This window comes from Lontra canadensis, unplaced genomic scaffold, assembly GCF_010015895.1.
Source record: "Lontra canadensis isolate GAN:19392208 unplaced genomic scaffold, GSC_riverotter_1.0 scaffold36, whole genome shotgun sequence".
In the NCBI taxonomy this organism is placed as follows: domain Eukaryota; kingdom Metazoa; phylum Chordata; class Mammalia; order Carnivora; family Mustelidae; genus Lontra; species Lontra canadensis.
This window is the reverse complement of record NW_022631030.1, coordinates 14,167,792-14,311,970: the sequence shown is the minus strand read 5'-3', so window position 1 is coordinate 14,311,970 and position 144,179 is coordinate 14,167,792. Positions and strand designations below refer to the sequence as shown.

At 45.4% G+C, this 144,179-nt stretch overlaps 2 protein-coding genes and 1 pseudogene across 2 annotated transcripts; 2 read left to right on the top strand and 1 right to left on the bottom strand.

Annotated features, from left to right (window-relative positions):
• Positions 1-70,540: 70,540 nt before the first annotated feature.
• On the top strand, positions 70,541-71,346 carry LOC116874397 (annotated as a pseudogene).
• An 8,692-nt stretch (positions 71,347-80,038) lies between these two features.
• ADAMTS15 (ADAM metallopeptidase with thrombospondin type 1 motif 15) lies at positions 80,039-105,282 on the bottom strand. Its single transcript, XM_032868943.1, has 8 exons — positions 103,877-105,282; positions 92,391-92,523; positions 91,729-91,896; positions 91,209-91,492; positions 85,768-85,945; positions 84,347-84,528; positions 84,066-84,241; positions 80,039-82,231 (listed from the first exon to the last, which is right to left on the bottom strand). Exons 1-8 carry the CDS (start codon positions 104,831-104,833, stop codon positions 81,457-81,459), a joined length of 2,853 nt encoding a protein of 950 aa, XP_032724834.1. The 5' UTR covers positions 104,834-105,282; the 3' UTR covers positions 80,039-81,456.
• A 17,667-nt stretch (positions 105,283-122,949) lies between these two features.
• Positions 122,950-143,619, top strand: ADAMTS8 (ADAM metallopeptidase with thrombospondin type 1 motif 8). The gene is made up of 9 exons (XM_032868942.1): positions 122,950-123,776; positions 131,423-131,662; positions 132,980-133,115; positions 133,759-133,926; positions 134,891-135,192; positions 137,372-137,555; positions 139,987-140,159; positions 140,281-140,456; positions 142,166-143,619. The coding sequence occupies exons 1-9, from the start codon at positions 122,976-122,978 to the stop codon at positions 142,734-142,736; spliced, it is 2,751 nt and encodes a 916-aa protein (XP_032724833.1). The 5' UTR covers positions 122,950-122,975; the 3' UTR covers positions 142,737-143,619.
• Positions 143,620-144,179: the final 560 nt, after the last annotated feature.

The following is a 144,179-nucleotide window of genomic DNA, read 5'->3' as shown; positions in this document are numbered from 1 at the left end:
GCAGCTGCCTTAAGTTTCCAAAAAATTACTTGAGGATGAAACCCTAATAAAATGCTGAACTTCTTGGTGGCAGAATAGAGACCTAGATTCTTGTTATTTGGGCATTAATATCTTCTAAATGTGGAAAGACAGAAATATCTTGATTACCCATGATCCCCAGCACCCCTGCACCACTTTCTCTTCCCTTCCTCATGAGGACAAGAGAAATCAAGGATCTACTAACTCAGAACATATTCTACCACGTCTTAAGCTTTATAGGTATTTGGTAAGTATTTATTGAATAAGTGGGTGAAATAGACCAACTTCTATCCACAAATACAAAACAATCTGAATATTAAGAAAGCATAAATAAAGAAAAAGGGGGAGTTTTTTCCAACTACTACTCAATTTCCTTTGAAGCATTTCTCAGTGGGCTAGTTCTTTGATATGCAAATATGGTGGAGTGTGGAGGGACAATATATGTGTTAAATATGTTTGGGAATACTGGTTAAAGTAAAAAAGGGCTTTATTGTTGTTGGGTTTTTTTTAAGTACAGGATTCTCAGCTTTTAAAACACTAACATATATAACATATACTACATATACATATAATACAAGAGTATATACTATGTTCTGTTTCTGTATGTACTGTTGAACCTTGAACAACATAGTTTAAACTGCATGGGTCCACTTATATGCAGATTTTTTCAATAAATACTGCAAATGCATTTTCTCTTCCCTATGATTTTCTTGATAACATTTTCTTCTCTCTAGCTAACCTCATTGTAAGAATATAGTATATAATACATACAACATAAAAAATATGTGTTTATCAACCCTTTATCAGTAAGGCTTCTAGTCAACAGTAGGCTATTAGAAGTTAAGTCTTCTGAAAAAAAAGTTATAGGTGGATTTTTGACCACACAGTTCAGCACCCCTAACCCTGCGCTGTTCAAGAGTCAACTATATTTAATCACGACCATTTTTTTGAGAAAAGTCATACCAGATAGTATTTCTTGGGTATACAGTTCCCTGGAACACACTTTGGGAAACACTGGCTCAGCATCGTCCTGATTTCTTTTTGGCCTTTGATTCATACTACGTTTTCCTGGCCCTTTGACAAAGATCATTCCTTCTGTACTCATTCTCCTTACAAATCTTCTTACGTAAGTGTAAATCATTGAGTGTTCCCAAATATCTTCCTTACTTCTGCACCCCAACTTTGAAGTTTAATTTAGGCCTGGACCTCCAAGAAGGAGGTCTTCTCAGATTTCTTACTGACTTTCTGAGAGTCTTACAGAGTCCCTTAATGCCAAATCATAACCTATAAAACAAGTTGTTCTCTACCCATTCATGCACCAAAAAATATGTATAAAGAATTTTTATGCACAAAGCACCTTGGGGATAAATAGCTCTATGACACAGATCCTACCCTAAGGAGTGTATAATTTGATAATAACTGTAACTTCAAATTAAAAGGCTTGGGAATGAAATAAACCTGTTTTTGTGGTCTTGGGCAAGTTATTTAACATTCCTCTTGGTATCATACCTGTAACATAGAGATAATTATATCTACTTTCCATCTTTGTCATGTTGATCAAATACAATGAAGTACACAAAAATATCTAGCATAGTGCACATTCTAGCACTAGAAATTGTAATAGCATTAATAGTAAGAGAACCCCCTTAGAATCTATACAGCAGCATTACCCAGAAGCAGGTTTGTCCTCAACTGCTTCATTGAAACCTCCAGAAGCTGCCCAAACCACTTGAACTATGAGCATGCACTAGGGAAGTGCTACCACTCATACCACTATACACCCTCCACCCCCTTGCATTGTTTGCTAGCTGAGGCAATAGTGAGCCGAAGAGGAAATTGCCTGAGCCAAGACTGGCTGGTTGGTCTCTCCAGTCCTCCAGCCTGGCCTAGCCTTTGTGGTCTGGCCTGGTTCTCACAGTTATTTTCAACAAATTTTCACAGTATTAGTAGGGCATTTTTTGTCTTTATCTACTTTTGACAAATGAGTAAACTTAGACTCTGAAAAAATAAATGCCTTGGCCCAAATCACCCTGCTAATAAGTGGCAAAGCTAAGATGACTCTATTTCATGAGGTCAATACCACATAAATAACAAGAGAAAAGGCAGAAGTTTAAGAGGCTATTGTGTTAATCCACCAAGGGGTGGGCCATTTCTAGAATGGAATGGAGAAGAAAGGAAATAATGAAAAACTTAAGCCGACCTCTTTGACAGCAGAAAAACCTGAGAATCTTATAGTATCTGTTAACTTCCAGCCTTCACCCAACTACATCTTCCCTTATCCTCAAAAGGAAGGCACATCCTAGCCAACAAATATGCACACAGAGACATCTACAATTGATTCAGCCTTCCACTGCCAAATAGAAACATTAGTTAAGTTTATTTTTACACAATCCCTACCTTCAAAGAGTTAATAATCAGAAGGGGAAATGAGAGAGATCACATATAGGACATAAAGGCAAAGGTTCTGTCACACACTATCTGGTTACCTAGATTCCAAGGTTAGTTCTGTCATTAAATATTTATATGACCTTGGGTAAATTGCAGAACTTCCACTGGACCACATTGTCTTCACTCATCACTCATTCATTCATATATTCAACAAATAGTTTTTGGTTGCTTACCAGGTGCCAGTACAACAGTAGGTACCAGGAAAAAATATCCCTGAACCCAAGGAGGTTAGAGGCAAACAACCAGACAAATCCAATTCAACAGATACCTCTTTCTCATCCATGACTGGTCAGTCACCAACTCCTATCCATCTTACATCCAGAACATATCCTGAATCCACTCATGTTTCAGCCCCTCTCTACTATCATCCTGATCAAAGCCAGGGCTCATAAACTCAGGTTTGACTGACTCCATCGCTCAAGCAAAAGCCTAATGAGCCAAAGGAGGACTCCGCTGTGGTTAGCCACCCTTCCTCGGAGCCCTGCCTGATGCAGGAGTGAGACCAAGTCTTCTGGGCAACCAGCACCTTGTGTGCAAAGGCAAGGAGGCCAAGAGCCTTAAGAAGGACATCCTTCAGTGCTTGAACATGGTATTAGCATTCCAAAGAAACCACAGATTATTAAAAATCACATTATGCACATAATTGTTTCAAAGGGAGGGGAAGTGAAAACCAGAGAGTTTAAGTATCACAATAACAAAGTTATGTTTCCTGCAGGAATTTTAATAATAAAAGTGTTTTTAATAGCTTTAAGTGTTTAGCTATAAAACCAGTACATCATTATGTAAATCCAGTCTTTGATGATTCTGGCTTTTCTGCTCAAGAGGAATAGCGGTTCTTTTTTCTATCACAGCATAGCTTTTTAATCATTCTTTTGAATGGAAAACAAAACACAAATCTCTCAAACAAAGAACATTTCCTCCCCACATACAAACCCAGTTCCCTAACAAAAAGGAAAATTTACCTCAGTTTCCCAGTCTGTAGAATGAGGATAGTTAAGAGGATCCACTTCAAAGAGTTATAAAGAGGATTGTATCAGTTAACGTTTGTAATGTGCTTGGAGCAGTGTCCAGCACACAGTGTATGCTGTATAAGTAGTGCTAAATTATATTAATTATAGATAGATAAGTCATATCTAATTCCTGTTATGAAAATACTTGATGTGGGAGAACTATGTCAGAAGCAAAAAATTAAATAAAATAAAAGGGAAAGGGTAGGAAATGAGTCTATCACAGCATGGCACGTAAGCTATAAAAAAGAGGAAGTCAGAATGAGATTCCCTCTAGAGATACAGTATATTATATGCATATTCGGGAACAAGCGTGTTATGTGCACATATGCATATATCTACATACATCTGCGTGCATCAATATATAACTCCTAACTGTTCTCCTTAAAAACCAGAGTCTGAATCAGAGGCAAAAATGAGAAATTCATTAATTGTGCCCTACTTCTCTCTATAATAACACACAAGAGGTTACAAACCTCAAATTGGGTCCAGTCCCAAAATTTGGTCAGTAAATTGAAAACAATAAGAACATAAAGTGACTGAGATTCTCCATCTGCCGAAATAAACCACTCAGGAGATGGTTGTAAATGTGCTGTTGATGGGAGCAGGGCTTCTCCCCATTTTCCGTCAAGAACAGGATGCCTCACAAATTTAATTAAGGACACCAGAGTCTCCCCCAAGTCCAATCAGGAGTGACCACAGGGTTCCTCCCATGAAAACGTTAGAATGTGGTTTATGGTAACCTACTCAGATGAATTGCAATGAATCTGAGGTAATGTTGTGTTGTCATAGCAGAGGGTGGGGGTCCTCAGGAGTCAGGAAACTGAAAGCCAAGCACTGAAACTCTGAGTGTCTCCACCACTGCTCTGGGCTCTGTTTCTAGATCATCAGTGCTATAGGACTGAAGCATTCCTTCAAAGACAGCCAGTAACCTTTGGTCTATTTAAGATCTTCAAGGAAAATGGAAACTGTCCTTCAGTGTCCTCAAGGGCGGGCCTTGCAAAGATGAGTACCCTCTCTTGGCTCCCTAACCAGAAGCTCCCCTGCTGTAAGTTTAAAAATTCAATTGGTAAAAGAGCCAGTTCTTCAGACAGGCTGCCCAAGTTTGAATCCTGGGTTTAGTCTTTAATGGTTGGAAGACATTGAACATATCATTTAGTATCTCTTGGTCTCAGTTCTCCACTGACAAGGGGATAACTAGAGTGCCTACCTCATGGGCTGTTGGGGGAGATCAAAACAAGATAATCCAGAAAGTATACTTTCTATTGCCCAATAAATGCTAGCAATTTTTATTATTGGTTACTGTATTGTTATTGTTGGTCTAGTTAAATCCTGTCTGATCATCATCATTCTGTTTGAACACCTCTGGGTAAACCACCAAAACCAAATATATTTTTTGTTTTTATTTAAATTCCAGTTAGTGTAATATTAGTTTGAGGTGTACAATATAGCAATTCGACAATTCCACACATCACTCAGTGTTCCTCATAACAAGAGCACTCCTTAATCCCCACCTCCTATTTGACCCATCCTTCCACCTGCCTTCCTTCTGGTAACCATCAGTTTGTTCTCTATAGTTAAGAGTCTGTTTCTTGGTTTGCCTCTCTCTCTTTTTTTCCCTTTGCTCATTTGTTTTGTTTCTTAAATTCCACATATGAGTGAAATCACATGGTATTTGTCTTTCTCTGGCTGACTTATTTCACTTAGCATAATACTCCCCAGCTCCATCCATGTCATGGAAAATAGCAAAATTTCATTCTCTTGATGGCTGAATAAAATATCTATATCTATATATATATATATATATATATATATATATATATATATCTTCTTTATCCATTCATCTGTTGATGGACACTTGGGCTGTTTCCATAATTTGACTACTGTAGATAATGCTGCCATAAACACTGGGGCGCATGTATCCTTTTGAATCAATATTTTTGTATTCTTTAGGTAAATACCTAGTAGTGCAATTGCTGGATCATAGGGTAAATCTATTTTTTACCTTTTGAGGAGACTCCATACTACATTCCAGAGTGGCTACACCAACAGTACAAAAAGGTTCCCTTTTCTTTGCATCCTCACCAACACCTGTTGTTTCTTGTGTTGTTGATTTTAGCCATTCTGACAGGTGTGAGGCGATACTTCATTGTAGTTTTGATTTATATTTCCCTGATGATCAGTGATGTTGGGCATCTTTTCATGCATCTATTGACCATCTGTAGGTCTTCTTTGGAAAAATGTCTATTCAGGTCTTCTGACCATTTTTACTTGGATTATCTGCTTTTAGGGTATCAAGTTTTATCAGTTCTTTATATCTTTTGGATATAATGCTTATTTTTTATTTTTCATTATGTTTAGTTAGCCAGCATATAGCACATCATAAGTTTTTGTTGTAGTGTTCAATGATTCATTAGTTGCATATTGGATATGAACTCTGTAACAGATATTTCATTTGCAAATATCTTCCCCCATTCTGTAGGTTGCCTTTTAGTTTTGTTGATTATTTCCTTCACTGCACAGAAGCTTTTAATGAAATCAAATTTTGATCTGAAAAGTTAATCAAATGCCTCAATCTCCATTGGCCTTAAGAGGGTATTTCCTTATAACCATTAACAACAATGTTAATATCACTAACATTAATGTTAAGAATAATCTTGTATGCACAGAAATAAGTAACACTTTTTTTTTTTAAATAAATACATTACTGTATAAAATATTTAATGTTATAGAACTATCCTCAATTTCTCCCAGGAACCTAGACCTACTCAATGTTTTCCTATATTAGAAATGGTTAGGACATGAGAGGTAAACACTCTGACTTTCTTATTTTACAGTTGAGAAAACGGAGACAAGAAAAAGTAGACTTTCTTTTTTTTTCTGATTCATCAAATGCTCATTGCCCTGCGCCCCCCACCCCAAGTTCACAAATCATTGACAACACAGCAGAACTGTGAAGAGAACTGCTGAGTCATGGACATGAGTTCAGAACATGCCAGCTTTAACCCACTTCTGTGTGAGTGACCCTGTGGGCAGGCTGTTAACCTCTCCCTCAGTCACCATCCCCATTTCCTGCAGGTAAGAAATAGGGTAACGTTGGCTCTTTCTGTTGCTTGATGTTGTTGGGAAGATGGGATGAAATGAAATGTGAAAGTGCTTTGTGAAGCCTGGAGAGCCATGTAAACAGAGTGAATTGTTTTGGTGTGGACTTGAGAGCAACATTTTACAAGTTGGTTATACTAATCCCTGAGAGGTGCTAGAAGTGAATGGTGTTACATTAGTGGTGGAAACAGGGAGAGTGATAGGAGGAAACAGATACCACGGGGCCAGAGGGTCTAAGAAAGGTTTCTGAAGAAAAAAACAGTGAATTTATACATTTGTCTGCTTTCCTTACCGTATGTGCCCGCAACCATTCTAAGCACATTCAAGAAAGAGAAGCTGAGAATGAGGGCTCAAGCTTTGCTTAGAAAAACAGGTGATAAATCATAAGGTAATCGAATCTGTAGCAAGGAATGGGAAACACATGGTGGGTCATTGTAATTATTCGATACGTTGCACAGCATTGGGGTGTTGTTTCCAATGTTTTACGTTTGACTTGTCCCAGGCCACTCTCTCACCATAGCAACTCAAGTTTACCGGAAAGTGGAAAAGTCTGCCTGTGAGAGAGTTAAAGGAGTTTGATACAGTTCAGCTAACCACAATTAATTTTTAAAAAGAAGAAGAAACTGCCAAGTATTTCCCTCTTGCAAACATCCTTTGGGAGATATTCTCTCCCTTTCTCCTTTTTATATACCTCATTCTCTTTTCCCTCCACTTCCTTTCCCTCTCTCTCCACCTCCCTGAGAATGTCTTTTCTATGTTTCTCTTTCTCACCGACTGAAGAAAGAGAGAGAGCAAGAGAACCAAGTCCACATATGTTCTGCACAAGTATCTGGTTCTATAAACACCATGAGGATTTATCAGCCGTGTTCTCTGTTATACCCAACGCAACTCAATAAAATTTTGTGAATGGAGGGGTGAATGAGGTTCCTCCCTCCTTTTGCTATGGACTGTGGATTTTAATACGATATCCCTATTTCAGAGAGGCAGTAGGAGACAGCACAGCAGGTCATAAACCTACCAGGAATCAATGATACCCTTTTTTAATAAATACATTATTGTATGAAGTAAAATGTTTAATGTCATAGAACTATCCACAACTGCCTCTCAGGTACCGAGCCTCAGTCAATGTTTTCCTATAGTGAAACCATTTAGCAAGGAAAGTTAGAGATCGTTGGGACTTGTAGGGTATACTCTCTTTCTGACTTTCTTATTTTACAGTTGAGAAAACTGAAAAGAGAGAAAATTGGCTTTCTTCTCCTTTCTGATTCTTTTCTGAGAATCTTAAGGCCAGGGGTCCAGTTCAACCCTGCCCCTACCATTTGGTATAGGCCTCGAGTTAATCACTCACATCTCTGTGTGTTTCATTTTCTGCTCCTGAAAAGAAAGAGTGCAAGTAAGAAAGTCTTTAAAGAGTCTTCATAGTTCTCACCTTCTTTGAGTATTTTATCAAAGGACCTGCAGAGAAATATCCATCCCTTCATGGATGAAGAAACTAGGCCTGTGCTGCTTGTCTTTTCTAACTACAAACATGGGCCACACTAGAAGAGAGGGCAAAAAGTGTCCGGTCTCTGTCTGTAACTCTAACTCATGTTCATCCTGACTAAGCCAGGAAGGTGAAACGGGAAACAGGGCCAACTCTCTGAATACTTTGAAGACCAGATTCCAGCCTGACTGCCCCCATCTGGACTGGCTGCCCTTACTAATTCAATTCCTGTCAGATTTAAATGACTCTTCAGCTCAGTGAGCTCTTATAGGCAAAATTGTGAGCTTTCAAAGACAAGAGATTCAAAAGGTCTCCCGTCCTTTTCCCACCTCCATGAAGGGTCTTGCCTAAACAACCCTAGAGAAGTGATTCAGTTCTGCACTCAACCATCATCAAAGGACATTTCACAACTTCTCCAGGCATTCTGCCATCTTTGGGCCACGCACTGCTTCGTGCCATCTTCAGAAACTGAAGCTTACCCAAGATTCTCTATGATACACATCAGGAAGCTGCTCAGGTAAGAAAGCCTGAGCTATCCCCACAGTGCTCTGGAAACTCAGATCTTGGGCTTTTGGCTCTTCTCTGGGCCATGGCAGCTTCTCAGATGGAGCAGTGGAACATGAACTTGAAAATTTGGTTGATTTCAGACCCCTTCTTGGGCATCTCTTCCACTGCCATTGGTAGCTGAGCCATTTGAGAAGTCAGGGTAGCTAGGGCACAGGTGCCTCCAATGGCTGGGCATCAACCTAGACTCTAGGTGCTTTCTCAGGGTACTGCACTGGGTGGACAGGACTTTTCCTATATCTGTCCTATGTCCATGAACCCTAAATTTTGGAGTGATTGCTTTAGACTAGCCAAGTTAATTTTTAAAGAGCTCACAAATAAATAGGTACTCTTTGGAGAAAACTGCCAAAAGCTGCTCAGACCTTCCTGCTTTCTAAAAGCCCTATCAAAGTGGGCATCAGCTGGCAGGTCATTAAGAAAAGTGAAATGTGCTCATTCTGCAAAGCTCCCTTTTCCCTCAATGCTCCTTTGTCCCCATGAGTTTCAGCACACTCCATTTGACATTCTCAATTCCTTTGATAAGAAGTTCTTAGAAGTTTATGGCAACTCAGATCTCCCTATGCTAGAAGCAGGTCTATAGGAATTCTAATAATTAATTGAGTGACCTTGAACAAGTTGCTTCACTTCTCTGCACTCAGTTTTCATGTTTGAAAATGATTTGTTCTCTGTAGGACCTCCTTAATAACCCATGAGTCTGCCAGAGGCAGTGGAGTCACATGGAAAGAAAGTAGCTTTGGAATCACATAGGAGTGTGTTGGGGTTCTGAAACTTCCACTCCGTGTTTGACTTGGGCCAGTTACTTCACTCTTCTAAGGCTCCGTTTCCACATTTGTACAGGAATAAATGAATTAATGGTGCAATTAATCTATACAAACTCAACATAAAAAAGAAAATATCGTGCTTTGTGGGTTTTTGGTGAATTGTTCAAGCCAAATGGCATATTGGCAGAAAGCCTGGTGTCCCATCCTCTTACAGTTATTTTGTCCATGAGTTTTCCACGAACTCCAAGCTTCACTCAATCCAAAGGTACCCTGTCCTCAACCACATGGCTCATCTCTTTCACAGGATGTTGTTCTGATGACTCACCCTAAATAGATCAACAGCCTGTGCTTGCTCCTAGAACCAAGATGGATTTCTCAGTCAACATTGCCTAGGGAACACCACATAGGCACCAATGTTATAAGCCTTTGTTCCATTCTCAGCCATAGCTCCCCAATTTTCAATCCCTAGACAGGAGTATGAGGTGCAAAAGGCATATACCACATGAAAAAAACAGTGCTTGCCCACAAACCTGAGCCTTTGCCTTGAGTTTAGGTAACTAGTCTAGCTGGGGGCTGGACCTTTCCTTTTCAAGAAAGCCCAGGGATTCGATCATTTTCCAAAGAGAGCCACTTTCTTCATATCCCCCCTCACTCCCTCTTCTTTCTTTCTCCGTACTGGGCAAATATGTATACCGAGAGGTAAGACAGCATTTGCAAAGACATTTTTCAAAAAGTGTAGTCACATCCTTATCTCATTACAATACATGCTTATTTAAGTGCCTTATATTTGCTTAATTGGGAATGTGTTCCCTGAGCTTCCAAGGTCTGCTCTGCTCTCTCCTTCCCCAGGTAAGCAAAGGAAGAGTTGAAATCATTCTAAGTACCCCCTTAATGGGCAGCTCCCTTATCCATAACCTTAATGTGTTGGTGCAAATACGACACACCTGAGAGCAGCTGACACAAAGTAGGACTTTAAAAAGTGTTAGTGCATCCCAATCCATTAAGAACCACACCCAAAGCAAACATTCCCTTTCCTGTAGGGAGAGTGACCTCATTACTTCTTCACCAGTTGTAAGATCATATTTATTTATTTCCTACGAACCCAGAGGTAGGCAAATGTTTTCTGTAAAGGGCCAGAAAATATTTTAGGTTCTGCAGCCCAGTTACATCTTTGTCATATATTCTTTTTGCCTTTTTTTTTTTAATGATGCTTTTGAAACGTAAGAACAATTCTTAGCTCTAGGTTGTAAAACAGTGTTGCTGCAGGTTGGGTTTGATCTAGGTGCTAGAGTTTCCCTACCCCTTGTCTAAACTAATGACTTCATAAATCTAAGTGTTAATCAGCCTCACCTGGGAATTGGAGTGGGAGACACTGTTTTTGAAAACAGATTCCTGGGTCCTAACCCAAACCCACTCAGGATCTTTGAAGAAAATCTTAAGGGCTCTGGTGATTATGATGGAACCAGTCTACTGGCTGACCCCAGGGGCAGGTCTGGAAGACCTTCTCTGACACACATTTGCCCATCTCTAGCCTCATTCCTCCTTTATCCTCTATGGATGGTTCTTTTACCTGCTCAAATGTTATTGTTGAGTAACTTCCATTATGCTCTATCCTCCATCTCCCCTCTTATTCCTGTCTATCTGCTTACAAATAAATCATGTGCACTTTTTTTTTTTTAACAATCCTCTCTAATAATACTCGACAATTTTATTTAGACCCCTTTCCCTATAACGCTTGCTGACAGGACAATACTTCCCCAAAGTGTTGTCTTTATCCCATCTTGGCTGATACCATAATTCCTCCCTAGTCCCATCCTTTCAGCTAAGCATGGACCAGCTTCTGCCCCAGCCCCAGCCACCTTTGGGCTGAATGGGGAAGCAGTTTTCAGATCTCTGAGCTAGCCTTGAACTTTGCTTCAGGAGGATGAATATCTAGTTCTTCAGAAGTTTTCCATGATTACACTTCTAGGTGTCTGGTTCCTCAGGGTCGTGGTGCATAACAGACAAATTACCCACAAGAGGCAAAGTTCAAGCTCTGGAATTCTAGAAAAAGGTTTATGCATAGCATGTCCCAAAAGCAAAGCCAAAAATAAAGGCAACTGGGAATGAAAGCCAAATTTGGGGGGTTTATAAAGTCAGCACAGGATTCTTAAAAAAATTGGCAATCAGTCCCAGATACAAACTAGATCAAAATGATGCTGAGGTCACTTGGGCACAGCCCATAGCCTTGGTGTAGGTGCAAGTGGGCTGGGGATTTTCATGGAACTGCTGCTGTCAGCATCAGAATTCTTCCCTGGAACATAATATACCAGTCGGCTGAGCAGCTGTGGTCTCCAAAACTTTGTCAATAGAAAGAAAGCTTCAGGGGTGCCTGGGTGGCTCAGTGGGTTAAAGCCTCTGCCTTCAGCTCAGGTCATGATCCCAGGGTTCTGGGATCGAGCCCCACGTCGAGCCCCACATCGGGCTCTCTGCTCGGCAGGGATCCTGCTTCCCCCTCTCTCTCTGCCTGCCTCTCTGCCTACTTGTGATCCCTGTCTGTGAAATAAATAAATAAATAATCATTTAAAAAAAAGAAAGGAAGAAAGAAAGAAAGAAGGAAAGAAAGAAAGCTTCACCAAAAGAGTCTAAAGCCCAGTTCTATCTCAATTTGTTCTTGACTCAGGCAAAATAGGAGAGAAGCCATGGGTAAAATATTAGGGCGACAGGTATGGATGGTAGGCGCAGTATTATAAAATAGCTGAAGACATTTGAGAGAAGATACACATCTCTGAACAAAACAATCAAGAAAATAAGGACTAGCCTATTAGCCTGGATCTCCCAGGATCTTCTGGCAGACTTAATTAGAAGTTAAATAATCTCCCTTTACATCTGTTGTGCATAAGAATTTGAGTCTATTGGGAGCTGTGATATAATCTGTTTTTTACTTGAGTGAGGGGATATTAAAGAAGAGGTAAGGAGTAAGGGGCATTGGGAAAAGTGAGTGGAAAGCTTCAGAACCCATATAAAGTTTTTTAAGCACTGAATAAACACAAAACAACACTCCTAGAAGATAACATAGGAAAATATCTAGGGGACCTTGAACTGAGGGGAGACTTTTTAGATATAGCACCAAAGGCACAATCCATGAAAAAGACACTGCTAAGAGAATGAGAAAACAAGACACAGGCTGGGAGAAATATCTTTACAAAAGACACATCTGATAAAGGAATATTATCTAAAATATACAAGGAAAACTTAAAACTCAACAATAAGAAAATGAACAACCTGATTAAAAATGAGCAAAAGATCCGAACAGATATCTCATCAAGGAAGATACTCAGATGGCAAATAAGCATGGCATTAGGGAATTGAAAATTACAACAAAGAGATACCACTACATATCTATTAAAACGACCAAAGTTCAAAACCCAAACAGCACCAAATGCTGGTGAGGATGTGGAGCAACAGAAACTGTCACTCATTCCAACTGGTAGGAATGTCAAATGGTTCAGCCACTTTGGAAAGCAGTTTGGCCATTTCTTTTTTTTTTTTCTTTTTTTTTCTTTTTTTTTTTTCAGTTTTATGGAGATGTAATTGACATACAACACTGTGTAAGTTTAGATGTACAGCATAACAACTTGATTTACATACATTGTAAAATGATTACCACAATAAATTTAGTTACCGTCCATCATCACAGACAGATATAAGGGAAAAAATGGTTTTTTCACTTTTGATAAGAACTTTTAGAAACTACTCTCTTAGCAACCTTCAAATGTACCATACAGCAGTGTTAACTATATACATGCTGTATACTATATTCCTCATATTTATTTATCTTACAACTACAACAAATACAACTGTATTTATACATTTTGGCCACCTTCATCCAATTTCTCCACTCCCTACCCCCAGCAGTTTCTTACAAAACTAAACCTACTCTTACCATACCTATGGTCCAGCAATCATGTTCCTTGATACTTACCCAAGGGAATTGAAAACTTAAGTCCACACAAAACATGTCACTTTATTCATAATTGCCAAAACTTGGAAGCAATTGAAATGTCCTTCAGTACATGATTAAATAAATATACCCCGGTACATCCAAACAAAGGAATATTATCCAGCACTAAAAAGAAATGAGCTATAAAGTCATGAAAACACAAGGAAGAAATTTAAATTCTTATTACTGAGTGAAAAAATTCCAAACTGAAAAGGATGCATATTGCACAATTCTGTGCACAATTCTGACTATATGACCTTCTGGAAAACACAAAAAACTATGGATATTAAAAAAAAAAAAAAATCAATGGTCCAGGAGTAAGAGAGCAGGAAGGAGGGAAGGAGATATAAACAGGAGGAACTGAAATCATTTGGAGGATTCTTAGGGTAGCAAAACTACTCTGTTAAATACTATAATGATGAATTCATGTCATTGGTCAAAACTCACAGAATCTACACCACCAAGAATAAACTCTAATGTAAACAGTGGACTTTGGGTGATAATAATGTCTCAGTGTAATTTCATTGATTGTAACAAAAGCACCACTCTGGTACAGGATATTGATAGTGATGGAGGGTGTGTGCAGGTCAGGGCAAAGGATACAGGAAATCTCTACATTCGGCTCAACTCTGCCATGAACCTCACACTGTTCTGAAAAATAAAGTCTTTTTATAGGGCATAGAGCAGCTTATAATAACACTGTAGAAGAACTGGATTTTTTTTTTTTTAACTCAGAATGAGTTTAGGTCCCAAAACAATGGTTAATTCTAGCTGGATAAAGCAGTGAAACAACCTAAAGCATCAGATAGAGCCATGTCATCATAGATGCTCTGTAAATATTTGTAGAACAAATGAATAACTTATCCTCAACCTCACTTAGGTCACCCTTATGTGGACCTGAGGCATAGATGGCAACCATCATTCCAGATGGCCCCAGACACATGTGTTCATTTTGTTGTATTGTCTTTCTTCCCTGCTAGAGTGTAGCAGACCTTGTTTGCTTGCTTACTGCTCATCCCCAGGGCCTAAAGCAGGGCATGGCACATAGTAAGTTTTTTATAAATATTGGAAGGAAGAGAGGGAGCAGGAAATGGAAGGAGGGAAGAAGGAGCAAATGGACAAATGAACAAAGGAAGGAAGGACCTACCATTTTCTCACCACTCAACAAGGCTGTGAATAATACAAAAGAAAAATGAAGCACTCTCCTTGTGCCTAAGAGTCTCAATCTTATGTGAAATGACAAAATACACTAAAACAAACTGAGTAAATAATAGAAGCAATTCGCTATGCTGAATATAATCAAAAGCTAAATATATCTGAACACAGACAAGTGTTATGGGAACCAGAAAAGAAAGAGAACTACATGGAAACCGGATATATTTGTAAAGACTCAGCTGCGTGTCTTTCTCTGGTCCTACCGAGCATGTCCCTCCATAAAGAGTCAAGACACACTATATCATATTCTCTGAATTGGTTCTGCGGAAATTTGCCCAAATCTTTCTGAAACGCACATTACCCACAGCTTCAGGGGTGTCCAATGACCTAGAAATCCCTGAGCTCCTTATTCTCATTATTGCTGTTTCTTCCATTGATCTATAAATCCATTCTCCCCAGTAACCCTTCCCCCAATCTTCTCTTTCTCTTTCTTGGTGGGGAGTGGGGAGGAGGAGAGCAAGCACAAAGTGGCTCCTGTGCTTTCTTTGACTTCCTTACTGATCTTTTCCTCAACTTTTTCCTCTCTGTCTCTTCTGCTCAATCTCAACAACTCTTTTTTACTCATCTCTTGACCTGTTTTTAATCTTTTCTTTCTCTCCAGTAGTATCCATACCATTTTCTTTTCCTTCCTTACTTCTGGATCTTTCTACACAGACACTTACATTTATAGCTCACCTCATTGCACCATTTTTAATAACTGGGAAACATCCCCGCCAAAAGCATTTTGTTACAGTTAAAAAAAAAAAAAAAAAAAGAGGTACATTCCATCATCAGCCTGCATCATCCACTCAAGGTGAAGGAAGCACCTAGTAAATCATTCTGCCACATTCTCATGTGGCCAAACCAATAGAGGTGGCTAGCCTAACATTATCTGCTGTCCTGCTCTCTGCTGGGCTGCATTTCCTTTTCCCCCAGCCCTCCTACTCATCAGCCCATAAACTGAAGTAAGAATTTTAATTCAGTGACTTTTCTGGAGAAAAGGTGACTTGAGATGCCTAATGGAATGTCACATGTGAAGGAGTGTTCCAGCAGGCAGCAGGCTGAGAAACTGGGTCTCACCCATACTCAAACTGACCAGTGACATGCCTCTCAAGAGGACATCTACCATTTGCACCCCCATGAGTCAGTGATGGAGAGGTTTCAGATCTGTCCTCCGCAAATTAAATATGCCAAGAGGTGCCACTAGTACAGAAGGAGTCAAGAAAGAAGGCATCGATCATCCACCGTCCAGGATAGAAGGACAGTAAGATAAAGGGTAAAACACAAATATATTAAATTAGGAAAAGTCAAAACACAAGAGACCCTTGTAGCTTGAGCTTGTCTATGAGACTCTCTATGGGAAAAGTAATGGACTTGTTGGAGAGGCAGCTGGTTTTCATTACAGCCAAAAGAAGTTTAAAAATAAATACAGCCCCCTTATGCCCACCCCAAATTCACTGCACATTCAATTCTAACAGAATGGACATCCAGACTTAAAAGTCAAACAGTTTGAAACCCATACCATGGAGAATTGTTGCTGTTCTTGTTGCTCAAATGGTTTATTCCTTTAGAGGCCACTAACCAAAACAATGACAGCTTTCATGTCAAATTCCAGGAAATAAACGACAGACAATGAGAGATTTTTTTTTTCCCCCAAACACAAACACTGTGAATTAACACTGAGGGGCTGAAGGGAAGCGGAACAAATTAGACCAGAGGACTTCTACCAGCCTTCCTACCCCACTGTACAGCCCTTGGGAACATTCTCCAATCCGAGTACATGAGTGCTCTGGGTTTGGGGACAGATATGTAACAAAAGACACAGGCCCACCCAGGAGATACTGGAGCCTGCTGTGAGCACTACAAACTCTGGCATAGGACCAAGAACTGCCCCCCCACCTCCCCCAAATATGGAAAGGAGGGGAAATGGCCAACGCAACATTGTAGACAAGTCTCCACACAGTCAAGAATGGTTTTTGTGCAGAAATAATGTCTGGCACTGTGCCTCCAGAACCTTGGGCTGGTAATTACATTTTAAAATCATTAATTTTTCAAACCCGATTGCCATTACCATATCAGATCATCTCAATCAGTTACAGCCTGGTATGTTCAATGCACAGTAAATACTTGTTGTTAGAATTAACTAACTCTGCTAAAGGAGCCCCAGGCCAGGATCGTTATACTACCAGCCTTTTAGTTTCCCACAGAGAAAAAGTCTATTCTTAAACCACGTTCTTAACCCCCATTGCCAACCAAACATTGAATAAGTCATATATGAATTACTAGATGGGCTATCCCAAAAAGCAGATGACTCAGGGCAAAAAAACCCAACCACCCAAATCATGGAGTCTGGGGTTGAAATAGCATCGTCTGAAGGTTAACCCATTTCCAGTAGCCTATTGCACAGACATGATCACTGACAACCCAAGGTGTTCAAAGACTTCCCTAGAGCAACAGCAGCAATTAGATTAGCCATAAAGTCACCTTAGGTGGTTTCATTAAGAAAATCTTATAGTTAGATTTAATTATTTTAAATCTCATTACTCACTCGTCCCCATCTAGAACTAAATGCTTTCTTCGACCTCTGCTTTATATAATCCTACCACTTTATTGTGAATCTCCTTCACATGCCTTACCCCAGGTCATTCAGGAAATCCCAATTTCCACATACAAATAGAATGATGAGTAAGGACAAGAAGGCCAGCTGACCTTGGTGGCCCCAGCAATTTATGGGGTTGAAGGATATCATTGCCTGCTTGCAGGGTATGTGCTGTGCCAAGGTCATTGAAGGAGCCAGAGAAGAAGTCAGTAGTAAGACAGCAGATCACCAGACCTCATGTTAGAAAGTGAACTTGGATGGCATGGTGGTAACCTGAAGTCTTTCCATGTCACATATAAACCAAGACGAGTTTCCTTGCATTTCCTGGAGCGGCCGCTAGTTTGGTACCTGGAGTTATGTTCAGCTTGTCTTTGTCTTCCATTCGGGGCACTCACCCCCTTCACGATGAGCTTCATCACAGACCATTCCCAGCCATCTGGGATCATAAGCAACCTGGCCTAGCTACCACCTGTGCTTCTCAAGGGGCTACAGCTTTACTCTAATAGAAATGCAACTCCACAGTCTCTCTAAAATACTTTGTGCATACGGTCTGTTTACGACTGTTCTGCCTTAGCTAAATCCACAGAAGATACCTGTGAGCAAATGAGATGTTATTTCATCTGCAAAGAGTCCACGTACACATAACCTTTTAGGCACATACTTGTTGTCTAGGGTACTGATTTCCATTCTGTGTCCCTGAAATCCTTAAATGACATGAAAATATCTCAGAAGACCAAGGAGGCCAAGCTGCTAGGGCTCTGAGCCCTCCACTTATTCTTCATATTCCTTCTAGCTTTACCTATATTGTCTATTTTATTTATATAATATATGTATCTTATAATATATGACATATGAATATTGGATATGATGAAGTATAAACACATACATAACCAGAAAATTTCATGCAGATAAAAATCCATTGTTAAATTAAAAAGCTTGAAAACTGTGATTTAACCAAAGAAAAATCTACTTATATCAATGACCATAGTTTCTAAAGCTCTCTCAGACTTTTGTGATGTGAACAGCCAACGGTGTGGGAGCTTCTCTGATTGAGGCAGGCCTGGGGAGCCCAAAGACTCCCACTTAGGATCATCCCCCTTCCCCTACTTACTCACATTCTCTCTCTCTCACTTTCTCTCTCCTTGGAGAATAGTTTTGAAACTAATGAACCAGATGATCTCTGCAATTCCTCCACATTCAATGATCAAAAGACTTCCATATTCCAGTAATTTTAGATGCAATGAGTGAAAATAATGATTTCACTGTCTGGGGATCTACAGTTTAAAAGATTCTGAATTACATTTCAAACTATCACCCGAGAAAGGAATTATTTAGGCAAGCAAGATATTAGGATATGTTGAAATCAGGTTTCATTGCACAATTGCATAGATGAGCTTTAAGTTGGGTTTTCTGACTTTTTGGTTTTGTTTTCCTTGTGGCCACCCTACCTCTCAGAGGCCAAGCAAGATCTTTCAGCTTAGGATTGCAACAAGTCAGATATTATAGCAGAGGAATAAGGACAGTAGAAATAGACCACCAGGTAATCTTCAAGCTCTTCCTTCACCAGTCTGTCATTCCAAACTCTGTTACTTTCAATATCCAAAGAAAATTACTTATTCCCAAAAAAGAAAGAATTCAATTAGCAGCCTTAACATTGTCATTCAACTTTTGGACCTTATCTCTTCTTACTATGTCACCACCATTCACATTCTTAAGATATAAAAATGAAGATCATCTCCTGCCATGGTCATTTACAGTGACAACAATCTTCTACCCTGTCCAAAAAAAGAAAAAAGCATTTTTCACAACCACTTCACATGGTTTTTTCCCCAAGGATTATGTAAGGCATTTCCACTTGTCTTGATAAATGTGACCTAAATATTAAAATATTTGGGCTTTGGTGGGGGGGGGTGATGTATATGTGTACTTTAATTTAAGTAATGGACAGACTGCAAGAAATTAGAGCTCTGTGGTTAAAGACATTTGCTTCTCTTTTCTCTTTATTGTTTGACTCACTTATCTCCTAAATAGAAGAAGGTACATGGAATATACCCAAGGAGCTTCTAAGTTGCCAAGGCTCAAGATACAAAATTGGTAGGCATGGAACTGTTCTAAATAAAACACACCTGGTAACTTCTGAAGCCACTTCCCAGAGCACTATTTGAGGAACCCACCCCATGCCAATATTCTTCAAGGAGTCCGTCAATTATAAAATTATCTGATCCAACTCAGTCTTTAAAAATGAGGAAGAAAAGGAAAGAAGTGTTCAAAGAACCAAACAAGGATCAAAAGCCGTACTCCTTACGAGTTCATTAAAACAACAATGTAATTTATTTTTTCTTCCTGTAACTTGGTGTTCTGTATCTGCAAAATGGAGAAAATATGGGGCAAATGAGGATCCAAATGGCTAATGATGTTGGTAAAACAGGTTCCTTTCTCTTAATGGTTTTGTTAGGCCTCTCACAAAGTCACCACCCCCACCCCTAACACTAAAACATATGGGCAGTGTTAGACACACATAAGAGGAGGGTAAAGCACAATGTCAGTAGAGGCAGGGTGAGTTGGGGTGAAGGCAGGATGGCACAGGAAGCAGAAATCTCAGAATTCAATAGGCAGGAGTAATGGGATGGCTACAACTGGTTTTCCCAAGCCTCATCTGTGCTAATTTGATTGGACACAGTTAAAAAGGGAGAAAGAAAATGAATTAAAAAAAAAAAAAAAACAGATAAAGAAAAAGAGCTTTTCCAAATGGGTGGGCAGGGATCTGGTCCCCTGGCAGGGGAAGAGCCCACAGCCCAAGAGGCATGTCTTCGAACCAGCCGAGCCCACTCTCCTGCTGTGGCAGCTTCTTCCCACGGAGCTCAACTGTGCTTTCTGCACCTTGAACCCATTTAGGGGACTTTTTTTTTAAGGGGGGTTTAGCAAATTGTTATATAAAAAGAACCAAAAAAGGGAAGAGAAAAAAATAAAATCATTTCTTCAGCATAAAAAAAAAAAAATTATCCTTTTAATTTAGCCAGACAAAGAATTTTCAAACTCCATCCAGCCATGAAATCAGTTATGCCACCCACATTTCACATGCCTCCCAATCCTTCCTGCAGCTATTCTACTCCCGGGGCTCATCCCATCCACCCTCACCCTACCCAGCACTATGCCTCACTCACCACCCTCAAACCCAAGCATCCATCTGAAGCAAACATGAGGACCCAACAAACCCACTCTCATACATATTCACAAGTGAAGATCCCGGCACATACAGCTGGCCTCCATCCCTCACTAAAAGTCTCCAACATCTAAGAGAGAGGTCAGCCATGATACCCAGCTTGCTCCCCATCCTCTTCCAGTGAAACTCTTCAATGCACAACTCCCTTTTAGGAGGCAGCTGTAGGAGATGGCTATTCTGATTGCCCAAAGTAGGTAATCAAAGAGCTATGACAAATGACCCTGAATGTGGCTGGGTAAAAGGTAAATTGCACATATTCATTTATCTCTTACAAATCCTGCCTGAGGGGGTTAGGCAACATTCATTTCATTCTCCTTATCCCTAGGGTGAGCTGTGAGTCTGCATATAATGCTCCATTCACACACACTTGGATTGCCTCCTTTATCTTCCTGCCTAAGCTTTTTTCTTTGGTAGAGCAAGTGCCAGAAGATAAGCTTCTGAAACAAGTCAGATACTGAGAGCAGCATTCCCACCAGCCCTGGAGAGCTTTCACACAGATCAGTGTCCTGGCATGGGCCTGTTCAGTCTACAGAAGGAAGTGCGATAATAAAGGAATGTGGCTTTGAGTCACTGTCCCTCAGGGAAGGGGAGACAGGAAGAGAAAGGCGGAAAAGCAGAGTTAAAGGTCATGTAGAATTACTAGTTGATAATACCACCTGCTTTGTGACAGTGAAGTTACAAAGTTACACGTGGTAATGCAGGCTTTGAATTCTGGGCTCTGTGTAACTGAATCTTGGGCTGAAAGTTAAACTATAGTTCTGGTCTATAGAAGTTCCTGGAACTTATTCCATAATGCCAATATGCTAGTGATAAACTAGCCTCCCCAAATCTACTCCTCCAGTTGGACTAAATTTAAGAGTGTGATCTGTTAAAATGGGAAGTGGGGAAAATATTCCTTCTCTCTTAATCCTTATGGAGCCCGTTTGATTCCTTAAAGTCCTGGACATGAGAGTCTTAACTCTGATCTCTGGAGAAACTTAGAGCACTCAGGAAATTCTTTCCTTTTATTTGGAATAGCCATAGTTTCTGCTGGTGAAGTTCTATAGGGTTTCCAAAGACACCATGGTTGTGCATGCTTTGGCAAGATTCCTAGACCTAATGAAGAGATAATATGAAGAGGAAGAAAATTTAAAGAGCAGCAGAAAAACATGGATAATAAACTAAACTATGTGTTGACTTAATTCTAACATACCACATTTTTTCTGGAGAGTTGATAAGATGTAAAGGCAAGGGAAGGAGTTTTACCTCTTCTTCCTTCTTTCATTCTCCAGTGTCTAGATTAGGAAGTAACAAACTAAAAGGAACTAAACTTAAGTTGGGGAGCAAGAAAGAGAGGGAATCAAAGCAAAACTTCTGTATTGCCCCCTCCCTGGATAAGTCCAGTATTCTAAAAATCACAAGCTGGCCCTTTGAAACAAGATGAAATTTCTCAGCCCATATTAGGGCTAGAACCAAATTTTCTCATTATAGTAAATCAGGACAGGTGTCATCAGAATTTCAATGAAGCTCAAATCTCACATCCCTATGCAGATCCCCCAACCATCCCCCCTGATTTTAGGAGGTAAATCCATATACAGGTTCCAAGACAACCCAAATAAGATACATAAAAGGAGAAATGAAGGGCGCCTGGGTGGCTCAGTGGGTTAAAGCCTCTGCCTTCAACTCAGATCATGATCCCAGGGTCCTGGGATCAAGCCCCACATCGGGCTCTCTGCTCAGCAGGGAGCCTGCTTCCTCCTCTCTCTCTCTCTGCCTGCCTCTCTGCCTATTTGTGATCTATGTCTGTTAAATAAATAAAATCTTTAAAAAAAAAAAAGGAGAAATGAAGGAAGGAAAGAAAGAAAGAAAGAAAAAGAGGGAGGGAGGGAGGAAAAGGAGGGAAGGAGAAAGAAAGAAGGAAAGAAAGAAAGAGGGGGGAAGTAGGGAGGGAGGAAGGAAGGAAGGAAAGGAGGGTGGCAGAGAAGAAGGAAAGAAAGAAGGGGGGAAAGGGAGAAAGAAAGGCTCTGGGTTTTTTAACTTGGGTCTAACCAACATGAGTGTGATTTATGCCATTTGTCAAAGCAGGGAAACGCTGAAAAAGTCAGAGAGGTAAAGTGGTCCTGTCCCTCTTACCCACCTCTGATGTACACACTATAAAGTAAAAAGGTAGAAATCTCTCAGAGAAAGAGGGAATCCTATTTATAACTAAGCAATTGCATCCATTTCACTTAAACGAAAATGGTAAATAATTTTCAGAGAAGAAATCGGAGAAGAAGAGACCAATCAAGAACTCAAAATATGGATGCTTCCAAGTGTGGCCAAGAAAACTCCTTAGTGCCTCACCCCTCAGAATTACTACGAAGCCAGAAGAGAGCAGCTATGGAGGGCAAATGCCTTTGAGAGCCAGGCCTGGAAGGTCAAAGAACATGGCAGATATTTGGGTTTGGGGGCCACCCAGAATCCACACACTCTCAAATTAGGGGAAGAAATCCCAAGTTCTGTGGAAGACAGGCCTCCTTCTTATGGAAGCCAAAGGAGATAGGTAATTCTTCCTCCGCCTTCCCTGACAGCTAGAGAAAGAGCATATGACCTAAGTGTGGCCAATCAGAAACTTCCACACAGAATTTAACTCTGAGTTAAAAGTCAAGGATCAGTTAGAGGTTATCAGGAGACCATTCTTATTTTGGAAAGTTTCAAGGGTCAATGGTGTCCAAAAGTGTGATATCAGAAGCAGCCACCTAAGTCCACTGCTCCCATGGTGGAACTTGGGCAGAGTCTTGCCTTTCTTGATATCCCAAACTGTTTCACTAATCTTCCCATAGATTTCAAGTGTTACCACATTACTTAACTATAAAGAAGGATGAGATCTTGCCATTGGCAACAATATGGGCAGACCCAGAGAGTATAACACTAAGTGAAATAAGTCAGAAAGAAAAAAACAAATACCATATGATTTCACTCATACGTGGAACCTAAAAAAAAAAAAAGTGACTAAACAAACAAAAAGCAGAATCAGACTTACAAATACAAAGAACAAGCTGGTGGTTGTCAGAGGAGAGGGGTGTGGGAAATGGGCAAAATTGGTGAAGAGGAGTAGGAGATACAGGCCTCCAGTTATAGAATGAATAAGTCATGGGAATAAAAGGGACAGCATTTGGAATGCAGTCAATGGTGACAGATGGTAGCTATACTTGTGGTGAGCATAGCATAACCTACGACTTGTTGAATCACTATGTTGTACACCTGAAAGTAAGGTAACATTGTGAATCATACACTCAAGTTAAAGCAAACAGCCATCAAGTATCCTTCCAATAAATTATTTTTTGTCTAAATTAATCAAATTGGCTTCTTTTCATTACATCCTAGAACCTCACTAATTCTGAATTATGACAGGAAATATATCAGAAAAGACTCCCCTGTTTGTTTTCAGGTACCCATCTAACCCTATCTAAGAGCCCATCAAGTATCCTTTTCTCTGGTGATGTTCACCAGACAGTGAAGAGTTACCTGTTCACTGGGCAGTGAGCAAATAACTAAGGAAACTCTTACATTTGTATTGGCTTCACACACCACGTGGGACTCTGCTCCTAACCCACAACTCAACATTCTGCCCTCTGGGAAAGGACATGTTCACACTCATTGCACACTCACGAATGACCTCATTTCGTTCGGTGTCCTCCTTTCTTATTTCCTTTATTCCAGTGATGTTTTCAGCAAAATATCTGTTTGTAAGTCATAAATGTTCTATAACCCACAGGGAATGATCTGAGAAAGGGAGTAGGTCTCAAAGCCTTCTACCAGTTTCCACCATGGCCATCTTGCCAACACCTCTTCACTCCAAACCATTTGCTGTGACCCCGTGCGTAATTCTGTTGTTTTTCCCCACAAGGCCTTCTTCAAGAGAGAAATTTCACTCCACCAATAGAGTTTTCTCTTTTTCTCCAAATTCTTGTTCAAAATCTCCCTCTTCCATGGAATCTGGCTCCAGAAATCAGGGGCTGCATAGGTCTCTGAATGCATGATGCTGTGTTCTTTTTCTCCTTCGCCAGGAATTCCTGACTTGGTCTCCATGGCCCCACACCCAAAAATCTCCACTTAACCTGATGAGCTTCTACTTCTTTGAATTTAGCTCAGGTACCACCAACTCCAGGAACTATTTTCTGACCCATCCAGGGTATATCAGAGGCTTCTCCTCTCCCCTCTCCAGATACCCCATGAATACTTCCATCATTGTATTTACCATGTGTGTTCTACTCTCCTTATGTGTTTGTCTTCCCAGGCAGATCATGAGCAATTCGGCAGCTGGCCCTTTGTCTTCCTCATCTTTTTACACCAATACTTGGTGCAGTACTTGGCACGTAGTGAGGGTTCAATAAACATTTGTTGAATGAGTGCGTGCGTGAGTGAGTGAGTAAGGGATCCAGCCCCAAATCTGAACTTACTCTGCCCCTGACACCTCATCTGTCAAAAGAGGAAATGCAGAGTGTTCACAAAGGTCATTTCTATCCCCAATATCTTGGGAATCATTTAAGTTTTCCCTCATGAATCCCATGGAACAACAGTAATAGTCATAGCTAATATTTACTGAACAGTCAATAAGGCAGCTACACTGCTGAGCACTGGATAGGGTTATCTCATTAAACCTAGCTAAAGCCTAAACATGCTTCTGGTATGTTTGTGTGATAGCTGTACAGTAACCAAGTGCCCAGCATCATAGGTAAGAGGGGGGTGGATGCATGTTCGGAGCAACTTAAAAAGGAGACAGTCAAGTAAAGGGAAAAGAAGGGGGCCAAGTAATTGGATGTGGTTTTCCTGCCAGGAGAGTCTTGAGGAAAAAGCCAGGAGAGAAATAGGAAGGAACGTCACAATTGTTGAATTCTCCCCTGTGCATCCTCACGAAAACCCAGGAGCAAGGCATTGGTATTCTTTACTAAGAGGAAAACTAAGGCTCAGAGTAGTGAAGGAGTCCATTTAGGGTCCTGTAAATGGGGGCAGAGTCCAAAAACCCAGGTCTGTTTGATTGACAAGGTTGGTTCATTCTCTGCCCCAAGATTGTAAAGGTCTGACTATAGGAAACAGTCCCCAGAGCAAACACTCAGAGCTCTGTCCTAGAGCTTCCCTCAGCCTGTTCTCCCAGAGGAAGCGATTAAAATCACACAGTCATGGCACAGCTGGCAATTTCCAAGGGGACTTCTAATGTTATCTAGGCTAACCTACCAAGGTGGATTATCACTTTGGAATCTAAGAAATTGAATGCCAGGCCTCCGTTAACTCTTTGTTGGCTAGTGACCTTGGGACTTGGGAAACTGTAAAGCATTAAACAAATATTAGATACTGTCATTGTGGATGATCTGAGAATCCTGGCTTTAATGTACAGTCAGATATGATCTGGCCCTGGATGTTGGTCCCTTCAAGCGCGCCAGTGCCTTCAAAAAGGACAGCATGTCTCAGCTAAGCCTGACACAACCTCTCCAAGGCTTCCTGGTCTGTTTATTTGCTCTAAGCATCTGTTTGGTTAGAGAAACACAACAAAAACTGGGAGACTGGCGTCCCTGTGCCTGCAAACCTCCCCTTCAGCTGGACAGATGGGCCAGAGAGCCCGGCTCACAGGAGTAGGGGCGCTAAACAAAACGCAGATGGTCAACTGACCCAGGCAGGCAGCTCCACGTGCCGGGGGTTGAGCAATGTCACAGACAGCTCCTTCAACACTCCCTCACCATTGCTGTGCTGACCCCTCTGGCAAAGAGCTGATGGCTAGGATGGGTATGACGGCTTAGAAATAAACCAGCTCCAGTCCTCTCCCCCCGCCAACCCCCCTTCCCACACTGGCTAGATTCAGCACTGTTGTCATCAGGAGCGCCTAGAGCCTGGACTATAGTCAGCAGATGGGAACCATGCATGTGTTGGGGGGCCTTGACACTGCCATCTATGATGCAGAGTAGGAGGGCTTGGGCTTGGTAGTCCTGATGTGCTCTGGCCTCCTGTACCTGGCCTGGACGGGCGTGAAATGAGGTGCCTTGCTCTCACTCACTTCCGTACCCTGGGAAGTTTGGATTCCTCCTTGGAAGACCTTCCACCCTGCACTCTCCACAGATGCAAACACAATCTCAGAACAGCACTCTGACCAAGACAACTTGTTCTCTGGAAAGCCTCTCCAACTCCCAGGGGCGAAGTTAAATATTCTCATTTCTAACCTCCTGTTGCACCCCGTATAGAGCTCTATTGAGAGGCTGTATGGTGGGGTAATTAAGAGATAGAACCTAGAGGAAGGCTGCCTGGGTTCAAGCCCATCTATGCCACTTACGGCATAGTTGCTGCAGGGATTGCTGAGTGAGTAGAGGTGAAGGGCAAAGGCAAAGTACTTGTGTGTATTTGTATACTATGTACATACACATTTATATCATACTACATAGTGTATAGTATGCTTGTATATATGTACACATACATAATAACATATATGTCTGCATATGTATTTATGTATGTTTATACTTTGAATTTACTACATATAGTTATATGATTTATCTATAAAAATTATATTATTATATTAAATACTAATAAATTAATATGCTATTATTAGTTTATTGTTAATAATGTTCACACCGTATTATATACTAATACATAATATATACTATTTGTATTATGAAGGATGAATAATATGACAAAGCATCATCTATTTGTCTGTCTTCTTTCATCACTAGACTGTGCTTTTTTTAAATTTTTTTTAAATTTTATTTATTTATATGACAGACTGAGATCACAAGTAGGCAAGGCAGAGAGAGGGTGGGGAGTGGGATTCCTGCTGAGCAGAGAGCTGGATGCAGGACTCGATCCCAGGAGCTGGGATCATGACCTGAGCGGAAGGCAGAGGCTTTAACTCACTGAGCCACCCAGGTGTCCCTAGACTGTGCTGTCTTAAGAGCAGGAACCATGACTTCTATATTACCTAGCCCCTAAGCCAGGGTTTGGAACACAGTAGGTACTCAGTAACCAATTGATGAATGAATAAAAAACAAAATACTGTGTTGCCTACCCCAACATATATACTATCAACTGAGGCAGAAAAATACAACTCACCACCCACTCCTCCAAAATCTTTTTAATTTCCCAGCAGAATCTCAAATGGAACGTTCCAGTGGAGGCCTGGCTTTAATTTTAAGAGATAAAGGGAGCCAAGTGCTGGAGAAATGCGTTATCCCAGTTTTCAAGCCCTTTTCTCCTTAATCCCCCAAGACTCCCACTCCTGCTTTCCCTCTCCAGCCCCTCCCTGGCTATACCCCATGCTGTCCCGTCCTTCACCCCTGGGCGGCCCTCCTTTCCCACACTGTTTGTGACACCACTGCCTGCTCCCAGGGATACGGAGGAAACTGGCTACCTCAGAGGCCAGGCAGGCCGGTGCCATTCCCACGGCCATCATCCATGGCCTTCAACACCAACCAGCTCTGCTGGAAGCAGCCCAGATGCCTCCAACACTGAGAGTGACATCCAAACCAGAGCCTCCCGTGGCCTGCAAAGCCTCCCGTGGCTAGAAAGACCACACACAGCAGGATGTGCACACCCCCACCCTCGGGCCTCACCCCCCACCCAGGCCTCACACAGACACCCACCTCACACACAGTGCTACACACAAAAGCCCCTCTCGGGGGCATCCTTCTGCCTCCAGCCCTAGACAAAAATATCACTATTAAGTACACAGCTCACTTAAAACTGTCACTTCCCCAAGTCTGCAGAGCTTCCGATCATGATCAAATCTGATGGTAGGGCAGAAAGGAGAGCAGGAGTCTTAAGCAAAAATATCACCTTCAGGGCACCTGGGTGGCCCAGTGGATTGAGCATTCAACTCTTGGTTTCAGCCCAGGTTATGATCTCAAAGTTGTGAGATCGAGCCCCAAGTCAGGGTCCATGCTCAGCGGCGAACCTGCTTCTCTCTCTCTCTCAAAATAAGTAAATAAAAATCTTAAAAAAAAAAAAAAAATCACCCTCAGTTGCATAGCCTCATAGAAAGACATGAAATTTAAGTGAGCACTGAATGTCAGGTCCTACTCATGCTGGGCACTTTCTAAGAGTGAAAAAGACACAAGCATCTATCTATCTATCTATTTATTTATTTAGGCAAGAACGATGAGGTTCGTGATACCAGTAATTTGACAGTGTACTTGGTGAAGCTTCCGTGGTCTCTCTTCCCACCCTGGCATTGCCCCCGAACAGCTCCACCTTGGTTTATTTTATGTACGAACTTGTAAGTAAACTTTAGTTTGGGGAAAGAACACGATAGCTGAAAACGGATGATCATGCAGTTCCCGTGTCTCATTTCTCTATCATATCCAAATGTAGAGGTTCAACCTGGATGAAGTTTTATTGCCACCTCTTCCCCTCCCCTCCAACCCTCTTTAGCACACACGCACTCACACTCACAAACGCCACCCCTCCCAAGCCAATGCTTATTTGTTCTATAAGGGCTACTTATAGATACCAGTCTTAAATGGCAAAGAAGGCTGAGGTGGCCACCAGTCTTTGCTCTGGGACCAAGAGTTCCTCTGGGAAGCATGCTCGTACTGAGGTAGGCACCAGGATCCTACCGCAGCTGCAGTGCAGCCTCCTGCACCCTCCCTGGGCCCTGAGGTCACTTCTTCCTTGGGTTTCTGCAAGCCCAGAATTCCATGTTGGGAAATGAGGCCGGAGGGTAGAACAGACGCAATCTTGAGGATATTGTTGGGAAATAGACAAATCTGTGGAGTAAACACTCCACTGTTCTCAAGTTTGTGTTCCCACAAAAACTCTATACTAGGGAGGAGGATGTATCTGACTTTCTGTAAGTTGTCATCAGATACCACTGTGTGCATGACGCAGCATTTGTACTAAGAGGGGATAAAAAAGAAAGACTTTCTGTCTACAAGCATCCAACCATCTCACTGGAGACATAAGACCATGTCTGCTCTCAGGAAGGCACACATCAACCCAAAGCAGCTCGAAATCAATGTCAAGGGGAGGAAGGAACTCAAGAGGACAGACAGAACTCGGGAATTCTCCCCGGAGAGCTGGGACTCCAGTAGGGTCTTAAGCACTTGGACCAGAGAAAAGGGTGGGTGGAAAGCATTTTAAAGGACAAAAAGTAACCTGGGGAAGGCCAGAGTGGAAATGAACAAGAAGTAGGTGCAGGATGCTGGGTAGAATGGTAGAGCCACTGGGGCAGGCTGAGAAGAAACACCAGCATCAAGAGTAGCTACTGTGGGATTACTTATGTCAGACACCTTGTTGATGGATTTATATAAATAATGTCTCACTCTTCCGAATCATCCCAAGAGGTAAGTAGTGTGGTCTCAGTTTTATAAAGGAGGAAGGTAAGCTCAGAGAGCTTAAGTCACTTGCTCAAGGTCCCATCCCTACCTCCTCTCCTCAAACAAAGCCTGAGCCTTCTCTTCTTGAATCAACAAGTTATTTGGGCCCACCCTTCATAATTTCTACAAGAGCTAGAGGAGTGTTTTCTCCTACTGGATTGGGAAAGCGTGTGAGGGCAGATTTGATGTTAAAATTCATCGTAATGGTTTCTCCATGGCCCATATCACCTTTAACAAAGCTAGTGATTTCTTCATTCATTCCATTCACTATAGTGAATATAGTAAACTGGTGACCTGAAGGAAATAGATGTTGAAAGTTTTGAATTTCAATTAACCGCTGACTTAATCAAACCACAGCTCTCCAAGAAAGTGTCAGGTGAAGCTACATCTGGCTCGGTGCAGCTCTGCCGAACTGAAACTGAACCGAGTAAATGACCTTGAGCTACACAGATGAGAGGGGAAACCATCCGTGTGCAAGACACTCTGCAGAGGCTTTGTTTCTTCTAACCGGAATGCCAACCTGCAAGGCAATTACGTTCTCCCTGCTATGTGAAGAAGAGCCCTGCTGGCTCAGAGAAGCTAAGTAACTGAGGTAAAATCACACACGTAGGATGGAGCTCAGATGCAAACCTGGGATCCTGCCTCGTTTCAGAGCCTGGGCTGCTGCTGCTGTAAAACATTATACTTTGCATAAAGCCTATGTGCCTGAGCTGCTGAAATGGGGGTTGGGGAGAGGAACTGTCCAGAGAGAGAAACCACTCTCTGCACATTCCCCTGCGGAGAAGCCACTGGCCATACTCCACCTCCGTGGGGGGGACCTTACCAAAACATCTGTGCTCTGAGGGCTTGAGGCACCACAGACAGCCAGGGAAAATGTGACCCCTCCTGGGAAGAGCCTCAAGTATGCACAGTACCTATCACCTCTAGGCATTTCCTTCGTCCACAGCGACGTGTTCAAAAAATGGCCGGAGACGGAAGAACAGCCTCAGACCTTGGGCAACATGGTCCATAAGCATAAGGAAAAGCTGAGGTTGCTGTTAGGCACTGAGCCACAGGGCACTTGGCAGTGTTTCCCTCAGCAGATCAGACCCTAGACTTGGGCGCTGGGGGAGTGGGGATGAGTAGGAAGAACAGGAATACATGGCAGGTATTTTCCTGAAATTCCCGGGAAGCACTAGAACGAAGGGAAGTTTAGTCTGTTTTTCTCCCCAGTTCTGGCTACAGGACTCCACGTGGCAGCCCAGTTACCTCACCCTAAGGCAACCCTCGCATGACTGGAAGGCAGGGGTAGGAAGTGAGGGGCTACAGGGAACCCCAGCAGTCCCATTTCCTCTGCCCTCTGCTCACCACCTCCTCATCTGCAAGTGCAAACTCAAGGTTGAGCTAAAGGCCAAGCTACTGTGTACAATTTGTCATCTACACCAATGTGCTCTTTAGAACACAAGGAGGCATCATTAATAATTATGCTGTGACAACAGATGTAAATCAGAGCTGTGGCAAACTGGAGATTTTGGTCCCCCTAGTTGGAGGGCTCAGGGCAAAGTTTCTGTGGGGTTTTGTCTTTTAAGGCAAACTGGTTGATTTCAGTTGCAGGCAGAGATTTCCCAAAGATTATTTTAGAACCCCCAAGGTTTTCAGCTCCTTCTCCTCTCTGATCTAAGGGTTTGTAGTCAGTTTCAAAAACAGGTAGGAGGGTGGGGAGATGGGTTAAATGGGTGTTGTGTATTAAGGAGGGCACTTGTGACGAGCACTGGGTGTTATGTGTAAGTGATGAATCACTAAATCCTACAAGTGAAGCTAATATTACATGGTTTGTTAACTAACGGGAATTTAGATAAAAATTTGGAGAAAAAAGAAAAAGAACTCTTATCTCCCATAACTCATAATGGATCTGCTCCCTGGGGATTAAACCCCTCCTGACACATATCTAGAGAGAGAAGTCTTTAAACATCTGGAAGGGTCCGGGCAAATAATATGCAAAGATATCCGGGCCTTCTGTTATACGCCCACACACCAATGACTCCAAGGAGAGCCTTAAAGGAGGGCTCAGAAGAGGACAACCGGGAGGTAGAGGAATTAGATTCCAGGCTCGGGGACCATGGGTTCCTAGAACCAAATTCCAGTCCTGCCAACTAATAGCTACCTTGGGCAAGTGGTTAACTCCTGTATCTCCATTTTCTCCTATATAGTTTCTCTGGCTCTGCTATACCAAAAGGCAAACACACAGAAGTGGACATTACTGCCCCCCTTCTCCCTGTATGCCACTTCCGTGACTCTCCATGCTGGGCTACAACCCCCACATCCAAGGAGTGGTGGCAGGGAAGGAAGAATCAACAATGCCAAACTAGGCTGGGTAGGGAGAGGAGGCAGTGGGGAGAGCAGGCAAGGAGGAGGCACAAGGGAGTGTCTGTGATGAGAGAGGTGTCCTCATGTGGCCTTCCCCAAGCTGCCTGGCTGAGAAGCTTTCAAGGGATGGATTTCAGAGCAGAGTGTCACTTTTCAAGATGTCCATCTCATACAGGGCCAGCATCTGTGTGCCATTGTGGTTTTGGTGAGCTGACTCACCGTCCACGCCCCTCACCCTCACCGGCCCCTGCTCCTCTGGCACTGCTGAAAGATGAGTGACCGGGCTGCCCAGATGTCATCTCTTCCCCTCCACATGAGCACTGACACCTCAGATCACCGCATCTTTGTTCAGACCTCAGCCTGAATGGTACCCTGCATTTTGCTAAACAGGACCAAAGACAACATGGCCCTCCTAAGAGCTGGTGACCTGAACACTCACACATGCAGCAGAGCTTCAGTGGGACCTCCATTTGTTCTGGTGCTGAGTGGATAGGAGATAGGAAGAAGATGTCCAAAGGTAGTGTCCTCAATGAGCAGAGCTGGAAAGTCAATGCTGGGATCCCTTGGCCTCCTCAGAAAACAATCCTTTCGTCAGATGACTCAACCTCCTCAATGCAAGACTCTTTCCACACCACTCAGTGAGCAGACCATGCTCAACAACAGACATCCAGAGCACAATAGCTATTGTGGCCATACGTGGGCCCACGAACCAAGCTCAACAAGCTCTCTACCAGATTCTAGTATTTGGGTTCTGAGACTGATCCAGGGATGATTAAAGAAACAAAGAAATTTGCTTCAAGCCCACTTTGAAGCTTGAGAGATCTACACTCCACAACAACTTGGTATTTGGCAATCTGAGTCCCTAGAATCTGCTTGGAACTCAGCATCTGAAACTTTTCTCAGCCAATCTTTCATTGGCCTAGCTGAAAGCCAATCAGCCTCCCACCTCAGCCCTGAAGGACCCGTAAACCTCTAACCCTCTCAGGGAAGTGTCCCATTCTAGGATTGGTCAAAACCAGTGGTTGTTAAAGAGGGGGTCCCAGGCCAACAGCATCAGCATCACATGGGAACCTTTTAGAAATACAAGTTATTGGCCCCCTCTCCCAACCTATTGAATCAGAAGTTCTCTGGGTGGGCCCACAAATCTGTGTTTTCAAAATCCTCTAGGTTTAAGAACTACTGGTCTAGACTTAGGATCTTCTCTTCTTCCATCAGAGCCAGAATAGGAGGGCAGGTTCTAGAGACAAGGGGACCAGGCAGAGGCCCAGGACACTGCTGCACTCAGAGCAATGGCTGGAGGGAAGGAAAAGGTCTGTTTGCTCTCTGATGAGCTAATAGAGACCCTGGCTTTCCCCAGGCAGAAGTCCAGGAGTCTGTCCCTCTGTATCCTCTGTGAGCATCATCTCTCCCCAGATGAGTCTGACCATATGTCACTGCAAACATCACAGCTTGCTCTACCAGAGAACAGATGTTCCTAAGAGTTCAGCCATTTGAACAGAGTTAATGGGCAGCCACAAATCATCAGCTGGAGCCAAGGGGAGGCTGCAGGGGAGATGAGGCCACTTGGCTTGAGCTCTAGCATGAGAACTAGGTGTGTGCTTCATTTGAGCCAGTATGCAGGGCATCAGCCAAATGGGAAGGTCAAGCAGGGCTCCTCCCTGTGCCAGCTCAGAGCTCAGACTGTAGCTGATTCTCACTACTGGAGAGATCCTGAGCTAGGAAAGAATGGATCCCAACTGGCCAGGGTCATATCAACTGCTTCAGTGGGCAGTGTGAAAAGGGCATCATTCTCTCTCCTTTTGCCCCCCTTCCTTTCTCTCTTCATATTGTCTTCACCAAAGTTCTTCACCAAGAGAGCATGAGTTAAGAAGAGAGGTAAGCAAGGAAGAGAGCCTAGAGAGAAAATGAGCCTGAGAAGCTCCAGAATGCTGGGGAAATGGAAAGGGAGCCAGCAGCCTGGAGGGGAGCCTTCTCCAACATTACTATTCAGTCTTCCCAATTTCAGTTTCCCTCAGTTCTGAACCGAACCTGATACTAGATACCTCACTGTCCTATGTGCTGAGGCTCTCCCATGGCAGAGGCACCTGTGCCGAGCCCTGGTCATTATCTACCAATCATGCTGAAGGATGTGAGCCACTCCAGCACATCAGAGCACACTCTCCTTTCTTCATGTCCATATCCTTTCTTCCATTCCCACCCAGGCCCATGGTGAATGGCCACTTAGATCTGAATCTCTGTGAGAACCCCCTACCAGATCTGGATTCCAACACTGGAGACCAGTACTATTCATTTGGAACCATTTATCTAAAACTGAGGTGAGGGGAGGATGGGAACAAGGTAAACTTCCAAGAGGGGTATGTGGGGCATTCATACCCAGTCATTTGCCAGGAGGATAAAGAGGGGAGAAATCAGCCAGGATTTGTCAGGGAAGGAGTGTAACTAAAATTAGAAGGACTTAAATTCTGGGCCTATTAAATGTGTAAGGGGATGCTAAAGTTAGTTTTAGTAGAAGAATCCATATAATAAAGATTAGTACCACCATGACTGTAAGACCAATCCTGATGTGTGGACCTCACACAACTAATGTTCCAGAACAAATTGCACCACTGTGGGGCCCTTGGACAGATGAATGCTATAGAAAGGGAACAGGGAGTTGTGAGAAAAGGTAGAGGAAGAAAGTTCTATGGAGATAGCTGAGGCTGAGCTATCTCACCCCTCTTGTGTTCGGGATTACGTTTCAACCTCAGGGATAGTGAGATAGGGTTTCTAGGGAATTCCTCAGAAAATGTGCAGGGTTTCCTGCTACCAAAAGAAAATAAAGAGACCTGGTGTGTGAGTCACTCCTAAGATGTAAAAATGTCTGTGGCTTAGGTAGATATAGCCACATAATCTATTCCTAGAGAATGTGTGCCTGAGAAGAATGTGCATTTTACTGGTGTTGGTTGGAATGTTCTGTATGTTAAGTCCATCTTCTCTTAACATGTAGTTTAAATCCAATGTTTCCTTATTGATTTTATATCTATCCATTGGGGTTTTTTTAAGTTTCTACTTAAATTCCAGTTAGCTAACACACAGTGTAATATCAGTTTCAGGTGTACAATTTAGTGTGCTTCAATACTTCATACAATATATCATGCTCATCACAAACGCCCTCCATACTCCCCATCACCTATTTAACCCATCCTCTCCATGCACCTCCCTCTAGTAACCATTAGTTTGTTCTCTGTAGTTGAGTCTGTTTCTTGGTTTGCCTCTCTCTTTTTCTCCCAGTGCTCATTTATTTGTTTCTTAAATTCCACATAGGAGTGAAATCATATGGCATTTTAGGGATGCTGAGTTTTATAAGTTCTTTATATGTTTTGGATATTAACCCTTTATCAGACATGTCATTTGCAAATATCTTCTCCCATTCTATAGGTTGCCTTTTAGTTTTGTTGATTGTTCCCTTTGCCATGCAGAAGCTTTTTATTTTGACGAAGTCTCAATAGTTTATTTTTGCTTTTATTCACCTTGTCTCAGGAGACATATCTAAAAAGAAGTTGCTATAGCTGATGTCAAAGTGGTTATTGCCTGTGTCCTCCTCTACAATTTGTACGGTTTCAGGCCTCACATCTAGTTCTTTAATCCATTTTGAATTTATTTTTGCATATGATGTGAGAAAGTGTCCAGTTTCATTCTTTTGCATGTTGCTGTCCAGTTTTCCCAGCACCATTTGTTGAAGAGATGTCTTTTTCCCATTGGATATCTTTCCTGTTTTGTCAAAGATTAATTGGTCATATAGTTGTGGGTTCATTTCTGGGTTTGCTATGCTGTTCCATTGATCTGTGTGTCTATTTTTGTGCCAGTACCATACTATTTTCATCACTACAGCTTTGTAACATAAGTTGAAGTCTTGATTTGTGATGTCTCCATCTTCGCTTTTTCAAGGTTGCTTTAGATATTCATGTTCTTTTGTGGTTCCACACAAATTTTAGGATTCTTTGTTCTAGTTCTGTGAAAAATGCTGTTGATATTTTGATAGGGATTGCATTAAATGTGTGAATTGTTTGGATAGTACAGAAATTTTAATACTATTTGTTCTTTTTGTTCTGTTTGTTCTTTCAATCCATGTGGATGGAATGTCTTTTCATTCCTTTGTGTGGATGATCTATCCGTTGTTGAAAGATAAGTATTTTATTTGTATGAAATACCTTTTTAACATCCCTTCACTTTGAGGGTGCCTGGGTGGCTTAGTCGTTAAGCATCTGCCTTCAGATCAGGTCATAATCTCAGGGTCTTAGGATCAAGCTCTGCATCGGCTCCCTGCTCAGTGGGAGGCCTGCTTCTCTCTCTCCCCCCCGCCCCCCCCCCGCTTGTGTTCCCTCTCTCATTGTCTCTCTCTCTCTCTCTGTCAAAAAAATAAAATCTTTTTTTAAAAAATTCCTCACTTTCAACCTATATGTGGCCTTAAAGCTAAAGTGAGTCTCCTATAGGCAGAATAGAGTTGGTCCTGTTTTTTTATCCATTCAGCTACTCTATGCCTTTTTATTGGAGAATTAACCCATTTACATTTAAAGTAATCACTGATTGGCATGTGCTTACTAATGCCATGTTGTTCATTGTTTTCTGGCTGTTTTAGAGTTCCTTTGTTCCTATCTTCCTCTCTTGCTCTCTTCCTTTGTGACTTAATGATTTCTGTAATGATGTGCTTTGACTCCTTTCTCTTTATCTTTTGTGGAGGAGTCAAGATGGCGGAGAAGTAGCAGGCTGAGACTACTTCAGGTAGCGGGAGATCAGCTAGATAACTTATCTAAAGATTGCAAACACCTACAAATCCAACGGGAGATCGAAGAGAAGAAGAACAGCAATTCTAGAAACAGAAAATCAACCACTTTCTGAAAGGTAGGACTGGCAGAGAAGTGAATCCAAAGCAACAAAAAGATAGACAGCGGGGGGAAGGGCCGGCTCCCGGCAAGCGGCGGAGCAACGGAGCACAAAATCGGGACTTTTAAAAGTCTGTTCCGCTGAGGGACATTGCTCCAGAGGCTTAACCGGGGTGAAGCGCACGCGGGGTCAGCGTGACCTCAGGTCCCGCAGGGTCACAGAAGGATCGGGGGTGTCTGAGTGTCGCAGAGCTCACAGGTATTAGAACGGGGAAGCCGGCTACAGAGACAGAGCCGAGGAGTGAGCTCTAAGCTCGTGGTTACCTTGAACCGGTCCCAGGCTCGGTCAGGTTGGAGCGCGGCCGGAGGCAGGGTGACGTGAGTAATTGGGCGCTGTTCTCTGAGGGTGCACTGAGGAGTGGGGCCCCGGGCTCTCGACTCCTCCGGGCCGGAGACTGGGAGGCTGCCATCTTCATTCCCGTCCTCCGGAACTCTACGGAAAGCGCTCAGGGAACAAAAGCTCCCGAAAGCAAACCCGAGCGGATTACTCAGCCCAGCCCCTGGTAAGGGCGGTGCAACTCCGCCTGAGGCAAAGACACTTGAGAATCACTACAACAGGCCCCTCCCCCAGAAGATCAACAAGAAACCCAGCCAGGACCAAGTTCACCTACCAAGGAGTGCAGTTTCAATACCAAGGAGAGCAGCGGAATTCCAGAGGAGGAGAAAGCAAAGCACGGAACTCATGGCTTTCTCCCCATCATTCTTTAGCCTTGCAGTTAATTTAATTTTTTTTCTTTTTCAGTTTATTTTCTCTTCTTCTGCTAAATTTTTTTAACTTTTACCCTTTTCTTTTTTAACCTTTTTTAACTAGTTTATCTAATATATATATATTTTTTCCTTTTTATATTTTTTCATTATTGGTTTTCTTTTTTTAATTGTTTCTTTTTTTTCTTTTTCTTCCTAAACCTCTTTTTATACCCTTTCTCCCCCCTCACGATTTGGGATCTCTTCTGATTTGGCTAAAGCATATTTTCCTGGGGTTGTTGCCAGCCTTTTAGTATTTTACTTGCTCCTTCATATACTCTTATCTGGACAAAATGACAAGGCGGAAAAATTCACCACAAAAAAAAGAACAAGAGGCAGTACCAAAGGCTAGGGACCTAATCAGTACAGACATTGGTAATATGTCAGATCTAGAGTTCAGAATGACGATTCTCAAGGTTCTAGCCGGGCTCGAAAAAGGCATGGAAGATATTAGAGAAACACTCTCGGGAGATATAAAAGCCCCTTCTGGAGAAATAAAAGAACTAACATCTAACCAAGTTGAAATCAAAAAAGCTATTAATGAGGTGCAATCAAAAATGGAGGCTCTCACTGCTAGGATAAATGAGGCAGAAGAAAGAAGTAGCGATATAGAAGACCAAATGACAGAGAATAAAGAAGCTGAGCCAAAGAGGGACAAACAGCTACTGGACCACGAGGGCAGAATTCGAGAGATAAGTGACACCATAAGATGAAACAACATTAGAATAATTGGGATTCCAGAAGAAGAAGAAAGAGAGAGGGGAGCAGAAGGTATATTGGAGAGAATTATTGGAGAGAATTTCCCCAATATGGCAAAGGGAACAAGCATCAAAATCCAGGAGGTTCAGAGAACCCCCCTCAAAATCAATAAGAATAGGTCCACACCCCGTCACCTAATAGTCAAATTTACAAGTCTTAGTGACAAAGAGAAAATCCTGAAAGCAGCCCGGGAAAAGAAGTCTGTAACATACAATGGTAAAAACATTAGATTGGCAGCAGACTTATCCACAGAGACCTGGCAGGCCAGAAAGAGCTGGCATGATATACTCAGAGCACTAAACGAGAAAAACATGCAGCCAAGAATACTATATCCAGCTAGGCTATCATTGAAAATAGAAGGAGAGATTAAAAGCTTCCAGGACAAACAAAAACTGAAAGAATTTGCAAACACCAAACCAGCTCTACAGGAAATATTGAAAGGGGTCCTCTAAGCAAAGAGAGACCCTAAAAGTAGTAGATCAGAAAGGAACAGACACAATATACAATAACAGTCACCTTACAGGCAATACAATGGCTCTAAATTCATATCTCTCAATAGTTACCCTGAATGTTAATGGGCTAAGTGCCCCAATCAAAAGACACAGGGTATCAGAATGGATAAAAAGACAAAACCCATCTATATGTTGCCTACAGGAAACTCATTTTAAACCCGAAGACACCTCCAGATTTAAAGTGAGGGGGTGGAAAAGAATTTACCATGCTAATGGACATCAGAAGAAAGCAGGAGTGGCAATCCTTATATCAGATCAATTAGATTTTAAGCCAAAGACTATAATAAGAGATGAGGAAGGACACTATAGCATACTCAAAGGATCTGTCCAACAAGAAGATCTAACAATTGTAAATAGCTATGCCCCTAACGTGGGAGCAGCCAACTATATAAACCAATTAATAACAAAATCAAAGAAACACATCAACAATCATACAATAATAGTAGGGGACTTTAACCCTCCCCTCACTGAAATGGACAGATCATCCAAACAAAAGATCAACAAGGAAATAAAGGCCTTAAATGACACACTGGACCAGATGGACATCACAGATATATTCAGAACATTTCATCCCAAAGCAACAGAATACACATTCTTCTCTAGTGCACATGGAACATTCTCCAGAATAGATCACATCCTTGGTTCTAAATCAGGTCTCAACCGGTATCAAAAGATTGGGATCATTCCCTGCATATTTTCAGACCACAATGCTCTGAAGCTAGAACTCAATCACAAGAGGAAATTTGGAAAGAACCCAAATACATGGAGACTACACAGCATCCTTCTAAAGAATGAATGGGTCAACCAGGAAATTAAAGAAGAATTGAAAAAAATCATGGAAACAAATGATAATGAAAACACAACGGTTCAAAATCTGTGGGACACAACAAAGGCAGTCCTGAGAGGAAAATATATAGCGGTACAAGCCTTTCTCAAGAAGCAAGAAAGGTCTCAGGTACACAACCTAACCCTACATCTAAAGGAGCTGGAGAAAGAACAAGAAAGAAACCCTAAACCCAGCAGGAGAAGAGAAATCATAAAGATCAGAGCAGAAATCAATGAAATAGAAACCAAAAAAACAATAGAACAAATCAACGAAACTTGGAGCTGCTTCTTTGAAAGAATTAATAAGATTGATAAACCCCTGGCCAGACTTATCAAAAAGAAAAGAGAAAGGACCCCAATAAATAAAATCATGAATGAAAGAGGAGAGATCACAACTAACACCAAAGAAATACAGACAATTATAAGAACATACTATGAGCAACTCTATGCCAACAAATTTGACAATCTGGAAGAAATGGATGCATTCCTAGAGACATATAAACTACCACAACTGAACCAGGAAGAAATAGAAAGCCTGAACAGACCCATAACCAGTAAGGAGATTGAAACAGTCATCAAAAATCTCCAAACAAACAAAAGCCCAGCGCCAGACGGCTTCCCGCGGGAATTCTACCAAACATTTAAAGAAGAACTAATTCCTATTCTCCTCAAACTGTTCCAAAAAATAGAAATAGAAAGAAAACTTCCGAACTCATTTTATGAGGCCAGCATCACCTTGATCCCAACACCGGACAAGGATCCCATCAAAAAAGAGAACTACAGACCAATATCCTTGATGAACACAGATGCAAAAATTCTCACCAAAATACTAGCCAATAGGATTCAACAGTACATTAAAAGGTTTATTCACCATGACCAAGTGGGATTTATTCCAGGCTGCAAGGTTGGTTCAACATCGACAAATCAATCAATGTGATACAACACATTAATAAAAGAAAGAACAAGAAGCATATGATACTCTCCATAGATGCTGAAGAAGCATTTGACAAAGTACAGCATCCCTTCCTGATCAAAATTCTTCAAAGTGTAGGGATAGAGGGCACATACCTCTTTATCTTTTGTGTATCTACTACAGATTTCATTTGTAGTTACTATAAGTCTTATATAAAACATCTGTATTTTAAGCCCATAAAAACTATTTACCTTTACCAGTGAGTTTCATATTTTCATATGTTTTCATGTTACTAATTAGCATCCTTTGTTTCAACTTAAAGAACTCCCTTAACATTTATTTTAAGGCAATGAACTCTGTCAGCTTCCATTTGTCTGGGAAACCCTCCATCTTTCTTTCAATTCTGAAGGACAGTTTTGCCATGTAGAGTATTTTTGATTGGCAATTTTTTCTGTCAGAACCTTAAATATATCATACCATTTCCTTCTGACCTGCAAGGTCTCTGCCAAAAAATCTGTTCATTGTCTTATGGGGGTTCCTTTGTGTACCAAGTTGTTTCTTTCTTGCTGCTTTTTGTTGTTGTTGTTGTTGTTCAAAGATTTTATTTATTTATTTGATAGGAAAGAAAACACAAGTTGGGAAGAAGGGGAGAGAGAGAGAGGGAGAAGCAGACTCCCCACTGATTAGGGAGCCTGATTCGGGGTTCAGCATGACCTGAGCCGAAGGTAGATGCTTAACTGACTGAGCCACCCAGTCACCCCTCTCTTGCTGCTTTTAAAATTCTCCCTTTGTCTTTAACTTTTGACAATTTAATTACAATTTGTTTTATTGTGGATCTCTTTAGTTCATCTTCTTTAGTATTCTTTAGGCTTCCTGCATCTAGATGCCTGTTTTCTTTCCCCAGCTTAGGGAAATTTTCAGTCATTATTTCTTTGAATAAGATTTCTGCTTCTCTCTCTAGAACATCTTTAAAGTATATACTCATTTGCTTGATGGTGTTCTTAAGTCCCTTAAGCTATCTTCACTCTTTTTGTTCATTTTTCTTTTTGCTCCCCCAACTGAATGATATCCCTTGCACTGTCTTCTAGTTCATTGATCTTTTCTTCCACTCAATGCAGTGTGCTGGATTCAATAGAAAACTTTTATTGAATTTTTCAGTGCATTTATTGTAGTTTTCACTTCTATGATTTCTGTTTGGTACATTTCAATGCTTTTTATCTCTATTGAAATTCTCCATGCTGCTCCACAGGCAATGCTTTCTAAAGAAAGTGAAAAGCCAGGGGCACCTGGGTGGCTCAGTGGGCTAAGCCTCTGCCTTCAGCTCAGGTAATGATCTCAGGGTCCTGGGATTGAGCCCCGCATTGGGCTCCCTGCTCAGTGGGGAGCCTGCTTACCCCTCTCTGTCTGCCCGCCTTTGACTACTTGTGATCTCTCTCTCTCTCTCTGTCAAATAAATAAAATCCTTTTTTTAAAAAAAGAAAAAAAAAGAAATTCTCACTTTGTTAATACATTATTCTCCTGACTTCAGTGATCATCTTTATTTCCATTAATTTGTACTCTATATAGAACAAATCACTTATCCCTAATTCATTAAGATCAGTTTCTAGAGATTGATTTTGTTCTTTTGTTTGAAACATATTCCCTGGTCTCTTCATTTTCCTTGACTCCCTGTATTAGTTTTTGTGCATTAGCTAAAACAGCCACCTTTCTTAGTCTTGACAGGTTAGTCTCACATGGGAGATGAACCTCATCAATCATCCATGCCTGAATTCTGGTCACCTCCAAACCTTTGTGAGTGCCCAACCCACTATCTTTGCTCTTAGTCGCAGTAGATATGCATGTTCAGACTCTCAGAGGACTAGTAATTACGTGCCCCTTCAGATCTGCAGTGTGGATTAATTGTATACCCAACTTTCAGGTGGCAGCTAGAAAGAAAAATCAGAATGTTGGATGTGCATTCTAGCTTCTATCAGGGAGAAATTGGGAGCTGGGTGTTTTTGTCTATTCTGACAAAACAAGCAGAATAGACTCTGTGCTGAGCCAGAGGTAATAGCCACTAGGAATGCTTATGTGCCTAAATAAAACCATCTCTTTGTTTTGTGTGTCTCCAGGGAACTTTTTTTAAATACCAAGCCCCACTGACTCTCAGAGCTAGGTGATTTGAGATCCAGCCCTTGGACAGCAGATATAATATTTGGGGTGCCAAATATGTTGACAAGCTCCCTCCAGAAATAATCTACAGACTTATTTTTGCTGTTGAAGTGAGCTGGAGGCAGCTGGTAAGGGGCATATACACACATCCTGCACCCAGGAGGATCCAAATCAGCTCCCAAGTGCAGAGTGGCTGTAAGAAGTGCTTTCACGCCCATTTAAAAACTGTTTCTGTTGTTATTGTTTTGTTGTTGTTGTTGTTGTTGTTGTTGTTATTGTTGTTATTTAATATTTTATTTGGTACTAGTAAATATTGAGCTTCATGGGCTATCACAGGTACAGTATGAAGTCTCATCCCCAGGTGAGAGCCTTAAAAGTTGGGGTGTTAGATGTATGGACAAGCTTCTTCCAGGTAGAAGCTAGAGGTCTGGTTTTATTGTTGTAGTGAGACAGAAGGAGACAGCAGGGGAAATGTCCCCCAGCTCTTTCAGGCTCCTGCAAGGCTCTCAGTCAACACCCAGATTCAGACTTATTAGAAGTTGGATGCTTAGGCAACAGCTGGGAAAATATAGTCAAACCTTTTCCAGGAAAAATCTGGGAGATGGGCACTTTTGTCTTCTGCCACTATACTGTGTCCAATGGGATAACCATGGGAAGTGCTTGTGTGCCCATTTAACAACTTCCTCTCTGCTTACTATAGTCCTACAGGACTTCTGAATGTAAGACACATTGGCTCTCAGAAGTGATTTGGGTCCCATACCTTGGGTGACAGCTTCAAAAAGTTGGGATGCTAAATGTGTGATACAAAGTCTTCACTCCTCAGGGAACAACTGGGAGTTAGGAGCTGCATCCTGATGATAAGCACTGTGTTGAGAGTGAAGTTTATGGTAAGAGTGTGTCTCAGCCTTTCTTGCCTATTTTAATGTCTGTATTTTCTCAGACCTGAGGTGTTTCTGTATTTTTTTCAGAGGTAATTGGTCCATGTCTAAGTGTCTACTCAGTACATCCATGGGAGAGAATCAGGAGCTTCCTGTGTTGCCATCTTGGTGACATCTGAAGTAGTTCCATGGAAATCAAACCTCTTCCCCACAGTTTTTCAGGGCAAGTGTGGATCACATCTCCCAAGTATTAAGATATTATCCCAAGAGAGAAAGAGGCAGATTAGAGTGTCTTATAAATTTTGTCAAGAGGTTTCACCTAATAGGAAGAAGGTTCCCAGCTTCAAGAGGATAGAGATCAATTCAGAGGTCTGTAGGAGTCGAAAGCAACCACCCACATGAGGCCTTAAGTCTGGACACATAGGCAAATAGACATAACAAATATTACCTTACAATACATGGCATGTTCAGTGACATTACACAATGCCTTCAGTGTGTTAGCCCTCATTTGCAGGGCAATGTGTAAAATTTCAGTGGGTATGATTATTTTAACATAGTATTTTCCATTTTCACCCATTATTTTATACTGATGTTCTGCCTCAAATTATTTAGGGTTTTGATTTTCACTGAATAAGCCTATGCTTTTAACATACCCCGAAAAAGTAATTGGAAAGATACAATATTTTAAGAAAAAGGAAATAATATTGTCTAGATTTCCTTTTTTTATGGCCCCTGTAGATTAAAAATACAGCCACCAGGTCAAGGGGTCTGCAGAAGGGAGTGGTGTTAAGAATGTGGAAGAACCCACCAAAGTGCCCACAAGTAGAGAGTGCTCTACACACCCCAAGCACAGAGCCACTTTGGGACCTTTCCAGTCACCAAGGACGTTTCCTATGTCTTTCTTTGCTTTTCTCACCACTCTTCCCCCCTTCCCAGCCAGGATGAGAACAGAAACCAACCAGGAATTGAGGAAGGAAGATGAAAAGAAAGAGCTAGAAAAATAAAGAACCAACCACATCCCCTACTTCCATCCCAGCGTCAGCTACAGGGGGGAATCCTACCTGAGGCTCACTTGAGCCAAAAGAAGGTAGGAGACAACACAAAATCTGGTTCAGAATGATTATTGTCTTTGCCTGGACATTGCAGTTTCTGAATTGAGGCTCTTATGGACTTCGTGTATTGGTAAGACGTACCTGTTAGGCATTTCCTTCTAAGGTAATGGAAGATTGTAGCAGTTGAATAATTTTAAAGGGAAAATAAAGAGTTGTATTTTGATCATGTCATGAGTTGTGAATGTTTATAGAGTACTCACTACTTTCTGGTCATTTTCCTTGTAATATCTAATATAATCCTCACAACAGTAACTCTGAGAGTCTGAGCGTTGTTATCTTCCCTTTCATAGCTGAGGGAGTTGAAGCTCAAAAAGTTTAAGAAATTTTTCCAATGACACCCAAATTCAAGTAGAGAATCTAAGACTGACTTAACATGTCTCTGATTCCAAAGTCCTTGCCTTTGATCATTTCAAGCTTGACACATTCTTTCTGCCTGTGGGTTCATCACAGATTCTAAAATGTGGGTGTGGGAACCAAGGAGCCCTCACTTGTTTGTTTGCCTATCACTAAATTCCCTAGACCTCTAAATTCTGAACTCTATCTCTTTGATACTCAGCCCTTACCTTCCCTGCAGTCCAAGCTGCTTCCCCAGTAGAAGCAGGCCCCACACAGACAACAGCATTAAAAGTGGCTTTCAGTTCCAGCCAGAAACAGAGATGTGACGTATGAAGGGTGTTCCTTTTTTTTCTTCACCACATACTTTGGAGTTACAACTGCACTTTAAAGTGAATGTCAGATTGGTGGAGTTGGTTAAGGTCCAAGATAAATGTTAGATGTTTGTTTTTAAACCAGGCCTCCTGAGCTAAAAAAACCCAGCAAGCTTATGACAGGGAAAAATCTCCTTTTACGGGCATTCACAGACACAATGACAGAGCTCCTAAGACTAAGGAAGATTTTCTTTTCTAGTCTATAGAGACTCAGGGGTACAAACAAAGTCAGGTATAACCTGATCAAACTTTTAAACAAATCCAATCTTTTATGAAGCATGCAGATTTTAAGTCCCTTTTAAAGGAAAGGACTTGTCTTGGCTTAGAAACTAGAAAAAAGGAAGAGATGGCCCTGAGGTCCTAGGCTGAATCCTTGACTATAAGAATTGTCCCCCAAGGGCACCTCGGTGGCTCAGTGGATTAAAGCCTCCCTTCAGCTCAGGTCCTGGGATCGAGTCCCGCATTGGGCTCTCTACTCCATGCGGAGCCTGCTTCCTCCTCTCTTTCTCTCCGCCTGCCTCTCCACCTACTTGAGATCTCTGTCTGTCAAATAAATAATAAATAAAATCTTTAAAAAAAAAAAAAAAGAATTGTCCCCCAATACCTTCCTGGGTCAATGAGAGTCCTGAAAGACAACAACAACAACAATAAGTAAGATTCTGGCCAAACCACATAACTCCTACAGTCAACAACCCATCAATAAGCCAATAGCCTGCCAGGCCTCCCAGACAGAGAAACTTGGCAGTTAGCATCTCGGTAGAATCTTTGAAATCAGGTGCAGGTTCAGAACCCAGCCCTGTACTCACCATCTGTGTGACCCTTGGTAAGCTGCTTGCCAAGCCCCAGTTTCCTGATCTGTAAATTCAGGGTTATAGCAATGCCCACACAAAGTGTGATGGTGAGGGTTAAATGAGAAGATACTTATAAAACAGCTTGCATAGTTCCTGGCTTTAAATCTTAGTATTAAATGTTAAATACATTTTCACTAATAAAATATAAAAAATTAAATTAAAAAATTATAAAAGCTACCTTTCATCCCAATCTCCAGTTCAGATAATTATGAAAACTTCAGTGAGGTTCAGAAGAAGGGCTAAATCTCCATTTGTGTGAAGAGGAGTAGATAGAGTTTTCCCTATGCCTTCCACCATGTACAACTAAAAGTCCTGGACAGAATATATAAAACAAACACAAAAAGACCCCAGCAGGTAGAAGAAGGCAGATGAGATGGGAACCTAGGGAACCATGGACAACAGAGTGGTGAGTTCCTTGGACTTATTTTTTGTCTCACATATACCAGACTTAGAGTTGAAGGCAGTGGCAAACAGACCAGAAGACAGACAAACTCCCAAGGAAAGACTTCTCTCTTTGGCCAAGGAATCAGGAAAAGTAAGCCAATCAAGACAGAAAACTTGTAAACAATCACTGTTCCACTCAAGCCAGATGCCACAGAAAATGATGTGGTCCCACCCTATCTCTGCCAGCAGAGTCTGAAAGAGGAGTTACTTTTTACCACCTCATAAGGCTGTAAAAGATACCCCAATGTCCCAGCATGGACTGTCACAAAGATCAAGAAGGGAGCCAGGAGCTTTGCCCCCTCCCCACTGGGTGGAGACCAATGGGGAAGTGGACATCACATCCACATAGAAATAAAGGTGTCCCCACCACCTGACCCTGTGTCAAAGGAAACTTAGTGAAATGTCAGGATTCACTGTCACCCACCTGTAATGAAACCACCACACCTCCCTTCCCTATTGTCACTGGAGGTCACATGGAAAGTAGGAACAAGTTTCTCCTACCCCTGGCAGCCAGACTTCAGTGGAGGTCTAGTGAGGAGCCAGAAACTCCACCCCCTGTTCAGCAGTAAGTCCCTCTTAGTTGTCACTGGAGGTCAAGTGAGGGACCCAGACGTCTATTCTCACCTGGCCATAGTAAGGTGTTCTTCCTCTGCTAGAATAGTAACTTAAAAAAGCAAAAGCTAAAACAAAAGTTTTAAATAAGAATCAGTCTCATAACATAACACCCAAAATGTTCAAGTTTCAACTGAAAAATCTCTCAATATTCCAAGAACCAAGAAAACAATTTGAATGAAAAAAAGATGATCAATAAGCATATACACCAATATAATAGAGATTATAGTATTATCTGAGAAAGATTTTTTTTGTTTGTTTGTTTTTTTGTCAGAGAGAGAGAGAGCATGAGAGTGAGCACAGGCAGATAGAGTGGCAGGCAGAGGCAGAGCGAGAAGCAGGCTCCCCGCTGAGCAAGGAGCCCGATGTGGGACTCGATCCCAGGACTTTGGGATCATGACCTGAGCCGAAGGCAGCTGCTTAACCAACTGAGCCACTCAGGCGTCCCTCTGAGAAAGATTTTAAAACAGCCACCATAAAAATGCTTCCATTTATAAGCATGCTTGAGACAAATGAACCATAGGGGGCTGGGGGGAATTCAAATGACTGTGGATTTCTCACCAGAAACCATGAATGTCATGTGAAGGGGGCACAATATTTTTTAAGTGTTAAAAGAAAATAATTATCCCAGGAATGGACCCTCAACTCTATGATCAACTAATCTTCAACAAAGCAGGAAAGAATGTCCAATGGAAAGACAGTCTTTTCAACAAACGGTGTTGGGAAAATTGGACAGCTACATGCAAAAGAATGAAACTGGAACACTTTCTTACACCATACACAAAAACAAACTCAAAATGGATGAAAGACCTAAACGTGAAACAGGAATCCATCAAAATCCTAGAGAAGAACATAGGCAGCAACCTCTTTGACCTTGGCCACAGCAACTTCTTGCTAGACACATCTCCAAAGGCAAGGGAAACAAAAAAAAAATTAACTGTTGGGACTTCATCAAGATAAAATGCTTTTGCATGGCAAAGGAAACAGTCAACAAAACTAAAAGGCAACCTACAGAATGGGAGAAGATATTGGCAAATGTCTTAACAGATAAAGGGCTAGTATCCAAAATCTATAAAGAACTTATCAAACTCAATATCAAAAAAACAAAAAAATCTAGTCAAGAAATGGGCAGAAGACATGAACAGACATTTTACCAAAGAAGATATGCAAATGGCCAACAGACACATGAAAAAAATGCTCAACATCACTAGGCATCAAGGAAATACAAATCAAAACCACAATGAGATACCACCTCACACTGGTCAGAATGGCTAGAATTAACAAGTTAGGAAACAACAAATGTTGGCAAGGATGCAGAGAAAGAGGAAGCCTCTTACACTGCTGGGGGGAAATGCAAGCTTGTGCAGCTACTCTGGAAAACAATATGGAGGTTCCTCAAAAAGTTTAAAAAAAAAAAAAAAAAAAAGAGCTACCCTATGACCCAGCAGTTACATCACTAGGTATTTACCCAAAGGTTACAAACATAGTGATCTGGAAGGGCACCTGCACCCCAATGTTTATAGCAGGAATGTCCACTGTAGCCAAACTAAGGAAAGAGCCCAAATGCCCATCAACAGAGGAATGGATGAAGAAGATATGAGATATACATATATATAGATATATATATATAGAGAGAGAGAGAGAGAGAGGGATATGTATATCTATATATGTAATATAATATGAGATATACACACACACAATGGAATATTACTCAATAATCAAAAAAATGAAATCTTGCCGTCTGCAATGATGTGAATAGAACTAGAGGGTATTATCCTAAATGAAATAAGTCATTCAGTGAAAGAAAATTATCATATGATTTCACTCATATGTGGAATTTAAGAAACAAAACAAAGGATCATAGGGGAAGGGAGGGAAAAATAAAATAAGATGAAATCAGAAAGGGAGACAAATCATGAGAGATTCTTAACTATAGGAAACAAACAGGGTTGTTGGAAGGGAGGGTGTAGGGAGATGGGATAAATGGGTCATTGGCATTAAGGAGGAAACTTGAAGTAATGAGCACTGGGGTGTTGTATGCAACTGATGAATCACTAAATTCTACCTCTAAAACTAATAATACAGTATATATTAATTAAATTGAATTTAAATAATTTTTTTTAAAAAGAGACCCATTACATATATAAAGGTCGATTCTCAAAAAAAGACCTATCAATCTTTAATGTATATGAACCTACCAACACAGTGTCAAACTATGTGAGGCAAAAACTGATAGAACTGCAAGGAGAAATAGAATTCCCTATTATAGCTAGAGACTTCAATACCCCTGTATCAAAAGCAGACAGATCCAGAAGACAGGAAATCAGTAAGAACAAAGCTGAACTCAACAAAACCATCAATAAAGTAGATATAATTGACATTTATAGACTACTTCATCAAACAACATAATATAGATTTTTCTCAAGAATACACATTCTTATCTAGCTCATGTAGAATAGTCACCAAGAAAGATCACTTTCTGGACCATAGAACAAAACTTAATAAATTTAAAAGAACAGAAATCAAGCAGTATCTGCTCTTAGACCACAGTAGAATTAAACTGGAAATGAGTAACAAAAAAATAGGTGGAAAACTTGAAAACATTTAGAGATTAAACAACACAATTCTAAATTATACATGGATCAAAGAAGAAATATCAAGATAATTTTTTAAACAGTTGGAACTAAATGAAAATGAAACAAAATTTGCAGGATGCAGGGGAAATGGTGTTAAGAAATCCATAGAATTGAATACATATACTAGAAAAAAAGGAAGATTTTTTAAAATCAATAATCAAAGCTACACTTTAGGAAACTAGAAAAAGAAAAGCAAATAAACCTAAAATAAGCAGATAAAAAGCAGTAATCAATGAAATTAGAAAGAGGAAGTTAATAGAGAAAATCAATAAAACCAAAAGCTGGTTCTGTGAAAAGAGCAGTGAAATTAATAAACCTCTAGCCTAGAGAAAAAAAGGGAGGACACACAAATGAATGGGGGACATCACTACAGATCCAATAATCATTAAAAGGACAATAAAGAAATATAATGAACAACTCTATGCCCACAACTTTGATAATCTAGATGAAATGGACCAATTCCTTGAAAGACAAAATTTGCCAAAATTCACACAAGAAGAAATGGATGATTTGAATAGGCTTATATCTATTAAAGAAATTGCACCAATAATTAATAATCTCCCAAAACAGAAAGCAACAGACCTAGATGTGTTCACTGGTTAATTCCACCAAAGGAAGAAATTATATCAATTCTCTGAAATATCTTGCAAAAGACAGAACCAGAGGTAATACTAACTCATTCCATGACATTAGCTTTACCTTACCAACAATGCCAAAGACATTATAAGAAAACTACAAATCACTATCTCATTAACTTAGATGCAAAAATCCTCAATAAAATATTAACAAATATAATCCAATAATGTATAAAAAGGCTTATACACCACAATTAAGTGGAATTTATCCCAGATATACAAGGCTTGTTCAACATTTGAAAATCAGTTAAAATAATCCATTATATCAACAGACATAGGTGATAAATGACTAATACCAAAAATAAGCAAAAACCCTTAGAACTCAACAATATTAAGTTGAACAACCTGACTGAAAAATGGACAAAAGACCTGAGCAGAACCTCACCAAAGAAGATACACAGATGAAAAATAAACATATGAAAAGATGCTCCACATCGTGTATCATTAGGGAGATGTAAATTAAAACAATGACATAACCACAACACACCTGTTAGAATGATCAAAATCCACAGACAACACCAAGTGCTGGTGAGGATGTGGAGCAATAGGAACTCTCATTCATTGCGTGGGAATGCAAAATTGTACAGCCACCTTGGAAGACAATTTGGAAGTTTCTTACAAAATTAAATATACTTTACCATATGAACCAGCATCTCACTCCTTGGTATTTACCAAATAGGCTGAAAACTAGGCCCACACAAAAACCTGTAGATGGATGTTTATAGCAGCTTTATTAATAATTGCCAAAGCTTGGAAGCAACTAAGATGTCCTTCAGTAGGTGGGGAATACATATATTGTGGTACTTCAGACACTGGATATTATTCAACATTGAAAAGAATGAGTTATCAAACCATAATGTAAACTATGGACTTTAGGTAAACTATTACTTTAGGTAATAATGCTCTATTCATGTAGATTCATTGATTGTAAAAAACATACCACTCCGATATGGAATTTTGATGGGGGGAGCTGGGGATATAAGCAAAATCTCTATACCTTTGGCTCAAATTTGCTGTAAACCTAATAGTGCTCTTCAAAAAGTCTCTTTTTTAAAAAATTACATTCTCCAATTTATTATAAATAAGCTATAACTTGTTGCAAAAATATTAATGGCAAAAAATATTTGTGCGTTTGGTTTTCTTTTCTTATTGAAGTATAGTTGACACACAAAAAGCCTATTTTTAAGTGTATCTAAATTTTTCTAAATGCAACTACTAGACAACCTAGCAGTTGCACATCTTAGCATTTACCCCAGAGAAATAAAGCCATGTCACACAAAAACCTGTACACAGATGTTTGTAGCAGTGTTTTACATTTTAGCCAAAAAACTTGAAACAGTCCAAATGCCCTTCAGTGGGTTAAGGTTGAACTGCACAGCCATACCATGGAATGCTACTCAGAAAGGAAAAGTAAGAAGCTGTTGATACAGGGAATAAAATATGCAACAAGGAAATCTGAAAGGTGACATATTGTGTGATTCCGTCTGTCTACAGAAATGGGAAGAAGATTAGTGGTTTCCAGGGGTAAAGGAGGTGTAGGAGTGAGAGGGAAGTCACTACAAAAGAGCAACATGGCTCAGAAAGGGCAACATGAAGATAGTGCTGATAGAAATGTTCTGTGTCACTGTCAGTATCCTGGTTGTGACATTATACTCTGGTTTTGTGAAATGTTACCCTTGGGGGACATGAGTCAAGAGTATGCAGGCTCTCTCTGTATAGTTTCTTCTAATTGTTTGTAAATCTAGAGTTATTTCAAAATTCAAATCATACTTTAAAAAATAACAGAAGGAGAGCTAGAGAGATCCAGAAATGGAACCAACATACAGCATCCTAAAGCCATGGTGGCAGGGAAATGCAAAATGCCATATGGAGGTGTTACAAACCACCAGCTCTCAATGCCACTTCTCTTCTCCTATCCAAAGAACCATGTGAAGCCAGTTTGCCCTCAAGGCTGTGAGAAGCTTTGGGGTGGGGGGAAGTTGGTTTATACATACCATTGCTTTGGAAGGAGGCAGACAGAGAGTAAGTTCTGTATCGGTTCAGAGGAAGGGCAGACATCTATAGGCTTACATGCACCCATGTGCCAAAGTTGCTAATTTGACCTCAGCTTCAAAAAATGAGCACCAGCTATGGGAATGGGAAATGGGAGTAGGAGAGGAAATGAGATTGAATCCCCTGTAGAACCACAGACTACAGACATAGGGTGGCTTCTTGTGGCATGTCTGGCCTGAGGCCAGCTGTCTCTGAGCCCCAGCTGCTTCTTCAACCCATCCTTAAATTGTCCACCACTCTTCAGTGGCTTCCATGAATTTCCACTTTTTACCCTAAGTTAGTTCAAAAGTAATGTTTTGTCCCTTGCAAATAAAAAAAGTACTGCCCCAAATATCAAGGCTTGGGCCCTGGCATGTAATTACCATAAACTAAATAGTTGTCACTCAGAACAAATGGAATCCAACCCTCAGTTGCCCTCAAGCCATAGGACTACCTCCAATACAGGGAGGCAGTGGGACGTCTATGACAGTAGTCACTTCCATGTGATGCAAAGAAATGGCCTTCTTTCTGCATTGATTTCATCCTTATAAAATGGGATAATAGCAAGTATAAGGTTCACATATCAATGCCCTATATTCCCTCTCCTTCAAGAATCAACTTGAATGCCAACTATGTACACTAAGTCTATCCTCACTCATCTTCACATAGCTTCTCCCTCCTCTCAACTCCTATAAACTTTATCTGAAACACTCCCACACTTTTTATTTTGTGTTATAATTAGATGAACATTCTGATATTCCCTATTAAGCTGTAAATTCCCTAAGGACAATGTTTGTTGTATCCTTATTCATCTAGCTCTAGTGCGTAATATGATACAGATAAAGTGGGCAGCGAGTATTTGTTGAGAGAATAAATCAAGGACAAATTGAGATAATTTGCTCAAGGTACGAGGAAGCCCTTTCGAAAGTATAAACCATAGATTACAAAGTGTAAATGTACTGCGTATAAATAAGGTCTGGTTATCCCTCCCCTACCACTTACTGATTGTATGGTCTGGATCTAGTACCTTAACCTCCTTGGGCCTCTCACAATCAAGACTCTATGGATAGGGATCATGGGGAGGTACAGTTGCATTGTTTGCTTTTGTTTTTGATCTCTACCGCTCCTAATTTCAAAGTAACGAAAATGAAACTTGGATACAATAAAACGCCTGTGCATATAAAGGCATATAACAATAAAAATGAGAAATCAGAAATCATATAGAGGAAGTGGAGGAAGATAAGTTAACTGGAACCACAGGTGACCACAGATCACTGTAATTAGGCTCCACATTTAGTGTTAAGCTTCCTGGTAGCCAAAGCAAAAAGCAAAATGCAATAGTGTTCTTAGTTCATAGTGTCAGGGGAAAAAAAAAAAGTTCATCCCAGATATCAGGAAAGACAAACCCTTTCCCAGAGCTGCCTTTTGCAAGAATTATGGTGTAATTACTTTTAAAAGTCTGATGAATAACATTGTGGGTAACATCTTCAACTGCCCCCTCCCTGAATCACAAGGCTGCAGGACAGCCTCTAACCCAGAGAGGCCCCGCTTCTGGGAGAGGATAGGCAAAGGCTCCAGTAAGGAACCAGCCCCCAACTAACCTCCCCCACCAGCCCAAAGCAGCTGTGTAAATTAGCCAGTCACATCATTATTTAATGCTGTCTGATTGGGTGTAGGAAAGTGCCTGCCTAAAACAACTATTTTCCATTTGGCATAAGGTTGAGCCGTTCTCTCCGAGAGTAATTTGCCATTGGACTAGCTCTCTAGTAAAACAGATCATGTCTCCCAAGTGTAAAACATAAGCCATGATAATAGCATTGGTTTCCTGTTTACTGTGGCAGAAAGGCATGTGCCAAATGTATCTAAAAAGTCATCAGTTGTTTGCAAGTTAAAGAGAGGAGTGTTGCAAAGAGAGAGGTAAGGAAGTGAGAGGCTGAGGACATGGCCACATGGCCAGGCCTCTTTGAATCTGGGTAATGGGGTACCTGGGTTTTAATTCTCTTTGCTTTTATATATATATATATATATATATATATATATATATATCTTTTCTTTTCAAAAGAAAAAAAATAAGCCTAAGAGCATTACAATTTATACTGCAACATCCTGGCTACAAAATGATTTGAATGGGTAGTAAAGCAGGACCCCAGGCTCACCAACTATTCGCTGCCCCTGCTATGACTCAGCAGCTCCAAGAGGCCCCCAGTGGCTCTCCAGAATTCACACACTGGCCTTGTCCCAGTCCTGGCTGAAGGCACCCGGGGACCCTGTAGACTTTGAGTGCTTTGAGAAGCATCTCAAACGATGAGCTGTTTGTTCCCGTCAGTGGCTGGGCCTTGGAGAACTGGTCTCAGCTCCCTCAGTGCTGACAAGAAACTCTGACCCTCCATGGATGCTAGGGGCGAAGAGGGTCTCTGACCCTCCCTGAAGAGGGGGGAGGGAGAATATAGCCCTAGCCCTAGGGGCTGGTGGATGTAGGATGGGAAGAAGAAAAGGAAAGGAGCTGAGACCTAAAGAGGGAGTGGGATAACTTTCCTGTCAACTCAAGACCTCTCCACCTGCAGATGTCCGAAGCTGCAGTAACTACAGAATCTAGAGGAGTGGCCCAGAAAGAAGGTGCCTGGAGCCGCAGAGCCTGGATCAGAGGGGAGGCTTCTGCAGTGCAGGCGGTACACGGTTGTGACCTGGGAGTGAGAAGATCGTAGAAGCAGATGAACGCTGGGTGGCATCCTCTTGCAGAGGCTGATGCCAAGCCCCGAGTCTGGGTACTCTGATATAGTCTACTGCCTACAGATTGGCCCAAAGGGGGGCATGCTGAAGAACAGAGGGCAGGCAGCTAAGAGGGAAGTTCAGATCTGACCCCTCTGACCTCAGCAACCCCTGCTCCCAAGCAACAGCCAGCTTTGCTCTTCCTCCCTTTGAAGAAAGCAGAAAAAGAAAGTGCTTTGATTTTCCTAAAACAAACACTATGTTGAGTAAAGAGATAAGTCCAGCCTTGGGTTGGCTCAGACTCCCCTGTGCAAGGGAAGTCACACTTCATATTTCCAACATGAAAGCCCAAGAAGGGCTGGGCTTTGTGCAGGCTGAAAGTTGGAGAGGCCACTGCCCCCCCCTTTTCTTCCTAAGAGAGAGGCCTGTCAAGCCAAGGGGGAGTCTGCCATGATCGGGCAGTGGTGGAAACTGAGGGCACATTTCTCGGGCTGACGGGCCTGAAGATCCAGAGCCAATCAGATCTAGCAAGGAAAGAACCAGATCTGCCCCCAAAGGGACCTTGGTGGCTAATGGTCAAGGAGGGGCCACCTCCCAGTCCTGGCGAGTTGGAAAAGCGACCTTGTTGGTCCGTGGAGAATTTGTCTGAGTAACACAAGATGGGAAAAGCAGGAAAAAACATGTGCGGCTTGAGGGCAGCAGGAGGACTTCCCCTCCTCTCATAGCCAAGTGCTCCTAACTGCTGTCTGCATTCACATCTTTGTGCCTTCCTGGGGTGACAGAAGGAACAGCCAGGCACTCGGTGTTCCAAGTGTTTCTTGTATGTTGTATCACTTCATCTGCTCAGCAAACCCACCAGGCATGTACTGCCATACATCATCCTTACAGATGAGGACGCCAAAGCACAGGGAAGAGCAACCACTGCCAAGGTCACACAAGGTTCCTGGACCCTTGGTTCTGGAGCCTGAGCTAGACCATTGTGCCTCAGCTCTCTCTGCCCCTCCTGGTTGCAGAGCTTCCCATAGGCCCTCTTAAACCAGTCCCCACCCCCGAGGTGTGATCCTCACCCTCGAGCCACTCACCTGAACTTCCGGTGGCTTGTTTCCCTGGATGAGTAGTGTTATACCTACAAACAGTGCTCACATGCCCCTGTCTCTCAGCCCACCCAGCTTAGCTCTGTGGGCCTCTTGCTGTATAACCCTCAGGCCATATTCACTGCTAATCCAGAGCTTCGGACACAAAGCCTACAAGTAGATATCCTTCTCTCTCACTAAAAAGCCAATTCCACATGAGTTCCCTCAAAAGAAAGAACAGGGAAAAAGAAGAAATCAGCTGTTTCCCTTTTCTAGCCCAAATATTTTTATTTTTTGTCAAATTGGCCTTGATAAGCCAATCTTTTAGGATTAAATGGCGGGGCCTGATGGCAACGGGCACTGGACTGCATACAGTGAGCAGATGGGGTCAGGATGGACACACACCCTGAGAACAAAGAACCTGGGCCATCTTAAGACCAAGATAGCAAAGCTCCAGCACCAGAACATCACTGTCACCACTAACTGAAAATGACCACAGTGGACTTGACCATGGACTGGCCAACAGGGGACCAACAAAACTGGGGCAAGGGACAAGAATTGGCAGGAAACCTTCAGAAATAATCCATTCTCCGTGGAGAAAGTGCCAAAAGCCAATCTGATCGGTTGGGACAATGACCTAAGAAACTATAATTTATCTCCATGGTACAGCTATATTCAAAGAAGATCTTGATGACCAAAAAGGAATATTGAAAAGAAAATTTGTCAGATCCCCCCTCCTCACTCTACGTCCCCTGCCACTGCCCAGTATTGGGGAGATGACACCCAACTATCATAGGTATTTCTAATTCTCGAGATGTCCAGAATGAGCTGGAATATGCATGACTTAGTGGCACTTCTCTTAGGTAATTTTCCCCGAATTTATTCTTCCAGAGCTGCCTTCTAAATTTACTTTCCTAAATAGATTTTGTTACAAAAGAGAGGTAAAAAAATAACAAGAATTGTTGTCACATACTGAATTCTTACTGTTTTCTAGGGATTCCCTCCTTAGGCAGCTCACAAGACTCCTGTGTTGTAGGGTTCTTTTGCAGCTGAAGCCATGTCTGCCTATCATTAGGTTACTATGGGCAGGCATTGACCTAACAACCTTTGTTCCTCTGCAGATTTTGGCATGACACCTGGCATACATAGTAGACCCTAAAATTATTTGATCGTTTGAACCAGATTCAATTAACAACACTTTGGGGTTAAGAACACACCTCTTGATTGACTTCTAGGGAGAGTCAAGATGGCGGAGAAGTAGCAGCTGAGACTACTTCAGGTTGCGGGAGATCAGCTAGATAGCTTATCTAAAGATCGCAAACACCTACAAATCCAACGGGAGATCGAAGAGAAGAAGAACAGCAATTCTAGAAACAGAAAATCAACCACTTTCTGAAAGGTAGGACTGGCGGAGAAGTGAATCCAAAGCGACGGGAAGATAGACAGCGGGGGAGGGGCCGGCTCCCGGCAAGCGGCGGAGCAACGGAGCACCGGAGCACAAAATCAGGACTTTTAAAAGTCTGTTCCACTGAGGGACATCGCTCCAGAGGCTTAACCGGGGTGAAGCCCACGCGGGATCAGCGTGGCCTCAGGTCCCACAGGGTCACAAAAGGATCGGGGGTGTCTGAGTGTCACAGAGCTCACAGGTATTAGAACAGGGAAGCCGGCTACAGAGACAGAACCGAGGAGTGAGCTCTAAGCTCGTGGTTACCTTGAACCAGTCGCAGGCTCAGTCAGCTCGGAGCGCAGCCAGAGGCCAGAGTGACGTGAGTAATTGGGTGCTGTTCTCTGAGGGTGCACTGAGGAGTGGGGCCCCGGGCTCTCGACTCCTCTGGGCCGGAGACTGGGAGGCCGCCATCTTCATTCCCGTCCTCCGGAACTCTACGGAAAGCGCTCAGGGAACAAAAGCTCCCGAAAGCAAACCCGAGCGGATTACTCAGCCCGGCCCCTGGTAAGGGCGGTGCAACTCCGCCTGGGGCAAAGACACTTGAGAATCACTACAACAGGCCCCTCCCCCAGAAGATCAACAAGAAATCTAGCCAGGACCAAGTTCACCTACCAAGGAGTGCAGTTTCAATACCAAGGAGAGCAGCGGAATTCCAGAAGAGGAGAAAGCAAAGCACGGAACTCATGGCTTTCTCCCCATCATTCTTTAGCCTTGCAGTTAATTTTTTTTTCTTTTTCATTTTTTTTTCTCTTCTTCTGCTAAATTTTTTTAACTTTTACCCTTTTCTTTTTTAACTTTTTTTAACTAGTTTATCTAATATATATATTTTTTCCTTTTTATATTTTTTCGTTATTCATTTTCTTCTTTTAATTGTTTCATTTTTTTTTTTTTCTTTCTGAACCTCTTCTGATTTGGTTAAAGCATATTTTCCTGGGGTTGTTGCCACACTTTTAGTATTTTACTTGCTCCTTCATATACTCTTATCTGGACAAAATGACAAGGCGGAAAATTTCACTACAAAAAAAAGAACAAGAGGCAGTACCAAAGGCTAGGGACCTAATCAGTACAGACATTGGTAATATGTCAGATCTAGAGTTCAGAATGACGATTCTCAAGGTTCTAGCCGGGCTCGAAAAAGGTATGGAAGATATTAGAGAAACACTCTCGGGAGATATAAAAGCCCCTTCTGGAGAAATAAAAGAACTAACATCTAACCAAGTTGAAATCAAAAAAGCTATTAATGAGGTGCAATCAAAAATGGAGGCTCTCACTGCTAGGATAAATGAGGCAGAAGAAAGAAGTAGCGATATAGAAGACCAAATGACAGAGAATAAAGAAGCTGAGCCAAAGAGGGACAAACAGCTACTGGACCACGAGGGCAGAATTCGAGAGATAAGTGACACCATAAGACGAAACAACATTAGAATAATTGGGATTCCAGAAGAAGAAGAAAGAGAGAGGGGAGCAGAAGGTATATTGGAGAGAATTATTGGAGAGAATTTCCCCAATATGGCAAAGGGAACAAGCATCAAAATCCAGGAGGTTCAGAGAACCCCCCTCAAAATCAATAAGAATAGGTCCACACCCCATCACCTAATAGTCAAATTTACAAGTCTTAGTGACAAAGAGAAAATCCTGAAAGCAGCCCGGGAAAAGAAGTCTGTAACATACAATGGTAAAAACATTAGATTGGCAGCAGACTTATCCACAGAGACCTGGCAGGCCAGAAAGAGCTGGCATGATATACTCAGAGCACTAAACGAGAAAAACATGCAGCCAAGAATACTATATCCAGCTAGGCTATCATTGAAAATAGAAGGAGAGATTAAAAGCTTCCAGGACAAACGAAAACTGAAAGAATTTGCAAACACCAAACCAGCTCTACAGGAAATATTGAAAGGGGTCCTCTAAGCAAAGAGAGACCCTAAAAGTAGTAGATCAGAAAGGAACAGACACAATATACAATAACAGTCACCTTACAGGCAATACAATGGCTCTAAATTCATATCTCTCAATAGTTACCCTGAATGTTAATGGGCTAAGTGCCCCAATCAAAAGACACAGGGTATCAGAATGGATAAAAAGACAAAACCCATCTATATGTTGCCTACAGGAAACTCATTTTAAACCCGAAGACACCTCCAGATTTAAAGTGAGGGGGTGGAAAAGAATTTACCATGCTAATGGACATCAGAAGAAAGCAGGAGTGGCAATCCTTATATCAGATCAATTAGATTTTAAGCCAAAGACTATAATAAGAGATGAGGAAGGACACTATAGCATACTCAAAGGATCTGTCCAACAAGAAGATCTAACAATTGTAAATAGCTATGCCCCTAACGTGGGAGCAGCCAACTATATAAACCAATTAATAACAAAATCAAAGAAACACATCAACAATCATACAATAATAGTAGGGGACTTTAACCCTCCCCTCACTGAAATGGACAGATCATCCAAACAAAAGATCAACAAGGAAATAAAGGCCTTAAATGACACACTGGACCAGATGGACATCACAGATATATTCAGAACATTTCATCCCAAAGCAACAGAATACACATTCTTCTCTAGTGCACATGGAACATTCTCCAGAATAGATCACATCCTCGGTCCTAAATCAGGTCTCAACCGGTATCAAGAGATTGGGATCATTCCCTGCATATTTTCAGACCACAATGCTCTGAAGCTAGAACTCAATCACAAGAGGAAATTTGGAAAGAACCCAAATACATGGAGACTACACAGCATCCTTCTAAAGAATGAATGGGTCAACCAGGAAATTAAAGAAGAATTGAAAAAAATCATGGAAACAAATGATAATGAAAACACAACGGTTCAAAATCTGTGGGACACAACAAAGGCAGTCCTGAGAGGAAAATATATAGCGGTACAAGCCTTTCTCAAGAAGCAAGAAAGGTCTCAGGTACACAACCTAACCCTACATCTAAAGGAGCTGGAGAAAGAACAAGAAAGAAACCCTAAACCCAGCAGGAGAAGAGAAATCATAAAGATCAGAGCAGAAATCAATGAAATAGAAACCAAAAAAAACAATAGAACAAATCAACGAAACTTGGAGCTGCTTCTTTGAAAGAATTAATAAGATTGATAAACCCCTGGCCAGACTTATCAAAAAGAAAAGAGAAAGGACCCCAATACATAAAATCATGAATGAAAGAGGAGAGATCACAACTAACACCAAAGAAATACAGACAATTATAAGAACATACTATGAGCAACTCTATGCCAACAAATTTGACAATCTGGAAGAAATGGATGCATTCCTAGAGACATATAAACTACCACAACTGAACCAGGAAGAAATAGAAAGCCTGAACAGACCCATAACCAGTAAGGAGATTGAAACAGTCATCAAAAATCTCCAAACAAACAAAAGCCCAGGGCCAGACGGCTTCCCGGGGGAATTCTACCAAACATTTAAAGAAGAACTAATTCCTATTCTCCTGAAACTGTTCCAAAAATTAGAAATGGAAGGAAAACTTCCGAACTCATTTTATGAGGTCAGCATCACCTTGATCCCAACACCGGACAAGGATCCCATCAAAAAAGAGAACTACAGACCATTATCCTTGATGAACACAGATGCAAAAATTCTCACCAAAATACTAGCCAATAGGATTCAACAGTACATTAAAAGGATTATTCACCATGACCAAGTGGGATTTATTCCAGGGCTGCAAGGTTGGTTCAACATCGACAAATCAATCAATGTGATACAACACATTAATAAAAGAAAGAACAAGAACCATATGATACTCTCCATAGATGCTGAAAAAGCATTTGACAAAGTACAGCATCCCTTCCTGATCAAAACTCTTCAAAGTGCAGGGATAGAGGGCACATTCCTCAATATTATCAAAGCCATCTATGAAAAACCCACCGCAAATATAATTCTCAATGGAGAAAAACTGAAAGCTTTTCCGCTAAGGTCAGGAACATGGCAGGGATGTCCATTATCACCACTGCTATTCAACATAGTACTAGAAGTCCTAGCCTCAGCAATCAGACAACAAAAGGAAATTAAAGGCATCCAAATTGGCAAAGAAGAAGTCAAACTATCACTCTTCGCAGATGATATGATACTATATGTGGAAAACCCAAAAGACTCCACTCCAAAACTGCTAGAACTTGTACAGGAATTCAGTAAAGTGTCAGGATATAAAATCAATGCACAGAAATCAGTCGCATTTCTCTACACCAACAACAAGACAGAAGAAAGAGAAATTAAGGAGTCCATCCCATTTACAATTGCACCCAAAACTATAAGGTACCTAGGAATAAACCTAACCAAAGAGACTAAGAATCTATACACAGAAAACTATAAAGTATTCATGAAAGAAATTGAGAAAGGCACAAAAAAATGGAAAAATGTTCCATGCTCCTGGATTGGAAGAATAAATATTGTGAAAATGTCTATGCTACCTAAAGCAATCTACACATTTAATGCAATTCCTCTCAAAGTACCATCCATTTTTTTCAAAGAAATGGAACAAATAATCCTAAAATTTATATGGAACCAGAAAAGACCTCGAATAGCCAAAGGAATATTGAAAAAGAAAGCCAAAGTTGGTGACATCACAATTCCGGACTTCAAGCTCTATTACAAAGCTGTCATCATCAAGACAGCATGGTACTGGCATAAAAACAGACACATAGATCAATGGAACAGAATAGAGAGCCCAGAAATAGACCCTCAACTCTATGGTCAACTAATCTTCGACAAAGCAGGAAAGAATGTCCAATGGAAAAAAGACAGCCTCTTCAATAAAAGTGTTGGGAAAATTGGACAGCCACATGCAGAAAATTGAAATTGGATCATCTCCTTACACCACACACGAAAATAGACTCAAAATGGATGAAGGACCTCAATGTGAGAAAGGAATCAATCAAAATCCTTGAGGAGAACACAGGCAGCAACCTCTTCGACCTCAGCCACAGCAACATCTTCCTAGGAACATCGCCAAAGGCAAGGGAAGCAAGGGCAAAAATGAACTATTGAGATTTTATCAATATCAAAAGCTTTTGCACAGCAAAGGAAACAGCTAACAAAACCAAAAGACAACTGACAGAATGGGAGAAGGTATTTGCAAATGACATATCAGATAAAGGGCTAGTGTCCAAAATCTATAAAGAACTTAGCAAACTCAACACCCAAAGAACAAATAATCCAATCAAGAAATGGGCAGAAGACATGAACAGACATTTCTGCAAAGAAGACATCCAGATGGCCAACAGACACATGAAAAAGTGCTCCGTATCACTCGGCATCAGGGAAATACAAATCAAAACCACAATGAGATATCACCTCACACCAGTCAGAATGGCTAAAATGAACAAGTCAGGAAATGACAGATGCTTGTGAGGATGCGGAGAAAGGGGAACCCTCCTACACTGTTGGTGGGAATGCAAGCTGGTGCAATCACTCTGGAAAACAGCATGGAGGTTCCTCAAAATGTTGAAAATAGAACTACCCTATGACCCAGCAATTGCACTGCTGGGTATTTACCCTAAAGATAGAAATGTAGTGATCCAAAGGGGCACGTGCTCCTGAATGTTTATAGCAGTAATGTCTACAATGGCCAAACTATGGAAAGGACCTAGATGTCCATCAACAGACGAATGGATAAAGAAGATGTGGTATATATACACAATGGAATACTATGCAGCCATCAAAAGAAATGAAATCTTGCCATTTGCGACGACATGGATGGAACTAGAGGGTATCATGCTTAGCGAAATAAGTCAATCAGAGAAAGACAACTATCATATGATCTCCCTGATATGAGGGAGAGGAGATGCAACATGGGGGGTTAAGGGGGTAGGAGAAACAAGATGGGATTGGGAGGGAGACAAACCCTAAGTGACTCTTAATCTCACAAAACAAACTGAGGGTTGATGGAGGGAGGGGGGTTGGGAGAAGGGGGGTGGGGTTATGGACATTGGGGAGGGTATGTGCTATGGTGAGTGCTGTGAAGTGTGTAAACCTGGCGATTCACAGACCTGTACCCCTGGGGATAAAAATATATTATAGGTTTATTTAAAAAAAAAAAAAAAAGATACCATTGACTTCTAGACAAAAAAAAAAAAAAAAAAAACACCTCTTTCCTCCAAGTTTCAAATGAGAGCTTTTTTTTTTTACCAGAATAATAAAAATAGCCAAATATTTATTGGTCTTAGTAGATGCCAAATATTGTGACTAATGTTTTATATTCATTATCGAATGTGGCTGTCATAAAAATCTTACTATTTTCCCCTTTACAAATGATGCTATGAAGGTGTAGAGAAGCAGTTACAAAGGAGCAAAGCCAGAATTTGAGCACTATATTCAAATCATGAATCAAACCATCTGACTCTAGAGTGTGTATTCTTTGTATCTAAGCTAATACCAAAAATAAAACAGATTAAAAATGAAATTCAACCAATAATAAATGGGAAAAAATTCTCCCATAATCCATTCCTGAGAAGCCACATCACCTTTCCCACAATGTCTACCTCTTTCTCAGAAATATCCAGTTAAACATATGATGAATACCCTTCCAAATGTTTTTTGGTATACATGTGCACATATACATTACATACATATTATGTTTTCAAAATGGAATCATACTGACTAAACTGATCTTCAGTTTTTTACTTTTAACAATACTAGAGGCTTTTCCATATGAGAATATATATTATATGGATTGTTTCCCCAAAAATTCCTATGTTGAAATCTTAACCCCCAGTACCTCAGAATAGGGCTATATTTAGAGATGGGAGTGATTAAGTTAAAATGTGGTCATTAGGGTCCCTAGTCCACTATGCCAGGTGTCCTAATGAAAAGAAGAGAATAGGACACAGACTTGTACAAAGGGAGGACCTTGTGAAGACGCAGGGAGAAACAGCTCTAAGCCCTGGAGAGAAGCCTTAGAAGAAACCAAACCTTCCAACTTCTTGATCTTAAACTTTTAGCCTCCAAAACTGTGAGAAAATTTCTTAAGGCACTCAGTCTGTAGTATTTTTTAAGGCAGCTCTAGCAAACTAGTATATAGTTTTACCACAGTTAAAAACTGCCACGTAGAATTCACTTTTTTAAAAAGATTTATTTATTTATTTGAGGTGGGGGAGCAGCAGAGGGAGAGAGAATCCCAAGCAGACTCCAAGCTGAACGCAGAGCCTGATGTGGAGCTGGAGCTCACAACTCTGAGATTACAACCTGAGTCAATACCAAGAGTAGGACGCCTGACTGTGCCACCCAGATGCCCCATGATCAGAGTTCCATTTTATAAACTTAACATAATTGATTTAAATAGTTCCCTTTTTGATAGGCATTTAAGGCCTGCCTGCCTGCCTACCTCCCTTCCTTCCTTCTTTTCTTTCCTCTTTTTTCCTTTTCAATTACAAATAGTGCTGTAATTAACACATCTACATATACTCTTGTGCACTGATTGATGTGTATTTCTATAGGTTAAATTCAACCAAAAAGAGTTCACATATCAAATAAGAAGCATATTTTATAAGTCAGTACATATTGCCTGGAGGCTTTGAGTTTTGAAACCATATAGTTTGTTAAAGAACTCCTCATAGTTCTTTTTCTGTATTAAACTAGCTTCCTGCTCTCCCTTCCCTGCCGCCTGTTTCATTTTTTTGAATTTTTGACCTTTATCATAGAGAGAGAGCTAAAAAAGTAAAGAAAAAAGAGCCAGTCACATGCTTAGCTTCAGAAAATGACAAAACCCCTCAACCTTAAAGAAGACAAACAGCCCGTTCTATCTCTAGCTTCTATTTGGGTCTCTTCATCTCTTCGTTCTTAAACTTACAAAAACCACATTAAACCATCTGGGAAGCCATGTAACCCTAATGGCCAATATGGTTGCCCTTGCTAAATCCCTCCAGGAATGGTCGTGGGTAGAGAAAGACAGTGGTGGTGTTGGAGAATTCTCCATAGTTGGTTTCAAAGAGTTCACTCATTTCCTTCTTCTATCTTCTCCTCTTTCTCTTACTTAAAAAAAAAAAAAAAAAAAAAAAAGGTCAATCCCATATGATTTCCCCTGTTTAGAAACCGTATTCACCATTGCTATAGCTTGGCATAAATCCCCAACTTTCTGGGCAGGAATTAAATCCCTCCACAGTCTGGTTCTTATCTGCTTTTAGCCACCACACCTTTCTGGCACAAGTGCCTCTGCTTCAAGCCAGCTTCTTCACCACCCTGAAGGCGGTGAAGTTCTCCCTGCCTGGTACTTATACTCAGGTTAATTTTACAGTCTCTCCATTAGACTCTAAACTCTGTCTTGCATTCCATATTCCATTTCATATTCCATATTCAATATGCCTGGAATCAAGTGAAAAAAATGATTACTATTGAAAAAGGAAGAGGAGGAGAAAAAGAATAGGAAGGACATAGTGCTTACTCAAGAAGACCAACTTCCAATCCATCCACACTCACTATCTCCCAGCTATCTCCAGCCTCCACATTCATCCTGTGCCCTCCTCGTCCATCTCAACTCCTCCTCTTCTACAAAACTTTCTGGACTACTCTGCACTATTTATTTATTTCCTAAATGTATACATAACCCCCCTGCACTGGAAGATAGACCTTTTAAGGGTAAGGACTCTTCCTCGGGCTTCTTTCTTATACACCACTGCTCCAAGCACACCCTGCAGTACAAAGATATTGGACTGAACTGAAAACACTGTCCAATGATTAGTCCATTCTCCTCTGATGCTTGGGAAAGCAGGTGAGACAGAAACTTGGTTGTTGAGAATTTCTATGCAATCAAAGACCCAAGAAGAATGATTCTCACTGTTTCTAGGCCTATAACCTACCAAGCTGGTTGTCACTTACCAACGTTGGTTTTCTAATCTGCAAAATGGGAATAATAATGGAACCCACTTCATCAAGTCACTCTGAAGATAAGCCAACAATATAACATGAAAATACTCATAACCTATAAATACACATAACATACACAACATATAAGGACTTAACAGTACCAGGGTGGGATGTAGAAAACCCTCCATTATTAGCCACAGCAGCCTTATTATTACCCACCTTCCAAAGGTATCCAGATTTCTTTCCCCAAGGCCCAGTACAAAGAGAATGCAATAATGAGAGCTACCCACTGGGCGGCAGTGCAGGGTTCAAAACAGAGTTTGGTGTCTTGACATGGGCAGGATAATTACAGGGAAGAAATAGAAATATTTCAGTACCATTTTCCTGTCCCCTGACATCCAAAACTACTTTCAAAGTCAAGAAAGACTAGGGAAACCACAAAGGCAATAACAAGCCTCTGTACTGAGATTTCTCAAATATTTATACTCCTTTCAAAGGCTACCTACCGATAGAAAAGCAGGTAGGCATGTTTTGGGTGGGAAAGATCCAAAAGGAGTGAAGAATCATGGAAATTTCCAAAGTATAAAGCCAGAAGATACATTTCCTTTTGTTTCAGAAGGAATGATGGGCAAAAACCTTTGGAAAATTCCCCTGGAACTAGCTTTTTCAATCTATGGGATTGATGAGTCTTAGGGCTTGAAATGAACCATGCCATTAACGATCAAGTCCTATTATTACCTCATCTAACAAGTGAAAAAAATGGGACACCGAGAAAAGACAAATCACATGTAGAAGGTCACTGAGCCCAGTTTTAGCAGAATCAAGGCAAAAATTTAGGTCTCCCTGACTCCCACAGCCATGATTTCCCATATATAAAAAGGTGGCATTTGAAGAAATAAGAACAAAGTGACTTACGAAGACATCGTTCCCTGGCTTCGTGGGAATAGGACAGACTTTCCCACTAAGCAATGAGGCATCTATCTAATTATCTCAAAGGCAATTTGTATGTGTCAGACTTTCCCAGGATGGTGTGGAGAGAATAGCAGTGACCTCACCAATGCAATTTCCATTTCAGGTAGAAATTAGGCAGCCAAGAGATTTACCCAGGTTACTTTAAGAATGTTTTCTTACCCAGAAACAGTACATAAACCTTCTCATTCAGAAAATCCGCGTTTTTCTCAGCCTGACTCCAATCCACTTGCCAATCCAAAATAGAGTGTGTTACACATTAAAGCCACAGGATTCTTTATGGATAACATATGGAGCCATAATATCTTGTAACCAGTGGAATTGTCCCTAGAGTTAATATAACTCTGTTAACATATGGTTCTGCTATTCCCATCCTGAGATACGTGTATTAAAATATATTATGCACAATGTATGCTTAATTGAAAGATACAGGGGGTATATTAAAAAATAAATCAGTTTATATGACCTATGTTTAAATACATTTGAAATACCATACAGTTGCTTCCACACTAATGTATGGGGGCTATCTCTGTCTTTTCCTCTGATCACTCTGTCTTTTTCCTTTCAATCTTGTATGTCTCCTTGTATGCTTCCTTGGTACCAAGGTTACCACAAAATAATAAGGTTAGAGGTAGGGTGATGTTTTGCCAGAAACTAAGGCAGTCAGTAAGGAGGTATGGTAGGAAGTGAGGAGCAACAGGAAAAAGAAAAGTACCAGTCATCCCATCCCTTCCAATCCTGGCAGTACTGAATTTTAGAAACAGAATCCAAAGAGGAGATCAAGAATATCCACTTTCCTCTCCCTTTGTTCCATGGTCCTATCCACGTGTCCAGGGATGGTCTAATTTTATACTTCCTTTTAAAGAGATAAAGCCATTGAGAGGGAAAACATTAATCTGCAGCTTCCTTTGATTCATTCATCATCATGCCCTATACACGGTTATGAAGACTGGCTCTTGACCCTGCATATTTCTGGAATTTATGTGATCCTCTCCAATTCATTTCATCCCTAGCCCAGGCTATCATGGTCTTAAGTCTGGATTATTGCAGGGGCCTCTTACTTGGTCTTTCTACCAACAGTCTTCCTATTCCAATCCATGCTTACTATAACCTCATCAGAGTTGTGAGCTAATTAAAATCTAATCTGATTTTAAAATCTGATTTAAAATCCTTCCATGGCTCTCCATTGCCCAGAAAACAAAGGACAAACTCCTTAACATGGCATAGAAGGCTTTCATGATGAGACCCCAGCCCAACCTTGAAGCCTCCTCTTCCACCTCTCTGACCCTTGCATTCTGTAGTTCAACCATACCATACCACACTATCTCCATTCCTAACATTCCCACCCTTTCCTACATGCTGGCCCCACTGTGAGGAATGCCTTTCCTCCTATCTACTAACAAATTCTATTCATTCTTCAAGAACCAGCCCCAACACCATTTTCTCTGTGAGGTCTTCTAAGAGCCACTGAACATTATTACCACAATTTCTTCTTCTATAATCCCACAGATCAATATGCATATAACCATTACAATCCTTCCCATACTGCATCAGAATCATTTGCTTATCCCTGCCCATCCCCCTATAAAATGTAAGCCTCTTGAGAACCTCAGGACAGGTGGTTTCTTCTATATCTCATTCAATAAAATCGGAGCTTAGTGTCCTAACTCTGCCACTTACACGTTGAAAGAACACATGCTAGATCTTAACATCTTTAGCCCTCAGCTTCCTCATACACAAAAGGGTGCAATAATTTAATATAATTCAAAATGCTGTGATGAAGAATAAATAAGGTGATACAAGTGAAGCCCCAACATAATACTTGTATATAGTTATCCTAAATGATGGCTATTATTATTACATGTATGTCAAGCACTTACTAAATGCAAGGTCGATTAAGGCCTACTCTCAAGGTCCTTAGAGTATAAGCCAAGAGATAGATAACACTTTGTGCACTGTCAGAAGGACACAGAGGATGCCAGAGGAACATGAAATGGGGCATCTACTATTAAGCCTAGAAGTCATTCTAGGAGGAAGGGCTGACAAGGGTTGAATCTGGGACCAGAGATATCAAGGATAGGCTAATGATGTCCTCCAGGTGAGACATGAAGCTGGCCTGCAGTAAAGTAGCTGCAGTGGAAAGGAACATTTAGGAAGTGGGCATTTAGGAAGACATTTAGGAAGTGGAATCAAATCATGTGACTCACTGAATGATGAGATGTGGGCGTCCCCGTCAGGGAGGACTCAAAATGTGCACAGATTCAGGAGAAGTTTAAGTATGTAGATTTTTTTTTTCAGGAGCCATCAATATGTTTGTTTATAACTGAAGCAATGTGAAAGCATGTTTTTACCCAGGGAAAGTGGATGAAATGAGCCGAACAGAGACCTGCAAGAAGCACCAAACTTTAAGGCTAAAGGAGCAAAATTTGCCTGGAGAGACACCGAGAGGGAACAGCCAGAGAGAGAAAAGGAACCCAGCACAGAAGCAGTCAAGGAAGCAGAGAAAAGAATGTTCTTGATATTCTTCATGCCTGATACCTGGTAGATAAACAGGTATTTGTGGAATAAACAATTGAATCACTGAATTTAAGTGGCCCACTTAAAGCTGAAGACACATGAAATTCCTTTCATAGGAATAAGAACTTATCTATTATTTCACCCTCATAGTCTATGGGGTACTTAAGATCATGGACAGAGGGACCTTGGCATTCAGTAGAAAAGTAGGGAAACAAAAGGCTAGCTGAACCTCTTTTTCTGGCTGGAACCATGGAGGGTCCAGAAGAGAAGAAAAAGAAGGTTCCTGTTGTGCCAGAAACCCTTAAAAAGAAGCAAAGGAATTTCGCGGAGTTGAAGATCAAGCACCTGAGGAAGAAGTTCGCTCAAAAGATGCTTCGAAAGGCAAGGAGGAAGCTTATCTATGAAAAAGCTAAGCATTACCGCAAGGAATATAGACAGATGTATAGAACTGAGATTCTAATGGCAAGGATGGCAAGAAAAGCTGGCAACTTCTATGTACCCGCAGAACCCACATTGGCATTTGTCATCAGGATCAGAGGTATCAATGGTGTGAGCCCAAAGGTTCGAAAGGCATTGCAGCTTCTTCGCCTTCGTCAAATCTTCAATGGCGCCTGTCTTTTCAGGCACCTGGATGGCTCAACAAGGCTTCAGTTAACATGTTAAGGATTGTGAAACCATATATAGCATGGGGGTACACAAACATGAAGTTGGTGAATGAAGTGATCTACAAGCATGGTTGTGGCAAAATCAACAAGAAGTGAATTGCCCTGACAGATAACACATTGATTGCCCAGTCTCTTGGTAGATATGGCATCATCTGCATGGAGGATCTGATTCACGAGGTCTATACTGTTGGAAAACGTTTCAAAGAGGCAAACAACTTTTTATGGCCCTTCAAATTATCTTCTCCATGAGGGGAATGAAGAAAAAGACCACCCATTTTGTGGAAGGTGGAGATGCTGGCAACAGGGAAGACCAGATCAATAGGCTTATTCGAAGAATGAACTAAGGTATCTACCATGATTTTTTTGTAATCTGGCCAGTTAGTAGAGGACTGCTCTCAAATGGGAAAAAAAAAAAAAAAAAAAGGCTAGCTGAAATCCATCTCATAAATGAAAAAACAGCAGGAAGAAAGCCCAAATGTCCTCAAGACCATCCAGAAAAGGTCAGAGAAACCAAGTAACCCAACAGCTTCACTACTAGTAGAATAGCTGCAACATGAGAGCCACACAAGAAATACTGAGGAGAACGGGACAACTCAAAAGGCACCATGAGGAAACAAAGAATGAAATTCAATGTGAGGGATGTCTGGGTGGCTCAGTGGGTTAAGCCTCTGCCTTTGGCTCAGGTCATGATCCCAGGGTCCTGGGATCGAGCCCCGCATCGGGCTCTCTGTTCTGCGGAGAGCCTGCTTCCTCCTCTCTCTCTGCCTGCCTCTCTGCCTACTTGCTATCTGTCACATAAATAAATAAAACCTTAAAAAAAAGAAAAAGAAATTCAATGTGAGAACCTTGATGGATCCTAACAAAGACATTTTCGGGACTATTGGGGAAATTTGAATATGTACTGGATATCTGGTGCTATAATGGGTTTGTTGATTTATTAGGTATGATAATGGTATCACACTTATGTAAAATACTGTCTTTTCAGGCACCTGGATGGCTCTGTTGGTTAAGGGTCGGACTCTTGTTTCAGTTCAGGTCTTGATCTCAGGGTCATGAGGTTGAGCCCCACGTTGGGCTTCATACTGGGCATGGAGCCAACTTTAAAAAAAAAAAAAAAAAAAAAAGGACTAGCTTTATTCTTAGGAAATGCATGCTAAAGTATTTAGGAGTGAAGTGTCAGATGCAACTTCCAAATGATTTGACCAAAAAACAAGTCTCTCTAGGAAAGAGTTGCTGTAAATACTGTAAAATAATAATGGTAGATTCTAAGTAGAGGATATGTGGTTGTCCATTACTTTATTCTTTCAAGTTTTATATGTCTGATATTTTTCATGGTAAAAATTTGGGAAAAGAATGAGTCTCTAGAATCTTGGAGAGTCATCTCCCAAAAGCCATTCTGCAACATCCAGGAAGCAGGAACCACACTGACTCCTGAGCAGTTAGATAAAAGGCAGGAGGCAGAGTCCCAGAAAAGTCCCAAAAAAAAAAAAAAATGGGGATACCACGTGTATTATTTTAAACATTAAGGAAACAACTATGAGAAGAGTATCCTTAACCTACTTATATTTCAACACAGATTGGGAAATAACTATGAAAATTCTTTGAGAATTATTGATGCAATGTAACTAACTCTCAGTTTAGAGTATAACTAGCTGGCATTGAATGAACACATTCATACACTTGAATTCACACAAGAGCTGTAAGAGTTAGGTACTCTTGGGGCGCCTGGGTGGCTCAATGGGTTAAGCCTCTGCCTTTGGCTCGGGCAGGGCATGGTTTCAGGGTCCTGGGATCGAGCCCCACATCAGGCTTTCTGCTCAGCAGGGAGCCTGCTTCCTCTTCTCTCTCTCTCTGCCTGCCTCTCCACCTACTTGTGATCTCTGTCTGTTAAATAAATAAATAAAATCTTTTTTAAAAAAAGTTAGGTACTCTTATTTCCCCTTTTATAGATTAAAGAAACTGAAGCTGTGTCCTCCAGTCAAAAGTCTCAGCTCCTGTTGGGCAGCCCCATCTGCATAAAATTTTCTAACTCGGGTCCTCAAAACCATTGCTCCCTTCACCCTTCAAGGCCAGTTTGGAAACTGAGCCCCACAGTTACTAACCTGGGGTTCTACACTAACTCTTGGGGTTTCCACCCCACACACACACCTTTGGAAACGTTTCTCTATTCTACTGTCTCCTCAGATCATCCTAATTGGAGTGTTCCATCTACTTCCTGCTGGAATCTTAGTTGATAATTGTGATGGGGGTGGGGGGAGAGGACTAGAAAATGCAAACCCTACCCAATAGTAAGGTGAATTAGGAAGCAACCCCAGTTGGTGGAGAAGTAGCCCCTAAAAAAAGAAAGGCAAATTGGCGAAACCCTGAGCATGGTAAAACCACTTGGGAGATTAATTTGGAAATAACCCATAATAAAGTTGAAGAAGAGCATACCCCATAGCCCAGAAATTCTAACCCAGAAGCTCTCATATACTACATGCCCTGGGAAACATTGACAAGAATTTTCACAGCAGAATTTTTGTATTAGCAAATTCTGAAAATAACCTAAATGCCTATCATTCACAGCCACATAATGAAGTAATATACCAGACTGAAAAACAAGTGAGGTAGAACTACATGTATCCCTATGAATGACTCCCACAGACCATCTTTTTTTTTGAGATTTTATTTATTTATTTGGCAGAGAGATCACAAGTAGGCAGAGAGATCACAAGTAGGCAGAGAGGCAGGCAGAGAGAGAGGGAGAACCAGGCTCCCCGCTGAGCAGAGAGCCCCATGCGGGACTCAATCCCAGGACCCTGAGATCATAACCTAAGCCGAAGGCAGAGGCTTAACCCAGTGAGCCACCCAGGCACCCCTCCCACAGACCATCTTAAGCAGAGAGAGTGAATTGCAGAAGGTGCTACCCTGCATGTACAGTCAAAAAGCATGCAAAGCAAACTGTGCATTGTTTAGGGATGCAGATATACATAGTGAACGGATGACAGAATGGCTGGGGATAATAAACACCAAATTCAAGATAATGGTTAACTCTGGCAGAGAAGGGAGGGGCATGAAGGGCAGGCATCCTCTGGGAGCTTCAGCTGTATCGGTGATGTTCTAGCTCTCTCACTGAGTGATTAGCACCTGGGCTTCATTTTCTTTCTTTTTTTTTTTAAGATTTTATTTATTTATGTATTTGTCAGAGAGAGAGAGAGCACACGCACAAGTAGACAGAATGGCAGGCAGAGGCAGAGAGAGAAGCAGGCTCCCTGATGAGCAAGGAGCCTGACACGGGACTCAATCCCAGGGCCCTGGGATCATGACCTGAGCTGAAGGCAGCGGCTTAACCGACTGAGCCACCCAGGCACCCCTTGGGTTCATTTTCTTATTCTTTGTTCCTTCTGTTTGTTTTAAATACTTAATAAGCATTTTAAGGAAGTGAAGGGAGGAAACAGAAAAACTTCCGGAGGTTTCCAGGGAAAATGAAGAGTGACATGGATGCCTGGGCTCCAGTTTTACTCCTCGTCATTCTTTTCTGCCTCCTTGACACTCTAAATAGTTCAAACCATTGGAGGTTTCTGGGGCTTCTTTGAACTCTAGGCTAATTTGATGGCAGGGTGCTTCCAAGAGCAAAACATCAGCCCTTAAAACCTCAGAAGACGGTCCACTGGGAAACATTCCAAATAAGCAATCGAGTGAATAAGCTTCCTATTAAGAGCTGATGGGGATCAGGGCAAGTTTGGGTTAAGAGGTCCTTTAGAAACCATAAAACTTTGCCTCAAGAACATGCCCCCACATCATTTGAAGAAATCTTGCGGGGCAAAAGAAACAGTTGATTGTCTCTCTGCTGTAAGAGGGGCTGGCAAGGCCTCCGAGAGTCCAGCAGAGTAGTGAAGAGCCCAGTTCTGGAAGGAAACAAACACACTCTTGCATCCTGGCTCCCACTCACTAGGCTGGCTTTGCAGAGGGTACTTCACGTTTTGAAAGCCAGGTTTCAGTGTCTGTAAGGCTGGATTGGTCTACACTTAGATGGTTACAAAGGCCAAATGTGTTTGTAGGCTGCAACAGTGCCTGCACAGAGAAAGGGTCCTCATAGTTCCAGAGAAGATGGGCTCTGCCATCTGTCTCAGGACCAGACTCACTTGGCATTGCAGACCCAGTCCATAAAGGGTTCTTGAAGAGGCACATCATCTTCCTGAATACATCTCCTTAGGCTTCTCAAAGGCTCTTTCCTCAAAATCCTCAACACCAACACCACAACATGAGTACCTACCAGATCAGATCACCCATGATGGAGGTGAGATGTGTTCTCTGCTGACAGTAGAATCCCAGTCCCACAAGGTCATCTGGACAGTTGGTCAGAAGTCCCAGACACAGTGGCTTAAACTATTATGTGTACAGTCTAAGACTGTGGTGCAATGGGGCAGGGGAAGTGGGTAGGTAGAAGGAGACTGTTTGTGACAACTTAGGGATGCAACTGAAATTTCAACCTCCAGCTACTCACGTGACCATATTTTCACCGTTTTCCCAAATCCAATTCTTCATGAGGAAATTCCCTCTGTCTTCCTTTCTATCTTGCCCTTTCTGCCAAAATAGCTCTCCTTTGGGAACAAATAGTTCTGTTTCTTCTTTGGAATGCCTCTGGAAGCCAGGAACTCTTATCTCCCTCAACAACATTCTGGCCAATGCTTGGAATGTGATTTACATTACTGACCACCAGGAGCACAGGAGAACAAAACAAAAAAAGGGCTTCCCAGTAAAGCATGAAGGGGGCAGGGCAGAAAGTGCTGGGGTGGGAGAGAAAGAGTGAGCGCAGAGTTTCTGGGGGAGCAAGGGGTCTGCCCCACTGCCCAAACCTTCTGGACACAATGGGGAGCAGGCAACATGTCACTGCAATCCCCATCACTGGGGGTGATGTGGTGGTGTCTGGAGAGGCTAAAGAGAGACCTTCTGCTTTTCTGGGATTTGTTGCTTGGACAGCGGTCTTCGGGGCTGACTCACTCAACAGTGATGGCTGCAAGCCAAGAAGTCACGGAGAGACTCTCAGGGTCACACGCGCTGCCCTTGGCGTGCCAGCTTAGCCTGCTGGAGACCAGCCAGGGCTCATTGGGCAAGGGGAGTGAGGCCCAGGGAGTCAAGACCTTTTTGCAATTATGGAGGTTATTTCTCCACTTGGGCAAGAAAGCATTCCTCTCCTGAGGATGGATGACAAAGCAAATGGTTTCTGCCTCTCTCCAAAGGCCAAGAAGGTTAGGAAACCACTCCTTCTTTCTCCAGAAAGCCTGAAAATCCAGGCAGAGTGGTCTGCTCCAGATGCTTCCAGTGTGAAATGCTGTCCCCTTACCTTATTTGGCTCTCCAGGACCGCCCAACTGGCTGTAGGGTGGGACTCAGACTACTCTCCTTCCTCTTTTATTTGTTAAGCTCCTACAACATAAGAAATACACATTTGTCTGTGCCTAGTTCCTGACACTGAACTTCTAAAGCCTTTTAAATTTCCTAAGTAATAAGGGAACAAGCAGCATTTTTTGTTCTGTTTGGTCTTTGACCCTGGTTCCTAACACAGGGCTCCTAAATGCCTGGGTTTCCTGAGTGACAGGAGTGGTTTTTTCCTAGTAAGGTGACTCTGGGTGGGCTTCTGGATAGCTCCAGAATGGGAACTTGTTGCCAGAAAGACAAACACATGATTAGAAGCTGAGAACTTTCAGCCCAACCCCCATCCCCCAGGGAGAGGAGACGGACTGGAAATTGCATTAAAAATGAGAATGCTTATATGAGAAAGCCTTCCCCAAAATCCTTAAGCCACAGGGTTTGGAGAGCTTTTGCTTTGATGAACACACCAGGAGGGTGACACAGCCCAACTCCACAGGGACAGAAATTCCTTCACTCTGGGACCCTTCCTGACCTTGCCCTATGTATGTACTGTTTCACTGGGCTCTTCATCTGTATCTTTTATCATATCCTAAATAATAAAACACTGAACATAAGTAAATGTTTTGTGAGCCAACCCAGCAAATTATCAAACCTTCTAGGGCACCTGGGTGGCTCAGTGGGTTAAGCCTCTGCCTTCAGCTCATGTCATGATTTTAGGGTCCTAGGATCAAGCCTAGTATCGGGCTCTTTTTTCAGCAGGGACCCAGGTTCTCCCTCTCTCTCTCTGCCTGCCTCTCTGCCTACTTGTGATCTCTCTTTCTCTCTCTCTCTCTCTCTCTCTCTGTCAAATAAATAAATAAAATCTTTAAAAAAAAAAAAAAAAACCTCTCCCCAGGGACTGTGGGAAAACTCAGCTTTGTAGCTATGTCCACCAGAAGTGTGGGTACCCTGGGGACCCACTGCTTATGACTAGTGTTCTTAGTGAAGGCAGTCTCTTGGGACTGAGCCCTTAAACCTGATTCTAATTCCAGCTAGTTACCGTCAGAAATGATTTAAATTCTAGGACGCTCAATTGGTGTCTGGAGAGTTGGAAAATTGGTTGGCGTGGGAAACACACACACACACATTTGGTGTCAGAAGCATTGTAAGTAGAGAAACCATTTTCCTTTACCCAGAGACCAACCCGTGGGAACTTTCCTTAGAAAGGTTTTCCTGGCAGTCGCTACAATACAAAACAGAAGGGGTAACAAAAATAAAATAATAAGCCCAAATATGCCAAATGTCTTGAGATGGTTTACAAAGACTTTGAAGCTGCTGACTTCTAGCTTAGACATCAACACTCCTGGTTCCTTCCAGGCCTCCAACTAGGTTATCGTGTCAAGTGTGCTTTTCTGACTAGCTTCTCCTTCCACCAGAACCTTCTATCAAGTGCCAAAGCTTTGTCCAAGTTCCTACTCAGGTACCCTTGCCCTGGGCCCCAGGTCTATAATCAGCCCGTAAAGAAGTTATTTACCCCATGGCCTTGCCCTGCAGGGAAGGCATGAAAAGAAGCCCCTTCTCCTCTGAATCCCAAACTAAAACCAAACAATCATCTGCAAAAGTGTAAACCGTCATTGTGCCTAGAAACACTGACTGTTAAAGCTGGAAGCACCCTAAAACATTAAATCTACCTTTCTCACTTTGCAGATAGAAAATGGAGTCCTGGGAGAGGATCTCCAATCTAAGACCAAGGCGAGTTTCTGGACTCTGCGTTAATGTTCTTTAAAATGTGTCACACCACTCCCCTGCCTAGGTATTTGCTAACATTGTCAGACCAAAACAGAGCTAAGAGGAGGGAAACATTCATCAAACAGGAGGATACCTTCCCTCAGGAAACAGGATTTCCTCCTAAGGCAGGTGCCTGGGAGACCCCACTGAAGGGACCCTCCAGCCTCTTCTTGTGCCTTGCCCCCTTCACCACAGTCCCGACCCAGGGGCCTTCTTTCAGACCCTCCTGCACACACACCTGCTCCTTCTGGTCACAAAGCCCTAGCATGCTGTCCCTCGCAGAAAGACTCCCACCCCTCTCAACAGGGCCATGTCCCATCTTCTGCCGGGCTTTCCTGGTCACTCCACCCATACACAATCCATACACAGATCCTTACACCTCCCATATCTGCCACTATTCCGGGTCTTTGCTTCCCAACTGTTTGCCCTACCTCCCCCAGCGGCACGGGACCGAGACAGTGCCTGTTCTTGTCGCTGTGGTACTGTAGCCCCTGGCACATGGCTGTCACATGGGCCAGTTCAGCAGATCTGGGGGATGTCTGCGCAAATGAGATGAAGTCACGGAAGCAGGACACGGATGTTAAATACTTACAACTTTATTAGGAGCCGGCTGTTGTCCCTGCAGCAGCCAGCTCCCATGTATACACAGTATACACAGCCCAGCCAGGACCTAGGTCCTTCCATCCGTCTGCTACACATGGAATGCGAAAGAACCAAACACAAAAGGGGGGCTCTGTAAGTGACAGTGTCTAGTGCCTTCAGGAGCCAACTCCCAGGCTGGGAACAACCAAGCCCTTCAGCTCACCCCAGCCCCCTACTCCAACACGGCCAGGCTCACAAGGTTGGACTCCTCCAATCAGTGCACACAAAGGGCAGAGGAGGAAGGGGACTCCTGAGCCCAGATCCTTACTGGTCCACACCCCATGGAAGAAGTTTCTGGAACCCCCAGAATCTTCCTCCTCTTCTATAGACATGAGATACCACCTTAACTTTTCATTCCATCACCAGAAACCTGTACCTTGAGGCTTGTCTCTGCTCAGCCTTAGAGAACATGGTTGGATTAGCAAAATGGTCAAAGATAAGACAAACCTCCCAAGTTGTCTTGGTCATACTTCTTTTAAAAAGGAAAAAAAAAAAATCATGACAGAAAAGAGCATTTGAGGCCCAGCTTGTGTCAGGAACAAGATAGGTCGTCTCTCCTCAAAATGATTTCTAAAGCTGCTCTGCTAGGGGACCAGTCACCCCGACTGATGGCAGCACCCTTTCCCCCCTCCCCATTCCCCTGCCCGTTCTGCACAGCCCCCGTGCCACCCTCTCCTCACCGAGGAGGGGTGCACCAAGCACGGAGAGCAGTGCTATCGTCGGCTAGTGGGGTCTACGTCTGCCCTGGTGCCCTGCGTCCTTTTGATGGTCGCAGCCCCATGGTTTCTCTATACAGGGAGGAAGATTCCTCCTTGCTTCATTCTCCAGGAATGGCTGCAGCTCTGCCTCAGAGATCCACATGCCCTTTACCCAGCTGTGGGGGTTCCGGTCAAGGGCTCAGCCCAGGGCTGGGCTGGGATTGGAGCACCATCCCAGAGGTTTACCTGAATGGCTGGTTTATGGAGTCTGCCTACTAGGGGAAGCCAAATAAAAGGACTGAGGCCCTTTCTCAGGGAAGACACTTGCTCCGGTATCACCTCACTAAAGTCCAGGACATATTACCTAACTCAGAAGAAGAATCTCCCATGTTCATGTGGGAGCAGCTGCACCCTCAAGAAATACCCTGCTTGGCCAAAGGCTCTCTCACCCCAGAATATCTTCCCACTTGGGCCTCCAGAAAACACCCTGGTTTCTACAGCCCCAACACGTCTCTAGGATAGACAGGAGTTCTCGTTGGTGGCTGCCAAGTGCCTCTGGGTCAGGTCATTGGTTTTCTTTCTTTCTTTCTTTCTTTCTTTCTTTCTTTCTTTCTTTTTTTAGGTCATTGATTTTTGTGTCTCCTGAAGCCTGTCCCCAAGGCACCTGAGATCCTGCTTTCATTTTTGGAGCCCCAGTGGGTGGCCAGTCTCTGGGGGCAGGAAGACATATACCACACACTTATCTTTGTGTCTGGGCAGCTCAGTCTGCAGAGGACAACAGCCAGGTCCACTGGAAGCACCAGGGTCACCACCACCCCAGGGAAGGGACAGGTGTGGGTACCCAAAGAGCATAGCCTGAGGTAGCAAACAGTGAACCCCGTTATCCAACTGCAATGTCATGTGATGTGCCCAAAGCCAGACCACATGTAGCTGTCCAGATGAAGGACCCACCTCCAGGCATGTGGATGTTCAGCACCTAGCCCTCCTGGGCATCTCCCACGTCCCTCTTAGTGGCCACTCTGAAGGTTCTCTGAGGCAACACAGAGCCCAAGGCAGCAGCCCTATTTATACCTACCTCTCTGGAGGAAGGAGTCATTGAAACTGAGGACTCCTCCCCATCCCAGGGTGACATTGCTCCAAACCCCAAGCCCAGTCCCAGTGACACGGAACATTCTAGGCCACTGCTCAAACTCCGTTTCACCACAGAATCCATCATCCCTTCCATCTTTTTTCAATGGTCTAATCCCTCCTGAAGAAGGCAATAGACGCCCTATTGACTTCCTGTACCTATTTGCAAAGCCTCAAAGGGCACATACTTGGAAGCCCTCCACCCAGCCTGACGTCCTGGACAACACAGGAAGAAGAGGCAGCTCTTGACGGAGGGTCAGGAGTAGAAGGAAGATGAGAAAGCTCCGGACTCCCCCTACACATAAGCCTCTTCCCAGACTTGTTATTCCTCACCCCACTCTCCTACCAGTTTCTGCCCACACCAGCCATTATTTTTTTCATTATTCAGTCCTGGTCAGTCAGAAAGGAAAGGCGGGCTGACAGCACCATAGAAACCTGCCTTGTTCAGAGACAGCTTAGAGCCCCCGGGGCCACCTGAGGGTGCCAAGCTGCTGGGCCATGGCTCTTCCAGCAGCCTGTGGCCTCCCTTACGGGGGCCAAGGTCCCTGAAGTTCTGCCTGGGAGGTGCCCATCCTCCAGGTCCCTCGGAAACTGGGCCCCAGCGCCTCTGCCCAGTGCCCGCATCTCTCAGCCTCTCCCAGAGACTGGGCCCTGGAGGAGCCGGGCGTGAGGTAGACTGTGCATTGTCACTTGGCTTCCCCCGCCCAGGCCAGGGTGGAGGAAGGGACCTCTTAGCCCTGCCCATGGTCCTTGTCCCTGGAAGTGAGTGACGTTAATGGCCTTGACACCCGGCCACCGCCCTCTGCCCATGGCTCCAGCTGGCCGGAGCCCTGGCAGCACCAATGGGGCGGAGAGTGAGGAGGAGAAAAGGACAGTCCCATTCAGCACGGCCTCAAGACACAGAAGTCCAGCTCCTGGGGCTTCCGGCGCAGGTTGCACTGGTCCCGGGCCAGCAGCCGCCCTCCAGGGCCCAAACACTTGAGCGGACGCCTCTTAAATCCCCGGCCACAGCTCTTGGAGCAGGGCGACCAGGCGCCGAGCTCCCAGGTCGGGCAGGGTTCCCCACAGGCTCTCATCTCCACTGGCCGATGGGCTGCATCACAGGCAGATGTGGAGCGTGGCCCTGGGGGCCCACGACAGTCGACCGCCCGCTTCTGCAGGCCACTGCCACAGCTCACAGAGCAAGGCCCCCAGCTGCCTGCCACCCAACGTGCCAGGGGCCTGTCGTCCTGCTGTTCCACTTGATTGGAGATGCTGAGGACACTGTTGTGGTGTACCGAGGAGCCCCGGGGGTCCTTGGGGTGGGAGGCCTTGTCCTCCCAAGGCTCTTTGGGAAGGTAGAAGGAATAGCGGACCCGGGGTGGTGTCATCTTGCCCACAGAGAGGACCTCCACGGTCAGGGGTTCCAGGATGGGCCGGGAGGCCTGCAGGCTCTCCACCGCCGTCCCCGTGCCACTGTAGCGCAGTAGGCTGCCCTTCACCACCAGGTCCCGCTCCACGGCCGACACCACGAAGTGCCCATTGAGCAGGTACTTGCCTTGGCTGTTCTTCAGGGCCAGGTAGTTGTCATCTCCAACCAGCCCCTTGTAGCCACGCTGGCGGATGTCAATGCTCGAGGCACCCGCAGGGATGGCCACCACAAAATTGTAGCCGTGCCTGTGGTGGAAAAGGGGATTGTGCCTTAGACAGATGCCTGGATGTAAGGCCCTCTCTCCCAAAAAAGTCACAGCAGATTCCCCTTTCAGAAACCCAAGTTGGCAGAGAACAAAGACTAGGCAGATGGCTTCAACTGCCCCTCAGGAAATCTGGGGGCACACAAACTGAAAGACAGTATGAGATTGTCACCACATCATCTAGAGTTACACACCCTGGCTGTGTGTGACCTTTTTTATTCAGGTCACAATCATAATTATAATTGTCATAATCATGAGATTATGAGATCATGACCTGAGCTGAAACCAAGAGTCGGACGCTCAACCGACAGTCCACTCAGGGGCCTCTATACTGTGGTATCCTAAGGCAAAGTAAAACCAAAGTTTTGGAGCCAGACCCATCCCTACCACTGGCTTAGCTGTTAGCCTTGGATAAGTCTCTAAGCTTCTCAGTGCCTCACCTGGAAAATGGAGATCATAATCACATACACCTCATTAAAGCCCATAAAGCCTGTGGCCTAGTGTCTGCCACCCAGTAAGCACTAAATATGTATTAACTGTGAGAAGGAGGAGAGGAGGGGAAGAAGATAAGTCTACAGTCCCTGAGTCCAAGGCTGGGGCCAGACACCCTACTGAGACACAATGGCCCTGGAGTCGGGCCCCCAGATCAAGCCTTAAATACCGACTCCCTGGTGGCTCAAGCATATCTCCCTGGGTTCCGGTGTCCTCACCTATACAATGAGGAGGTCAAACTAGATGCTTTCTAAGACTCCGACCAGCCTACTAGTCTACAAAGAGGGCACCTGCCATTTAGCCAGCAAAGCAAGTCTGGGAATATTTACCTTTAATTCTCCACTTGGCCTCCCCCTCAGATCCCTGCAAATGCCATCCACTTGCAGTGCCCCCAGTTCCCAGAAAAGCTGCCCAGCCAGGGGGCTGTGTCCAGAGGGGGCAGTGGAGACTCCTGGACAGCCATCTAGACCTTGGACTCCCAAGTTTTCAGAACCCACCATATCCCTGCTCAACTCTCTGCTTCCCCCAGATTCTTCCAGACCATGGGTCAGGACTTTCCAAGAAGCACATTCCCCTTGAAAATACAAGGGAATACACTGGACTTCAGAAAGCCAGGAACCCCAGCTCTGGAGGTAGGAATTGGAAAGACCTATAGACATTTCTTCAGCTGACCCTACACACATCTTCCAGGAAGAGGGAATTCTTTGGTCTTAGCCCCCTGCTCTGCTGTTTATTGCCATTCTCAGCTTAGTCCCACCCCTGAGGACAGGGCCTCAGCCTCTGTGAGATGGGGAGGCTGTCACATTTGTCTCTAGGCTTGTTTTGTGACTGTCATCATGAACACTTAGTGAGCATTTATTATGTACCAAGTATAATGCTAAGCATTTTACTTGGATTAACACCTTAATCTTCACAACAGCACAACAGGAAATATATTCATGTCATACCCACTGTATAAATGAGCAAATCCAGCATTCCAAAGATTGTGTCACATGCTCAAGGTCATCCAGAAAATGGGGAACTGAGATTTGAACACAGGTGAGTCTCACTCTAGAATTCTAGACAGACCATAATGACCCTCTGCCATCTCCTTAACTAGCATCTCCTGTTCAGTGGTGGACTTACCAAGCATTCATCTCTGCTTGATGGATGAATGGATAAAGGAATGAATGAATGAATGAATGAGCGTCATACTCTCAGAGGAAGAGTCCGAGTGGCCTCTCCAGTAAGGGCACTGCCGGTTTACCCCAGTCTGACCCAAGCTTTCATCACCTGGGACAGCTGCCCTCAGCCCTCCTCCCCTTGCTCCAGGACCCAGAACTTACATGGGCTTGGTGAAGAGGCCTGTCACCTTCTTACAGCTCTTATTGTCGCCCCCACACACACCACACTTGTCGAATTTCTTCTTGGAGCCCAGGTTCCCGTCACAGCCAGCCTTGATGCACTTGCCTTGGACACAGACCGAGGTGGAGTCAGGAGTGCACGGTGTACCATCCACCACCTGCAGTGGCCCCAGTGGGGGAAAAAAGGAGAGAGGGGCAGCTCAGCCGGATGCCTCTCCAGAGACTTTCTCTCCGCTTTGGTCTCCTGCCCCACACCCACTCACCTTCGGCGCCAACACATAGAAGTAGCCGGTGCCATTGGCTCGGCAGATGAGCTTGCACTTGTCCCTGGGAGAAACGCCGGAGTACTTGGGCACCCATGCCACGGCAAGGGTAAGCCGGTTGGTGCTATGGTTATAGCCGTTGAAAGCCTCACACTGCTCCTCCCGGAAGCTCTTGCCAGAAGCTGAGGAGGGAAGAAGCACAGGCAGGAAGCTAAAGGGAGGGGCAGTGCTAGGAGAGCCCTCGCCAGGATGCTGAGCTGCCTGTGGCTCCAACAGCCCTTCCCCTAGGCCAAGTTACCCTCATCACTGATGCCACCCCATCTCAAAGAACTAAAGTACACTAGGACCAAAGGATGCGGGTCGCAGACGACCATGCATCCCCCAGGAGCTCTGCCAACTTCCCCAGTGATCTGACCTCCAATTCTCCATCTGGGATAACAGGTACCCCAGAGAGTTTGGGGCTATCAAACCCTTCAGGAGTCTTTTGAAACTATTTTCAGGATGTTATTAAATGGATAAAATAAATTATATAGGTTACAAACAATACCAATTATACTGATAGACAACTATCAGTATATATTGAAACATATTTGTGATAGTTGTGCTTGTTAATCCATTTCATAAGATACAACGACTCTAATAACCACTGTCATTTTCAAGTCGTGATGCGAATAAATTACATTCTGAGAAATTCCACCAACTGAAATGTCATATAGAAATATCCATGATTTCGGGGCGTCTGGGTGGCTCAGTGGGTTAAGCCTCTGCCTCCGGCTCAGGTCATGATCTCAGGGTCCTGGGATCGAGCCCCGTATCGGGCTCTCTGCTCAGCAGGGAGCCTGCTTCCCCCTTCTCTCTCTCTGCCTGCCTCTCTGCCTACTTGTGATCTCTCTCTGTCAAATAAATAAATAAAATCTTTTAAAAAAAAAAAAAGAAGAGAAATATCCATGATTTCTATTGGTGACAGAGTCACCGGTACTGCTAATAGTATTACAGTTTGTTGCCTAATTAAAAGACATAATAAATTTTAGAAAGAGCAGCAAAATAATATTAAACTCTAATTGAAGGAAATAAAAATTTTAAATTAAAAAAGGCAGGTAAAAATAGAGATGTAATTTCCTTTCTTCCCAAGTTCATGGACCCTGGATAAAGAATTCCTGCTCATGAAGATGGGCTTGTGAGTTCTTAACTAAGGGGAGATCTAGTGCGTCATTCCCTTGGTGCACTTAGGTTCCCAGCCTAAGCATCAAGAATAAAACACGCCTGCCCAAGGGGAGTGGGCAAAGAAGTGATTCCAACAGGAATCTGCTCTCCTGCACTTCCAGACTTGGCCCTAGGGGAAAGAATCTTGATTGCAGTAATCTGCAGCCAGGAAGTTGGTGGGGGGGGGGGGGCAGGGAGAGGGGCCCTCCCCTCCTCACCTGAGCTGGGGCAGGGCTCCAGGTTGCAGGATCGGTATTTCACTCTCACTCCCTCGCAGTACTTGCCCCCATTGGCAGGGGTAGGGTTGCTGCACTGCCTCTGGGCCAGCTGCACGCCCCCGCCGCAGGTGCGCGAGCAGGTTCCATAGGGCTCCCACTTGGCCCAGGAGCCGTCCACCTATAAGAAAGAGTCTGTCATACTCATGCAGGGGTTGAGCTGCACATCCACACCCTGACCCTGCAGAAGGGTTACACGGGTACAGCCTCGTGGTCCCATCCCACCGAAAGGAAATCCACTGTGTATCACACAGGGAAAATGGGAAAATAGCAAGCAAATGGTCAGCATACACAGTGCCCAGGCAACACTTCAACATGGTAATTAGCAAGTGCCAACTGCACCCCATTATAAATGAGGCTGCTCAGAAGAGAGGCCCCTTTGGGCTCTGGAGTCAGATGGCCAAGTTCTATCACTGCCTCTGTCCTCACCATACGGGTAGTCTTGAGCAAGTAGTAAAACCTATTTAAATTTCAAGGGCTTCATCTGCAAAAATGGGGCCAATAATACTCAGGTGTGAGATCAGACAGAACTTTAAATGATGCAACGTGTATGAAAATTCCTAGCACTGTGCTTGCCATGGAACAAGAGTTCAGAGTTTCTCCATACCTACTGTTGGAGACACGAGTCTCTAAATCTGAGGCAGTGGCAGCCCCCAGCCTTGCCAGGAAACCTTGTTGCCCTAGATATCTGGATATTTTTCTTTGTCAGTGTTCCATAATTCTGACTTCTCTCCCAACCAGACTTAACCAGAGTTCAGCTTAATCAGAGGCTGAATCTGAGAAAGTTTCACTCAAAGTGGTTCTAGCGTTTGTGCTCGGAGGAGACAAAGATAGGAAACTACAAAGCAATCCTAAAACTCTATTTGGCTCCGAGGTGAATGATGCAGTGTTGTTTCATTTTTTAAGAGGGTGGGGAAGGGGTTGAAAATGTATCTTCATTATGTTTTTCTTAGGATGCCAGCAAAGCGAGTTTTCATCCTCTGAACGCACCTCAGTCAGGCAACAGGAGAAGCAGCCCAGTTGTACAAGCCCGGGATTAAAATGCTGTCATGCATCCTCCAAAGAGACTAACCCGCGTGGAGCTGATCAGGAACTGGCTGCATGTCACGTAAATACATTAGTTTATGCACACATGCAGCATAGTCCGTCTGCTGGTCGGATAGCTCTTGTGTCACTGTGTCAACATGTCTCTCCTCCTGTGAGAGAAACACTGGCCCATAGCCCTGCTTCCTCCTCCAGCCAGCGCCCCACCTCATTCCAGCCTTCCATTCCCTAGGAGTGTCTACATCTGTTCCTCGCACCTCCTCCCTCCTCAGTGCCTTGCACCATGGGCTTGGTCCCCATCACACCAGGGAAGTTGCTCTTTCAAAGGTCTGAGATGACCCTCCATAGACTAAAAGAGTCTGTGCTTAGACCTCGCTATCTCCAGTTTTCCTTCAGTTCTTCACATTGTCTCTGTGGCTTCTGAGATGATGCTGTGTGGTGGTGGTGGTGGTGGTTGTTATTTTTGTTTTTACCCTGGTATCACCTGTTCCTACGGAAAACATTCATCCCCCAGAAAACAGTCCTGCCCTGCCACGTGCCATTCATTCACCCAATATTTGTTGCATTCTCACTAATGCCTGGCACCGTGTGAGAAAATCCCTGCCCTCCAAGTGACTGCTATCCAGCAGAAGAAACTAAAGATAAGCCTGTGCTTATAGAGGGTCAGGAGGGGTTAAATGCAGGTGGGAGAGGGGGAGGTGAGCTGCTCTATATTACAGGGGGTCATGGAGTCTTCACTGCAGAGGTGACCCTAGTGAAAAGGCCTGAAGGAAGTACAAGAGGGAGTTGCGCAGATATGAGGGAAAGAACATTCCAGACAGAAGGAGCAGTGCACAGAACTGAGGAGGGACAAGCCTAGAGTACTCCAGCCTCAAAAGAGGAAGAGAAGCAGGAGATGAAGGCAGAGATAGGGCTCACCATCCTGAGCGGAGAGGAGAGCCCCTGAAGAGTTCTGAGCATGGGGCATGACCCGAGCTACATTGTAAAGGATCCTTCTGGCTACTATGGTGGGAACAATCCGTAAGAAGTAAGACCGGCAGCAAGGAGATCACTTAGGGTACAAGACCAATCATCCAAAGTAGCTTGGAGCAGGGTGACTGCAGATAAGGTGGTTAAAAAAAAAAAAAAAAAAAGACTCAATTCTGGCTCTGTTTTGAAAATAGAGTCGACAGGAGTTACTGAAATATCAGAGGGATGGATATGAGAGAAAAGAGGGTTGACTCAAGCAGTGCGCGGATGGGAGCTCAGTCTTACACACATCATGTTTAGGATGCTTATCAGTTATCCGGATGGAGATGTCAAGATTCAGTGAGACATGCCAATCTGTAGTTCAGGACAGAGGTCTGGGCTGGCGATACAAATCTGGGGGACTTCAACATATACGTGTAAGTGATACTTGAAATCTTTGGCCTAGATCACCAAAGAGGTCAGTGTGATAGGGAGGAGGGCTAAGGACAGCGCTAGAATGCCCAACATTGGAAAAATGAGAGTATGAGGAAGACCCAGTGAAGGGGACCAGAAGGGGCAGCCAGTAAGGGGGGAGGGAAACCAAGACGCAGTGGAGCCCGTGTTCCCAGAGGAGAGGGTAATCAGCTATGTCAAATGCCGCTAACAGGTCAGGCAATATGAGGAACGATAATCAATCACGGACTTCAGCAGTGTAGAGGCCATTTGGCGACTATAGTGAGAGTTATTTTTAGAGGAAGAGTAGGACTGAAAGCCAGACTGGAATGGGCTCCAGAGAAAAAATGGTAAGACGGGAACTGGAGAGAGCAATTTCATACCACTCTTTCCAGGAACATTGTGGTAAAGGGAGTCAGAGAGAGAGAGACTGTGATTTATGGAGAGGAAGTAGGATTAGGAGAAGTTTGTTTAAGGTGGGAGGAATTACAGCAAGTCTGTATCCTGATAGGAATGATTCAGCTCGAGAGAGGGGAATCTGACACTGCAGGAGAGAGATGGAAGAATTAAAGGAGTGCTTTCCTTGAATAGAGGGGATAGTATCCTAAGTGCAAAGCACAGTGCCGGGCCTCCAGTGAGAGCATGGACAGCTCATCCATCACAAAGGAGGAAAGGTAGAGATTACAGGCACAGAAGTGGGCCGACGGCAGATATGGAGGTGGGAGCTGGTGGACGTTCTCATGGGATTACTGATTGCTTCTTTTTTCTTAATGAGATAGGAAGAAAGGTCGCTGGCCAGAGTGGAAATGAGGAGAAAGAGTTGGTAATGGAGGAGAGAGGCAAAGGTGTGACATGATCGTGCAGGATACTGGGAGAATGAGTACAGTAAAGCCAATAAAATACGTGATGCCTGCGGAGCGGCATTCCAGGCCCACATTCTTGTCAGGTCATTAGTTTAAACTGAGACTGCTGAGCAGGGTTCCGTGTCTCTCTCCAGCCACACACACCCACACTGACCCAGCTGAACAGGTAGGAGCTGGATTTCACCAGGACGGTAGCTCATCCAAGTGAGTATAGCTAAGAAAGAGAGGCAGGAACATGGGAGCCGCGAGTATACCTGAAGGAGTGGTTGTGACCATGGTCTGTGGAATCTCAAGAAGAAGGTGGATGAGGGCATGAGAAGAGCAAGTGGAGCTGAAGAATCGTTGGAGTCCAGACTAAAGGGCCGGACAACAGGGCCTTGGTGGTCAGAGTGCGATTATGGTATCTGAGATTCCAGCCGGCAGGGTTGTGGGGGGGGGGGCAGGTGGGCGCAGGGAAGCTGTGTGATTAGGAAGATAATGTGCTTTGACCTCTGCTGATTAGGGCAGTATCCTCCATGAAGGGCCAGGGTGGAGAAGGGACAGTCCAGAAAAGAGATTGAGGACGTAGTGGATTTTGCTGCTGATGGCTCATCTTTCCACAGGCTCCTCAGATCACATTTCCTGTTTCCTATAGCCAATATCCTCTTGGGCCATGTCTTTATCCACTAGGCTCATTTTCCCAAGAGAAGGAGCTGGCCACGGCTGGCCTGTCCTCAGGACCGTCTAGTTTAAACCCACAGCCTGGTGGTCAAGACAGGCCCAGACTAGCCCTAAACCATGCCCCCAAAGATCTTTCCCACAGAGCCCCAGCCCGTCTACCCGCCCCCCAGCCTGCCCCACCTCTCTGACTTTGGTCCATCTCTGCCTGTTGAGACCCTCAAGGCTCTCTCCAAATCTGACCTCCTCACCAAAGTTTGTTCAGACCTCTCTAGTCATCATCAATCTTTCATCCCTTATTCTCCCAGGACACGTTTCACACTTCAGTCTTAACACAGAACACACCTTCTCTGTGTCTGGGATCATAAGAATATTTCTAGCTTCCCCACTAGACTGTGAGCCCACTGAGACATGACCCAGGTTTTATTTCTTTTTCTGACGACCACAATACCTCGCACAGTTCTCTAAATACAGTGGGCTGGTGCCCAATAAAGGGCTAATGGCTTAATTAAATATATGTTTCCAAAACACAGAAAAAGATCTTACATAATTGTATACCAAACCCAGCTCAGGGCAGCCCATGAAGTGCTGGCAAATGCTTTTTTATGTTATGGTCTCCGCGTACTAAACCCCCAGTCAAGGTGGTCTGCAGCAGAGGCAGGGGTGGGGAAGGGACCATCACCAGGATCAAGGGAGAGGAGGGACATCTTATTCCTGGCTGACAAAGTCCCAATCCCTCTGTGACCCCAACCCCTAACCTGAAGCTTTGATTATATTCAGAGAGCATGTGGGGTTTGGGATTTGTTCCTATTCAACTGATAGTCCTTTTTACCAGAAAAAAAGAAAAGAAAGAAAGAAAGAAAGAAAAACTTTTGCTCTACTTTGTTTCAGCTTCAAAAACCAATCTTGACAAAAAGCGAAGCTGGGTTCGGGACGTAGGAAATTACTGGAGCCTGCCCAGGGATCTGGTTCCTTTCAGAGCTGAGCCTGGCTCCCCTCTGGCCCAGAGCTCCCTGGAAACAAAACACACTCAGAAATAGCTGATAAAAGGAGGAGTGGGGGCTGGAAGGAGCCAACAAGTGAGGAATGTCGCAGATCTAGTGTTGGGCTTTGGGTTCAGGGCTCCTCCCCAGGTAGGATGAGGCCCAGAGCTCAGGGCTGGGCCTCCTGGCGCCTGGGGCGAGCCTTCTCCCCCATGTCTAAGGAAGGCTTCAGCAAGTTGCCTGACCTACCGTATGTCTTGTCTCCAGTCTAAGAATCAAGACGGGAAGAAGAACCCAGACAGGAAGACAGAGACACCGAGCTGCGATGTGCTACAGTTCTGGCCACGCAGCAAAGCCGTTCCCCCCAGAGGCCTCCAAGTCCGCCCCCGACCCCCCAGCAGCCCCAGGAGCTGCTGTGCAGCTCCCGCACACTCACCTTGTACTTGTTGAGGTTCTGTCTCTCCACACAGGTCCCCTTGAGGCAGAACTTGCCCTCGCCACAGCTGGTGCCATCTGCCCAGGGGAAGTGGCGGGTCTGGCACACCATGTGCCCCTTCGCCTTGCCGGTGCACCACAGCTTGGTGCAGTACTGCATGTAGGGACAGGGCTTCGAGCCCATGCCAAAGGCCAGCTCACACTGCTGGCTCAGGGTGTAGCTGGCACCAGGCAGGTCCTCGGGCAGGGAGATGGGCTTGCTGGGTGGGTCCAGGAGGCAGTCGCCTGTGGGGAGCCAAGGGCATTCAAGAGAGATGAGTTGAGAAAGGTGGGACATGGCCAGCCCAGAGTCTAAATGGTAGGGAGACAATGAAGCAAGGGCCAGTGCAATGGACCCCCTTTGAGAGCCCAACTCTTTGGTGGTCACACACGCCTAAGGTCATAGAAGATAGGTCCAGAGAGGTGCTGAGCTCTCTCTCCAGGGACAGCACCAAAATCCCTCTTCTGTCCTCCTGGCTTACCATGCCCACTGTCCAGGAAGTCGGTGATGATGGCAGCGCTGCAGGCAGACCAGGGGTTGGCACGGTCGATCTGGATGAGTGTTGGGGACATCATGTGGTTGGCTCGGAGTTTCCCAAACACCTCCTCGCACACTTTCACATTGTCATGGGGCATGTTGAACACGTGGCCTGTGGGGTGAGGCAAGAGGACTCAGAGGGTAGAAGGATGTGGGCTCTGCAGTTTTAAAAGGAGAGGGGCTCAGCCGGGGAAGCTAGAGAGCCCGTGTCAGCAATTCTCAGGCTGGTCATTTTAACCTAGAGATAGACTGCTTTGCAAATGTCAAGATGGTGTTCTTGCGTTCTCGGTCTTGTCCATTGGGCTGTGGGCTCAGTGGGGACAGCAGTGTATTTAAAATATTCTCCCCTTAGTACCTGATTGATGAGATACTCTGACTGCTGAATCAGACAATATGGCTGGCCAACTGGGCTGGGGCAACTGGAAAAAATAAAACCAAGCCATTGCTAAGGCAGACTCTGACCCTAAGGAAGGATCCCTAAGGCTTCAGGATGTGAAGAAGCAAAGATAAATGTCTACCTCCTGCCCAAAGCACCCAGGACAAACCCAGAAAGGCCCCAGAAGGGAGTTCTCCCCCCTCCACACAAGAACCCCCCTCTAGACTTACCCAGCTCATGGGCAGTGGTGAAGGCTGATGGAAGCCCATCATCCTCGATCACAGAACAACTTCTCTTGGGGTCGCACATAGTGCCCACATCAGCCATGCCCAACGTGTCACAGGTGGTGGCCCCACACAGGTCCTGCCAGGTGAGGGGAGAAGCAGAAGCCAGCCAGAAATTAGTGACAGCTACAGAAGGGACCTGATGGGAAGAAAAGGCATCGAACAGGATGTTCCAGCTCATCCCCGCTCCCAGCCCAACCAAGCCCAGCACCTTCCTAGCCAGCCCCTTTCTCCCAAGGTCTTTCAGGGTTATTCATGGAATCAACCCCAGGCTGAGGGAGGAGGCTTCAGGAGGAAAGCCCTGTGGGTCTCTAAGAAGATTCTACCCAAATCCTACTCAGGGATATCCTGTGGGAGGAAATTAGGAGGTACAAAATTAAACCACAAGGGCATTGCTGTATATAGAGACAGATTTCCAAACCAGAAAACGGTGAGTTCCACAGCCAGGCGAGGCCCTGGTTATGGCTAACGGAGGCAGGTGGGGGCGGGAGACAAGTGTGTTCCTCATCCGGAGTCAGCCCTGAGCGTTTCAGTCCTTGCCGAGCGATTGCCTTTGGACAACCATGAATTAAGCTCAGATTCTCAGCCAAAGGGTCACGGGCCAAGGACCCGCCCAAGCCAGAGATTTGGCTTCCTTGGGCTGGAAGGAGGCAGACTGAGGTGGATACGAGCGGCTATCCAGACACAGCTCAACTGGCTGCAGAAGCTCAGGAAAAAAATCAATGGATCGCCGCGTAAGACAGCCCCACTCTTTGTAATAAAACTTAACTTGCAGCAGAAGCTAGGACTTCCTACAAAAACACCGATGGGAAGGACTTCCGGGGATGTGGAAGGGCAAAATGGGATGGCGGGGCAGATATCTCAATGAATTTATTGAACATTATGGGCCAGCAACGCACCCACATACCTTAAGAGCCAAGGAGTTGGAAATAGGATAAGATACTTATCATGTAACAGAAAATACCCTGTTGAATCAGTGATACTAGGATTCTCTTCATTACATCCTTGCCTTTCTTTACAGTTGACAAGAAACTATTCCATGCATCATCTCGCTTCATCCCCAACAGCGTTAGGAGGCAGATATATTATTATACCTATTTGTCAAAGGTGAAAACTGAGGCTCATGCTCATAGCTAATCACGGCGATGATTTATTAAATGCTGACATCATGTGTGCACTTCACATGCGTGACCATATTTCATCCTCACAACATCCCACTGGAAGAATGACAGCTATCATCACCTTCTGTAGACAAGGAAGCCAAAGCTCAGAGAGGCCCAAGTCGCAGAGCAGAAATGTGCACTGGGGTCTGTATGATTGGATACCATCAGCACTCTTTCCACCACGTCAAAACTGATTGCTCAGCAACCCCTAAGTTAACTCTCCAGAGAAAGAGCTGCATGTGTTCTCCATGGAAGCCAAGGTGTCCGCAGAAACACCCCCCACAGAACTGTTCTCAATCTTCATTCTCTTTACGGCTATGCGCACGTGCGTGTGCAGGCACATGCTGACATGGGGGGAAAGGTGGGCAGTAGAGTTGGTGGGGCCAGGGGGCATAGGAGGAAAGTGGTCATAGTACAGAAAATCAGCAAAATTTAACCCAGAGTGCTCAGAAGTTTACCAGCTGAGCAAACTTGGCTTCCCACGGTCAGGTGATGGTCACACCTCCTAATAATGAGTTAACAGTTTCTCTGGCCAAAGAACGGAGAGGGCGATCAGACTCCAGAGTACACGGGTCAAAACTGACAATACGTGCCCAAACCTGATCTGCTCTCCTGGGCTCACACATGGCAAGCCTGCCACTTCGGGGAACCCTCGGGGAGAACCTCAAATTCCCCCTCTTCCAAATAGTCTTCCTTTTCCAAAGGCTCACCCTTCCAGAAAGTTCTCCTTCCCCTAGAGTTCTGAAACCTAGAAGAGGTTGGAAAGGAGTCTCTGAAAACTCTTGTCTGGTGGTCACAGCCCATAGGGAGAACCTGTAGGACAAACAGGACACTGCCCCAGGGCCACCATGCACGCTCACTGCTGGCTTTATGTAAGAGAAAGGGCACAAGAGCAAGAACCAAGAAGGCTAGATTCTGGTCCTGGACCCACCACGAAGTAGATGTGTGACTTTGGGCAGGTCACTTCTTTCCTCAGGGTTTCCTCCTCCAGAAGAAGGGCCAGTTCTCAGCTAAAACCCAGACTGGACCAGTGCCTTAATTAAGCCTCTGTTCCTGCCCCAATCCCAGGGTGCTCAGCCCCTTCTGGCCCTCTCTAGGTTATAAAAGGAACACAAAGAATGATATACTTTAGACTGGAAAGAACTCTGATCTTGTCTACTAACCCACGAAACTAACTCCCAGAAAAGGGAAGGTCACCCATGTGGACATTCGGAGTCCTAGCCCCTGCGCTGCTCAGCAGAAATGAGGACGCCGGACTGACAGCTCAGACAGGGCTCTAAAACGCCGCTGGACCTCCACTGTCCAGCAGCCTCCCTCTGCCGCTGGCAGGTCCTTAAAGTCAAGAGCCTCCTTCCTCCCTGGGAGGGTGGGTTCTCTCTGGAGTGAAGACATGCAGCTGCAGGCCCTTTCTGGCCAGGAGCAACCTGTTCTTTCCATCAAGAAATCCCGGTTTCCCTGGATCAAACAAGAGGAACAAGGAAGGAGCCGACACATTTCCTGAGGGTCAGGGTGTAGCTGAGAGCAGCCAGCCTGCAGGAACCAGTGTCTTCACTGTGGGAAGATGCAGCTGTTTGCGGTCACAGGCTCTGCCTGTCCCTCTTCCCCCAGTCAGAGACTCCAGTGAAGAATCGCTGGACCTTAGATCTTTGAACGCCCACAGGCGGGTACCCAAGGCTCAGCAGTGCCTCATTTGTGGCACTGAAGATCTCCACCCTTCTGGAATGAATTCAGATGCGCTCAAACTGCTTTAACCTCTTCAGCTCAGGCACTTGTCTCCAGCAACAGAAACTCTCTGGTCCCTTCCACCTGGAGGGTGTAGGCACTTCCCACCCAACCCCTATCTACCGCACTATTTCTGGTAATTTGCCATTTCTCCTTGAAGCTGCAGCTGCTTTTCCAGATAACCCAAGAATCATCTTGGCCAAGATCCTAGTCCTCCCAGATTATTGTTTTCTAACTGTCCTTCTTCACAGAATAATTTAGGATTGGAACCACAGTTTGAGAGAAGGCAAACAAGCAAGCACCTTGCAGTGGCTCAACCCACATTTCCTAGGCACGCTCCCTCCACCTCCCACCACAACCCACCACGGCCCTCCTTCTCAGCTCCTCTCCTTTGCCCTGCCGTGCACTGAGATGCTCATATTTTCCAGCCATACAGGGTGGAGGACCTACAAAAATCAAGCATTCTAACTTTTTTTTTTTAATGAGGCAGAAAATACATGTTGTCATGTAACCAACTTCCTCTTCATGGAAGAGCAGGGTTCATCTTCATGGCCACATCATAACATCCAAGACTCGCACTCACACAACTTCAGAGCAGTCCTCTCATTCTGCAGATGGGGACACTAAGGCTCGGTGGACTAAGATTTCTCACCCAAGGCCACATAGCTTTTAACACGGGAACTGAACCCCATGCCTTTTGACACCAAGGCCGGTAGTGGTCTTGGGTCTGAACCACAGCATGCTAGTCAGGATATCGTAATTACTGCTGAAAATCACCCACACTGGTATTAATATTGTGCCTTTAACTTGTTTCCATCTGAATCTCTTCCATGCATCACTCTATTTCCTTGTCCAACCCCAAATCCAGGGCTGTTTGTGATCCCCAAATGTGGAAGGGACTTGTTTTGCTAGAAGAAAAAAATTCTACCAATTCTAGGTGTCCGGGCAATGTGGCTAAGAATGCCTGATGAAGAAGAGAATGCACCCTGGTCACGTCCACCCAGGTTCGGTTTCGCTGGAATATAAATTCCTCAAGGTGTACAAAATGGCATTACAGCGGGAGACTGAGATAACTAAGACAAGAATTACCTCAATGAGGAAGCAGAGAAATCTGAAGCTTGTAGGAAGACCAAGCTTTCTCTCAGAAATCATCAGTTCAAGTGAGGGTGCACACCTAACGCGATGTTGGTGGCGAGCTCTTACTGAGTTGCTCCTGTGAACCAAACACTATTCTAAGAGCTTTTCTGTATTAGCTCATTACATCTTCACAATGGCTTTATGGGGGACATGTCATTATTAGGCCCATTTTACAGATGAGGTTCAGAGAAGGTAAGTTACTAGCACAGGGTCAGTGAGCCCAAGGTTAGACAGGAAGGGAGAGGCAGAATGAAGGTTGAAATCCAAAAGCGCAGCCTCAGAGCTGAATGCTTCCCTTGCATTAGTACTGTTTCTGGTACAGATGCACCCCACAAATGAAGAGACCAGGGAATCTCAAGATAGCAAGGCCGTCCACCCCATACCCTCAGCTCCCAAAGCGCATGATGGCCACGAAGTGGGGAGAGGCCTGGGAGAGGCTGATGGAGAGGGAAATGGCAGGATTAAGTGCCAAGAGTGCTCTTAGCACAATGCCTATGCCCCCTTCCTGGTTGAGGAAGCTCCTAAGTCCTTGCTCCACACCTGCACTGACACACTGACCCCATCCCTGCTCTGCACCATGTCTGCTGGCTCCTCGCTGGGGCCTCTCCTTTCTCCAGGGCAAAAACTGATGGCAAAGAGCCAAGAAGAAATGCCAGAAGAACCTGAGACTCCCTCTCCCAACCCTGCAGCTTGACAGTTGCAAAGGCTGGAAAAATGATCCCCAGTAAGGGAGGTGAACTACCTAAGCACCCACAGCCACACACAGTCTTTGCGCTGACATCAGTGCCTTCCTCCCATGAATACATACTGGACAGTGGCAGCATGCAGGGGCCCATTGGAGGAGCCACAAAGATATAAAAAGGTCTTGCTTAAAGGAGCTTACAAGTCAGTGGGAATGGCAAATGCTGGGGCCATGGTTTCCACACAAAAACAGAAAAATATTAAGTATACTTACAAGTGCGATGCAACAAAATAGTTCAAAACAGGACTGTCCCAAATGTAAGTTCTGGCAAGGGACCTATAGGTAATTATTCAAAACAACAAACACGTGCTGAGTGACCACGAAAGTAACAATGACAGTAGATGCCATTAACTGGGTGGCTGTTCTGAAACATTTGCTAACTTGTCCTTGCCTTTAAGCTCAGTACCATTGTCATCGTCATTGTCCTTCTATGGATGAGGAAAGTGAAGTTCAAGTGGCTGATTCATTCAATGTCCATTGCTAAAAGTCAAGTGCCAGGACTGAAACTCAGCTCTGCCTGACTCCAAGTCTGTGTTCTTTCCACTGTGCCACACAACCAAGGACAGGCATCGAGGCAAGGTGTGGAGGGCCGAGGGTATGCACCAAGAGTGATACAAACATCTACCAAGAAATTCAAAGGTAGGACAAGAGCAGGACCAAAGGAGGGGAAAAAAAACCTCATTTGCCTTCCTGACTCAACCCCATGTTTAAGAAAAAGAGAGACGGGCGCCTGGGTGGCTCAGTGGGTTAAGCCTCTGCCTTCGGCTCAGGTCATGATCTCAGGGTCCTGGGATCGAGTCCCGCATCGAGCTCTCTGCTCAGCGGGGAGCCTGCTTCCCTCTCTCTCTCTCTGCCTGCCTCTCTGTCTACTTGTGATCTTTCTCTGTCAAATAAATAAATAAAATCTTTAAAAAAAAAGAAAAAGAGAGAAAATCATTCTGGTGCACATTCCTCCCAAATGTTTATAGCAGCATTATCTACAAGAGCCAATTATGGAAGGAGTCCAGACGTCCACTGACTAAAGAATGGATGAAGAAGCTGTGGTAATAGTCCACACAGTGGACTATTACTCAGCCATCCAAAGAATGGTATCTTGCTAGTTGCAACAACACGGATGGAGCTAGAGAACGTCAATCAGAGATAGGTCAATCAGAGAGAGACAAATACCATGTGATTTCACTCATATGTGGAATTTGGGAAACAAAACAAAATGATCATGGGCGAAAAGAGAGAAAGGCAAATCAAGAAACTCCTGACTCTTAACCACAGCGAACAAACCAGTGGTGACCAGAGGGGAGGGGATTTACGGAGTGCACTTATGATGATGAGTACCAGGTGTTGTATGGAAGTGTTGAATCACTAAATTGTACACTTGAGGAAAGCCTGGGTGGCTCAGTCAGTTAAGCGTCTGCCTTCAGTGCAGGTCATGATCCCAGGGTCCTGGGATCGAGTCCCACATCGGGCTCCCTGCTCAGCAGGGGGCCTGCTTCTCCCTCTGCCTGCTGCTCCCCCTGCTTGTGCTCCCCCCACTCTGACAAACAAATAAAATCTAAAAAAAAAAAAACAACAACCTGTTCACCTGAAACTAATATCACACTGTATGTGAACTAATTGGAATGTAAATAAAAACTAAAGAAGAGACACAGAGAGATTCAGGTGCACATTCCTTCCTCCAAACTTCCTCCCCCATCTTCCATGATTAATACAGGCTTTCTTATTTGGTGCAAGTCAAAGAAGGAGGGAGAAGGCCTTCCAAGTCAGGGAGCAACAGTATTCCACTCCTTCCTCTCTCTTTCTCCTCCCGCCTAGAAGTAGTGTTGAGTTTCCATTCAGTGGTAAAGATTTACAAACTCTTACATACCGAAACTACAGATGCCGCTCTCTGCTAATATCTTCCAAGGCCTGACTTCAAAAAAGATCCTGACACAATTATGATTCTCTGTATTGTATTAGGAGATATGTATAAAAAGCATATTATCATTTTATTAACATTTTCATTGAACACTAAACTTCAGCGCCACGTGGCAAGCCGTTTATTACAGAAAGAACTGACTCTATGTCAAATGAGGTTCCAGGCTGCCGTCCCACTCTGCACAGTATAGAATACATGTACATCCCCGCCTACCAGTCCCACAAAACGTAGTACAACTCAAGGCCAGAACAAGAAGGAATGCGCCAAGCTCGAGACCAAAAGGCAGAAAGGTGAGGACATTGGATGAAGGAAACAAAAGAGAAGAGAGAGATGACAGAGAACGGCCCTGGAGAATCTCAAAAGAGGAGAAAGAGAGCACAGAAGAAATGGGGAGGGGAGGAGGGGACCAGGGAACGGTCCACAGTGGTACTAAGCACAACAGAATAAACACAAAGGAAGGAATAAACGGACAGAAAAACCACAAACTGTAAATTCCACAAGACAAAGTCGGTTCAAAGGAGAAAATGTTACAAATAGCAAAGCAGATGGTGGGATGGAAGAGAGGACCTCCTGCAGGACAGGAGACAAGCTTCCTTTCCCATCACCACCAGCTCTGATCCCAGTGCCTTCTTGCCACCTGTCCCTCGCCCCACGCCACCACCCCAACTCGGAGGGCTTCCCTGGCTCCAGCCGCAAGGAGAATGCCTCCCCACTGGACTTTGGACAGAGGGCCTGTGTCTCCCTCATGGCACTTAACATGCCCTAGTATACCAAGCTATTTCCTTGTCAGGCTCCCTGATATTCAGTGAATTCCTGAGAGCCAGAGGTCACATCTTAATATCCGTACCTCCACAGCCCAGGACAATACCTGGAAATAACAGATGCTCAATGAGTATTTTTAAAATGTAGAACAAATTCATGAAGACTAGTATACCACAAAGTTAACCCAAGAGCAGAGGCATCAGACGTAAAGAGAGAGAAGACAGAGGGACATGCAGACCTACTATGTCCCAGCACCAAATACCCTATTCCTGCCGCCCACCACAACAAGAAGCCGTAGAAACATTTTTCATCTCATAGAAATGAATGTCCAGGGGCGCCTGGGTGACTCAGTGGGTTAATCCTCTGCCTTCAGCTCAGGTCATGATCTCAGGGTCCTGGGACGAGTCCTGCATCAGGCTCTCTGTTGGCAGGAGCCTGTTTCTTCCTCTCTCTCTGCCTGCCTCTCTGCCTACTTGTGATCTCTCTCTCTGTCAAATAAATAAAAATTAAAATTAAAAAAAGAAAACAAAAAAGAAACGAATGTCCACCCTGAAAGACTGGCTCTAGTTCTCTGCCAATGCTGGTTCCAATCCCGTGCTGACCTCACCCGGCTGTTATGAGTCTGGAGACTGATTGCTTTGCAAAATCAGATGTGTGTTCCTTCTCCAGGAACATGAACTTACTCTGAATCTTTAAGTAAACTCCTCAAATTGTCAAAATACTTGTTGTATGATCAATTTTTTTTTCTCCTTTGCACACAGCAAAGGCTCCTCCCTGGGTCATGTCTTCCTAGTGTTTTGATTTCAACACCCCACGTCCCTCCCTCTCCCTGCCAAGAGGAAAGCAGCATCTCCCCATAGCCTGGCCCAGCCTTGTTTTCACACACACAGCAAGTCCGATGATGGTGGATGGAAGGGGGAGCCCCAGTGCTGGTAGTCCTGATGTCCCTACTGTCCTCCCTTCAAGTACCTGGCACCTGGAGCTCTCCAGGAACTGGGCTCACCTCTTCTTCATGGGAAGAAATACAGTCTGACCAAGCCTGACCCATTCCTGCTTCCTCCCTGTGAAAACTATGGCTACAGTACTATCAGTCAGAGTCAGTAGCCATTTTTCAGAGTTTTGGGGGGACCAAGGAATAGGTGACTAAAGACATCTGACAGCTCGACATCCATTCTAAGCAAAAGGCAATTAACAAAATAAGCACATTTCTAAAAACTTCTTAGCCAAAAAAACTACATACAGTTGACCCTTGAACAATATAAGGGTTAGGGGCACTGGCCCCCCATGCAGTCGAAAATCCACATACAACTTTTGACTCCCCAAAACTTAAACAACGAATACCCTACTGTTGACCAGAAGCCTTACCGGTAACAGTCGATTAACACGTATTTTCGTATGCTGGATGTACTATGAACTGTGTTCTTACAATAAAGTAAGCTGGAGAAAATAAGATGTTATGAAAACAATCAAAAGAGAAAATACACTTAGAGTACCGTGCTGCATCGAACAAAGCCCACACGCAAGTGGACCCATGCAGTTCAAACCCATGTTGTTCAAGGATCAACTGTATATATTTATCTTCATAGAAATAAGTATGTATATGTGTGTGTATATATGTATATTTCAATTTTAGTTTGAAAAAGCATGGATTACACCAACATAATAATAATCAGGGAAGCTCATATCAGAGTTAAAGGGTTCCTGCTAACCCTTACAAAGTACAATAAAAGGAGACTCGTCCAGGTTCCCCAAGACCACATCTGCCTCAGTCTAGAAAGAGCACCTGAACGCTCTGTTTTCATCACATACTGTACCTTCCCCAGGGGAGCTGAGGAATGAGCAGTTCCTAAGACCCTGAGAACGTGGCAAGCCCTAAAGTCTGCACTGGCAAGGAGGCAAGAAAGAGAGACATGTTCATTCTAAAGCATTAAGCACGTACCTGGATGTTGGTCCTGCCAACACAGCCTCCCAACTTTCTGGCTTCGCCCTCTAGCCGCCTAAGAAAAAGACAGCTTCTAAAAGTCACATCTTGCCCATCACTGCTTCTGACCCAAGTGCTCGTGCATCTTGTCCCCATTATGCATGGTTAACATAGCCCCTAGGTCTAGCACACACCACTGACAGACAGAAGTTGTCACGCTGCTTGATTGCTTCTTCAAAAGGCAAATCCTTCTGATGGTGTGGCCAATGTTCCCAGCAGGAGTCCTCTTTCTATGGCTGGTTCCAAAAGTCAGCCTAGCCACTAAGCAGTGGAGACTGAGGTCTGTTACTTTAGAAGCCGTGAGTGACCTCCACAGGGGCATCCCAGGTAGCAGATGGGCCAACAGCTGCTTTGCCCATTAAGATATCCTGTTCTTGGCCATTGCTTTTTTTTCCCCCAGCAATCTGACTGCCGAGTTGGTCTGTGCGCAGAGGTGGAAGCCACCTCCTCTGCAGTTTCCCCATGACTCAAGCAGTGTGTGTAGGGGCCAGGCAGTGGCAGCTCCACAGACCTCAGCTGGAAGAATGAGTGCAAGGAAGCAGACTCAGGCCAAAGACCTCCCTAGAGAAACCAGGTGGTGGGAGGAGAAGGCTGGGAAAGGAGGAAGTTCAATTCCAGGAGGGGACAAGCAGTGCCAAATATGTTAGTGTGGAAGACGTTAGCTCCAGCCCGGTGTGTGCCCTCGCAGCTCTGAGTGGCCTTTGGAAAGAGTGGAGAGTCAGAGCCCCACAGGCAACCAAGGATTCTGGGTCATCCCCGGAATGACATGGTTGCGATAATAACAAAACAAGAGCATGGCACAGATTCGAGCTAAGCCCCCAAAATCAGAGGAAGCGGGTCACTTGGACACCCGTCTTCCTCCCAGTCCCATCCGTGAATCAAAGATATTGCCCGACTCCAAAAACTTCACGGGACCCCATTGCTCCAACATCTATAACCATAAATGTTCATAAACTCATAGCAGAAGGCAGAGCTGCTTCAGTGATCTGACCATCTTTCTTAGCCCCGTACTCTGTATCTTTCCAATCCCACACCTCGGGTCTCCGGTTGCTCTTTACTGGGCTCACAGCACTTGCCCACCGCCAGAGGTGGAATCTGGAGCCCCACAGTCAAGTGTGGTCATCGGAAGTTTCAGTGAGTCGGAGTCATGAGCCACCTTGCCTGTTCTGCTCCACAGCACACATCAGGGCAAACGGGTCACCCTGGGCCAGCAAGGAAATGGGAAAATTGAGAGATTTTCCCCAACTCAGCTCCAAGTGAAACACCACTAGAAATTCTGACTCCAAACAGGTGCTCTAACTAGATTGCCAGCTCAGAATGGACTGGGATCCCTCAAGTAGAAGGCGGTCCCAGCACAGGAGGGTACAGGAGAAGCAGCAACGAAGGACGGAATGCTCCCCGTACTTGAATCTGTCTTTTCCATTTCAACCACAAACTATCCCAAATGATTCCCTCCATCCCAGTCCATGTTTTCCAGGCCTAGGACAGTGGATAACTGAACATGCCCAGAAGAAATGAACCCAGGATCTGAACTGGGATGCTTGCATCACCTTCCAGTTTTACAAGCAAAGCAGAGAAGCCTCGAAGAGACATCTGAAAGGATTTAGACGCCGGGGTTGAAAGGGGGCGGACCTTCTCCGACCCCTCCAACACCATCCTCAGAGCGCCTCCTATCTGCCATGCAGACACACTGCGGCTCCGGGGCGGCAACTTCCTGGGTTCCAACCCCTCGACGCCTGATCTAGGAGGCGCTGATTGGCCACTCCAGGCCAACGCCTTCTGAAGTAGCGGGCGCTCCTCCGGCCGCCCACGTGCTTCCGGACGCCAGCGAGCCGAAGCTCCACGGAGCCTAGGAGCGGCCGGTCCCTGGAATATCCAAAGCGGGAGTCGGAAGAGAGCCACAAAATTTTTTCCCGCTCACCTGTTAGGCACAAAGGGCATCTGGGGAGCTAAGGGCGGTGACCCTAAGAAAATGAGGCTACTGGGGTCCAAAAAGGTGACAGGTCAACTCACCTGCCTGGTGAAGAGGATGGCTGTGTCCCAGTACTCTGGGTGTTTGTCACTCACTTTATTAAGCTTCTTCTGCCAGGCACAGAAGTTGCGCAGCGTCATGGCCGCGTTGCCCGTGACCTTGGGCCCCGTGTCACGGTCTCCGAGAAGCAGCACCTTGACCACGACGATGTTGATGGGGTTGAGGATGCTAGGGTGGCGGTAGAGTCGTGCCGCCGTGGCCAGCAGCGTTAGCAGATAATGCTCCAAGTCCGCGCCGTGGAACTTGACCATTGACTCGTCCGCCACCACCAGAGTCTCCACGTAACGCGGGATAGACACGAAGCGCTTGGCGCGCCCGGACCTCCGCCGACTGCGACTCTCTCCTAAGCCGGCCTCCCGCGGCTTGTAAGGGTCCAGCGCCCGCAGAATGGCAGGGTTCCAGCCTGAGGCCACCCCGCAGCGAGAGGTGGGATCTCCCGGAGGCCCGCCGGGGGCGCCCCGGCGCTGGAGGAGGTGTGCGCCCTGGCTGTTGCGCTGTGCCGCCTGCGCGCTGGCGTTGGGGAGCGGACTAATGACATACTCGGCGCCTCTGTACCCAAAAGCTCCGCGTAGACCCCCGCACAGGCTCATAGCGGCGAAGGAATCTGGCTCGGCGTTCACGTCCCCAGAGTAGAAGCAACGTCGCAAGTCTGGAGAGCTCCCGGTGAGTGCCGGGAGGTGGACGCCCAGATGCTCTGTGGCGAAGGCGGGCGCCAGGAACTGAGCATCCAGAGTCAGGTGTAGGTAAAAGTCCTCCTGAAATGCTGTGATCTGAAAAATAAGTCCCTGATCCCCTGAGTCCTCGGGACCCCTCCCGTAGTAGTGGCGGCCGTTGATGTCCGGGTCCAGTCGGATGGGGACCACCACCTCCTGGTCTAGCTCTGACCCGCCTGCAGGTACCCCGGCGAGAGCCAGGGTTAAGATACCCAGCAGAAGCATGGCGCCGGGCAGCGCACAGCCGCGCTCTCCGAAGGGCTCGGCCCCGCTCCCCCGCCGGCGAGTCTCCTTGCAGCGGGCACAGGGGAACCACCAACGCTCCGGGGCAGTCAGTAGCTCCCGGAAAGCAGAGCAAAGGGAGAGAAACTCCTCCCAGAGGAGTGAGCGTGCACCGAGCAGCCCGCGCCTCCTACCTGTGCCTTTCCACAGCAAAGCGCGCTCTGGGAGCTTAAGTACAATCGCTGTCAAGTGCAAGGACGGAGATTTGCAGCGGAAAACTAGAGGGAGGTGCCGGGCAGCTTCTTCGAGCCGCAGCCTCTCGCGGCGCCGCAAACCAGGCGCTGGGCGAGCCTATTAAAGGCCCCCTCCTCTTTGGACTGCCCAGTCAGCGCCCCTCCCTTTCTCCCCTCCCAGCCTCCCAAAGCTTGCAGCCCCGAGCCTCCAGGGGCCACCGGAGAACTCAGTCCCGCCTCCAGAACCGAGAGCCACTTGGCGGGGAGGGAGTGGCCTTGAGCCCAGGCAGGAGGCGTGGGCTGGCTAGAGAAACCAGCCTTAGTGTCTCGGTTCGCATTTTGCCCTAGCGTTTTGCCCCAGTGCCCTCACACATCAGTTAATTCTGTCCCGACCGACATCTGTCTGCTCCCTGGGTCCAAGACTTTCTCTCAAGGCAGTCAAGGTCAGGAGTTGAGAATAAAGACTCCCCACAGACCACCGCCCCCTCCCAGGCTGGCCTCATCCCCCACCCCCACCCCTTGAAACATCCCTGCTGTTTCTTCATCATAGTGTTCCCTAAAAGACCCAGAACCAAGAACTGTCCCTGTAAATGTCCTGTCGTTAGAAGGCAAATTCCCAGGAACATGGAGAACCTGTCTCAAACCCAGGGCCCTGTGGGCCCGCCATCTTCCCTGGGGCAATGGTGGGATGACAGCTGGTGCAGAGTTTAAGTTTTCAGGGATTTGGACAATCAGTCCCTCCCCATTCAGGGACATCACAACAGGACCTTGAAACAGGTCCCAGTGGGAGTTCTTACACCACCAAATGGGTAACCACTATCACCCAGGGCTTGGGGAAGGAAAGAGACCACTGGACCAGCACCAATGCCTGGAGGGGATGTAAAGAAAGAGGTTGTCCTCCTGCTGGAGAGGGACTGAGTGAGGGTGGGCAACAGGGAAATCTACCAGTACTTTTTCCAAGAGTTTCTCTCATCAAATCCTTGACCAGGTGTCATCTAGGACACTGGAAGGGAAGGCTGAGTGTGGATCGGTGGGGACAAGACCATCAAGCTATGAGTTCCCATTTAGTTCTGAGGAGCCCTGTTTCAGGCACTGGTCCCCAAGACACTCTGTACCTCTCCGTAAAATCCGTTTCTCTCTTCTGACAAGGAAGAAATCCAAGTAGAGGACGGAAGACTTTCCTAGTCTCTCCTAATACCTACAAAGTTTTTCCAAAACCAAAAGACATCAAGTTGAGTTCGCAAGGAAAGAGGATGGGTGGGGGGTGCAATAATTTGAAGCCTAAAGTGGGGTGGGGTGGAAGAAATTTGAAATTTGGTTAGGGAATGGCTCAAGCAAACAACTCTATTATTATAGGAAAGAGAATGCTCGGACTGGTCTATCAGTCAAGAGCACTTTTTGCCCATTATCTTCTCCCCGTAAAGGACCCGCTCTTCCAAGAGCCCTGTGGTGCCTTGAAACAGGAAAACTGCTCAGATACCCATAATTCTCCTGGGCCCCTCTTCAATTGAGATGCATGGGGCTGAAATTCATTATGTGAATGAGTAAGAGATGGGTGTTTATGCTCTATAAATGCAAGGGAGTATGTGCATTTGGGAGGATCGTATGTGAGAGAGAAGGGATACAAATTTACAAAGGCCCTGTGTGTTTGAGTGTTTCAAGAGGGCCTATAATTAAAGGAAAACTCAGACAAACCAAGGGCAATCATAAGTCACTTATTTAGGGCAAGCAATTGCTTTCGTACACCCAGCAGTTTTAATGATGGGTTACAAGGTTTCTAAAGACATTTTACTTTCACTGTGGTGGATGGGGTTTGGTAAGAACTGTGGCACATCAATCAAGATGGCAGGCTCAGGGAGAGGAAGCCCTTCTCCACCTGTGTGTCTTGCTTCCCCTTCCCCATTCGTGGCCCAGCTGTTCTCGCCACTGGGCACAGAAACCAGCCATATGGACTTTCTCAAAGGCTTGGGCATGCACTGAGCCCTTACTCTGCGCTGAGCCCAAAACAAGAATTTTATGTGCATTATCTTATTTCATGCTTGTCTCTCCCCTCTTGGAGGCTATGATTCTGTGCAATCACTTCTGTCAGGGTTCCTAACCACGATCTGCATAATTAAGGGTTCGGTGGAATAGATTACAAAGACCATTCAAGCAGAAGTCAGAACTCAGCATCAACCTTCCATTTCCATCACTAATCTGATACTCTGACTCTTAATTTTCTCATCTGTCAAAAGAGGAGGGATTATCCTAAATCAGAGGTCTTCTCTCAGAGAACCGAATTATAAATTTCTTATCTCTATGATATCTAAGTTCACTTCCAGATCAAATACTACGTGACTGTTTGAAGCCTATGGATGATCAAGAGCCTAGGCTCAGAGGACCCAGATGTGCACCTTTGCTCCACCCATCTCAGTTGTGCAATCTTGGGTAAGCGACTGTACCTCCCTAAACCTCAGCATCTTTATTACAATTAGGATAATAATACTATATTTCTCCTATAGTTACTATGAAGATTAAATAAGTTAATGCTTTAAAAGTACTCCCACATGCTTAGTACATAAAAAATGTTTCTTGGAGCATCTGGGTGGCTCAGTTGCTTGAGTGTCTGACTCTTGGTTTCAGCTCAGATCATGAACTGAGGGTCCTGGGATTGAGCCCCACATGGGCTCCAAACTCAGCAGAAAGTCGGCTTCCCCTCTCTTTCTCCCTCTGCCCTTCCCCCCGTTCATGCACTCTCTCTCTAAAATAAAGAAATATTTTTTAAAATGTTCCTTAAATGTGGCGCCTGGGTGGCTCAGTGGCTTAAAGCCTCTGCCTTCAGCTCAGGTCATGATCCCAGAGTCCTGGAACCAAGACCCTCATCAGGCTCTCTGCTCAGCAGGGAGCCTGCTTCCCCATCTCTCTCTCTGTCTGCCTCTCTGCCTACTTGTGATCTCTCTCTGTCAAATAAATAAATAAAATCTTTTTTTTTAAAAAAGTTCCTTAAATGTTATCTAATAGCTAATATTCTTATTAACTATTATTATTATAAATATTAATATTATTACCAAGCCTTACTTGGCCCTCCAAGATGACTGTCATCATCACTTTCTGAAGCCTCCGGTATTGCTAATGGGCAAGGGATGGAAGTGAATGGAAACGACCTTTCCCAACCCTGCTCAGAAATTTCTGATGTCACTTTGGCCACCCCACTTCCATATTAGGACTCTGATGCTGCCACCCTCTTGCTTTTCCCTGTCCTCCACCATCTTAAGATCTTTGGAAAATAATTTCAACTCCTTCTCCAGAAGAAAGAAAGACTGGGGACCTCATCCATGCTGTCAAATATGAATACCTCAGCTTGGCCAGTTCTGCCCTTTACCAACTAGGCAGACCTCTTCGTGCCCTTCCAGTCACCACCCAGGTTTGCCACCTCCTCAGAGAGACCTTCCTAGGCCACCTGACCTAAGAAGCCCCAAATCATGACCATGATTCCATATTTTATTTTCTCCTTAGCATGTACTTCTATTTAAACCTGCTTTATTCACTTGGATATTTACTTTTTTATTGACTTTTATATCCTCCCCCACACCCTAAGTAGAATGAGAGCGAAACTGTATTTGTCCCACTCACTGTTATGTCTCCCAGGGCCTGGTTCAGTGCTTGGCAAATGGGAGCTATTCATTTATGGTGGATAAAGAAATTGACTCAACACTAGTCCCTGCTTGGTCACTCACAGTCTACAAAACTCTGGATGAAATACTTCGTCTCTGAAATGGGGAGGGCAAGACGAAATTTTAGGAGAGTTTGGAGTACCTGACACACTGCTCCCATAATTATTAACTCTCTTCACCTCTGATGGAAACCTTCACCCAGTGCCCTAGTCACCTAACCCACTCATTTCCTGGTTGAGGCAGATGAGGGCGAGAGAGATAGTTACTTGTCTAAGGCTACCTGGCCAGCTGCTTTGCTCAGGTCATAAACTCGTTTCTCTTCACCCCTTACACAAAAATATGGCTCTAGCTAAATTAGCTAGCTTGCCTTCTTCTGACCAGAAGCTGTGGTTTCAACATGCATAACTTCATGTAAACCATTTCTTCCATCTAGGATGTCCTCTCAGTCTCTTTGGAGCCTGCGTATTTCACTCTCACCTCGTCCAGGAAACCACTTAATTTAACTCAAACCACACAGTTTTGCTCCTTGTTTCTCAATTCCTACAGTGTATGCTTATCCCATTTCTAGCATAAGAATTTCTATTCGAACTTGTCTTTTGCTAATCAAATGTTAAACCCTTTTCTTAGACTGGGCTATGGCCACACAGGACTAGACTAGAAACTCACCAAAACCTGGGCTTCCTTTACTTTTATGTCAGCCTCCATGACAGTCCCCAGAAGAGGTGTTGACTGCTGGCTGAGTCAAGTGCGTGCAGAAGGTTCCAGTAAGAAAATCAGCCCAAAGGGATGATGCATGGAGGCATCTACAGAGGAGGCAGCTACAAGGATTCGTTTTGGAGACTTAGACTTCACTTCTTTCAGATTGTGATTATTCAGTGTGAGGACCTGCCTACCTGGAAAACCAGGCATCCTGGACTCTCTCTCCAAATGGGTGGAAAAAATCAAGGAGAAAGAGAGTGGGTAGGCAAAGAAATAAGAAACAAGCTCTATGGTCTAGGCAATATTTTAATGGGGAGGGAAGGGACTGAAGGAAGTCTTCCTATTCCTCAGATCAAACAGTATTAATTCATTGGTTTATCATGTTAGGATTCAGATTAGGTTGTCACAGAAAAGAAATTTAAGAACTTACTATTTTGGATGCTTTATGTCTTTAGCATTCTTTGTCACAGATCTCTAAAAGCCCCAGATGTGTTTGAGTGCTCTTCGTGGAAACTGTGCCACAGAGATGGGCAAAGCATACCACATCTAGAAAAGGCATGGGTTCAAGGAAGCTTCTTGGAAGACTTGGGGAGTGTTGACCTACTGAGCTGCATCATCTCCGGGCTTCCACCAGTGCTGAATTCCTTGGCCAGTCTTCTCCCAGATGTGGAGACAGCTGAAGCAGCTGGAGATTCATCTGAGGCCCCATGAATTATAACCCTGGGCCTGGGTCCATTCTTCTTTGCTCAGAGGAAATGTTTAACTCTATTTTTCCCCTCTCAACCACCCACTCTGATTTGTTCTCTGGAGCCAAGTATTTCATAGAAGGCCCTCTGGTACTTAAGTCCTGTATTTGTTCTCTTGGACACTAGGAAGTTAGAACAAAGGGTCCTGACTTGGCTTGGGGAAACTCATCAAATCATAGTTTCAGTTTGCCTCCTGCTTATACCCTGAATCCCTCCTTATACAGTTTTAAATAACAGACACTACCCTTAGATCCCAGACTTCCCAATTTAACAATTCGTTCTATAGATTTAAACACACACACACATATAAATTACTTTGGAGTTTTTGGGTCTTGAGGACAGAGCTAGCATTCAGCTTGGTGGAGGAGGAACATCTAGACTAGGGGAGAAGAAATGAATACTAAGTCCTTCACTACTGTCTGGGGTTTAGAGAGCAGTTTTATCTGCCAGGCTTCTATCCCCTTTGCTCCTCCCAGTATACCATTTTCCCATCACCATCAACATGCAGAATAGTAGCTTCAAGATGTGAACTTGAACTCGAGCCTCAGGCCATGTACCAGCATCAGTAGTAAAGAGTCCCCTCCACCTTTCAGAATGTCAGACTAGTCTCCAAAATAAAACACATCATTCCTCCAGGAGGCTGTGTTTTCGTCCATCAGTGTGTTCTTTTTAATAAAAGTACTTGAGGGGCACCTGGGTGACTCTGTTGGTCGAGCATAGAACTCTTGCTTGAAAGAGATCTCAGGATCGAGGAATCAAGCCCTGAAACGGGGTATGTGCTCAGCACACAGTCTGTTTGAGATTCTCTCTCTCTGTCCATCCCCTCCACCTCAAATAAATAAACAAATCTAGGGGTATCTGGGTGGCTCAGTCTGTTGAGCCTCCAACTTTTGATTTTGGCTCAGGAGCCCCACAGCAGGCTACATGCTAAGCATGGAGCCTGTGTAGGATTCTCTCTCCCTCTCCTTCTGCCCCTCCCCCTGCTCGTGCTCTCTCTCTCTCTCTCTCTCTCTCCAACTCATTCTCTCTCTCTCTCTCTCCATCTCTCTTTCAAAATAGATTAATAAATAGTAAAATTAAATAAATAAATCTTTTAAAAATATAAATACTTGACATACATGAAAGAGTATATGGTTTGTAAAGTGAGTTCCTATATATTGCCTGACTTTATCCTCACAGAAACACTTGGGGAGAGAGAATGGTGGTACAGGAATTATTAACGTCTCTGCTTTGGGCAAGTTAAATGGAGATTTTAAAAGGGTTAAGGGAATAGGCAAAGGTCATCTGGTTAGTGAGTAGACAAAGGAAGACTGAAACACTCAACTGGTTTTAAGTCCTAGCCCAGCCTGTTTATTCTGTACCTCAGCCAGCTGTCTCTGTTCCAGCAAGACCTGCCATCTGCGTGTGTGCCTAGAACCCTCCTCACCCCCATTGTGGCCACAGCCCTCCTGTCCCATCATAGACTCCCACCACGCGCAGCTCTCTCCGCATCTTCCTCCCATACACACACTCCTTACACTCCTGGACCACATGCTCACAAGCTAGTTTAAATGGGATTTACTAGAACACAGTGACTTGCCTGGAAGCCGAGCCCTACTCTGGATCAACAACTGACTTGATGGCCCCAGTGTGACTGGTCTACTGTCTTTGGAGCCTTTACAAAAAGCCACAGTGAACTCTCATAACAGAGGAGTATTATTTAATTTGTCTTATGAGAACATTTTTTTTCTCTTGTATTCATCTTCACTTCCTCCCCTCCACACTATGGCACGAAGGGGACTCAACTCACTGGAAATCAGCAGACATCATAGTTTGCTCTGATGTTCTTCTTAACCATTTAGAGGCTGTGGAGACATCATAAATACTGTGAAACCTCATCTGTGAAAAATACCCAGGCATGTACATACACTCAAAATTTGGCCCATAAGTTTGGGAGATCTGTACTCCCAGAAGCCCATTCTCCAGCCCATGAACTGTGCCAGCGCAGTCCCACCCATGCCCAAATAGGAAGAAACCTGTCCTCACATATGTTGTTAAAATACTTGAAAATCAGATATGGCTCTCCAGGACCCGAGCCTGAAACACCAGCCCTTCTACGACTGAGAGATCAGGAGCGTGGAACAGTCAAGCCGACTGCCCAAAATTGCAGATCTTCAATCCGGAGCTCAGCCTCAGCTCTGTCTGATGTTGGATTATTTGGGGATGCTGGTTAAATGACCCAGTCTCTGGGAACTTTGAATTCCTCACTCATGAAAGAGCAAGAATATTCTTACCATCATCAGTAAGAACACAATGAGCCCATAGATTAAGTAGCGTTATTTGGGACTCTTGTAATTAAAAAGGATGATACAGTTCTCACTTCCGGAGTCCACAATTTATTTGATTTGTTCTGCAAAAAAAAATAAAATAAAATACTGAGGTGAGCTGCAGGCTCTTGCTCCCTACGTGAAGGTAAAATTAGGGGGTAGGCACATAGCCTGTGGAAATCCAGGGCAGCCAACCCTTCCTGTAGGCACCATGGTCCTCCACTCTGGTCTCCTCCAAGCGTTCTTGCCCCATCCCCTCCGCCTGCTACACTCCCTTTCTTCCCTACCCCACCCCAGCCCCCACCCGGCTTTCTGCTCTCTCTCTAATTCTTCTCATAGATCCTCACTTCCCTTCCTCAAAATTTGTTGCTGCCTGCAGCTTAATTTACGCTCAGGTGAAACACAACTGATAACAGCTTTAAAATGCTCCCCATTCACATATATTTACGCTTAAAAATCATCAGAGTCTTTCTCAAAACACAGTTCTGATGGTGGAATTTCAGGCAGGACCAAGAAGACAGGGTCTTGAAGAGGGGTAAAGGGAGAAAGGAGTCTCACAAAGACCTTCCCAGGCAAGGTCACCGTTAAGGTTTTGAGGGTTGTACATAGCCCAGCACTAGGGGGCACAATTCTCATATACAAGAAACAAAACACCTGCATAGAAATGGATTCCATTTCTTCACCCTACTCTCACTCATCATACTTATTCCTGGACCCAACAGGTTGGAAGGGTTCTTACTAAATCTCCCAGGATGGGAGGACTTCCACTTCATAAGCTACTGCCCTCAAATTTTTTATCTGGCTTTTCATTTACAAATGCTTTGTGGAATTGCTACCTCATCTCTCCCTATCTCTTATTAAGCTAGTCAATGCTCACTGCCTCATGTCATGCTTCAGGCCTCTGTTTCACTCTGGAAGTGCAGTGGGCAGACAATGGGTAATGAGCAATGGATGTCATCATGGGCAGCTCTCTCACCAAGGTGAGAGCAGTGAGCCCAGAATGACAGAGAAGATTTCCAACTGTGAGTCCACAACCTAATATGCATGAGGCTTACAGGTGCCGGTTTTCTCTGATCCTCAAGAACATCAGAAACTAAAGGGCAGAAAACTCTGGTATTTAACCACAGTAGAACATAAAACTAGACCTTAACCCAGATTAGTGGGTTCCAGCTGTCTGGGCTCAGACTCACCTCCCACCTACATGTGGGTCTAAGAGCAGAGACCAAGGCATCCAGCAGACCCCACTCTTCTCCCACCTTGGGTGCCAATGCTCTGCTGAGAAGCCAGATGTTATCTCCTTCATGAACGTTTGCTGTTCTTCACCTGCCCTTGCTTCCTCCTTCCTGCACCTCCATGCAGCCTCCCTCATTATTGCAGACATCACCAAGAGGTGATGGGACATGATGATGTCATTTCCTGCCAACCTGACAGGAGCAGGCCCTCAGTTTGTCTAATACATTCAAGCTGTGGTTGACTAGACTTCAAATAACAAGTTACTCCAAGTGAAGATTTTTCCCTTTCTCCCCTCCTTCTCTCCCAGCTACCCAGAAATCTCCTCCTTCCCCTCAGGACACCCCATCCTGACACTGTGAATCAGCCAACAAACCAACTGGAAGACACTTGCAGACACAGAGCGCCATTGGGTCAGAATCACTGCCTTTCATAAAGGAAAACTAAGAGGGCTTATGCTTCTGGAAGGGTCCCAGATGTGGGGGAAGAGGAAGCAAGATTAGCGATTGGACAGGCAGATTTCACTGGGCTCTTGGAAGCGTGCAAAGACAGAAGTGGAGGAATGGGGAAACTGAAGAGTAGATATTTGAAAGAAAACCTCTAATTTCACATACGTTCACCCAGCAGAGTGCATTCTTATGGCGTCAACTACACGTCTCAGTATTTGACTCCCAGCTGGCAACTCCTGGTCCCCGTCACTGCTGAGCTTCCGTGATATCCCAGTGAGGCTCCAGCAGGCCCAAAACTAAACTGATTAGACCCTCCTCTCCACATGCCCTGCACAACATACACGTACGTGCACACCTTCTTCCTGTTTTCCCCGACTTGGCCAATGGCATCTCTATCCATCTCACCCCTCAACTAGTCAGCCTTATCTTCTCCCTACCCTGGCGTCTGCACCACCCCCTACTGCTCCCCCCACAGGGCAAACTCAGAGAAGTCCCCGTGTGTTCCTCTCTGTCACCACCACTTCCTTAGTCCAGGCCCACACCATTTCTGGAAAGCTTGTCCCAATGGATCTCCAGCTTTCCAATCCCTCTCTTCATGTAGTGCTCAGTCTACATAATTGCTAGAGAGGTTCTTCTAGAAGATAAATGGAGTCATGTTACTTTCCTGCTTTAAGTCTTTAGGAAGTCTTCATCACCTCTGGAAGAAAGCTCTCGCCTCCCCCACAGGGGGACAAACACACGCCCTCCTCACACGCCAGCCCAGCTGATTCTTCCAGCTTCATTGCCTGCCACTCCTGGGCAGCACCTTACACTACAAACCTGCAAGACTCACTTTACCAAATGTGAGATTTCGTGTGTATGTGTGTGTGTGTGTCTGTGTGTGTGTGTGTGTCTGTGTTTAGAGAAAGACAGCATGGCTTGAAGCTCGGCTGCCATTGTAAACAACAAAGTAACAATCCAGACCAGGAAGTTCATGGCCAACTGACTACTTCAGTGGAAACAAATGCTCATTGGGGTTCATCACCCCAGAAAGGCAACAGTACCTAAGACAGAAATTTGGGGCAAACCAGCCAAAATGTACAAGACCACCCAGATATCATTTTTGTATTTGGATTCAGAACCCATTTTGGTGGTGGCCAGACACCTGGCCCCGGCATGGTTTAGGAGTCCTTGGAGTATGTGAAAAAAATGAACCCAAACATAGACTTGCAAGACATGGCCTGGATGAGAAGAAAAAAGACATCAGGAAAACAGCGAAAGGAGCACAAGAACAGAATGAAGAGGTTATTCTTCAGAGGGACTGCAAAAGCCAGTGTGGGTGCTGGCAGAAAGTGAGCCGGAGATGGGACAGCAGGAGTCAAAGTTCTTCAGGGACTTTATCTGTGGTGATTGTGCAGATTTTTCATTAGAGGATTAATAAACTAAGAACTTTAAAAAAGAGGGAGAGAGAACTTGGCTGGGAGTGGGTGACAGATGTCACATAAACCATATGAGCTCAGGTTCTGCTCTGCAGGGGAACAGTGGGATTAGATGTGACACTGGGCTGAAAATCCACATTCTAGTCCTGAATCTCTGGGAAAATGACTGCGTCGCAGATCTCAATTTCCCTATCTGTAAAGTGAGAAGTTAGAAAAAGGATCTCCTACTCTCCGCCTCTAACGTCTGTGTCCCTTCAAAATCCTGCAGTGCCAGTGAATTTGATGAAACTCCAGACAGAGAAGACTGTAAGGAAGAATGTTCTAGGAAGGCAGGTAGGCAGGCAGGAAGGAAAGAAGGAACGAACGAAGGAAGGACTCACGTGACTTCAAAGGGGCCTCAGTGGACAGCTGCACAATCTGCTCTAGGCCGAGATGTCTTAAAAAAAAAAAAAACCTGTTTTGTTTTTTTTTTTAATCCAGAATAAAAGGATGCCCATTGCCTCCGCTACTCAAGAATACTTGAAAAATGAATGAGGCCTTAAAGTTCTCCTCTCCCACCCAATTCAAGAATCCTCTTGTAACACTCCTGCAGGTGCCCTCTGTTGTTGCTGGAACAAATCCAAAGATCAAAAAGCTCTACCTCAGCAGTCTTGCAGAGATGCACACGGGAAGAGGTAACAGGGCAATTACTTGGGAGCCCTAGCATGTGTCCCTGACCTTTCCCCCTCATGGTAGAATCACAGTGTCTGAAATTCTACCATTAGTTGTTTATCTCTGTTGGTCTCTTAAAATTCAGACACTCTTGGTCCTACTTGCTATCAAACAAAAGTGTTCATGATTTAGAGAATCCCCTTCTGTTCATGAGAGCGGAAGTTCAGGTGAGCACCCTGGGCAATTCTAAAAGAAGGGAGACACTGAGGATGAGGGGAAACAATACCGAGACAAACTCCAGATATTTGACAATTATTCTGCAAGGGCAGGTAGGAATGCATGATGATGATGATGATAGAAATTAACACTGACGTGTGCTTCATATGTGCCAACTGCTCTTCTTAGGGCTTCACATTCCAACTTGCTGTGAACACATTTCTACAAAGCAGATCTTTTTTACAGCAAGTCTCTTGAAATAAAGACCTTGAATAAGCACCTTACATCTCTGAGAAATTACCCTCCGTCCAAAGATCCTAGTTCCTTTCTTTCGTCCATCTTTCCTTCCTAAAACAGGGAGAAAGGGTACAGCTTTGCAAGTTAATACTATAAATCTACTTGTGTGTGTGTCTGTGTCTATGTGTGTGTTATCAGATGCAGTTAAATAAACCCATTGTTACTAGAGATTTTAGAACCTCCTAGGATCAGCTATAAAAGATATATGTGACAAGACTTCCATCTAGTGGTTAGAATCAATAATGACGATTTGGGGGCAACCTAATATTTGCATTAATAATTAACTGGATGTGCAGAAACCAAGCCATCCTCGCAGTTAAGGTGGTCCCAGGCCTTGGAGACATCTCAACTTGGCCAGCTCTCCAAGACTGCCTGTAATCTGAGTTGAGAGACACTGGACTGATGAAGACCAGAAATCAAGGTGAGAAAAGAACAGTAGGAAGGAGAGAAGCACACGTTATGATAAACAAGACAACCGCACAACACCTCCTCCAACCTTCCCCAGTAACTGGGTATAAGAAACAAAATAAACACTCAGCTTCTTTTGTGTACAGTTTTGAATAATTGCTGTCTCGGACTTTCATGGCATGATAGAGATTTCTAACTTTTGAAACCGTTTTTGAAAAGGTTGCTCTGAGAGCTGTAAGAGGATAAATATCAAATTGCAACGATGCCACCTGCTGGCCATCATGTGGTAAAGCAAGTATGACCTTAGCATCACAATGTCCTTTGTTATTCCTATAAGACTCAGAATCCTCAAGTTACAGTAACATTCACTGACGCACAGCACATGGAATCTTGAGCAACTTTATATGCGGGGTGCCCAACACTGAACCCAATAACTTGGCAAGTAAGTCACTGAAAATACAAACAGCGGGAATAAAAAGGCTTATTTGTGTGCTTCTTGGTGTATTAAAATCCATTACAATCCGGTCAGCAAGCAAGTCAGTGTCACCATTACACTAAAGTTTGTGCTAGATCTGGTTCTCAGAGGTAGAGATAATAGGATTGGGAGCACATCCATCGAATGGGTGTCTGTAAACACCAGAATGACCTGATGAAGGTAAGAAACTCATTCTAATTAGCTAGCACTTTACAGAAGTTAGGAAGTTGGAACTTTAAAAGTAGCCTCAGGGGCGCCTGGGTGGCTCAGTGGGTTAAAGCCTCTGCCTTCGGCTCAGGTCATGATCCCAGGGTCCTGGGATGGAGCCCCACATCCGGCTCTCTGCTCAGCAGGGAGCCTGCTTCCTCCTCTCTCTCTGCCTGCCTCTCTGCCTACTTGTGATCTCTGTTTGTCAAATAAATAAATAAATAAATAAATCTTTAAAAGTAGCCTCAAGAGTATGAATTAGTGGTTTCCCAAATACTAGGTGAAGTTCTAAAGGTTCCAAAAGATAGAACATTTAGAACTAAGAAAGAATTAGGCAGATTAAAAATACATAGGAATACTTGGGTACTTAACAGGTGACAGTCTCAAAAATTTGCATGTCAAAGGGAAAATAAGGTGAATGTCACCACAAATGTGATGTCAGAAGCCAAACATAACGCTCCTGGGATAGGTGCTCAGTAGTATGACAGATAAAAACCAGGGAATTGTCTCTCTGTTATAGGCAATGCAGGGTTATGGCCATTACACAATAGCCAAAATTATAGAAAACGAACACAAATTACGGCAAAAAGTATTATTTTGTTTAGAAAGAAAGAACTCTGTTATATTTAAGAGCTATAACAGTCTTTTGAGAAAATTTGTTTATTCCCTTCTCTGGGATCTCTAAAAATGAAACCTAGAATCCCTTCCAGCTCTGTAATGCCATGATATAATCCTTGGTTCTAAGTAAACAAAGGAACACTAATTCAGTGCAGGACACTGTCACCAGAAAATAATATGTTTAATTGCTAGTTTATGAATGTGACCAATGAATGTCTCCACTACTTATTAACTGAGCCACCCTAAGCAAGTTACCTCACCTCTCTCAATCTATTTATCTGTCAGATGCCTTTTTCAGAGGTCTAACCTAATGACAGAGTGGAATAATGCTTGGGAGCTGTTCAGCACAGTGCCTCGCCCCCAGCAAGCACTCTTAAAAGATGGAAGCTCTCATTTACTGAGGAGTAAACGAATATTAAATTAAAATGAGCCTTTAGAACAATGCCTGACCCAGAGTAAGCACTCGATTTTAATAAAAGTTAAGAATTGCAAATGAAGACAAACCATAAGTGACTCTTAATCTCACAAAACAAACTGAGGGTTGCTGGGGGGAGGGGGTTTGGAGAAGGGGAATGGGGTTATGGACATTGGGGAGGGTATGTGCTATGGTGAGTGCTGTGAAGTGTGTAAACCTGGCGATTCACAGACCTGTATCCCTGGGGATAAAAATATATTATATGTTTATAAAAAATAAAAAATAAAAATATATATATATATATTTTTTTAAAGAATTGCAAATGAAATTTGACAGTAATGCAGTTTCTTTACGTTCATACAGGGGGTATCATAGTATCTTGGGAAAAAATTCACCACTAACTATGCATCTTTGGGCAAGTCACTGAAACCTCTGCGTTTCTGTTTCTTCTCCGCAAAATGGGTGTAAAGTGGATTAGATGACAACTCACGTGTTTTCCAATTTGGTTCTAGAAGGAGGTTCTAGACAATACCAGAGCTTAGTATACACAATAAGTTTTTAATATACACTCTGTAAAACTCCATTTGTGAGCTAAGAAATAACTAGTGACCAACAGTACAATTAAAAACTTAAAATTGGTATAATATATGGTATAAAGTACCATAGACATAAAAGTCTTTTCATTATTTAAGAGCTGATTAAATAATGAACAATTGCTAGATACAGAATCAAGCACAAACATGGATATTTGAATTGAATTGAAATTTGAATTTCAATTTTCATATAATTGCCTTTAAAGTTAAAACCAAGAAATTATTTTGAGCCTCTCAATCTGTAAAAATCACGTAGTGAGTTTAAATAATCCCGTATTCCAAATGTGAGGACTCCAAACTAATGTTGCTTTACTGTAACCGAGGAGTCAGCAAACATTTCCTGCAAAGGACCAGACAGTAAATATATTTTAGGCTCACTCAACCCTGCCCTTACACGTACAAGAACAGCCCATGTGTAAATGAATGGTTGTGACTACATTCCAATAAATCAGTAATTGTGGACACTGACATTTGAATTTCGTACTGGTTTTTTTGTTTTGTTTTGTTTTGTTTATTTGACAGAGATCACAAGTAGGTAAAGAGGAAGGGCGGGGGAGCAGGCTCCCTGCTGAACAGAGAGCCTGATGTGGGGCTAGATCCCAGGACCCTGAGATCATGACCTGAGCCAAAGGCAGAGGCTTTAACCCACTGAGCCACCCAGACGCGCCCGTACTGTTTTTAAGTGTCATGAATTTTTTTTCTTTTTTTCAACCATTTAAAAAACGTTAACACCATTCTTAGCTTGTGGGCTATACACAAATGGGGAGTAAAGGATTTAGCCGATGGGCCCAAGTTTGCCATCCCCTGCTGTAATTACATACTTTGGGAAAGAATGTGATAATATAGGAAATCCAGAATTAGCAGAATACCCCTTTAGGATTTGCACTGGTTGGTTGATCGGTGTTTGTTTTGTTGTAGTGTTTTCATCTACTATTTTCCTAAGGGTTTTCACCACAAAGCAGGGACCTCTCAGTCCTAGGGCAAGGGTTTAAGTCCTAGGGCACTGGGTTTAAGCATAAGTAAGGCAAGCCTGACACCTTGAGGCCGCTCTGCAAGTGGCAGGTGCCCCCCTGGAAATTGACTAGCAAGGAGCATCTCCTGGGAAGCATGAATCCAGGAGGGGGCAGCCTTGCAGACTCCACTCAGCAGCGAGCCAGCTAGCAGCTGTTGTTATTGTTGAAATGGGGCAGGATAAAGTCCACAGATCACTGTCTGACTTCTCTCTCCAAACGGCTGTGTTTAGGGGCATTTCATACTATTGAAAAAATAAATAACTTCCAGAGCTTTCCCAACTGAGACCAAAGGGCTCCAAGGACATGCAAGACTTTCCCTGGTCTGGATAAGTCCCCGCCTGCAGTTATTAATACATTCTGTAGGAGAGAACGGGGTATGGAACACAACAGCCCCATCCCTCTCCTTTGAGATGCTTACAAAGGAAAAAGAAGGGAAATGTGTAGGGCATAACTGCTACTGAAAATCAGGAGTTTTCCTCTGGGAGATGGTGATAAGGGGCTTTAAGAAGCAAAGGCCAATGATGGAAAAGTTACAACAGGCTTGAAGTAAAAAGGATTGATCATTGAATCTCCCAGGACTATCATGCCGTTGTGCTGGGATGCAGTGTTTTGCTCATTTTTGGACAAGGACTGTAGGTGCAATTCTTTCCATATCCCTCTCTGTAGAAGTGTTTCCCCGAAACATCCAAGACTCAAGTTATTCTTGTCTTGTAAATTGTCCGGGAAAAACAATCCTACAGCTGCTAGTTCATCCTTGCATCTAACTGAAAGCCATCCTTCTGTGTTTCCCAGAAGGTAGACAGAGGGGACCCTTGGAGGGAATTTGGCAGGGTTTCCTCCTGGTTCTGTAGTCCCAGAAGTATTTTTGCATTCGTGAGAGCCTCCTCTTTGGAGGTGACAAAGCGCTGAGGGTCTCACATGCATGTTGAATAGCCATCAGTTCATGGGCTAAAAAGCAAGAAGGATCTCAACCCTCAGTACCCCGACACAGGCAGAGAAGTGGGTAGATGGGTACAGGGGAGCTGGCTAAGGACTTAAAGGTCCCAGTCCCTGTGAATTTCCCGCACTGGCAACTCAGAACAAGGGCAGAGAGGGGCGACTCTAAAGCCTATACCTAGAGAGAACAGGACACTGAATCGGATTCAGAGCTGTGCCATTAAGACGGGGGTGCCAGGAACGGCTGGGCTTTGTGGTCCTTCGTGGAGACTGTAGATCATGCCACTCGGCTCTCTCTCTGAGATGCAGTCCCCTATCATCCTAGGAGGAGATGACAGGGTGGGACAGAAAGAATCAATGCTCACACATCTGCACCCACAGCTGTGGGCAGTGCCATGAGAGGGAGCTTGCCACCTTTCAGGAAGCCCCCCAGGGAACTGAGCAGCACTCAGATCAAGTGTTCAGGGCCCAACGGGCAGTTGCTAAAGATCTGCTGCCCTCCTAGGGAAACGCTCACCTTCCCTCTGGGAATTCCTCCGGATTCTGCTTTGCTACCAGCCACACCTCTGGTAATTAACCACTGTGCTGGGATCTGCCCTGCAGCGGCTGGATAAAGCAAGTATCAGAGTCCTTGGTTGGGTTAACCTGGTGGTATTTTTTCTCAACGGCAGCTGGTGGTGAACATGTGGGTTTTCATGGGGAGCAGGATTTTAGTATGACCTTTCCTACCTCCATCTTTTGCTTTACAATGAAAAGCTCTGGAACCTCTCCGGAGACCCCTCTTCTACACATCGATCCCCAGCACCAGATCTACGACAGTCAGATCCCCAGAGTGACTCTGCAGGGATGGAACACTGTCTCTGGGGCCAGTGCAGAAGCCTCTTGGAGGCTGTTTTCTGGGCACTTGGCCTTAAAGGAGATAGCGACTGGGGTCTCCCGAAGGATTCTGCCTGAAGAGCCAGTCCAGCACTGGAGGAGTTAATGTGGGACCGCGCGTAAAGGGAAGGGGAAAAAGGTTGGGGTTGCCGGGGGGGGGGGGGGGGGGGGGGGAGCGAGTCTTGCTGACTCCTGATTGGTTTTACATTTCATCCAAAATTTTTTTTCTCTCCTCTCTCGCTCCCTCTTTTCAGTTTCTCTCTCTGATCCCAGGGGAGGGGAAACGGGAATAGTGAGAGATCAAAAATAAACCTCTTATGTCAAAGCCGGGAAGGAAGTATAAATACGAAGGGCTCGGCAGCCCACTCGGTGCTTCCCGGGGTGGGGAGGAGGCAGGAGGCGGCTGCGCGCGGAACGCGCGCGGGGCAGGGGCGGAGGACCGGCGCACGCGAGCCGGGGCGCCAGTTGCTCGCGCTCGGCTCGGCGGGCGGGCGCGGGAGGAGCGGCCTGCGCCAGCCGGAGGGGCCGCTCGGGGACCGCCGCTGTCGCCGTCGCCGCCGTCGCCAGCCCCTCACGGGCCGAGTTGGCCAGCGAGCTGATTGATTTGCTTTTTCCTGGAGAGAGCGGCCGGGCTGCGCTCGCTCAGCCAACACCTGCCCGCGCCGGGCCGCCTTCTTCCCTCTCCCGCGCCGCAGCCGGAGCCCCCATGCCCCGCGCCGCCCCCCGGTGGCCGCCGCTCCTGCCGCTGCTGCTGCTCTTGCTGCTGCCGCCGCCGCCGCCGCCGCTCGCCCGCGGCGCCCCGGCCCGGCCCGGCGCCCGGGGGCAGGCCTCGGAGCTGGTGGAGCCCACGCGGTTGCCGGGCGGCGCGGGCGAGCTCGCGTTCCACCTGTCCGCCTTCGGCAAGGGCTTCGTGCTGCGCCTGGAGCCCGACGCCAGCTTCCTGGCGCCCGAGTTCAAGATCGAGCGCCTCGGGGGCTCCCGCCCAGCGGCCGGGGGCGAGCGGGAGCTGCGCGACTGCTTCTTCTCTGGCACGGTGAATGGGGAGCCCGAGTCGCTGGCGGCCGTCAGCCTGTGCCGCGGGCTGAGCGGCTCCTTCCTGCTGGACGGCGAGGAGTTCACCATCCAGCCGCAGGGCGCAGGGGGCTCCCTGCGCCAGCCGCACCGCCTGCAGCGCTGGGGGCATGGGGCGCGCCGTGGGACCCCCGGGCTCGCCGCCTCTGAAGCCCACCCCCTCCCCGGAGGACCTGAGTGGGAGGTGAAGGGAGAGGATCAGAGGCAGGAGAGAGGAGACGAGGAGCGGGAGAGCGAAGAGGTGGAGGAGGAGGAGGAGGAAATGGAGGAGGAGGAGGAAGGGGGCAACGAAGAGGAGGCAGAAGGCGCCAGCGAGCTGCCACCACCCCTAGGGGCCACAAGTAGGACCAAGCGGTTTGTGTCTGAGGCTCGCTTCGTGGAAACGCTGCTGGTGGCCGATGCGTCCATGGCTGCCTTCTATGGAGCCGACCTACAGGTAGGACTCGCTTTGCCTGGAGGCCCCCAGCCACCTCTTAGAGCCTCCCAAATCATCTCTTTACAGTTCCTCATCCTCCCAAGACCGACCCCAACAAGGTTCTTTCCTGAGAAAGTGCAAAAACTCTTTTCTTAACCTCTGACACTTGGGCCACCTACAGCGCCCCCCCCCCCTCCACTCCTGACCCGTGGCCCTTGCAGTTTAGAGTGGAGGTCCTGGTGCTTCCTCCTTTGCCGCCCACCTTCACCCCTCGCATCCTGATCTCCTTCAGCACTTGGCAAACTGAACTAAAGTGGGTTTTAAAGCGCGCCCCCTCTCCCAGGCACCTGCCTCTCCCAACAGAGATGAAAATTGAACATTTGGGAAGAGCATCCACCCCACCCTCCATTTCTCAGCCCTCCACTGTGTCCAGACCTGAGAGGTTCCCAAGGATAGTCAGCTGGGACGGAAAGATGGGTCTATTTCATTCCCTTTGCAGACAGAACTGAGGTTGCCATAAGTAAAAGATATTGTTTGGAGGGAGTTGAACCTGGAAAGGGGCTGCCCAACTTCTGTGTGCCCAGCTGGTTCTGATCAAGGGGCATGGACTACCTTGCCAACCTGGCACTCGGCCCTGGCCCCAACTTGGCAGTGCCTGCATCAGCACAAAAAAGGGAGGGGAAAAGAATTTCTGCCTGGGGGCTCAGCCTGGGAAACTGAAGCTTCAGTGGAAAAGGGAGGGGAGAAGGGAGTGGGGATATGAGCTCCTTCAGTTAATGTTCCTTGGTCTACCCCAGCGGCTCTCAGCCCAGACACAGCTTTCTACTGAGCTTGGGCAGGAAAATTGAATTCAGGGGACAACTCCTGCAGCCAAACCATGTCTAAGTAGACTCAGAGGTGGTGCAGCCTTGGCAGGAGGAGTCTATGTCAGCCCATGTCCCAACACCTTCCCCGAGAACCCGGTGAAGTACAAGAGTTCTGGGAGAGAGCTGTGCTTTCTCTTCCCCTGGGGAGCGCAAAACCAGAGGTGTGCTAGCTAGAGAACACCTGATCTGCCCAGAGGTCGGAGATGCTTGTCACAAGGATCCTGGCCATTGCTGCAGCTTAGTTAATGCCTTTTCAGTGATGGCAATTTTGGCTAGTAGCCCTCTTCTAGGCTCAGCCTATGCCTGCCTGTTGGGGGGTACCGAGTGCTTCTGCATCAGCAGCACAGAACAGTCCAGATGATGCATGCCGTCTTTATCGATCTGCAATCCCTGGGAAATGCAGTTAGATGGAAGGCTGGGAAGAGCTAGGGGTGAGAGGTCCATGCACGGCTTCCCTGGCTCCTGCAGGAGCAGGCCCCTTTGCACACTGCTGGAGTAGTCGCTTCTCCCAGAGCACCGTTAAGGCAGCTTTGAGGCATCAGTGCGGTCTTCCCAATGGGCTTCGGGACTATGAGGATTGAATATCCGCTTCCCTGACTACCCTAAGAACGGGGGGAGGCACCAGCTGACTCCTCTGACTCCTTTTCCCCAAGCAAGTCCTCAAGAGGGTGGTTAGCAGGGCTTCTCCCATCACAGGTTAGGACGACCACACCTGGCTACTAGGCAGCTCTGCCAGAGAGAGGCTGAGAGTACAATCATTGCAAACCCAGAGCTGAGATTCTTGAGCCGATTCCTATGCAGGAACCAGGTTCTGACTTCGGCCTAAGAACCAGGAGATAGGAAAGACGACAAGAACACAAAGAAGCATCAGAAAATGTAATGACTTTTCAGACTTCAGAGCCAAAATGTTTTCTCTAGTGCTTTCCTACCATCTAGCTCTCTCAGCCCACCATCACCTAGTAACTTAAGATACTGAATATTTACCTCAAGGATGTATTTGGCTGGGCTGGGTCTGCCCCAGGTTCTCTTCATATAGACACCCAGGAGCGCTCCCAGATTTCTGTCTGGATGACCCAGGGCATGCTTATCCCATCCCCTCCCCCTCCACATACACCATTTCTGGGCCATTCACAGACACACACCTTGCACCCAGCCAGCCTACGTAGGTCAGAAAAGCACATTAGGCCCCTGTGTAGGCTGAGGTCCTTTCCATAGGGTACCAAGTTCCAGGTCTTACACCCAAAGGAAAAGTGCTCTTGGCTGGACCAGCTCCATAACCACCGCTTTGGTCTCATTATGTCACAGCCCATTTACACCCTTGCTGTCACCATGCTGGGATGGGGCAGGGGCTGAGGGACGGCTGCTCCTATGACCTCCCACTGACCCCTCTGCTTTGACTGCTCACCCGCTGTGGAGATGCCACAGGATAGACTTGAACTTCTCAGCTCAGTCCATTGAGCTTCCTAAATAGGTCTAGGAGCTCAGTCAAGACAAGAATGAATGTCAAGTTCTAGTTCCCCAAGACCTTCCCTACCCAGACCCGTCTCCCTGAAATAGAATCCAGTTCTTTATTCTTCAGGGAGTCTCCTGGAGACTTCATTGACACGGAATGAAGGCAATTTGGGGATGTCTTAGCAACTTGAGGTGTAGGTAAGGATGAAGAGACTTTACCCCCTGGAGGGTGCATTTCCTCATCTGTGAAGCCAGACCCAGGTCATCAGGATTAATGCAAGCATCGGTGAGGATACTTCATGATGAGTCTTCTAGAAAGTTTAGCACTCGGTGGGGAAGCCATTCTCTGAGAGCATTCAGTTTGTACAATGGTTTGCATGCATCACCTCAGCAGAAATACCTCTGAGAGAGGCAGAGGAGGAAGGTAGAGCTCACAGGGAATCTGTGACTTTCTCAAAGTCACACAGCTGGTAAGCAGCAGGGCTGGGTCATGACCCAAGTCTCCTGAATCTGGGGGCAGTGCTCTTTCTTATTGTACCGTGAGGTTTTTTTTAGCCGATGGAGGACCTGTGACTGTGGCTCAGCTTACCCCCTACACTTGTCTATATTGTGGGAATGGGCCACGGAATCCAGCAGTCCAAAGATGCCCAGCCAAAATGGGAGGCCCTATCCTGGGAAGAAACCACCTTCAAGGCCAAGAGAAAGAATTAGCCATGCTCCGGGCTTGTCACACTGTGAAGCGACAATGAAGTTTTCCAGAACTCTGTACACTTGAGTCCACTTAATCCCTTGACAGAAGGGGCCCCTGCCTCCCACCTTCTTATCTGGTTTCAGAGTTAATGAACTCAGACAAAGGGGGCTTTCTGAAAGGAGGGACCACCTCAGAAGAGGCCATTAACTCTGTCTGCATCCGGCTGCGGCTGATTGTTGCCTGGACAAACATGCCCCGGGGAAAGCAGTGTGTGGTGGGCAGAGCCGCGTCCCACGCTCAGACTAGAACTCCGACTGGCCAGTGTATCACCAGCCAGCCGAGCTCTACATTCTCTGTTGAGCAGAGAAGGTCCAGGGAGGGGCACTCCTCATCCCCAGAGGAAACCATCGTTTTCCCAAGATGTCAGGCTACCCACAAGTGATTTCAGGAGAGGGTTAAATCCCAGCCATTCCTTCTCCCCTTTACCCATAACCTCTGGGAAAATGTCTTCCACAAGCCCTAATACTAAAGTGATCACAGTTCCCAGCACAGTCCCCATTTAGGCCTGTTCTGGCATGATTATTAATAGCATCGTCTTCACTCTCAAAAGCATCCTGGTTTGGAAAATAACCGAAGCAGACACGTGCCCCATTTGCTCTGTAGCTACCTACGTCTTCAAGGAGGAGAGACATGTGCTGTGTCCACGTGTGAATCGTGTTCCCCTCCTGGCAAGCGAACGAGTCTTTTGTGTCTCTTTTCTCTGCTCCAGTCAGAATGAGTAACAATAGGAAGTCTTTCCCAAAGAAAGTGCCTTAATATTCAAAGGTCTTTGATTGACCACTTCTGCCAGGGGTAGGCTTGCTTGCTGGCATGCTTTGGGTTTGTTTTGGCTATGCTGTGGCTGTCCTTGTAGCAGCAAGGAGAGGTGGCAGTCAGTGGGGTGATGATGAGCATATACTTTGAAGGATTATCTAAATAAGCTGAGTGTCCTTGAACAAGTTACCAATTTCTCTGGACCTTGATTTCCTCCCCAGCAAAATAGGAACAGTTATACCAATGTCCCAGCATTGCCTTGAGGATACAATAAAATACGGAGAGCACCTAACCCAGTGCCTGGCACATAGTAGGTGCTCAACAAAGTGTAGCTAATACTGAAGTTGCCTTTGGTGATTGTGTTTGTCAGGGTAGGATGTGCCTTCGCAGTCAATCCACTGCCATGTCAGCTCTGCTTTCCCACGCGGCAGGGAGGCCTTCCTTTTCAGCTTGCTCCGCTCAAGAGTGTTTAAGCTTGACTCCTTGTGCGAAGTGTGTGTAGTTTTGGAGAGGCGACACTGCCCCCTGCTGTTTTGAGAACGAGGAGAGATGAAGGACATCAGTGCAGGACCCTCTCTTTTCTCCAACTGCCTCTTTACTCTTCTCTGCTTCTCCACCACCCCCTCAGCAGTCTTGGGCCCCAGAGAGACCCCCCGATAGGAAAAGTAGGCACCAGTAGCTGAGGTCAGAGAGTTTCCATGATGCTGCTCTTCCTCTCCTTACCTCTCCCAGGAGTGCTGCAAGAGGCAGTGACGGAACCACGGTATGAAGAGCAAATGGGCAAAGCATAGGGATGACACTCTGAGCAGAGGAGCTGCTGGAAATGCATTTGGCCCAGGCCCAGACTTCCAGACTCCCACAGCAGTTGGCTTTGGCTGCCATGGGAGCTCTGGGGGAGGAATGTCCTGAGTTGTATCACAAAGAATCAAAGAGGCAGTGACCCAGCCCAGCTGCCTAGGCCATTTCTTTCTCTTCTTCAGGTTGTAGGGGCACCAATGAAGAAGGACACTCCCGAAAATAGTATCAAGTCTTTTCCTAAGGAGAATCAGGAGCATGAGGTCCCCAAGTCATTCCAGAGCAGGGTTGTTTGACCACCCCTGGCCTGGCTGGTCATGGGCTCCCACCTGCCTGAGATGGTTCTTGGAGGCTGTCTGCCATGGTGGGTGCCATCTTGTTCCCCCGGTCCACTAGGGGTGCCATCTCATTCACATTCTTCAGCAAGCAGCCCACACCTCGGTGGTGCACAAAGAAGTACAAATAGACACCAGGTGGTGGAGTGAGCCATCTGACCTTCTCCTTCACTGGCTCCTGAGCCCTCTCTCCGTGGAACTCTAAGTCAGGCTTGGCCTTTTGGCCCAGGGTACTGGCCAAGACTCGGAGGCTCACAGACCCTCAGCCACTGCCCCCACCATGTCCTTCCCCCTAGAGATCTATAAGATGCTCTGCAAATATTAGGCATCCCTGCTATGGTTTCCTAGAGGAGCTAACAGTGGGGATGGTAGTATCTCCCACCTCCAAAATCTCAGCGAGGCAAGACGAAAGGGGAGTGAGTAGAACCAGGATTGGGGATTTTAACAGAAACACTGGGACTGTGTAGTCCTTGCAGTTCTCTTGCAATGAAAATTGTCTTCTGAAAGAGCACCCAGAGGACATCCAAATGCTCCCAACTCTAACCCACTGCCTTGACGGGAAATGGCTCTGAAGCCCACTCGCCTGATGGTCATTCAGTGTCTAGAGGATGCTCTGAGCTCCCTGACCTGCAGAGGAGACTCCCTGAAAATCTGAGTGTCAGGAACCCTTCCCTGATGCCTCACCTCATCCTTTGCGCAGAAATTGACACCCTTTGTGGCACTGGGGTGCATGGTTCCCACTCAGCCACGTTGCCCCAGAACCTCAGTCTGATCTGGTCACTTGAGAACGCTGAGCCCTCTTAAACCCAAACCTTCCAGGACTGATGCTGAGCACCCAGCATCTCTTGTGTTAACATCTTCTTGGTAAACCATCATCTCCCCAATTCTGAGATTGTGAAACTGAGACTCAAAGTGAAGAGATCTTGTGCGGAGAGTTGCAGGTTAGCTGTGAAGAAATTTCAGGGCTTGGTCCCTGGCCCATCAGACTCAACCTCTACCGGGGCAAGAGAGCAGGAGACTCTGTCTGCCCCCTGGGAGCAGCGAAGGCCTGGCCAGGAAGCAGCCTCAGCAAGCTCCCACTCCTCAGCCCTCACCCCCAGTTGCATAATGATGTGATTGCTTTTCTCCCTCAGGAATCCAGCTCCAGGAGAAAGCGCCAAGTTTCAGCTTTGCTGATAAGATGTTTACATCAGCCTAAACATAGCGAGAGTGCTTGACACGCTAAGAAACCTGCCAACCCCTGTTTGTAGGGCTTACAAAATACCTGGCTTGTTGCCCGTGAGGTGAACAGACAGATCCCATTCACAAATAATAGGATTCGTCTGGAACTCCCACACGTGGCCTCAACCGACGGAGTGTCCCTCTTTGGCCTTTCACCCTCTTTGCCTCTCCTTCCACTCCTACCTTCCAGACCACAGAAGGGAAAAAAGAAAGGCTTACGGGAGATGGTGCCCCAGGGAACGGGGAGCACGGCAAATGAATGGCAGCTCGGTTGGCCACACTCCCGGCTGAAGGCATGCGTGCCTCTGCCCCTTTTTCTTCTGCAAAACAATCCAAGAGGACTCACTTCTAGAGGTCCCTGAGGCAGGAGAGTGAGCTCCATCTGGCTGCCTCCAAAGCCTTGGGAGCAGTTGGCAGGCCAAGGATAGGACAGAGGCCAAGCAATGATGTGAACTCCTTCAGCTGGCCTGGGCAAAACTGGAAGCAGGTGTGATCCTCAGCGCCTGGCTCTCATTAGGCCCACTGCCTCCTCTCAAGCCCCTGGCAGAAAGGAAGAAACCTTTCGTGGTTGTCCAGAAACCCAGCAGTCAAGCACTGGGAAACTTCATTTGAAGAGTGTAGGCCTCAGAGACAGACGTGCCTGGGCTGGTGTCCTGGCTTTCAGAGCTGTGTGACCTTAGACAGCTTATTTAACTTGTGTGAACCTCTCTACTCCCTCATTTATAAAACCGGGATGACAATGCCTACTTCACAGAGTGAGCATGCCCATTTAATGAGGTGTGGGTCTGGTGACAGGGGCAGGCTCGCCATGAGTGGTGCCTGTTGAAACGATTTCAGGTTAACAGGGCCGATCCGGAAGAGGAGAAGTTTCCCCAGCAGGCACCAGGAAGAGGCTCCACTGGCTTCTAAGGAACACATTCTACTAAACCTGAACACTCCAGTAATTGCTTTGGGCTGAGAACAGAGAGGGGATGGGGATGCTTGGCAGGGAGGCGCTGGGTGTCCGAGTTAAAGCAGAATAATGAGTACAGTCCCATGGGACCTTCTGGTGATGCTAGAAATGTCCTGTCTGCTCAGTTTAATACAGAAGCCTTGACCTCTAGGTGGCTACTGATGTACTTGAAACGTGGCCAGTGTGGTGGAGGCACTGTAATTTTAATTTTATTGAATTTTAACTCCATTTTATACAGCCACATGTGGCTGGTCAAGACATTAAAGGCACAGGCTTTGGAGCCCAGCCATCTGGGTTCTGATGTTGGCTTTGCACTCATTAGCTCTGTGATCTTGGGCCACTTACTGAGCCTCCAGTTTTCTTATATGTAAAATGAAGGGAAATCAGGCCAGGACCTCTGAGGTTTTGTGAGTCTTCAGCAAGTGGCATATATCCAGTGCCCAGCACAGAGCCTGGCACACTGAGGGGCGGTGACAGCAGGCAGAAGGCCATGGGCTGAGAGATTGAACCCTTCCCTCCCCCTGCTCCCTCTTCTCCGACAGAACCACATCCTGACGCTGATGTCCGTGGCGGCCCGTATCTACAAGCACCCCAGCATTAAAAACGCCATCCACCTCATGGTGGTAAAAGTGCTGATCGTGGAGGATGAAAAGTGGGGCCCAGAAGTGTCTGACAATGGGGGGCTCACCCTGCGCAACTTCTGCAGCTGGCAGCGGCGTTTCAACCAGCCCAGTGACCGGCACCCAGAACACTTCGACACGGCCATTCTGCTCACCAGACAGGTCCGTGGGCTGGCTCCAGAGAGCCCAGGCAGGAAGGGAGGCGGGATGGGCGGATCAAAGGGAGGACCACAGGGCCTGCCCAAACATGGGAAATGTCTCCCTGCTGGCCCCAGCTGGACGCCAGGAGCCTCGTGTGTGGAATGATGAGGGGGAGGTCATGAGGACAAGTGTGAGGTATTTGCAAGGGAAGGACAGGAATCTCATAAGGGCTCTTTTCCAAAAGTTTGTGACCAGCTGTCTGCTGAGGTCATAGCAAGAGGAAATGGGCTCAAACTGCCCAGGCAAAAATCTGGAGTTGGAATGAAGAGAGGAGGTCCACGACGATTGTTGAACACAGAGGCAAGGAACTGGGGGTCACCCTTGAGATTTCTCCAAACAAGGAGGCTTGTCCTCCTAGCTGTGCAATTGAAACAGATAGCTTCCCGAAGGCTGGAAAATCCAGTAACATGTGCCAAGCCCTGTTGACGCCTTCAGTCCTCACAACAAGCCCACGCAGGCCCATTTTACAACGGAGGAAACTGAGGCACAGATTGCCCCCACCCCCACAGTGGTGGCACCCATATAGTCAGACCTAGGCAGTCTTGCTGCAGAGTCAGTACTCTTCAGTACTATGCTATCCTGACTCCCAAACCAAGCCAGCCCTAAGACACGCCAACTCTAGGACACAAAGTTACAGCCAGCCAGCCGTAGGACACACCAAGGTAGAAAAAGAAATAGAGGGCGCCTGGGTGGCTCAGTGGGTTAAGCCTCTGCCTTCAGCTCAGGTCATGATCTCAGAGTCCTGGGATCGAGTTCCTAATTGGGTTCTCTGCTCAGTGGGAAGCCTGCTTCCCTCTCCCTCTCTCTCTGCCTGCCTCTCTGCCTACTTGTGATCTCTCTCTGTCAAAGAAATAAATAAAATCTTAAAAAAGAAGAAGAAGAAGAAGAAATTTAAAAAGAAGAAGAAGAAGAAAAAGACATAGACTTCCTCACATGAGTGGCCTTTGCAAAGAAATAGGGGCTTCGGCTTAAAAATTTTCCTTTAGGGGCACCTGGGGGGTGCAGTCAGTTCAATGTCTGACTCTTGATTTCTGCTCGGGTCATGGTCATGGGGTTGTGAAACCAAGCCCTGTGTCAGTCTCTGTGCTGGGCATGGAGTCTGCTTGAAATGCTCCCTCTCCCCTGCCTTCTGTCTCTCCCCTGCCTTCTGTCCTTCCCCCTCCCTTTCTCTACCCTTCTCTTTAAAAAAAAAGATTTCCTTCAACTCAGGAGGAGCAGAAATAGGAAGATTTCCTATTGTATGTCTGTTGTCACACCCTCACTCTCTCCACCAAGCAGAACTTCTGTGGGAAGGAGGGGATGTGTGACACCCTGGGTGTGGCGGACATTGGCACAATCTGCGACCCCAACAAGAGCTGCTCTGTGATCGAGGACGAGGGGCTCCAGGCAGCCTACACCCTGGCCCACGAGCTTGGTAAGACTTCCCATGCCAAGCTGACTAGACCATATTCTGTCCGAGGGAACAGCCTCTTTCAAATCCAATCCAAGGAAGATGCAGCTCTCACACTTGACCAGGTTCCACTCAGAGTTTTGACAGAGTGATTATATGCAAATAGGTACTGTGCTTTCTCCATTTCCACCCTGAGCTGAGGCCATAATATTAAAATAGGGTCTTGGACCATCATCAGGGGTCACCAGGGAAACGCCAAAATGAAATAAATGCTCAGGTAAAGTTGTGATGCTTTGCCCAAGGGAAGCAGTAACAGTAAGAATTCTGGGAAGATCAATTGTAAAGAGCGCCATGTGAGGGAGTGACTCATTGAGGACAGGCTGAGGCAAAAAACAAAGGGATATCAAGGCTCCCAGGTTTTCTGCAAGAGAAAAGCCCAGAGTGAAGCCCAAACCAAAAATCTTTAAGGAATAAGGACATTGCTGCCCCTTTGAGGAGCTGGTGACTGGTTGTCCCCTGAGACGCCCTCTTTGGTCAGCGGAGAGAGAAGGGTCAGAAAGAGGGAGAGGGGCGCTGGGCCATGTGGGGAGCCCTTGGGGCGGGACAGGGCGAGCAGGAGGGCAATGGACACTGGCTAGGGTGGGCTTTGGGTCTGTCTCCCCTGCAGGGCACGTCCTCAGCATGCCGCACGATGACTCCAAACCCTGTGCACGGCTCTTTGGGCCCATGGGTAAACACCACATGATGGCGCCCCTCTTCGTCCACCTGAACAAGACGCTGCCCTGGTCTCCCTGCAGTGCCATGTACCTCACAGAGCTCCTGGACGGTGGCCACGGTAGGTGTCCCTCAGCTTCTCTTTGCTTCTTTCTGGTCAGCTGCTGGTGTTTGGGGTCTGCCCTGCCTGCCCCGGTGATCGCTGGAGTGCTATTGGCACCTAGGCACTTTCTGGCTGAGCTCCTTCACAGAGCAGCAGAGACGATTCGGGTAGAACAGACATCAGAGAGGTGTTCCTCACCCCGCCTCATGTGCCACTGGCAGGCTAAGTCTGTCATGTGCCCCGCCAAGCAGTCTTCCTTGCCCTGTCTTCCAGCAGCCAGCGTGCTGAGCTAAGTTAGATGATGAATCCCAGAGCAAGTGGAATTAGTCTGAGAAGGTTTGTCTGGAGGTTCAAAGGAATGGAAGGATGCAGTACGGAGGAGAAAAGAAAGCATCCGGGCGGGAGAGCTAGATTGTGCAGTAGCTCAGAAATGGCAAAGAGGCAGGGAACAGGTCAGTAGGAGAGCAAGGGTAGGGAGTACAGGTGGGTGACGTGCTGGGTTAAAACCATTCAGCTTACTCAGTACAGCAGTGGAAACACAACTTACCCTTGGTTGTTCTCATCGAAAGAGACAAGGACACCTAAGATACAAAACTAGTAGATTATTCAAACATCAGTCCTTAGGCTTTATTTTGCATGCCATGGTTTCTGAGAGCACATTTGCACCCCCAATTATACGTGCTGTAGACCAGTATTACAGTTACAATCCCTAGGTGCACACTGCATGTATGTAGAATGTTCCGGATAACCAAAAACATTCAGTCATAATAAAATTGTACTTAACTGATAGTCAAAAATTGGATAAGCTCATCTAGATGATTGAGTGTTGACAGTTGTTAGGTTATGGTCAAAGAAACTATGATGGCTAGGCCTTACGCCCCATGAGTAGGGATGTAAGTGTAACGTGGGAGGCCATGGGGGAGCTGAGAGAGGGAAACTCCTGCTCGTCATTCTTGTTCCTCTGCTTGCCTCCATTTCTCAGGAGACTGTCTCCTGGATGCCCCCACCTCAGCCCTGCCCCTCCCGACAGACCTGCCAGGCCGCAGAGCCCTCTATGAGCTGGACCAGCAGTGCAAGCAGATCTTTGGGCTGGGTTTCCGCCACTGCCCCAACACCTCAGCACAGGACGTCTGCGCCCAGCTCTGGTGCCACATGGATGGCGCCGAGCCCCTTTGCCACACGAAGAACGGCAGTCTGCCATGGGCGGACGGGACGCCCTGTGGGCCTGGGCACCTCTGCTGGGATGGCAGCTGTCTGCCTGAGGAGGAAGTGGACAGGCCCAAGGTGAGGGACAGCCACTGGGGGGTGTGGGAGGAAAGAGAAGGGAGGGCTATTTTCCAGGAGGAAACCACACTGGAGAGCCATGACTGAAGAGACTTTGGACCAGGCTGCAACTATGACTTCTGAGTAAAATCATTCCTCTTTTAACAAATAAAGCAAAGCTTATTTAGCCAAACTCAAGATGAGCCCTTCGAGGCTGGACTCGGGGCAAATGGACAATGCCGCTCGTGCTCAGGGCATTCTGGGAACTCCCCCTTTGGAACTGTTTTGGAGTTTTCTTGAAGGTTTATGAGGGTAGGAGATAGGCATGAAGCCTTCCGGCACAAAGACCAGGTTGTGGCCATTCAGTAAAGGGAGCCCATTATGAATTCCATTAGAAACAGACAGAGGGATGGCAGAAGAGGAACATTCAATCAAGAGCTGAGGGAAGAGTATTCCTAGCCCACCCCTGTCGGAGCTGCATTCGTATTCAGAGGTCAGGAGAATGAGACTAACTGTGAGCCTTCCGTACTCAGGAGGAGAGAGGGAATCAGAGCTGTCTCTGACCAGGCAGAGATAACTTGGCCTAGGACAGAGTAAACTTACAAGAAAAAACAAGGCAACGTCAGTGAGAGTTTTTTAAATGATTCGCTTCTTTGCCCTGCTCTTAATACTTGCAAACTGTGAGGCCGATCACATTTCTCTTACTGCGAGTCACTGAGCCCTGCCTATGAGACAGCATCCGCTTAGTTTCACAGCCTGGTCCTGGCCCAGCCCTGAATCACCAGGGTGGCCTGAGCACTCACTCTCCAGAGCGCTGTCCTCAGCGGCAGGTCCTTTTCACTGAGGCTCGGGATCCGGCTTGGCTCAGGTAAGCCCCACTCTGGCTAAGCTTGATCCAGGCCAGCGGTCACAGATCCATTCTCAGCCTCTTCAAATACTCCCCATTCAGACACTGAGCTCCTCTTCTATGTACTGACTCTTTCCACCCCCTCCCTCCCCAAAGCACGTGCTTCACACATTACTGAGAGTAGGGAGGAGGTCTGTTCAACATTCCCCAGCGCCAGAGCCAAGCTCAATTCAGGGAGAGTTTGACATGGAATGATCATGGGATGATGTTTATCGTCTATTTTTTAAGGGCAAAGAACAGATCATAGAACACTATACATGTGACAGAATCATAACTATGTACAATTAAAACATCACATCTTTATGATTATTCAGAGCAAAAGTGTGAGAGATTATTGATGAAAATCCCATCAGTGGTTTTACTGGGGTAGTGGTTTTTTTCAAGTTTTCTTTTTTATATTTTTCTGTATTTTTCATTTTTTATATAAGCAGATCTTACTTTTGTCATTTTTTACAAGTATTTCCCTTTCAAAAACTCGGAAGCAATCAAGGGCAAAACTTTGTTCTCATAGGTTGATTGTAAGGATGGAAGCAACTCTGATGATTTCCCAGGCATCATCCTACCATTGGAACTGGTAGCCGGTAGACCAATAGCAATAGCTCCCAGCAATTATTCCTTTAAACAAGGACTTCTCAACTTCGGCACTAGAGACATTTGGGGTCACATAAGTGCTGGTAGTAGGAGACTGTCTTCTTCATTGTTAGGCATTCATTGTTGGATGTTCATTCTTGGGTATTCATTGTTGGAATCTCATTGTTGGATGCTCCTAGTTGGATGCTCCCTGTTGATGTTCATTGCTGGATGCGCATTACTGGATGCTCATGGTAGGCAGTTCATCGCTGAATGCTTAGCAGCACCCCAACCTCTACCTGCTAAAGGCCAGCAACATACGCCCTCCCCAACTGTGACAACGAAAATGTCTTCAAACATTGCCGATGTCCCCAAAGGATAAAAATGGCCCTGATGGAGAACTGCTGCATTAGACCCAACTTTATTCCTACAAAATGTTGTTTCATTCAACAACTAATACCAAGCACCTCACTAATGGCAAGGCCCTGTTTTAGACACTGGGGAGTCAGCAGTGAACAAGTCCAGCACATCCTCTGTGTTCAAGAGGCCAATCTCCAAGTAAGCTACACAGTCACTAAAAAATGACTAAGGCAGTTTACCGAACAACACCCACCAGAATGAGCATAACTAGATGAGGAGGTCAGGGCCATGGCCCCTTGTTACACTGAGAGCTGAGGCCTCCCCACCTCTGCTCCTGACTCAGTGTGGCCTTGTGTGTTGCAGGCTGTGGTGGATGGAGGCTGGGCCCCATGGGGACCCTGGGGAGAATGCTCCCGGACCTGTGGAGGAGGAGTTCAATTTTCACACCGTGAGTGCAAGGACCCTGAGCCTCAGAACGGAGGAAGATACTGCCTGGGTCGGAGAGCCAAGTATCAGTCATGCCACACAGAGGAATGCCCCCCTGACGGTAATGAGACCTGACAGCCACTACTGTTGTCACTGTAGCAGATCCCCAGACAGGAAGTAGGATGGGTCTCCCGGGATGCAGAGCTTTCCTGGGAGCCAGACATAAAGAGACCCTGCAAGGCACCAGGTTTTAGGACAAACCCTAATGGCCCCAACTCTCATTGTGCTGGGAGAGTATAGCAAAGCCAAGGAAAGAGATTGCCCTGATCTTTCAAGATGTGGAAATCAAGGATGTCATTCCCAATTAGACTTATTCTGGGGGTTGGGAGGAGCTCTGCAGAGAGGCTAACGTCTCAGATAATAATCCTTCTGGAGGCATCTGAACCCTCGTCTGTGTGCAGAATAGAAGTGTTTTCCAAAGCAAGTGTCAGAGCCAAACCTCCACTGTCTTTCCAGCCAACATTCAGCCCAGGGTGGAGGGAGCGTTTCTGAATCTGATTCTAATGCACATTCCTGCTGAGAAGAGTTGCCCATCTTCCCTTGAGGCCGTGGCAACTGCCTGATGGAAGCTTACTAGGGAGAAGCACTGCCTCTACCTCCCCTTGACATACATTCCTACCCCCCCTAGTACCACGAGAGAGCACACACATTAACTCAGAGGCAGTAGGGGTAGCAGCAGAACTGGTGAGAGGGAATCATTAGCAGTTTTTCCCCACCATCCCATCCAACTCCCCCCTGTGCAGCTCCAGGAAATATTGGCAGACAGCAAAAGACAAGCAGAGTTTTAAGAGAGATGCATCCAAGTGCAAAGACACACTGACATTGGGTTGGTGTCTAATGAGGAAATCTGTAGGCTTTGCAGTTTTGCAAGACGGAAAGGATCCGCAGTGGCATGCGGCTCTAGAAACTTTGCCCTGGAATCATGAGAGTTTGCCTGGCATATGCAGTGAAGAGAGAGAGGGAGAGAGTGATGAAGGGGAGGGATGAAGGTAAGGCACAAGGTAGACATTGTGATTTCAGTTACCCCGGGATCAGCCTCTCCATCAACAAGTAGTTTTTAGTGCCTCACGTGTGGCTCGAACTATAATGGATGTTGCAAATGACTTTGTAAAAATGCACAAAGCATGCTCGTTGTCCTCAAAGAACTTGCAGGCTACTTAGAGATCCATATGCCTTTTACAAAGCAATTAAAGCCTAAAGCTCTGAGGCTTGGGCCCCTGCCTATGCAGAATCCAGAGCAAGGAAAAGCCTGGGCTAGCCAGAAGCTTCACAAGGAGTTAAGGCTGTGCAGGGCCTGGAGGCTGGAGATGGTGATTGGGTGTGGGAGGACACATGCCCACGCGGAGAGGGGAGGCTTGTGAGGGCTAGCATTCACTCGGCTGGTGTCAAGCAGCCCACTAACATTTCAAGGCTGCACAGCAAAGATCTGGGAAAGCTGAAATGGTCTCTGGAGGTTCTCCAGGCCAGCTGTCCCGTCACGTCACCTGGGAAGCTTATTGAAACACAGAGGCCCGGACCCCACAGATGCATTGAATCAGACTCTCAGGAGGAAGGCAGGGCCATCTGTGTTTTGAAAAGTCTCCACAGGCCATGCAGAGATACAGCTAGGATAGAGAACCTCAGTAGTAAGAGCAGCTTTAATTTCAGGATTTGGGGGATGTGGGGAACATTTCTTACTTCTGACAGACTGTTCTGGAAGCAGCATGAAGCAGGATGGGAGAGGAGGCTGGGTACTAGGTCTCACAGGAAACCAAGAGGCCTGGGCCTGAGGAAGGTGGACTCAGATGGTGAGAGTGGGAAGGAGACACTTAAAATCACAGATTGTCACGAATAGTGTGTAGGACATGAGGACAGGTTGGAAATAGTCGATCTAGATACTCAAGTGTTAAGCGGATACCAGATGCCCGTCTTACACCAAAATGCGGCAGTATCCCCAAAAGAAAACTAAACCAGTTCATGGAGGAACCATTTGGGGTCGGGCTTTTTCTGAGCTGGAGGTAATTGCACCGCTGCCCATGGAGGTCCCCCAGAGACATCTGGAATTACAGCAAGTGAGCTGTAATAGGGGCAAGGTCAGAGCTAGAGATGTCAATCTGACGGTCTCTGGCCACACGTTCATAGTCACCAAGGAAGTCAAAATAGAGCATGATTAGCAGGGCCCCCAAAATAAGCTCCACGGATTGTTCAAGCTTACTGATTGTCCCCTGTTCCTAAGTGTATTCATCTATAAGACAGCATTGGTATCTTCCCCAAGTGGAAAGGATATTGATCGCAGAAAGCCCAGCTTGAGGCTAGAGGTTCCTTTCTAGGCCACACGGACCTAGGTCGGACATGTCTAGGAACGTTGGGCCCAGATGACACTGAACCTATGTCCTGGGATTGGATCAAAACCAGGAGGAAGGAATGGGCCCTGAATTCTGGCATTTCTGCTGCTGGGTCCTCCCTGCTTCTGCAAGGTACGTCAACGTCATACCGTGTCTTCCTCTTCGTAGGGAAAAGCTTCAGGGAGCAGCAGTGTGAGAAGTATAATGCCTACAATTACACTGACATGGATGGGAACCTCCTACAGTGGGTCCCCAAGTATGCAGGGGTGTCCCCCCGGGACCGCTGCAAGTTGTTCTGCCGAGCCCGGGGAAGGAGTGAATTCAAAGTGTTCGAGGCCAAGGTGAGAATCTTTCTGGAGCTCAGAACCACGGGTGAGGAGGAAGGCCCCCTGCTCCGACCCCACCTATGGGCTGCCTCTGTGCACACCACACCCTCTGTTACCTTCCACTTCCCTGCTGCAGGTGATCGATGGCACCCTGTGTGGACCAGAGACTCTGGCCATCTGCGTCCGTGGCCAGTGTGTCAAGGCTGGCTGTGACCACGTGTTGGACTCGCCTAGAAAGCTGGACAAATGTGGGGTGTGTGGGGGCAAAGGCAATTCATGCAGGAAGGTGTCTGGTTCCCTCAACCCCTCCAGGTGAGTCTCACCCATAGTTCTGTGCGTAGGTTCTACAAGAGTGCAATAGGCTTCAGCATCACACTGGCCTTAATGTGAATTGTGGCAGCTACTTACTACCCATGCAGGTCTCAGCTGTAGTTTCTCTGTAAAGCATTGGGAGTCCCCTTTATCTCAGAATCACCATAACAAGTCATGAGATGGGCGGAGCGCTTGGCTCAAGGTCTGACCCATAGAGCGGATGGGGCACAGGGCAGCCAGAGGCCCTAAGGATAGGGGCGTGTCAGCTCTGAGTCAACTGGCCAGAGAGCCCTGCTGAGTAACCTGGGCCCTTGCCAGAAAACGGCTCTTCTGGGCCAGTTTTGGGAAAGACCTCCCACCCTACACCGGTGAGTCCCATCTTTTTGCAGGTGGATCTTTCAAAAAGGGGGTCCAAAGAAGGGGATCTTGGTGGCCTTGCTTTCATGAATCTGAGAACTCCGGATGCTTTTGTGGACCTTAATGCCATATGTTCATGAAATTCCTAATATTGAAGAGCTTTCACTTCTTTTTTTCTTAAGTGCTTTCATTTCTATGGCCTCATTTGATTCCTAAAATAAGTCTATCAGGTGGCCAGTACTCTTATACCCAATTTACAGATGAAGAAACCAAGGCCACAAAAAGATCACATGACTGAGGTCACACTGATAGTTAATGACAGCCAGGAGCAGAGCCCAGGTGTCTTAATTCCTGCCATGGCAAACGATTCCCAGAGAGGAAGGGCCACGGCATAAGTTACGTGGCCACGCTGTGTCCCTCTTGGTCTCTCTCCATCTCTCACCTCATCCAGCTCGGAGAACAGAACAGCAGACAAATTGGGAGGCCTCAAAGTTAAACTCAAAGGATATAGAAAAAAGAAGCATGTGGTGTGAGATATTCAGATCCTGGGTCTGTTAGCCGGCTTTCTCATAGGCGTTAGACGTATGGGGCTGTGGATCCTTTCAAAGCTGCCCTAGATTCAGCAGCTAGCCTGAGTGGGCAGAAGGCAAGACTAGCAGAGAACCAACTGCCTGTCCTCAATCTTCTTTGCTTTCCTCCCAGCCTTTGTAACCCAAACACTTCGCCCCAGAAGAGAAGAATAAAAACTAAGGTTTCTCCATCCCATGTAAAGTCCTAGAGCTATAGCAGAGCTGAAACACAGAGGAAGGCAATTAGAAGCAACTTTTCTCACTCTGGCTCCTGACCTGGGGCCCTATGAACCAAATGCTAGGGGCTGATAGGCTCTAAGGGGTAGAGAGAGATGTCCGTTCTGGTCGGATTCTGGGACTGGTGTGTGGAGCAGACTTTCCCGCATGGGTTTGAACTCTGGGTATGCAGGGGGCCAAGCAAAGGTCTGTGGCCCTGCGGGGAGCTAAGCATGATTGAAACCTCACTTGGGCCAAGAGCTGCCAGCTTCGGCAGCTCCCAGGCAGCTTGGCAAGCCCTTCTGGGATGTCTTCCTCTGTGCTGAGATCCAGGTTCACACATCCAAAGTGCGAACATTTGAAGCAGAGCCACCAAGCAAAGCAAAAACCCTTGAAAATCCCAATGTGCAAAGCATTCTTGTCGGTCTCCACTGTAGTTATGAGGAACTTTGGGGCAACTACTTGATGCTTTGCTAACGCTCTATGACCACCCCCCTAGTCACCAGCACGCTAACTTGCTGAGGCTCTAGGCTGGGTCCTCCGGGTGTCTTTCTGTTCCTATCATAGTTATGGCTACAATGACATTGTGACCATCCCGGCTGGTGCCACTAACATTGATGTGAAACAACGGAGTCACCCGGGGGTCCAGAACGATGGCAACTACCTGGCGCTGAAGACGGCCGATGGGCAGTACCTGCTTAACGGGAACCTGGCCATCTCTGCCATAGAGCAGGACATCTTGGTGAAGGGGACCATCCTTAAGTACAGCGGTTCCATTGCCACCCTGGAGCGGCTACAGAGCTTCCGGCCCCTGCCCGAGCCTCTGACCGTGCAGCTCCTGACTGTCCCTGGTGAGGTCTTTCCCCCCAAAGTCAAGTATACCTTCTTTGTTCCTAATGACGTGAACTTCAGTACACAGACCAGCAAGGAGAGAGCGACCACCAACGTCATCCAGCCCTTGCTCAACGCGCAGTGGGTCCTGGGGGACTGGTCTGAGTGCTCCAGCAGTTGTGGAGCCGGCTGGCAGCGGCGGACCGTGGAGTGCCGGGACCCCAGCGGCCAGGCCTCCACCACCTGCAGTGAAGCTCTGAAACCTGAGGATACCAAGCCCTGTGGAAGCCAGCCCTGCCCGCTGTGATCCTGGGCAGGGTGGGGGATGGTCTTGTGCTCATGGACTCGGGGTGCTGAGGCACAGACCAGGGTACCCACTGCAGGGACCCTACTTGTGGAGGTGGCATGGTCTACCCAGGCCTGTCATTGCCACAGCCCCTCCATGTGGCATGAATTCCTAATGGGGAGACGAGGATGTGGACGACAGATCCTAAAGTCTACTATCTGGCGGGTTGGACCTAGTGTGGGTTCAGGTAGAGGGTATAGGTTAAAAGGTAAAAAATGTGCTTATTGACCCAAACAGGAGACTCAGCCTGTTTGCAAAGGACTAGCAGAGTCAAATGAAAAAAAAAGTTTTCCTATTTGGTTTCCCCGATAAATAATCTACCTCAGAGGGGAAAAAACCTTAGTAAAAGAGAGGTGCAGAGTGAGGAGGATAATGATGAATGTCAAAGCGCCCTAGCTGCGCCCCCAAACGGTCTTCAGAAGTGACCGTGACTGTCCCCGGCATTCAGCTCCATGGCCGCAGGGGCTGCAGAGCTGCAGGACTGTGGCGAGCCGCGGGTTCTCAGGCCTCCACCTGCAGGAGTGGATCCATTTCAAGTATTTATGCAAATGTGTCTCTGAACTAAAGTGTGATCTTGTGCCAAGGCAGTGGTCTGAGCTGGTTCAGTGTTTCTTTGGAAAGGGCCAAGGACCCGGAGCCCAAGGACGGGGGCTAACACTCGGTCAGCTAACCTCGAACACACCCAGGGAAGCTGGCACCTGGCCTCAGGCTCTCAGGCCTCCCTCCTGCTGAATCCAGTTCCCTCCGGCAACTCTTCATTATAATCTACACCAGTGGTTCCCCAACTCCAGTGGGCATTAGAATCATCTATAGGGATTCTTAAAATACAGACTGCTGGGCCTTACACCAAGAGTTTCCGAGTCAAAACAAAAAAAAAAAAATTTGAGTTTCCGGGGGAGGGGGGGGGGGGGGGGGGGGGGGGGTTGGGGGGGGGGGAGGTCCTGAGAATCTGCATTTCTAGCAAGTTCCATGGTAATGTGGAGCCTGTTGGTTTGAGAACCACAGCTCTAGGGGAAATGTCCAACTCTGAGGTGGCAGTGGCAGTGAAATGCCTCTGGGCTCATTATTCTCGAGGAAGACTATCCCATCCACTCTGCGAACACCCCATCCTCCCTTTGATATACCGACCAGCCAGAGATACCAGATTCTCCTAGGACCTGAGGAATGCTGAACTGTTTCTAAGCACCATCATCCCAACAACCTCAGCCCCTTCTATCCATGTCAGACTTTATCCCCACCTCGCAACTCTTCTGACCCCAATACTTGCAATGGCCCCACTCAGCCCTTTCTTTCTTTCTTTCTTTTCTGAGAGAGAATGCGCTTACACATGTGCATGTGTGAGCAGGGGAAGGGGGAGGAGGGAAGGGGCAGAGGAAGGAGAAGAGGGAGAGGGAGAGGGAATCT

Bases quoted from the DNA above. Each gene is read 5' to 3' on its own strand.
- ADAMTS15 (XM_032868943.1), bottom strand. From the start codon at position 104,833: ATGCTTCTGCTGGGTATCTTAACCCTGGCTCTCGCCGGGGTACCTGCA. The intron at 91,897-92,390 runs GTAAGTCTAGAG...CTCACCCCACAG, and splicing joins CACCACTGCCCATGAGCTGG to GCCACGTGTTCAACATGCCC. The intron at 84,242-84,346 runs GTGAGTGGGTGT...GGGCCACTGCAG, and splicing joins TCTATGTGTTGGCGCCGAAG to GTGGTGGATGGTACACCGTG.
- ADAMTS8 (XM_032868942.1), top strand. From the start codon at position 122,976: ATGCCCCGCGCCGCCCCCCGGTGGCCGCCGCTCCTGCCGCTGCTGCTG. The intron at 137,556-139,986 runs GTAATGAGACCT...TCCTCTTCGTAG, and splicing joins AGAGGAATGCCCCCCTGACG to GGAAAAGCTTCAGGGAGCAG. The intron at 140,160-140,280 runs GTGAGAATCTTT...TCCCTGCTGCAG, and splicing joins TCAAAGTGTTCGAGGCCAAG to GTGATCGATGGCACCCTGTG.